General features: G+C 45.1%; 1 protein-coding gene and 1 pseudogene across 2 annotated transcripts; both read left to right on the forward strand.

The window, feature by feature from the left end:
* The first annotated feature begins 318 nt into the window (after positions 1 to 318).
* On the forward strand, positions 319 to 110,757 carry ADCY9 (adenylate cyclase 9). Of its 2 annotated transcripts, XM_059415465.1 has the most exons (11): positions 319 to 609; positions 887 to 2,622; positions 77,323 to 77,513; positions 89,230 to 89,334; positions 90,236 to 90,453; positions 94,429 to 94,531; positions 95,438 to 95,646; positions 99,429 to 99,588; positions 100,546 to 100,694; positions 103,391 to 103,432; positions 108,740 to 110,757. In XM_059415465.1, the coding sequence occupies exons 2-11, from the start codon at positions 930 to 932 to the stop codon at positions 109,926 to 109,928; spliced, it is 4,059 nt and encodes a 1,352-aa protein (XP_059271448.1). In that variant the 5' UTR covers positions 319 to 609; positions 887 to 929; the 3' UTR covers positions 109,929 to 110,757. The 2 variants fall into 2 exon arrangements, with proteins under 2 accessions (XP_059271448.1, XP_059271447.1); XM_059415464.1 differs by lacking the exon at positions 319 to 609 and having other exon boundaries at positions 638 to 2,622.
* LOC132027315 (U1 spliceosomal RNA) lies at positions 4,842 to 4,996 on the forward strand (annotated as a pseudogene).
* Positions 110,758 to 125,394: the final 14,637 nt, after the last annotated feature.

A 125,394-nucleotide genomic window follows, 5' to 3' on the forward strand; every position in this document is an offset into this window, starting at 1 on the left:
GGGGCGGCGCGGGCGCGAGTCTGTCAGTGACAGCGGGAGGGGGAGGGGGCCGGAGATGGTGGCGGCCGCGGCGGCGGCGGCGGCTCTTCCGACATGAGGCAGCGGCAGCGGGAGGCACGGCGGCGGCCGCGGCCGCGGCGGCGTCGCTAGCTCGGGAGGCCGCCCCGGGCGTGGGCGGGCGGGCGTCCCGGGTCGGCGTCGCGGGAGCTGGCTCTGCGGCAGCGCAGCGCAGGGCGGCCGGCTGAGGGGCCCGCGCCCGCCGCGCCCTGCGCTCGGCGCCCGGCGTCTCCCGGGGCGCTGGGCATCCCCGCCCCGCTGGGCCGGCCCCGGAGGCCGGGAGCAGGCCCCGCTAGACGCGCCGCGCCGACGGGGGCGACCGCGGCGTCGCGGGCTCCTCAGACTCGCGCCGGCGCCGGGGCCTCGCTGCAGCCCCTCACAGCCCGCCCGCAGCCTCCCGCGGGGCCGCCGGCCTTTGACGCAGGGGAGGCGCCGCTCCGCGCGGCATGAGGGGCCCGCCGCCGCCGGCGGGAGAGCCGCGCGGGCGAGAGCGGCTGGCGGCGTGAGAGGGCTCGGCTGGACTTGCCTCCGCAGCCGCGGCGGCCGGAGCAGGCGAGTGCGCGGGGTGGGCGGCGCGGGGGGCCGTGGGGGCGCCGCCGCCTCGCCGGCGCGGGATTGCCGGGTCCGTCTCGACTGCTGCGGGCGGCCCCGGGGCGGGACGGCGGAAGCCCGGCTTAGACGTTAGCCGCAGCTTTCGGGAGCGTATGGTGCCTCCGCAAGTGGACCGCCCCGGCCGCCGCCGAGCACACCGGTGGAGCTCGTGGCCTTCAGGAGCGTGCGCCTGTGTGGGAATCGGTGCCCGTGTAACTCAGGTCGTCTTCGCCGACAGGTACCAGAGCCCCCGGCCCGGAAGGTTCGGAGCGCTCGGCAACATGGCTTCCCCGCCCCACCAGCAGCTGCTACCGCACCACAGCACCGAGGTGAGTTGTGACTCCAGCGGAGACAGCAACAGCGTGAGGGTCAAAATCAACCCCAAGCAGCTGTCCTCCAACAGCCACCCCAAGCACTGCAAGTACAGCATCTCCTCCAGCTGTAGCAGCTCTGGGGACTCAGGGGGCGTCCCCCGGAGAGTGGGCGCTGGAGGCCGCCTGCGCAGGCAGAAGAAGCTGCCCCAGCTGTTCGAGAGGGCCTCCAGCCGGTGGTGGGACCCCAAGTTTGACTCGGTGAACCTGGAGGAGGCTTGCATGGAGCGCTGCTTCCCGCAGACCCAGCGCCGCTTCCGGTATGCGCTCTTCTACATCGGCTTCGCCTGCCTGCTGTGGAGCATCTATTTTGGCGTCCACATGCGGTCCAAACTGATGGTCATGGTAGCCCCAGCTCTGTGCTTCCTCGTCGTGTGTGTGGGCTTTTTTCTGTTTACCTTCACCAAGCTGTATGCCCGGCATTACGTGTGGACCTCTCTGGTTCTCACCCTCCTGGTGTTCGCCCTGACCCTGGCCGCCCAGTTTCAGGTTTTGACGCCTCTCTCAGGACGTGTTGACAGCTCCAATCGTACCCTCGCAGCCAAGCCCACAGACACTTGCTTATCTCAAGTGGGGAGCTTTTCCATGTGCATCGAAGTGCTCTTTTTGCTCTACACCGTCATGCACTTACCTTTGTACTTGAGCTTGTTTTTGGGAGTGGTCTATTCTGTTCTTTTTGAGACCTTTGGCTATCATTTTCGAGACAAAGACTGCTTCCCCCCACCTGGAGCATGGGCGCCGCACTGGGAGCTGCTGAGCCGAGCCCTGCTCCATGTCTGCATTCACGCCATCGGGGTCCACCTATTTATCATGTCCCAGGTGAGATCCAGGAGCACCTTTCTCAAGGTGGGACAGTCAATTATGCATGGAAAGGATCTGGAAGTGGAAAAAGCCCTGAAAGAGAGGATGATTCATTCTGTGATGCCTAGGATCATAGCTGATGACCTGATGAAACAGGGGGATGAGGAGAGTGAGAATTCTGTCAAAAGGCACGCCACCTCCAGCCCCAAGAACAGGAAGAAAAAGTCTTCCATACAGAAAGCCCCCATAGCATTTCGCCCTTTCAAAATGCAGCAGATCGAAGAAGTCAGTATTCTATTTGCAGATATCGTGGGCTTCACCAAGATGAGTGCCAATAAGTCTGCTCACGCCCTGGTGGGTCTCCTCAATGATCTGTTCGGTCGCTTCGACCGGTTGTGTGAAGAGACCAAGTGTGAGAAAATCAGTACCCTGGGAGACTGCTATTATTGCGTGGCGGGGTGTCCAGAGCCCCGGGCCGACCATGCCTACTGCTGCATTGAGATGGGCTTGGGTATGATCAGAGCAATCGAGCAGTTCTGCCAGGAGAAGAAAGAGATGGTGAACATGCGTGTCGGGGTTCACACGGGGACCGTCCTCTGCGGCATCTTGGGCATGAGGAGGTTCAAATTCGATGTGTGGTCCAACGATGTGAACTTGGCCAATCTCATGGAGCAGCTGGGAGTGGCGGGCAAGGTTCACATTTCCGAGGCCACAGCAAAATACCTAGATGATCGGTACGAAATGGAAGATGGGAAAGTTACTGAACGCCTTGGCCAGAGCGTGGTTGCTGACCAGTTGAAAGGTATGTGCGTTTCTTTGCCTCGCCATCTCCCTCCCCGGTCCTGTTTGTGTTGAGGAAAATAAAAACCAAACAATCTTTTTCTAGTGTCAGTATCTGGAGGCAGATCAGTTGTCTCAGGATACCTCAACATGGGGGCATCTCAGGGCTGATGAGACTTTGCCTCTGGTGAGTCAGATATCACAGATCTGTTCCCACTGTGACAGTGCTGACCTAGATGAGATCTTTAGGAGGAAGGAGAACTTTGGAAATGCATATCCTGCCAGTCAGCTGTTACTGTTTCTGAAATTCTGGGGGCAGGTCCGATGAATGTAGTGGGGTTGAGGGGGCATCAGAGCCTGTCAGCAGGCAGAACTTTGAAGTACTTTAACAGATTGTCTTTCTGTTTCATTTGGTTGCCCCTAAATCCCATCAAAACTTTTCTCCATGCCTTTTTCCAGAACTGTGAAGAATAAAACCTTTCTCGTCTTGAGGCCTCACTTTGCTGGAATAAGGAAGTTGCTTTAGCCCTGCAGGACTCTTGAGAATTAAATGGAATTATATACCCTCAGTACATACTGCCTTCTTCTAGGTCTCTTTTTTAAAAATGTATTTTTAGCTTTCAACTTTCATTTTTATTGTGATATTTCTCTTACCATATAGACTGCAGCATTTTACAAATCTACCCGGATCAGAGTTTAGACCCCCTATCCCCAACCCCTTGGATTTGTATCTGGTCTCTTGTCTCGGACTTAAGTTCTTACTGCTGTTCTTGATATTTTCACTGGGGTTCTTTTTCCTTTTTTTTTTTTTTTTTTTAATTTTCACAAAGGGCAAAAATTTCCGAGGCCTGGGAAGTGATGTAGAAGTAAGGGGGACCAAAAGTAAGGATTCTAAATTCCTAACCCCCATCCCACTCCCCTTTTTAAAAACAGTCCTTGTGATTTACTAAAATCTTCTTGCTTGGGGAGGGAACATTTTGGAAGTATGTAGAGAAAATAATATTGATTCTTAAAAGTCAAAATTTGTAAAGCTTGTTGTGTTTTGTGGTGCTCATGCGTTGCATGATGACACAGTGAAAAGCTCCAGGAAAGAGTTTGTCGTGGGAAGGAACAGCTTAAGTCAGAGATGAGAGCAGTAATAGTCTCAGTCAGAGACAGTAAGTGGTTGAGTGTCGGGGTCTGAATAGATTGTCAGGCTTGACATCATCCTATATGCTCAACTGGTATTTTGTTTCTCTGCTTGTGATTAGAGTTCCCCATGTCATTTACTTTCTACTTGGTCATAGCACTTTTTCCTTCTCCTGACTTTTCTTTATTAGTTTTGCTATGAGTTGAAGAATTTACAGGTGTAAGTAGAACACTACTGATACTTCCCTCTGTCTAGAGAGCTCTAAAAGATACTTTGAGGAGGTCAGAAACTACACCTTGCAGTTCACTTGAGAGGTTCTGCTGTGGTGATTGTCTTTCCCTGTAGGAGGGTGACTCTTGCTCTCAGAGTCGTCAGAGTCTACAGATGCCAGTGGCGTGTGGGGCGGATGTAATCCCTGCTTGACACTTTGGTATCTTTAAGATCTGAGTGTTGCAGGCTCTGTCCTCAGGGGTTGTGGGACAGATTCCAGAGAGCTGTGCTATATGACATTATGACAAGGGTAGCAGTTCTGTAAGTGGTAGTCTGAACAGTGTGTTTCTTGAATATCAAGAATAAAAACAGATGTAATCGTTAAATAGGTCTGGAAGGCGCCGAGTCTTTGAATCTTCCACAGTACCCATTCTTGTTAATTTATGGGTAATTTTATTTTTCAACTTCAAGTCAAGTGTCTCAAAGACAGTGAAAAAATATGCTAGAAGGGGGTCTATTGATTTTTTTAACTTCAAATAGTGTACATTTGGTAAATTAACTTTTTCTTTAAATTTGTGTATGCTGTATATTGAAGGGGAAAGTTTTACTAGATGGGAGGTAGGGAAAGGTGGAAGGCTCAACTAAAAAGGTGGTATTTTTATATGGTATTCCCTCCTTTAACTGTTTCCCTGAGACCATGATTTTTGCTTTATTCAGCTCATTTTGAAAACCTTTGTGGACAGGACTCCAGTAATATAGGATGTCTATACAACTTCCTGCCTCTGTTTGAAACTGCCCAGTTCTGTTCTGTCATTGTCCAAATCCACTAAATTGAGAAGATAGCACAGTTTGTAGAGAACCCTTTTTATATACGAGGTTAAGGTTATGTTTTTAAAATTTTCATACTTACCCAAAATACCATGATCACGAAGGTGGTTTTCACAGGGTAAGGCTTATCTGTTGTACTCCAGAGGTGCTGACCCTTGCGATTTCCCCGAATGCGGGAAACTCGACTTCATAATTGGGGGTGGTGGGGGACTGCATTTGCATTCTCCCCTGTTTTAAAAAAATAAGTAAGTAAAAACCCACAATTTCTTTTAGCCCATCTTGCGGTTTGTGGAGATACTTTCTCTCTACAATGTTGGGCATAGCCTTTACTATATATCCCCTTTTCTGATAATGGGGTTAAAAATACCCAGTAGAGGACTCTGTAGATATGAGTACCAGTAGGCTGGGCGCTCCAGAACTAGCCTGGCAGCATGGAAAGTAGCTCCTGCTCTGTAACTTATCTGGAAAGGTTTGTGGAAGGCTGGACTTCCATTATTCCTGCACATTCACTCACTCATTGGAAATCTTTAGCATGTTCTTAACATGTGCTCCTTGCCATAGATGAACTCGTGGAGTGCTGACAGTTCCTGACCTCAACAGGCTTACTGTTCTAACTGTGGTAGCATGTGTGAAGAGTCAGGAACCCTGTATGGGGGCTACATACTGAGGTGGATCTTGAGACCTGGTGGTGAGTCTTCAGGTAGATAAAAGAACATTCGGTACAGTGGATGTAGCATGAGCCAAGGCTCAGGGTTGTGTGTCCCTGTGGGCTGTAAGTAGTACTCCATTAGGGCAAGGAAGGGTGTGGATCATGCAGAAAGGAGTTTGTGTTTGATTCTGGACATAATGGGGAGCCGCTGATGGGCTTAGGCAGGAGGCTTAGGTGATATAATTTGCAAATTTAGAAGGCTTACTTTTTCAGTTCTGGGGAATGTAGGTTGGCAGGGAATGAGATGGGAGATTAGAGAGTTGTTTCCGTAAATCCCAGGCAGGGGTCATGGCAGCCTTAGCTGGGGTGTTGACAGTGACAGTGGAGGAGTGGAGCAGACAGGAGAACCAGTATGGATCGGGTAAGAAGTAGAGCCAGAATTAAGCAGACAACTTGGGGGTGAGAGGCTTGATTGTCTGAATGGGATATGGCCTTTCAAGGTTTCTGGAGTTGACACTGGAGACAGTTTGCAGTCAGGAATGAGTGAGACGTTTGAAGTTTCTGTGGCATGAATGGAGAATGCAGAATTGAGTTGAAGAATATGAAACAGTCCAGGAGCCCCTGGCTTGTTCATTCATTCATTCAACAAGTAATTTATTTTGTGCCGGGCAGAGTTCTAGGTGCTAGGGATACAGCAGTGAACAAAACAGACAAAAATTCCTGCTCTCGTGGCATGTCATTGTGCACTGAAATAAAGTTCTCAGACACCAATCTGAGCGGCGATGCAGGGCTGCCTCTCTGCAAGGGAGAGCAGCGGTGGTGTTCTGTTCTAATAGGGCAGTCAGTAAAGTCAGTGAAATATAAAATTTCTTCTGCATTAAGTTTTAAGGAGAAACAAAGCAAAAAGGAGGATATAGAGTGTGTGTGTGTGTATGCGTCTATGTGTGTTGGTGTGAAACTTTAGGTAGGGTGGTCAGACACTGAGGGAGAAGGTCGAAAGAATTTTCAGCACGAGGCTCGGACTTAGGAAATGATCCAAAAAGTAAGAGGCAATTATTATTAAAGGTAGGTAGAAATAGTGTGATATGAGTGATGGGAAGAAGCATCTTTTTACACCATTTAGGACAAACCACTGGGCCCAAAAGGATACTAGCTGTTCTGCTCTTCCTTGGGCCACAAGCCAAAAAGGTGAGGAGGATTGTCTGGAACTGGTTTTTTTTTTTTCTTTTTTTTTTTTCTTTTTTCCCTCCTGTTATAGATAGAGTCACAAAGACAGAAGGTGAAACTGTCAGCAGATATCTATAAATGTCTTATTTTCTCCTCTGAAATATTAGGAAGCTGCAGCAGGGTGCGCAGTCATTCCAAATCGACAGCAACAACTATGTCTTTATAAAGGGAATGTCTGGTAGCCATTGCCAACCTTTCAGGCTCATGAGCAACGGGGGGAAAGATCTGCTGATGTGCACTGGGCAGATAGTCACCTGCTGACCACAGCAACCAAGACCTTATCCAAGTGCTAGTAGGTGGCTACTTAGGAGAGGTCCTATCTGGCCCCCTTCTGGGGCCCTTCCTCAAACAGAAGGTGGGCTGGGGCACTCTGAATGTTAGCCTTGCCAGTGGCTGTCCCAAACTGGCAATCTGGGCCCCCTCGTTCCCTACCAGCTGGCAGCTAATAGCCCTACTAAAGTACCAGTTTTAGGTGCAGTTTGCTTGCTCAGTTGGTCTCCTTGCTTCACTGGACAACGTGAATAGCTTGTCCCCACCTGAGCAGATATTCTTGCCACTGGAGTGCTAGCCTACAGCAGACAGCTCATTCCTTCCTCTGTAGTCAGGCCGAGAGATTCTCTGCTTGCCTGCATCCTGGAGCAGGCTGTCTCGTGCATGTTGAAACATAGCCTTGGATGGCAAGTGGCAGAGGCAAGATGAAGCAGAAAATTTGACTGACAACCAAGATTGGAAACGAGAAAGAGCTATGGAGCGGATGCTCACGCAGCCCCTGGTGACAATGTATTCCGGCTTCTTTAGGCCAAATTACATGCCTTCCAGCAAAAAGCACACAGGTGTTAATTTCAAGGACCAGCTTTTGAGCAGAATTTGCCTTTCCGCAAAGAAAGTTAAGGATATGGTTTGCTGAATGGCAGGTGGAATGAAGAAGGAGGGAGGGTAATCATTTAGGTAGAATTAACAAAAAAAGGAAAAAATTAAAAAGAAGCAATCAGCATAAGTAAAGATATTTCAGGGACTAGCCAGCCTGGTTCCAGTAATGGTCACCTGTGTACTTTGCCATGGAGTAATAACCTTGAAAGAAAATGTTGAATTTTCTCTTGTGTGTGCATGTGCCTAAATTTTCCTCTTTCCTTGGTGATTTTGGTATTAGTATTTCTATTGGGAGTCTTATAAGACGGTGGTCATTAATCACTTGAATGCAGGTCCCCTTGCTGGGTGGTGATAGGCAGCTGCTGACCCCCAAGGGAGCGGCTGAGTGGCCTCTCTTCCTGGTAGCTCTTGGCATCATTTGTACTTGCACACGAGACCCCTAGAGACCTTTATTTCCCCAACAGGAACTAGCATCCGTGGAGGGAATTTTATGAGGAGGGGAGAGTTTTTGAAACAGCAAGGGCACTGCCACATGAGGTCTAGAGCGTCCACACTGAGACATTAGTGCAGGATGGTGGTGAGATAACTTGAGCGCAGCACAGGCTGGTGGGGGCGGTCTTCCCTTAAGAGGGCTGGATGAGGTCGTGACATTCATCAGTCTCGCTCATGCCCTGGTAGACTGCACCAGCCAAACTGACACATGGCCAACCTTGGGTCAGGTTTGGCAAAACTGTACTTCGTGAAACTCATGTGCTCTTGTTAATCGGGTTTTTTTTTCCGCACCGCCCCCCGTCCCCCACCCCACATCTGCGGCATTGCACTTGTAAGAAAATGCCTGGAATGCCTGCTCTGCTGAAGTTGGGAGAGAGGCTCATTTCCTTAGAATAGTCTGGAAGGTCAAGCCCCCCAAAGACTGGTGGTTGGAGTGGCAGTAGCAGAACCAGAAAGGGAGTGAGGGACAGGAACAGTTTCAGGAGTGGGTGGGATTCTGGGACTGCGATGATCAGGAACAGCTGTGACCAACCAATGAGGTTTTCCATCAGCCTGTGGTTCTGTTCTTAAACTTTTTGGTCTCAGGACCCTTCTACACCCCCAAAAATTATTGGAGAAACTAAAGAGTTCTTGTTTATGTGCCTTATCAATATTTATCATACTGGAAATTGAAATAAACTGAGATGTTTAGGAGAATCTTTCCTTAGAATTCATTTTAAAATAATAATAAATCCATTGTACCCACTGCATGTTAATAAAAATAATATTTTTATACATATAATTATATATTAAAAATGGACATTTTTTATTTATTTATTTTTTAAAAGGTTTTTGAATGAATCTTTACCCAGGTGTGATTTTGTAACATAATGCATTGGTCATTTGGAAAATATTGGTTTCCTGAGTTACGTAGATCTTCCAAATGTTGACAAAAGCCAAGTCTTTAAATACCGGGAAGATGTCGACTTCCCAGGCGCAGAAGTTTTATCATTTTTTTTGAAAGTTTGAATTTTATCACTGACAACAAATACTGTCAGTTGTTTCCTTTGAAGTGACAGACTGTTCATTTTTCAGGAACAGTAGCCAAATACGCTAGTGTGAGTGGCCACAGTTTGTAGGTTGAGCAGAGGTGATCTTCCATCCGACAAGCTGCTGGTTCAGCTTGCAACCCAGACAACTGCGAGGGTGTTTTTCTCAACCCTACGGGGGTAGTCTTCTATTTTAACACAGTCACTCAAGCTTGAGGTTTAACGCAATTATTCATTTTTACTGCATCATTAAAGGACTCCTTAGGTGAAACTGTTTGTTTTTTTTCCTTCTGTAAGCGTGTGGTAGTCAAGAACACACTGACAATTCGAGCGGTCTGGTGCCACCACCTCGATCACTAGTGGGTTCAGCCACAGCTGCTTTTGCACCATCAGTGCTGATGCCGACACTGAAAATGGCAAATAGTGTCCTAGTGTTATGTTGAGAATAGTTTTAACCCTACAGATGGACACCCTGCCGAGAGGTTTCAGGGACCCCTGGAGGTCTGCGGAAGTACTGTGGGAACTGCTTCCTTCAGCTGTAAGTTAGGAAATCTGAGGGTTTGTCCGTACTACCCACACACACACTCTCACACATCTGAAACCACTCTGACTGGACGTGCAATGGACGTGGTGCATTTGTTGTGGAGGCACCAAGCGGCTTTAGTTCATACCTTTATTTTTTTCTCAAACAAATCCTTTATGCCTCTGCCAAAGTTTTGCTGGTGGTGTTTAAGGTTCACAATGAAACTATCCACTTTGGTTTTTTAACTTTTTTTTGCCGGGCTTACCCTTTGGCAGTATAGTTTCGTAGATGAGCATGGATTTTGGTTTCTGATGCATTTGCATTCAGTTCTTGGTTGTGCAGTTTCTCAACTGGGAGCCTTGGGCAAGTATGTGGGGACTCTCCAATTTATAGGAGTGACAGTAGCTCTGTCTGAGGGTTATTGGGAGAATCCAGTGAGAGGATTGAAGGAAAGCACTTGTTGGGGTAGTGACTCTCCCACAATTGATTTATTTGATTAATAATAACCAACTCTTTCGCCTGGTTGAGTCACATTTTGTACTGTACGCAAGGGTGTTTCTTTTTTCCACACTTTGTTTGGTGCAGTCTTGTATAACTTGGTATTGAAACCCAAACCACACCAGGGACTGTGATTGTGTCAGTTTCTCGAATTAAAAAGGGCAAGTGTCCAAAATACAAAAGACTGATAGCCCTGGTTAAACTGTAGCTGCCAAGTTTGGCAACTTCTTAACTGAACACCCTGGGGAGTTTAGGCAGTATTGTTTTTGGGCTGCGTGTGGTCCCCAAAGCTTAGGGGTACTTAAGATGATGTGGCCCTTGATAATTGAGGAATTATGGGGAAATCTTCAGCGTTGTGACTCTGGAGATCCTGGCTGAAGTTTGAGCTAGAACAGTTATTCAGCTCTACTGCTTTCTACTATAAACTACTCTATTTACTCAATAAATATCAAATGATTTCCCGCTATTTGTGAGGCCTGGATTAGGTTCTGGAGAAAGAGCCCTCTGCTCTCTTGGAGCATATACAGCCTAGAAGGGGAAGTAGACATTAATCAAATTATCACCTGAACAAATACACACTAGACTTACTTATTGTATTACTAATGGAGCTGGGAGGTAGGGACACTTATCATTTCCATTTTATAGGCACGGGGACTGAAGCATAGAGAGATGAAGTAACTCAGGGTGGCCACACAGCTAGATAGAGCTGCTAAATGGTAGAGCCAGTATTTAGACCCAAAGGGGCTGTATTAGGAAACACTAGTGCCCACTTAGTAGAATTGCAGTGAGGATTAAAGGAGAAAATGATGTTAAGTACATAGAAAAGTACTTGGCACCCAACGACACTCAATAGAGATTAGATGCATTAGCTAGTGAAAGTGGGGACAGTTTTCTTAGCAGCACCAACAGCAGGAAAACAACCATACCTTTGTGTGGTTCTTTCCAGTTCTCAGAGTGTTTGCATGCACATTGTCAGCCCAGCTGTTGTGAAGTCTATGTGTATGTTTAGAAGTTTGTATTTTTTTGCTTGCTGCTTTCCCATTATAGGACTTTTTTTTTTTTTTTTAAGAGTTTTGGGTTTTTTGGTGGTGGTTGGGGAACGGAAGGAGGTGGAGAGAGAAAATCGTAAACAGGCTCCTTGATCCTATAACCCTGAGATCATGACCTGAACCGAAATCAAGAGTCGGATGCTTAACCAACTCAGCCGCTCAGCTGCCCCCCAACACCATTATAGGTTTTCCAGACTGAGTTGGTTCCTTAACATCTTCCAAAGGTGAGCAATGACTTTTTTTAAAGAATCTCTATATATTTTTAGATTTTAGCTTATTTGATATATGTCACTCTATTACAGAGATCACAACTTTTGATGCTCAAATTGTGCCATCTCGGGCCCATGGGAGCCCCCTTAGGTTGCCCCTAAGTATTTTTCATACAACCCCAGAGTCTTTAATAGCTTTCTTATGCATTTAGTGATATTTTTAAGGAGTAGAGAAATAATCGTTAATTAAAATCTCATTACTTCTGTTTGTCTGATAGGTTTATTCCAAGACTGAACCAAAGTTTTTCCCTCTCTTTTTTTGAAAAGAAAATTAATAGTATATGCATGTTTATTTGAAGAAATGGCGCTGCAGAAGAAACAGTTTGTGCTACTTCAGGTTCTTTGGAAGCTTTAATTTGCATTCTTACAATTGAGAAGTACAGAGTAATGCAATATTTCTTTATACTCTACCCTCCTGCTAATGCCTGTCCAGGCACAGGTGCCTGTGCATGTGGATAAGTGGAGACAAAGAAATGTAAAATGAAAAGAATCTTAAACCAAAATGTAGACTGTTTGCAAACTGAAGAGTGCCCCCAGCCCAGCAGGCCCAATCCCCCAGCACCAGCTGTGGAAGGTTCCAGAAAGCCCAACTCCAGGAATTCCCTTCATGGGAACTTTATTCTGAATAGTACTTCCTGGAATTACTGCCCTGCCACTTCCCTTTCCATCTTGCATAATGTGTATTTGACAGACTTTTTTTTTTTTTTAAAGATTATTTATTTATTTATTTGACAGACAGAGATCACAAGTAGGCAGAGAGGCAGGCAGAGAGAGAGGAAGGGGAGCAGGCTGCCTGCCAAGCAGAGAGCCTGATACGGGGCTCTATCCCAGGACCTGGGATCATGACCTGAGCCGAAAGCAGAGGCTTTAACCCACTGAGCCATACAGGCGCCTCTGACTTACTTATTTTTGTTTATGGTCTTTCTTCATCCCACTAGAATGTGTCTTGAGAGCAGGGATTTTACCATGTTTTATTTTCTGCTGTATTCCTAGCGCTGGGAACATAGCTTGGCAAATAGTAGATGCTCAATAATATTTGTCTTAGTGAATGAATGAATGAATGAATGAATATTCTAATTACTTACACTCTGCATGTGGATGCTTTGTTGTGCGAGAAACCACACACTAGTCATTTACACAGAACAAACTAGGAGGCCGACTGGAAGTCAATGACTGGTTTATAAGGAATGGTTGAGTGGTTTGTTAAAAAGAGGTTGTAGGTAGGGTCTTGCAAGGACCTAGGGAAGCAGGCAGAGAGAGAGCAGCCAAGGCACAATGCCTGAGAATGTGACCTAGGGCATTGGTGCGGGAGAGTGGGCAGCCTCAGGATGAGGGGACGCTGCCAGTGAAGGCCCGCCGGGTGGTGGGGTGGGGGGGGTGGGCTGTAGGGCAGGAACTCAGGTCACCGAAACCCAAGTGTTTATTTTGGGGCCAGGAAATGTGGGCTTGAATGGCTTAGTTTAGGCAATCACTTTTAAGCTTTTTAAAATGGAGATTTCAAGAAGTGTATTTATCTTTAATAATACTGTAGCTCCTTATAATTCTTATTTGATTATCATTTCTGCACATGAAAAACCAGCATATCCTATTTTTGGCAAAGCTCCAGGATAGTCTTTGTGCATAATTTCCAGGATTTTTATGTAATGCTATTAAATTCATTTTTTTCCTTCCACAGAAAAATGTGCTACTGAAAGCAGCTTTTGAATCATTTATATTCATGTTTGAATTGTTTGGGAAATATTAACTTCAGCTTTTTGCCATTTAGTTTGTAGAGAGGAAGAAAACCCATATGCATGTGATTTATTTTCTTGTATATGGGATATTAAAATACAATAAACCATTAAGGCTTTGACATTTTAAGTAAAAGCGCCTACTGCACATTGGTTCAGTGAGTTTTACTCTGCTAAGTGTTAATATTCCAAGTGTGGATTGCATTGTATTCTGTGACTTCATGCATGAGCTCTTTTCCCTCTGAGAAAATGCTACTTATGGTTATTAATATTAATTTTTGTTTTGTGAATGAGCTGTCTAAAATTGGGGAGAATGAGCTTTTTATCTTAAGATGTTATCTCCACTAACTAGTGAAACACTTTCTGGCTCTCCATTTCCTCTTATTTGTAAAGCATAAAGTTTGAACTAGACCCACCATTCTCTTGTAAGAGCAGCCGAGTGTCTCACATGACTGGAAAATGGTATACATTCTTTTTTTTGTTTTTTTTAAAGATTTTATTTATTTATTTGACACAGGAAGAGAGATCACAAGTAGGCATAGAGGCAGGCAGAGAGAGAGGGGCAAGCAGGCTCCCCGCTGAACAGAGAGCCCGATGTGGGGCTCCATCCCAGGACCCTGAGATCATGGCCTGAGCTGAAGGCAGAGAGGCTTAACCCACTGAACCACCCAGGCACCCCAGTATACATTCTTAATACGAAGAAGTAGTTTTTTCTTCATCTGTTTCTTTAAACTGTGGGCCCTCATTTAGGCAGATCTAGAATATGGAAAGTCAGATTTACAGAACTGCTAAGTTGTGGGGCAGGTGTGGCATTCTTCACTTTCTACAGAGGATTCTTGTAAATGAGTAAGATTGAGTTACAGGAGTATAATTTACATGTTTTTTTGGATCACATTTGTTATATAAAGCAGAGTATCATTAGAGGAACACTGCTTGATTTGAAAGTTTGAGGAACACTCTTGAAATGGCTTGGAGAAAATGTGAAGTGATTACATTTTTAAAAATATGCTTTTAATTCCTGTTTGCACATTATTTTGGAGATTCTAAGGTTAGTTGCCAGTACAATTAATTTCACTGTTTTGGCAAGTTTTTCCACTAGCAGAACAGAGCAAATATTGGATTTAATAATGTTCTTACTGATTATTCCATTAATAAAAGACTTGCTCGCTCTGGATGGTGAGTTCCTGGACCTGCTTACTGGCTACTTAGTGTACCAGAGTCCCATATATTTACTGTATATTTAGTGTGACTCTGGTAATTCAAAAATTAATATCCCTGGAAAATGTCTACCTTAGACCTTGCAGTTAGAAATTAAAGGTCAGGGGCACCGGGTGGCTCAGTTGGTTAAGCAGCTGCCTTCGGCTCGGGTCATGATTCCAGGGTCCTGGGATCGAGCCCCACATCGGGCTCCCTGCTCGGCAGATAGCCTGCTTCTCTCTCTCCCCCTCTCCCTGCCGCTCTGCTTACTTGTGCTCTCTCTCTCTAGCTCTCTGTCAAATAAACAAATAAAATAGTAAAAAAAAAAAAAAAAAAAAAAGAAAAGAAATTAAAGGTCACCTGTGATAAAATGAAACCCTTGGATTTAATTATAAAGGATTTATAAAAGATTTTGAATGGTCTTCTTATCCTGTCTTAGGAACAGCAAAGCAGCTCAGGGAGAGTAATATAATATTTGCTGTGATGTCCATGGCTGGTGAAACAAAGTGGGAAAGGAAAAACACTCTACTTTGTACTCAAAGACAGTGTTGTCATTGGCTACATGTGTCATCTGACCTGAGAGAGAATTTCACCCCAACAAAGACCCACCTTGTGAAACTGTAGCTTCCCTGAGAGAAAGTGTTATTCACAGCCTGTTGGAGTCACATGTTTCCAGGACTGAAGTGACTGACTCAGTCTGTAAGTAACTGCAGAAGGTCAAAACTCTTACAACCACCATACAGACAACATTTTTTTCTTTTTTTGTCTCTGACACACATTTCACAGCGAATTTCTCAGCTGGAATAATTTCATTAACTCTGTGTTCTTTCTGGCTCCTGAAAGAAAACCGTGATTCTGAACACTTTCAGAGTTGATGATTCTCAGATACCGACTTTGTCTCTCTGCCATCTGACTGTTCACATGGAAATGTTTGGTTTCATGGCTGCAGTCATGATGTTACTTTATTTAGTTGCTATTAAATTTCCAATTCCATATACTCCCCTGGAGGTATTCCAGTTTGCACTAAGGTTTCTGTTTCTTTCAGCAGCATTGCTATGGTGTATGGAACTTTCCCGAATGGGGAATGTGACCAAGTTTCTCAGACTGGATGATTTTCCATTTTTCTTTTCTTTTCCTTTCCTTTTCTTCTTTTCTTTTTCTTTCTTTCATTCTTTCTTTTAATAAGGGTTTTTTTGGAGATATAATTTGCATATCATATAATTCATTCATTTAAAGCATGTAATTTGGTGATTCTTAGTATAGTCACAGATCTGTGCGGCCATTAATATGAGCAATTTTAAAACCTTTTTAATCACTTTAAAAAGAAATCCTATACTCATTAGCAGTTTTTCCCCATTCCCCCTAAAACCTCCAGTCCCTGGCAACCACTAATCTACTTTCTGTCTTTATAGATTGGTCTGTTCTGTCCGTTTCATAAGAATGGTGAAGAATGGTGCCCTAAAGTATGCCACCTTTTGGGTCTGGCTTCTTTCACTCAACATGCTGTTTTCTGGGTTCTTTCACCTTGTAGTCAGTGCCTCATACCCTTTTTATGGTCCTATAATATTCTTTTTTTTTTTTTTTTAAAGATTTTATTTATTTATTTGACAGAGAGAAATCACAAGTAGATGGAGAGGCAGGCAGAGAGAGAGAGAGAGAGAGAAGCAGGCTCCCTGCTGAGCAGAGAGCCCGATGCGGGACTCGATTCCAGGACCCTGAGATCATGACCTGAGCCGAAGGCAGCGGCTTAACCCACTGAGCCACCCAGGTGCCCCGGTCCTATAATATTCTATTGTATGGATTGACTATACTTTATTTGTCCATTTGTCATTTGATGGAAAGCTCTTCTTTTTTGAAATCAACAGTCAAGCTGATTGTTTGAAAGTAAGTTGAAAGGATTAAAAAAAAACCCCTTATTATTTAATAATGTTCCTTGATTAGGGGCACCTGGGTGGCTCAGTGAGTTAAAGCCTCTGCCTTCGGCTCAGGTCATGACCCCAGGGCTCTGGGATTGAGCCCTGCATCGGGGGTTGGGGGGGTGGGGGGGGTCTCTGCTCAGCAGGGAGCCTGCTTCCCCTTCCGCCTGCTTCTCTGCCTACTTGTGATTTCTCTCTCTGTCAAATAAATAAAATCTTAAAAAAAAATAAAGTTTAAAAAATAATAACAACAATATTCCTTGATTAAAATTTAGCCACTTTGTTTTCACCGATGTTTACAAGTTTTCCCCAAAAGGCAAAATTAAATGAAACTTGATACTGAATGGTACTTTAATATAAATGTTTTATGTAATCAGTTTTTTTTTAAAACACCTATCCTCTTTTCTAAGCTTGATCCAGGTTGATTAAATGTTAAATTCTCTGATCCTTTTCTTTTCTCCTAATCAGATCTCTAAAAGACAGCTGTAGGGGAAACATATGGTTGAATATGAAACCAGCCTCATTTAGTATGTTGTTAAATATAAATATCAATTAACGTAAGCCTTTCTGGATTTCCTAAGAGCTGAGGATTTTCCCCTTTATTCAAGGAGAGAGTTTCCTCTTTTAACCTGATTAAATGTTTGGTTTTATATTTCTTTTCTTTTTTTTTTTAAAGATTTTATTTATTCATTTGACAGAGAGAGAAATCACAAGTAGGCAGAGAGGCAGGCAGAGAAAGAGGGGGAAGCAGGCTCCCTGCTGAGCAGAGAGCCCGATGTGGGACTCAACCTAGGACCCTGGGATCATGACCTGAGCTGAAGGCAGAGGCTTTAACCCACTGAGACACCCAGGCGCCCCTTGGTTTTATATTTCTGAAATGTACATTCATAAAAGTGAAATATGTCAAATGAATTAATTTTCTCAGTGACTCAGTTATTTTTATTACCTGTTATTCAGCTTTTACTGATATAGCAGTTTCCCTCTAAGAACAGGAGTTTTTGCTTTACTTTAGATAAACTGAGTTTGCTCCATTTTTCCAGTTCTTACATTTTGAAATAATTTTGCTCCTTTATCTCTTGCTATCAGTTTATATGGCTATTGGTATGCTCTTTCATGTAAAAACTTTGCTTCTGTTTTTTACTTTATTCCGTAAAGAAACCCAAATAACCAAGCTTATTAACTCCACATATAAATTTTGATTAAAAGGATTAAGAATTAGGCCTCCTTGTAATTTTTTGGTTGTCAGCTATATTCTGAGTAAGTTGCTAGGTGCTGAGTTCAGGATGAGTAAGATGTTATGACAGTTATTTTTAGCCTATTTCTTAAAGGGAAGGAGAAAGGGAAATTTGAATCAAATTTGTGTCTTCATAAACAGAGCATGTTTTCTACAAGACCAAAGTAGATTTCTTTTGACTATGTGGAAATAGAAAATGGGAATAGCAGATTGGATGATGAATTAGTTAGAATTAATTAACAGTTAACTCTATAACTAGTTATATTACAAAGCTAAAATGTGAATGTTAAGTAGGGAAGTACTGATGTTGAAATTTACCAGAATTTTGGGAAAGTACTTTATAGACTTTCCCAAGAAGCCTCTGGTAAGAATGACTGTATAGAGATTTTTGTGTGTTATCTGATAAACCTGCCAAGGCAGAATAGGCCATATTTCTTGTTCTTTGGCTTAAACTGAAGATGTGGACTTTCATCCCAGAAATTTAGTAGTTTGGCATTCAGCAATGCTAGTTAGTTGTTTTTGCTTATTTTGGGGAGGTTTGTTCTTCCTGAAGGGGCCGGCTGGGTGCCAGACTGTCTAGTGGATGCTCTGTCCCCCACTCCACAGGTTACATGGGCATGCCTGCCAAGGTTGCTAACGCCTCGGCCCACCAATTTGGTCAGGCTCTTCTTTTAGATTAAAAAATTAAAGTAGATTTGGGTTGCCTGGGTGGCTCAGTCAGCTAAGCATCCGGCTCTGGATCTCAGCTCATAGTTGTGAATTCAAGCCTCATGTTTAAAAAAAAAAAAAAAAAAATTAAAGTACATTCGATTCTTAGGAGTATGGATTCTTAGCTCTTAATTTTTAAAGTAATTAATGTGAGATTACTTAATAAATGGCAGTTTGCTTATTGGTTTTCTCTCCAGGAGAGCAGATCGCCTAACTTGAAGGGTTTTGGTAGGGATTAAATGAGATCATGCACGTAACAGCACCTTGCACATGGTTTTCGCCCTATTCCCCCCTCCCAAACCTGTTTTCATCAGCATTGAAACCCCTGTAGTACACGTTATCCCATAAGCAGCTATGAGAATTGGGGGACACAGTGGGAGCATGAGCCAGGCAATCCGGAAACCTCAAGCCTAGGGGCTTGTGTCTCCGGGAAGATGGAAGACGTCAGCTGCAGGCTTCGCTCACAGTCAGAGAGAACTCATCTTTGGCATTCACCTGCCGTTCCTGTGTGCCTCACGGAGCCCTGAGCTTTGCCTCCCCCAGGCCATGTGTGTGCAACACAACGTGATCCCAGTAAGGGAGAACATAAAAACAGACCAGAAACCATACACAGTGTCCTGTGAGTGGTGGGGCTGCACAGGACGATAAAGCTGGATGAGAACAGCGTCAAGGATACGAGTGACTTTATATCTGGTGGGCGAAAGGTACATTCATTCAACTCTCGGAGTAGTTGTGAGTTAATATTATGGCTGATTCAAGACCATGAATACGCTGCTTGAGTTTCCTCTTCCCACCTTCTATACATAAAGAAAAATGTATATTCACATTAGATATTTAGTTCAGGCTCCTCCACAGGGAAGCATGAGCTCCTTGTCCAGTGCCTGGACTCTGAGAGGTAGGAGGAGACATTTCTTATGTTAGTCTTTGTTAAGATTGTCTGAAAAATCCTCGGATGGGGGACTCAGGATTTATCAAAACCTACCTTGCCTCTCTGTCTAAACTGCAGGCCTGGTGGTGCTGTACCAACTACCTCCATAAACTTTCTTTGACTCTGGCCCACAGGTGGGCTTCTTGTGCCATATCTAGGACTTTCTGAAACCTCATATTCTGCCACTTCCCTCCCGCTCCCACCCGTGCTGTTATCCTGCAGTTTCCTGATACTCTGTTAACTTCTTTTAAATTGGCATGAAATTTATATAATGTAAAATTAATAATTCAGTGACATTTAGTAAATTCACAGTGTTGCACAACCATCAACTCTGATTCTAAAACATTTTCATCACCCCAGAAAGAAGACCCTGTGTCCATTAGCAGTCACTCCCCATACCTCTATCCTCCCAGCACCTGAGAACCACAAGTCTCCTGTCTGTCTCTATGCATTTTCCTCTGCTTGATACTTCATATGAATGAATTATACAGTGTGTCTGGCCTCTTTTACTTAGCATCATGTTTTCAGGTTGTATCCACATAGCCGTGTGTACTGGAACTTCCTTCTTTTTTGTAGCTGAAAAACATTCCATTACATGGATAGACCACATTTTGTTTATGCATTCATCCAGTGACAGACATTTGGACTGTTATCACCTTTCGACTGTTGTGAATAGTTCTGCTCTGAACAGTCGTTTACATGTTTTTTTTTCCCCCCCGAGTACGTTTTTTCTTTTTTTTTTTAAATATTTTATTTATTTATTTGAGAGAGTGGCAGTGAGAGAGAGCATGAGCTAGGAGAAGGTCAGAGGGAGAAGCAGACTCCCTGTGGAGCTGGGAGCCCAATGCGGGACTCGATCCTGGGACTCTGGGATCATGACCTGAGCCGAAAGCAGTCGTCCAACCATCTGAGCCACCCAGGCGTCCACCGAGTACGTGTTTTTAATTCTCTTTGGTATATGCCTAGGAGTGGAAGAGCTGGGCCTTATGGTAACTGTATGTTTGCCTTTTTGATAAAACTCTACCACTTTTTAAAATGAGAAACTCAAAACTTATAAGAAGAACCCTATACAAAGCCACATTGATATTTTCAAAAACATCTTCCAAGTTGAGAGTCAAACTGGTAATAGGTAATGCTATGAATTATGTATCTTGATTGAAATAATGACATTGTTCACTGTAACTTGCAGTGGTGTTGTGGTTAAGATAAAATTAGAATGTAGATATAACATGTTTAGAGACTTTTTCTTACTGATAAACCTATGGATTTTGGCTGTCCCCTTCAGGCTGGCATTGGATTTGGCAACTTGGGAATTGTGTGTTAGATAAACAGTTGGTATCTAGGGCAAGCTTTAAAAAAAATGGTACTATTTAAATATTGACCAAAAAAAATAAAAACAAAAAACCAAAACAAATACAAAAACAAAATAACCTACCCAAAACAACTCTAGGAACTTTCTTGTTCAAATGAATTTCAAACTCTGTAAATACAGCGTGGTAAAATTAGTCTTCCCCTCCTGTTTCTGTGGGGTCGAGTGAGCCCATGGGCCTCTTGTGCCCGTCTGGGACACACTCTGCTTGTTAGCTATCCTTAGAACGCGGGGATGTGGGATACTGTCCACAGCCAGCAGTGTTCCCACAATGTGGCCTTAATATAGAACATTTTTCTAAAAAAACATTGGCCACTGAAAGAGCTCAACTCCCAAACATGGTCATCAGTTCATAGTTCATTTTTATTTGTTTTTATGTAGTTAAAACAAGAAAGAGTATGTAAACTTGTCAGTGTTACCAAGTGTCAGTACTTTTTAGGGTAGAAGAGGAGAAAAGTTGAGTTTCTACTCAGAAAAACAGTATTCCTCCTTTAGGGCAAAGGGAAGGCAGGGTCCTTCTGTGGCTAGAGGGCTGAGTTTGGAGGTCATCTAGGCTCCATCCTGCTGTTTGCTGAGGAGGTGGGGCGGGTGGGAAATGTTCATGGGTGCCAAGGGGCCTGTTTTAGAGCCAATGTCAGCCCTCCCCTCCAGGGAGTGGTGTGCTCCCCCATTGTGTTTATTGGTCCACCTGAAATGTTTCCCTCCTGGGGCAGTTTGGCGTGTGACATCGGACAGCTGGATTATGGTTGCCACCAGTGGGTGATTCCTCAAAACTGTTAGGCAGTCCTCAGGCCAGTGGAGCCCCAGCAGGTGCCCTTTGCCTTTCATTAGGATGTTATTCAAGTGTGTCGGTAGGCACATAAAACTCTTCTGGTTAAGTTGGGGTAGCTTCTCCAGGGGAAAAAGGAGCACAGTGTGTATGTCAGGAGCCCATTAGAGAGGAAACTGGCCCTTGAAAAGTGCCCTGTGACTCTGCTGTTGGGTTTCTTTCTCTGTTTTTTTTTAAAAGATTTTATTTATTCATTTGAGAGAGAGAGTGAGAGTGAGCATGAGAGGAGCATGGGGAGGGGAGGGACAGAGGGAGAAGCTGACTCGATCCCAGGACCATCCCTGAGCTGAAGACAGGCGCTTAACCAACTGAGCCACCCAGGTGCCCCTGGCTTTCTCTTTTAGCCACATTTGCTAGCATATATTCATTGAACAAGGTTTTTGAGTACCTACTGGAGATGGAGGATGTGAGGACAAGCAATCTATAGTCCTTGTCTCAGAAATCTCCCAGCTATCCCTGTCAAGCTGGTGGAAATGCAGAGTGGAGTGCCAGTAGGCTGTGGGAAAAAGCATGGCGGCTTCTTAAAACATTAAACACAATGTTTCCGAGTGACCCAGCAGCTTCACTCCCAGGTGCATGTCTGAGAGAGTGGAAGACAGGGGTCCCTGCATAAACTGTGCAACAGTGTTCACAGCAGCATCTCTCATAATAGCCCAACAGTGGAAACAACCCAAATGTCCATCCAGTGCTGAACAGATAAACAAAATGTGGTCTGTCTGTACAGTGGAATATTGTTCAGCCTTAAAAAGGAAGGAAGTACTGATTCATGCTCCAACCCGAGTGAACCTTGAAAACTGAAGTGAAAGAAGCCGGACACAAAAGGCCACACATGTAATGATTCTGTTTAAAGTGTCCAGAGCAGGTAAATTCATAGCAACAGAAAGGAAATTAGAGGTTGTCTAGGGCTGGAGGGTTTGAGGGACCTGGAGAGTGAGTGCTACTGGGCCCAGGGTTTCTTTTGAGGTGATAAAAATGCTCTGAAAGTGACTGTGGTGATGATTGTACAGCTCATCTCTGAATGTCCTGAGCAATCACTGAACCATATAGTATAAGTGGATGAACTGGACGGGATGTGAGTTATAGCTCAGTATTCAGAGTTGTACACATTTCGGAGGACTGACTTGTGCTAATCGTGGCACTGACTATAAACTAGGTATCAGTGTGTTAGTTTATTTTGGGGAGATGCTGTGCTTTTCCAGTGGCTAGAATGTTCATGTCTACTGCCTGGGGCATTTCCTCTGAGATACATGGGAGGGCCTGATTAATAGCAACAAGGCTGCCTAACGGGTGTAGTATTTGAGCAAAGGATCTTAAAGTACGTGGTATTTTATTTAGCAAGGGGAAATCATAGCGAGTACATCTTACCAGGGACTGGAGTACTTATGTCCATCAGATTGAGTGCCTTCCCTGTACTGTGAAAGCTCTGTCAGAGCTCTTACCTTGTGCTTTCCTTAAAGCAGGTGAGTTGTTACAGAACAAGTGTATGAAACAAAACTTTACAAGACAGAAAACTCCCTGTTTTATTAGAAATGTGAACTTATGTAAAAATGCTTACAAATAAAGCCAAGATGGTTTCAAATTAATAGTGTAAGAGTTAATGAAGACCTAACTAAAAGTAGCTTAAGAAAAAAGAAGGAATGCATTATCTCGTGTAACAAGAAGCATGTAAGTTCCAGGGTTGATTTAGTCAGAGCGTTGATTGACATTTTCAAGGATCCAGGTGCTTTCTGCCTCTGCTCTCTGCCATTCTTGCTGTGTGGGAGATGCCTTCCGTCATGGACAAGGTGCTGCAGCCGTTCCGGGGGACACAGTAACATTTAATGATGAAGAGGGCCTTTTCCTCTCATGCATGTCTTATTTTATGTGCCATGGGCCTTGTCCTTACCCGTCCCTGGCAAGGGGGGGTGAGACCCCAGCAGCCTGGGCTTACCCAGCTCCATCCTTTGGGACCAGGCAGATGTCATGGGGTTCTCCTTCTTGAACAAGTGGAAGGAAGATCCCCAAAGAGAATCAGGCTTCTGATAAAGGAAGGATGGCGGCGGTGATGGTATGTGCATGGAGAAGGGAAGTGGTCCTTAGGGAGGCAAAGCATTAAAGCTGTGACTTTAGTTAAAACATGCAGTGTTTTTAAAATGAAAATTTAGTTGCTTGTTCTTAGGGGAAGCTTGTGAAATTGGATCATGCCATCCAGTCAGCGTTTGCATTTCTCTTCCCAGTTCTTTGAGATGGTCCCTGTCCCTCACCCTTGTGTAGTGGTTCTTTCCCCCTAGAATTTACACACCTCCCAGATGAGTTTGCTCAAAGAATAGTGCTTTTCTGCAGCCCTTCCCTCTCTTCAGCCTCCAGAGTCCAATGACTTGTGCCCCTTCCTCCATTCCATTAGCTCTTACCTACTCAGCCCTACAGACACAACCGCCCTCCTCCAACTCTGGACTGGGGATTCACTGTAGGTGTTTTCATGTCGACCTCGTGGGTGTGAGTGAGTGAAAAGAAGACATTGATGTGGTGGGAGGTAAAGCACTCTTGAAGGTTTTTGAGTGGTGAATGTCATTTGAACTATGAATGTGAAGATGAATGTGATCTTAACATGTTTTAAAGATTTATTTCTGGGCGCCTGGGTGGCTCAGTGGGTTAAGCCGCTGCCTTCGGCTCAGGTCATGATCTCAGGGTCCTGGGATCGAGTCCCGCATCGGACTCTCTGCTTGGCAGGGAGCCTGCTTCCCTCTCTCTCTCTCTGCCTGCCTCTCCATCTACTTGTGATTTCTCTCTGTCAGATAAATAAATAAAATCTTTAAAAAAAAAAAGATTTATTTCTTAATATCACCTGTTAAGTGTCTTAGATTTCACTTCTGTGTCTTTTTAAAAAACCATATAACTTTTGTCTGGAGCTCTGAGAAGTACTGGCCATCCTGCAGGGATGATGGAGTGTCTAGAGTGGGGCCACTCTTCTGGGGTTGGGGAGCGTCCCTGGTTTGTGGATGGCAGTGGGAGGAGGGGGGCTTTTGTGGTCTGGCGAGAGCTGTTTACAACACTTTCTTTTAATTTTTTTTTTTTAAGATTTTATTTATTTATCAGAGAGAGAGAGGGAGCGAGCGAGCACAGGCAGACAGAATGGCAGGCAGGAGAAGCAGGAGAAGCAGGCTCCCTGCTGAGCAAGGAGCCCGATGTGGGACTCGATCCCAGGACTCTGGGATCATGACCTGAGCCGAAGGCAGCTGCTCAACCAACTGAGCCACCCAGGCGTCCTCAAATACTCTATAATTATTGGTCCTGATTCGTATTCCATGAGAGAAAATATGTGAAGTGCCCACGGTTCCTGGAGTATAAACATGCAGTGAAAGTATTTTCTCCTCTTGAGCCTCCTGTCCCTACCCTAGGCTGTTCCATTAACATACATTAGCACGCCTGTCTTCCTTTTCCATAAAGCACAGGCCTATAAATATTTCTCAGTTTAAAAATACGTTTTCCCCACCGTGAGTTAAGGTTTAGTTCATGTCTATCTAATTTTAGTTCCTTGTTTTTATGCACTTGAAAATGTTTTCCTTAACCAGAAACTAGAGAAAAGCACACACAGAAAGAGATGAAGGAAACTTTTGGCTACATTTCCTTGCAGTATAGATGGTCCTACCTGAAATTTTCTTCTTTTTAGAACAGGTTATGGAAAAAACAAACTTGTAAATAAGAGTTTAGAGAAGACAGGAGGGGAACAGATTGCTGTCTATGGGCCATTTGTTTCTATGTGGAATGTTTTTGGGCAGTAATGTTAGAGACCTATAGAGTGCTGAGTGGTTCTGGAAAGTGTGAATTTTTTTATTGCCTCTGTTAAAATAATTTTATATGAATAAATAATGAAAAGGTAAAAAATAATTATATGAAACCTGATGCCTTAATTGACCTCTCTTTTTAGGACTATAACTTCATATTCTTAAGGACAGACAGTTATTTTTTTCTTGGTTAAAATTGATATCAATCAAGTGGTGTTTTCATTTTCTGTTACTGTTTTCTGTTCTTTTCTGAGCATGTCCATATTTCACATATTTTTATTTGTAAGGAGAATGTAATATTTCTTAGAATAAATGACCATCATTTGTTTAACCTTTTCCTGTTGACCTTTTAGATTGTTCCAAGATTTTTTCCCCCCTTGTAAATATTGCCCATTTAAGGAATGTATGCCTTTAAAAAAAAGGAAAAAAAAAAAAAAAGGATTTATTTACTTCTTTGAGACGGGGGAGGGACAGAGGAAGAGATAGAGAGAGAGTCCCAAGCAGATGCCATGCCTGGCCCAGAACCCGACTCGGGGCTTGATCTTACAATCTTGAGATCATGAGCTGAGCTGAAATCAAGAGTTGGACACAACTGACTGAGCCACTCAGGTGCCCCAGGAACATGTGCCTTTTGAAGACTTAGTTTTAAACAGATGACAAGGTGGATGGGCACCTTATTTTTATTTTCTATTACAAAAGTGAAATATGTTTGTGATCTCACTTTCAGAAAAGAGAGACGAGCAAAAGGAAGACAAAAACAAAACAAAATAAACTCTTTCCACCCAGAGATAGCCACTGGGATGTTTTGATACAAGGCTATTAGACTTTTTCAATGCAGATGTTCATATCAATAATGATCTCTTAACACAGAGGTGTTCTGTTTAAACATAGTGTCTGATAACCACCTTCTTCACCTAACCGATCATGGACATCTTTCCACTATTCATCTGTATATACCTCTGTATCATCCTGATTTTAAGTGATTGTGTTGTTTTATTATAGGGGTGTGTGTTGGAAATTTAGGTTGTTTCCAGTTTTGTATTACTGTGTATCATGACGCTAGGATGTACATTTCCTAGATATCCTCAAACTGGGTGGCGTCACATGGTTTGATGTGTGTCATAATTTCATTGGCAGTACTTTCTCTCATTTCCTTATAGACCAAAAAGCAGTGATGCATCTTACAAGTGGCATCCTGGATTTGATGGAAGACAGTACTGTAAATTATGGCAATGTGACAGACGTTCTTCCTGGGAATTGTCTTTGCTCACAGGAATTACTAGACAAGCTGAACCCTTTATTCAGTGTGTTGCTGTCATTGTTTCTTCTTTCATGAGCTGGCTGTGAATCAGTGGATGGCTGTTGTCTTTTCCTTACTAATTTGAAAAATTAGGCTAATTTTGTCTTTCTTTTTCTATACCTTTATTTTTCCAGGTCAAAGCTTGACTTGCTGTTTCCTAACAAACTCCCTTTGGCATTTTGATTCAGTTTCTTTTAGGTTACAGATGATTTTGACATATCTACGATTTTGGGTCATCTAGCAAGCTGGTGTCTATATCTCTGTTTATACAGGTCCCTCATGTTGCTCAGTAAAGTTCTGTAGTTTTTCATGAGGTCTTACATATTTCTTAAAAATTTTTTTATAAAGATCTTATTTATTTATTTATTTGTCAGAGAGAGAGAGAGAGAACGTGAGCACCCAAGCAGGGGGAGTGGCAGGCAGAAGGAGAGGGAGAAGCAGACTCCCCAGTGAGCAGGGAGCCAGATGCAGGGCTTGATCCCAGGACCCTAGGATCATGACTTGAACTGAATCAGACCCTTAACTGACTGAGCCACCCAGGTGTCCCTCTTAAATGTATTCTTAAGTTTTACTGCTTTTCATTGCTACTATGAACGGGATATTTTTTCACTGTATTTTGTAGGCAGTTACTGTTGGTATATAGGAAAGTTGCCCATTGTTTGTAATTTGCATAACAGTGAAACCCTGCCAATTTTAAGTGCACAGTTCTGTGAATTTAACAGATATTTACAGTTGCATAATCACTACCATCTTGATAGGTGGTGCATTCGCATCACCCCAGAAGTTCCCTCGTGCCCCTAGCTCAGGCAGTCCTGCCCCCGTTCCCAGCTCATGCTGACCGCAGATTCACTTTCTGTCACTGCAGTTCTGCCTTTCTCAGAAGGCCATCTGAGAAATGGACTCTCACAGCTTGTGGACTTTGGTGGTTTGTTTCTTCTAGATAGAATAATGATTTTGAGATTCATCCATGTTGCTGCATGGATCAGTAGCTGATTGCTTTTTATTGCTGAATAATATTCCTTTCTGTGGATCTCACTGTGGGAAAAAAATCCTCTTGTCAGAGAATGGATATTTGGGTTGTTCCCAGTTCTTGGCTCTGATGAATAAACTGCTATGAACATTCACAAGGTCTTTTATGGACATATATTTTCATTTCTGCTGGTTAAATGCATAAGAGTTGAACTACTGGATTGTATGGTGAGTATGTGTTTAACTTTATATAAAACTGTATAGCTGAAAATGTTTTTTTCTATGTAACTGGCTACTTCATTGCTTTTTGTTTCTTATTTTTAAAAGTCAGATAGTCGTAGAATTTTAATATAAATTTATAGTCCATATAAATTTAAAGTCCTTTTCAGTCTTTATATCTCACTTCTTCTCACTGAACTGAAATGTAATGGGCAAAAATAGGCCTTTTCTCTGCTTAGAGTTACAGTAAGCTCTGACTGTAGCCTCTGTGTGTGTTTGTGTGTATGTGTGTATTTTCTCTCCCTAAGAAAAGAAAGGGTGTTGTAAAGTGCAGGAAATAATCATAAAGAAGGAAATGTCTTCTTTCTTAAGTGCCATTCTGCTAAACTGGCCCTTTAATTCCTAAAGGAATTTGGGGAGGGGCATTTGATCTCTCCACAGCCAACAGACCTCACAAGCAGACCAGAAACAAAGACTATCCTTGAGAATGTTTTCTCCCCTGTACTCAGGTGGTACCAGGAATTGTCCTCAGTGCTCTTTTTCTAGAGCAGAATGAGTCTATGCTACACTGTTCATTCATGATCTTGGGCCATTTCCCATGTGAGTGAGTTCAAACAAAACTATGACTCCCCTGAGTAAGTCCTAAATTTTAGCCCCATTTTATACCCCATAATCCAGTTGAAATCCAATTGTCTGCTTGCAGGCCATGGAAAGCATATATAGAAAGCAGACTGATTCTTAATTTATTGCTGCCATTTGGATCTCTTTGGGGTATGACGAACAGATGTCTCCTTCATTCATCAGTCTAGCATGTAGCCATCAAATGGACTGGGCCTGTGGTGGCTGCGGCTGCTGATCAGGGGCACCTCTCATTTTCTGTAACCATTTCAGATACTTTCTTCTTAAATCCCCAGTGTGCCTCCCCTCTTGCTGATTAACATGATGTCCACCTAGATCCCGGAGGTGAAACCTGGAAGATTACTCATCTGCAGGGTGTGTCACTCACCCTCCGTGTGTGACCTGACAGATGATGGCAGCCAACAGAATGTGAAGGAATAGTGGAAGCTCCTGTTCTTTGGCAGAAAAGGTGCAAAGTCTCCATCTCCTGTTCTATTGAATTTTTAAGTTGATGGGTTTATAGATTTGCCATCATACATTATGGGTTTGACTTTTGGATTTCTCTTCTTAGCTCCAATTAGCTTTCCTGGCAGAGCTGTCACAGATGAACTATGAACCTGAGGACCTGGGTTCTAATTCTGTTCTGTCTTTGATTTGTCATCAGTTAGTGCTTGTGTGTCTTCCTTTTCTCCTCACTAACTGGGTGTTTGTCACTGAAATGAAGAACACTCATACATTTCAGGATGATGGGACTGAGCCAACTTTTCCAGACTCTGGAACTGGTCACTTTCTCTAAAAACGCTGTCTGCATTCCTTCTGAATAGGTCAGGCTCTCTGACTAGTCCGGTGTTTATGTGTGCTGAGCCCCTGCTCACCTTCTAAGAACAAGCTCTAGTGTCTTCCTTGGCAAAGTGTTTCCTCAGCCCCCAGTGTAGACGGAGGACCGTATTCCTACCTCTGTTCAAGAAGCACGGGTTCTAAACCTGTATTTAGTTCCTGTTGCTTTGTTGCTGGAGTCATCTCTTCCCTTAAGTGGACTGTAAGGTCCTGAGACACAGTTGACAATATTTCTGTATCCCCAGTGAACAGTGCTTCGTAGGTCCTCAGTACTTAGGTTCATGAGCTCATGCTTTCAATAAGGTGAATTATAAATACATCCAGTTTTCTTTCCTTTGTCATTTCTATCATAAGTTCATAATCCTCTGGGCCTTAAATTTTAATTTAGGAATTAAAAGAACAAGGTAAAAGTTAAGCATTAACAATACTCAAAATATTATCAATTTCTGTTTTTAAATTTATTTTTAAAAAATGGATCAGGTATTAGATGCTTTTTTTTTTTTTTTAACTTCATCTATACATTTGACAGAGAGACAGAAAGAGAGGGAACACAAGCAGGGGGAATGGGAGAAGGAGAAGCAGGCTTCCCACCGAGCAAGGAGCCCAATGTGGGGCTTGATCCCAGGGCCCCAGGATTGTGACCTGAGCCAAAGGTAGATATCTAACGACTGAACTACCCAGGTGCCCCTCAATTTCTGTTTTTTAAAAACAACATAAATAATAATAAAGATATATGCCTGTGTTGCATGCTTCTTAGTACTGGAGGTGAGGTCTTGACTCAGTTTGTCAATATTCTGCATAAAGTGACTTTTAAAAGTAATGGTTTTGCTTAAGTTTTTGTTAGTTTCAAAATAACCTTTTAGGGAAGCCTTGGTGGCTCATTTGGTTGAGTGTCTGCCTTTGGCTCGGGTCGTGATCCCAGGGTTCTGGGATCGAGCCCCACATGGGGCTCTCTGCTCAACGGGGAGTCTGCTTCTCCCTCTGCCTCCGCCTGCTGCTCTGCTTGCTTGTGCTCTCTCTCTCTGTCAAAAGAATAAATAAAATCTTGAAAAAAAAATAACCTTTTATGGCACGTGGGTGGCTCAGTCATTAAGCTCCTGCCTTCTGCTCAGGTCATGATCCCAGGGTCCTGTGATCAATCCCCACGTTGGGCTTCATGCTCTTGGGGAGCCTGCTTCTCCTTTTGCCACTCCCCTTGCTTGTGTTCCTGCTCTTGCTATCTCTGTCAAATAAATAAAATGAGAAAAAAAAAACCACCAAATGACCTTTCAGATTTTTTGTACGAAGAAATACTTAGCATCTCTATTCCCTCTGTCATTTTTTAGTCCTCCCTCTTCATAGACAGTCAGTCTGCTGGTACATTTTCTTCTCGTGTTGTTGGATAAGAGGGAGGATGCGGGAGGCTGGGGATCAGTGCCCACTCCTAGTGGGGAGGGCGCCTCCCTCCGTGTCTGGGACATGAGTTGTCCAGCAACCAGTGAAGGTCTGACGACAATCACCCACGTGCGCTTACATTGACTGGTCTGTTCCCAATCTCATGTCTTGTTTGTTCAACGGACACCTGGATGCCCCATTAAGATGACCAGTGCACCAGAAGTATTGTGTTTGGCAAAGTGCTAATCACATAGGCATTCCTAATACCAGTATCAGGGCAAAGAATCATGGAAGGCCCCTACCCTGTTTTATCAAGAGCTGGCTCTTGAAGTACATTTGTAACTCACTTCATAAACATCAAGTGCAGTATCCTGTTGAATTTAGTAAAGTGGATTTAGGATGAACTTTGAGGTTAAATGAATCTTAGCTTAAGTTGGATCCTAGCTTTACTGCTTTTAAACTGTGATCACCAGCAAGGACTACCTGTATTTGCACACTTCATGGAAACTGTGCTGTCCATGAGTCAGCCCGTACTTTCGAATACAAAATAACTATGTATGTAATAGTGAAATAAGTACTAAGTCTTATATCTCTGTTGTCGTGCCAAATGGTATCCTATTATCAGGACAGAGACTCCTTCATTCTTTTTTTTTCTCTGATTAAAAATAGAACTGGTCTAGTGAGGCATGATTTCATGCATACACTAAAATTCAGCCTTTTTGGCTATGTAGTCTGGCTGTTGGGAACAGGTGTTATGCCTGGCCCTGTGTATTCTTTCTTTTTTCTTTCTGGATTGAGTATTTTATTTTTTTAACTTCCTTTTTAAAAGATTTATTTATTTTAGAGAAAGAGAGCAAGCACAAGGGGGAGGGAACAGAGGGAGAGAGAGAGAGAAGCAGTCTCCCTGTTAAGAGAGCAGCCCAGTATAGGGCTTGATCTGCAACCCATGAGATTGTGACCTGAGCCGAAATCAAGATTTAGGCACTTAACCAGCTGCACCACTCAGGCGTCCCAAGTATTTTTTTTAAGGTTCCATTTTTTTTCTCCCCTAGTAACTTATTAGTTGTATCGCCCTTTCTGACCCATTTCAGGGTTTGCCCAAAGCTTATAATATATATCTTTCCTTTATCATAGTCGGTCTTCAAATATTCTACTACTTGATCTTTTGTACAAGAACCTTGTAAGAATGCTTAATGCTATTGTCATAATATTGTACTTTACATGTTATAAACATAATACATTGTTATTTTTGCTTTAGTCACTAAATTACCTTTTAGAGGGTGTTCTCCAATTGAACTTCATGCAGCTTTGGAAATACTTGTATCTGTGATGTATTAACCTGGTAGCCACCAGCCACACAGGACTACTGAGTACCTGAAAGGTGGCTGCTTGTAACTGAGGAATGGAGTTTTAACATTTTTTATTTGTTTTGTACTTTTTTCTTTTTAAACCATTTCAGGAACTCCTAGTTTCTTGTGTGGGTCTAGGTTTCTTCCTCACATTATCTTTTCTTTCTTTCCTTTTGATCTCTACGAGATGATAAATGTTAACTTAAGCTTATTGTGGTTGTCATTCCACAGTGTATGTAAGTTTAGTTGCTATGTTCTACACCTTAAACTCTTCCAATGCTGGATGTCAATTATGTCTCAATAAAACCGGAAAAAAAATAGAATTACCATATGATCCAGCAAATCCACACCTAGGTATATACCAAAAAGAATGGAAAGCCAGGAATTGGGTGGCTGTACACCCACAGTCAAAGCAGCACTGTTCACAGTAGTCAAAAGGTTTGGATGCAACCTAAGTGTCCTTAATGGGTAAATGGATAAACAAGATGTGGCATATCCATACAGTGAATTTTCTTTTTTAAGAGAGTGCACGTGCACAGAAGTTGGGGGGAGGGGCAGAGGGAGGGAGCAAATCTTAAGCAGTTTCCGCACCCAGCATGGAGCCTGATGTGGTGCTAGATCTCATGACCTAGAGATCATGACCTGAGTGGAAGTTAAGAGTCGGATGCTTAACTGACTGTGCTACCCGGGAACCACCCAGGTGCCCCCCATACAGTGGAATATTATTCAGCCTTCAAAAAGAAGGCAGTTCTGAGGTGCATGGTGGTGACAGCTAGATGATAGTGTGAATATACTAATGCTCCTGAGCTATACACTGGGTGCTCTCATCTCCCCTGGGGGCCTGGGTCACACCTGAGGCTGATAACTGGGGGCTAATGTGGGCCCCTGTACATGGGCCCCTTGCCCCAGAGACACTGTCTCCACCATCAGCAGCACATAGAACAAACTCAGCAACAGTGCGGATTCAGCTGTCTGTGGGCCTTACAGGGCCAGGCCCTTACTCTTCACTTCCCCTTCCACAGTATTTTTCTTCCAAACACTTGGTAGCTCCAGTGGCCTGTAAGCTTTCCTTCTTCTCTTGTTTCTCAGAACTTTACTGGGCACTGATTTGGAACCAGACACTCCAGGTTTCCAGTTCAGTCATAGCCACTTAGCTGTGTGGCCTTGGGGAGGTCACTTCACCTCTCTGAGCTTCTGATTCTGCATCTGAGCTGGGCCTCAAACCTGTGAATTCTGAACCTTGATCCCCAGGGGGTTCCCTGCCTGGCATGTGCTGCCTCACCCCAATGCCTCTTGCCACTGTCCAGGGTGCTTCCCCTGCTCTCCCACATTATCTTTTGACTGAACAATTTCCTTTAACCTTTCTTGTGGTGTGGGTCTTCTGGGAATGACTCATCTCAGCTTTCGTTTGAAGAAGTCTTAATTTCATACTTATTTTTAAAAGATAGTTTTTCAGGGCAAAGACTTTTGCATTAAATTGTTTTCCCTCAGTATTTTAAAAATGTTGCACTGTTGTCTTCTCTTGCATTGTTCCTGACACAGTGTCTGCTGTAATTCCCCTCTGTGTTGCTCTGACGGTAATATATCTCCCCAGCTCCTGTCTCTACCCCAGCAGCTTCCCCCCCCCCTTTTTTTCTTTTTTTAAAGATTTTATTTATTTAACAGAGAGAGGCCACAAGTAGGCAGAGAGGCAGGCAAAGAGAGAGGAAGGGAAGCAGGCTCCCCATCGAGCAGAGAGCCTGATGGGGGACTCGATCCCAGGACCCTGAGATCATGACCTGAGCCGAAAGCAGAGGCTTAACCCACTGAGCCACCCAGGCGCCCTACCCCAGCAGCTTTTAAGGTTTCCTCCTTATTTTTAGTTTTCAGCAATTTGGATATGATGTGATTTTGTTATTTATCTTGTTTGGGGTCCTCTACAGCCCTTGGGTCTGTAGCATGATATCTTTCATTATGTTTGAAAAATCCTTGGCCATTAAGTATTCAAAATATTTCTACCTTTCCATTCTTCCATTCTTCTGGGATTCTGTTAACTACTTGTTAACTTTTATGTCAGCTTGGTGAATCTGTCTCTGGTACCTCTTATCTGTGATACCATGTTTTTAATTTCTGACATTTCTGTTTGGTTCTGTCTTAGCTTTTCTGTCTCTCTGCTCTAGCTTTAAATCTTTTCATCCATGTTGCCCACCTGTTCCACTAGATCCCATTTGTGTGGCAGGCATGTGTTTCTCATGGGCTGTGTCACTATTAGGACAATCCATGTGTCTCTTCTCTCCTAGTATGGGAGATATAGAGGACTTCAGGCTACTTGGTTGCCTTTGTGACCTTAGCTCTTTGTTGGGTTCAAGAAGAATTGTGATTTTGTAGCTTTTTTGGCTTTAATTTTTATTAAGATTGGGTGATGCTCTTTCTAGCCTTTTAAAAATAACTTCTTGGTTATTTTTGAGAAATTTGGTTAAGCTCAGACATTGTATGAGATTTATAAGATAATATTATAACTTCTATTAATTTTTTTTTTACTGGTAGAAGAAAAGTCACATATAAGAAATACATGTGTGTTTATTTATAAATATATAATACTCAATTTTTCAGTTACTGATCGTAAAAGAAGGTATTTCTTTTTTTTATTTCATCAAACTTGATAGGTGGCATATTGTTGCTAGTTCATTTATTCTCAAGAATAGAAGGAAGAACTGTAACACTTTTCAAATCCTCAGAGAATGGCCTTAGAAAAATGGTCCTAAAGAGACAAAGAAGCAATTTACTCAAAGATTGTAGTGCAATTGATAATAACAACATTGAATAGTTCTCGAATTACCAGCAGTGGTAATTGCTGAGGTCACTCTGGGAAGTCTGCCTGATAGAATATTATATTTACCCCATTGTTCACCAAATCTTTTTTGTTCAGTTCCTACTGTGTGTCAAGCTCTGTGCTAAGTGTCCTAGCTGCTTTATCTCATTCGATCTTCACAGTTCGTCTAGGAGGAAGACATTACTCTTTTTTTTTTTTTAAGATTTTATTTATTTATTTGACAGAGATCACAAGCAGGCAGAGAGGCAGGCAGAGAGAGAGGAGAGAGGAGGAAGCAGGCTCCCCGCCGAGCAGAGAGCCCTATGTGGGGCTCCATCCCAGAACCCTGGGATCATGACCCGAGCCGAAGACAGAGGCTTTAACCCACTGAGCCACCCAGGTGCCCTGGAAGACATTACTCTTATCCCCATTTTAAAAACAAGGAAACTGAGGCATGGACAGATTAAACACCTTCCCAGGGTCACACATCTGGTAACATGGAAGGCTAAATGCATAACATCACTAATAATTAAAAGGACAGATTGAAATGAGTGTGATGAGTTTTAATCCCTTTCATTTGCAAAGATGACAAAGATTGGTTATTGTTGTTGGTGGTGAGGGGTGGGCAGAGAAGCCAGGTGGTCTGAGACACTACTGGTATTTGGAAGTATAAATTTAAAAACCGATTTGGTTGGCATTTGGCCATATCTGTCAGAATTTTACATGTCACACCATTTGACCAAGCCATTACACTTTTTAGGAATTTACCCTATGGAAATACTTGTAAATGCATGCAAAGATGTATTTAGGAGGATCTGGGTTACCTTCTTACTTGTAATACCAGGAAACTGGAAATTACTTGAATACTTATGAAGTGTAGATTATAGTTAGTCTATCCACGTAGTGGAATACTCATAAATATTTGTAAGAAAGGGGTAGCTCTGTGTGTATCGATGTGTGCAAAATAGCCATCACTAATTGTTAATTGAAAAAAACAAATGACTGTACTATAGGTGACACATGATTTTATTTTCCATCAAAAGATTTGATTTAAGAGTCTGTGTACATAGAGCTGATGGCATATGCATTAAAGAGTTTATATAAATCTATAAATAGTGGCTGTCACTAAGGTAGGATTAGAGGAACTTCTAGTTTTCCCTTTTATACTTTTTGTTTTTTTTATAGGAGACAGGTGTTTCTTTTATTAACAAAAAGAAACTATTGACACACACAAAAAAGCCATTATCTGAGTTATCCTAATTGGTGGGAATGTGTGTTAAAAGCACGGAAGTGAGGGAAAGTCAGTGTGAGTTAACTCTGACAGTGTACTGGTTACAGATTGGCTGTGAACTTGTCTTGGTGTGAGAGTATCACATTCTATAATATTTTTTTATTTCTTTTTGTTTTTCAAAGTAGGCTCCATGCCTGGCATAGAGCCCAGTATAGGACTTAAACTCACAACTGTAAGATCTGGACCTGAAGTGATATCAAGAGTCAGATGCTTAACTGACTGAACCACCCAGGGCACCCTGGCATTTTTTAAATTTCCTAAGCTCCTTAAATTATAAATCAAAATACTGAAAGGCTTTGTTTTCCCCACAAATAGAAAAACCCTTACAGACACTCAAATCCCAAAAGTGAAAGAAGAAAAAAAGTTTCTGTTACCTTTTCCCCCTTTAGCCTATTTAACTAAGGAATCGATTTTTCACCAAAAGTGTAACCATAGAGTTACCTCAGCCACCAGAAAAAGCAGGTTCAGAGATTTGATTCTGCTGACTCAGGGATGATATATAAATTCACCAATAAATGTTTGCATCCTTAGCTCACAGTGGGGGGAGTGTATCTAGGGAGATGACATCTCACCTGCTGGTGATAGAGACCCTATCCTCCTAGTCAGTTCCAGCTGTAACTTAACCCACTCTTGGAGGCCACCTAGAAGCTGTGTAGATTTTGGAACTCCTCTGGGGTCCAGTTCTGTTTAGGGCAGACCATAAAATGCAGCCGTCTGGGATGCTCAGGGTTACCCTGCAGCAGGCAGTTAACCTTGAAGCGGACTCATCTGCCTGTGTAGGATGACTCAGTTGAGCCAGAACTATCTTAATTTGATAACTATCCTAATTTGAACCAGAAGTCTTGGATTTGACCCAGAACCATCTTGGTCTGCAGTGGAGTTGTGGTGTGTATAATACTGTCAGAGTATGTTCATTATTAGAAGGCTGGAGAGAGAAAGTGACTTGCTTGGCCAACACAAAAATTGCCATAGTACAAGAAGAAGGATTTTAAAAATTAGTATTTTACTATACTTGTGAAATAAATATTATTTCAATCTGTTTCTTAAATTCATTTAAAAAAACAAAACAAAACCCTGCACTTTGAGCAAGAGCTCATGTTTCTAACCTGGAATGCATTTTTTTTTTTTTTTAATTCTCATCTGCTCCCCGCCATCCATTATCCTAATGGTTTTAAAGTCGTCATTTCAGTTCCTGAAACACTTTTTCATAAGAGCTGAGCACCATCAAGTTGTCTAGTTCTATCTCAGATGATGATTTGCACTTTAATTGTATAAAAGATAAGGAGATTGAATAAAGTGGCTTTGATGTAATAAAGAATCTTTGCTGCATCTAAAGAAAATTGAAATTTATGGAAAAGTGAATCCTTTCTTTTAATTATATGTAAATGAGAAAGTTTGGATGGACAAGATTATGTCTCACTGGGCATTTTTGAAATACTGATTGTTCCTACAAGTGGCAATCTTTTAAAGCTAAGTGTTTTGATATGAATTATTTATTATTCTAAAGAGTGATATTTGCTTTTTTCATGGATCTCATGGAAATGTTATTGGACATATGATCTGTCTCATTAAAAAGTAAAATTTTGGGAGGGGGTTTGGGAGAAGGGGGTGGGATTATGGACATTGGGGAGGGTATGTGCTTTGGTGAGTGCTGTGAAGTGTGTAAACCTGGTGATTCACAGACCTGTACCCCTGGGGATAAAAATATATGTTTATAAAAAATAAAAAATTATATAAAAAAAAGTAAAATTTTGCTCTAGACTAGGGAGAAGAGAGAAAATTAAACGTGGTCAAGGGGTAGAAAGACATTTGTAGTCATAGATCAGAATGAGAAAACCAAGTGTGCTTTTTTCAGACAAAATATTTATGGAGTATTATATGTTAGAACTATTTAATGCTTCTTAAAACTTGAGGATTATATGTTTTTATAAGTTAGTTTTGGGTTCCATGGTGAGTTAGTTTTGGGTTCCATAGCTGGAACTTTCCAGTGCCCATTGCAGACCATTTAGGCAAATTCGTACTCATTCCTAAACAGGGCCTCCTCGTCTATTGCTAGTAGGTGACCCCCGTGCTTTGAGAGGCAGCAGCAGGAAGTGGCATGCACATCGTATTTGTTATGGTCATGGACTGGAGGGGAGGCTGCATGCTCTGTGGGACATAGGACTTCTGCCATTACTTCAGCTTTAACACCTGCTCTGCTTATGTCGTGGTGGTTTGGTGAGGATCTTAAAAGAGGAGATGAATGATGCTTTGTAAGTATAAAGTATTATTCCATCAGGGAAGGAAGGAGTAAAGTTGGAAAGCACCAAATATTTGGAAGGAAATTAAAATAGGCTTTGCTTTCCCTTCTGGCCAAAGCTTTATAGTGTGCACTTGGGAATAGAAAGTGAAAGGAATGTGCAGGTGTTCCAGACAGGATGGAGTAGGGCAGTGAAGATGGCAACTTTGAAGATCTGGGTGCTTTGATCTTAGAGTACCACTAATTTGTACTTAGCTCAGATCCAAGTAAATTACTGTACAACTGTCATAACAATAGAGGAGCATTTTGTAACAGTTCTCTGGTAGCTTCCAGTCTGGCACGTGGATCATTAGAAATTGACATGTGCAGTTGTGGAGTTGCCGTTAGCTGCCAAAAATTTAAGCCTGGCGATGGATTAAGCCACAGGAATGGCTGTAGCAGATGCCTATGATCTTTCACTTATGCTCCCTTTGTCAGCGTGTGTGCTTGCTCTCTTAGTTTTCCCTTTGTACGTACCCATGCACTAGCCATGTCCACAGAGCGGGCTCTGAGCAAGGATGAACCTGTAGCTGAGTGATAAAGGCAGAGGATGAAGAGCAAGGAATATTAAGGCAGTGCTTGGAATTCTGATTGTTCCTCATTAGTTGTTAATTTTTTCTTTCCTATACTACTTTTTCTTTTAACAAACAAAACCCCCCACTTTATTGTGGATAATATCAAACATAAAAAAATAAAGAGACTATTGTAATGAACCATCAAGTGCCCATACCCCAGCTTCAAACAGTCAAGGAACTGTTCTAGACCAGTGACAACTCCTGCACCACGCGACCCTGGCTGGGTTGCTGGGGCAATAAAGGACACGACAGGGACAAGTGGATCTGTGTTTAGTTGGGGGAACACATCTGAAAAGTTCAGGTTATTTATAAGTTCTGTCTTGGCTTACTTTCTGCCAGATCTACTTATGCTTCCTCCGTGCATGCACTAGGCCTCACTTCCCCTAGGGTGAGTGGATAACCAGGGCCGTCTCCAGTATCTCCCGTAGGTGTATATCCTTCCAGAACACTGGGGACATGGGGCAGCTTATCACTATGGTTCTCTTATTCTTTGCATCTACTTGTCAGGTTTTTTTCTTGTCCACTGGTTTGTTGCTTGCCTCAATCAGTATTACACCCTGAAGGTAGCCAAGGTGTTGGTCTATAATTATCCACAACCACTGTTGTTTATGACAGTGCTCTTGAGCTTGTCTATTCCGCATCAGGTCAACGCCTCCAATAGAGGCGGGACCAGTTTTCACAGCTTGTTGGGCCCTGGCGGATCATTTACCATGACAAGCTGGGCTGAGGGGTGGGAGCTTCCCAGCCTAAAAGTCCACACATTGCCACTGTTCTAACTTGAGGCTCTGTAGTAGTTCTTGAATAAATACTTCTCAGTCTGTTGTATGGCTCCGGTTGATTTCTAGTCCTGAAATGGTTGTTTTTGACAAATTTGTCCAGTTTTAACATGGCTTGTTTGGGGGAAGTTTTGCCAAGCTTCACACTGTTCCAGAAGTTCTGCCCCTCCCCTCCAAGCGATCTTTTATATAGATATTTTTTTCAACTTTCTAAGTAATATAAGATTGTTGTCGAAATTTGCCAGTATGAAATGTATAAAATGGAAGGGAAAAGTACATACTAATCCCATCCCTTAAAGCTAGCCACTGCTAATAGGTTACTCAGCTTTCCAGACTAAAGCCTTAACTTTAATCATTGTGTTTTTGGTTGTTATCCTCTCATCACACAATTTCCTTACCACTTACCACAACAGTTTCTAATTCCGAGGCTTCTTTTAGCTCCCTGATGCAAAGAGATAAACTTAATTAGCAGTAATTAGTTTGAAAGGAGCCCAGGGACCCTCTCCTGATGGAGATGGAACGTTAAGGCTGGTATGACTCTTACTCTTGAAATAGACCTGGTTCTTGTCACGCTCGTCCAGTCGCCTATGTACAGTGTTCTCATTCCCCTGCCCTTTATCCTACTGATGGCCCATCCTTTCCCAGGCTCTCCAGGCAAGTGCCTGACCAGTCATCTTCCCGCATGATGTCACTCTGGCTCTACTCCATTTCGAGAGTTCTCTGAATGGAGGGCAGTATAGTATAAGGGTTAAAAGGGCCTGAGCTTGGTGTCACGTTGCTTGGGGTTCAAAATTCAGCTCCTTCTAAGCCTTTGGTTTCTGTGGGCCTTGGTTTCCTCATCTCTACAGTGGGGCTGGTAGCCATCCTTGCTGTATTGGGTTGTGATAAGGATGTAATGGGATCCCCTGTGTAATGTGTACAGAGCAGTGTTGGTAGTCTGGAGCACAGAGTGAATGCTTTCCTCTGTTGTCATTGTCCTCATCATCTTGATTACATCGTTATTACCCTCAACAGTGACAATCACATAGGAAAGAAAATTTTGAATGGGACCTCTTCTGTGTTCACAGAAACTTTCGTATTAATAAACCACTGAGTGGAGTCAAGACGATCCTAAGGGCAAGGGGCTGGTACCAGCTGGGAGATGGTATGCTGGGGAGAGAGCCTGATGGTAGGAAGAAAACAGAACAGGAGCCAATCCAAGATATCCAAGTGACCACTAAAGGGGGCAGTGTCTTTTTAGGATGTCAAAAATTTTGTAAATCGATTGTGCCAGTGGTTGCACAACTCCTTCAGTATACCACAAGTCACTGACTTGTACGCTTTCGGTGAGTACACTCTGTAGTAAGTGAAATCCACTTCAGTAGAGCTAGTATTAAAAAATTGTGGAAAGGAAATAAAGAGGAGTTGATCTCTCCGGCTGGGTTTACTGATCTTTATTTTTTCATTACACTATACTTTTGACTCTTTCAGATATTTCCAACAAAAAATAAGTGTTGTCTTTGAAATGAGAAAGGAAGCATCAACTTTTGTTTTGTTTTTTAAAAAGAACATTATGTGGTGCCTGGGTGGCTCAGTCAAGTGTTTGCTTTTGGCTCAGGTCATGATCCTGAGTTCTGGGATCCAGCCCCACATTGGGCTCCCTGCTCAGCAGGGAGTCTGTTTCTTCCTCTCCCTCTGCCCCTTCCCCGGCTCCTGCTCTCTTTCTCATGGTCTCTCTCAAATTAAAAAATCTTAAAATGTTATTTTATCTGCCCAAACCCTCTACTGACATAAAATAGCAGAATAAGATAGAGGTGGGGTTACCTCAGTGCCGGTTATGTGAGAGAACTGAGTGCTTAGGTAGAGAGCTCTGTGGGAATAGCCACAGTCAGCACCAGGCTGGGCCCTTAGAGGAGAGCTTGGCAGCTCACACTCATTGGGTCCCAAGGCCTGAGGCAAGAGGTGGGCCTTGTGGTGCCGCAGCTTCACACATTGCAGCAGGAGGAAACAGACATGGTAAGTGTGACCACCTTGTCCGTGGGACACGATTCTGGAAACAGAGACATCTGCACGTTCAGCCTTCATCACCCTCCATTATACGACTGAGCATGGAGCCAAGGGCCACTGACACAGAGATGAGTGGTCTGTCGGTCTGTCTCCGCAGGTCATGTGCTGCCCCTCGGTGCTCCCAGACTAGTTTTAAAATCAGAATTCTGCTTTTTGCGGGGACAGCTGGCTTTGACTTGTGGGAGGACTAATGCCCCTTTTAATTTTGCTTTGTAGCCAAAGAACTTTGGTGCAGGTAGGAAAACAGCTATGCATGAAGCTGTTGTTCTATAAATATTTTGAGAGCTGATATTGAGGAAATTATTCAAGAATCCACAGATTCTTTCTGAAGACAACCTCTGAGGGGCCAAAAAAAAAAAAAGAGGAAAGAGTCTCTAGTGGAACTTGACCTGCTCCTCTTAGCTGCAGACTTTCACGTTCCCCAGCCCTGAGTGGGAGGTTTCAAACACTGCTTGATGCAGTCAGGAAGGTGACTTCAAAACCATTTGCCAGGTGTTCTCGGTAAACCTGGCCTGGCCATTGTAGCTGCAGGGGCTTTACTGCCCCTCAGGCATCTTTGATAAGGAGTGACTCATGCTTAAAGGACAACTTTATTCTGCCAGTGAATTGTTCCCCTTCAAAAAACATTTCTAAAGGCTCTTCACTTGTGAATTCTGCTGAATAGAATCAGCTTTCTGAGTGTGGCTGTCCCTTTACTGTGTGGAAGAAAGACTTTGCAGAGTTTGCCAGGGCAGCCCTTGATCCTGTCTCCACTTGGTCTCCTGTCCCTCACTGCCCTGTGTTCCCCTTTCCCTTGGGGCTCTCCTCTGTGCCACTTTCCAACTTTCCAGAGTTTCTGAGTGGTGGGTATATCGTTGGATTTTATTTATCTAAGATAGATAGGTTTTCATGATACACTGATGTAAAACCCTGAGGAAAAAAAATGAAAACCTAAGAACTGTTTTGCACAATACTGTATTCTTTTGTGTGACCTGATGATCTTTAAATACTCATTCAAACAGGGCCACACTTCATTAGGTGAGGGGCTTTGCATGTCCAGCATCTCCAGCAAGAAGTTTTGTCAGATGGACACACTGTGATCTAAGAGTTCCAGAGACACAGTTTGAGTGAATTTTATTATTTTATTTTATTTATTTTTAAAAATTATATATATATATATATATATATATATATTTAAGATTTTACTTATTTATTTGACAGAGAGACAGCCAGAGAGGGAACACAAGCAGGGGGAGTGGGAGAGGGAGGAACAGGCTTCCTGCCGAGCAGGGAGCCTGATGTGGGGCTCGATCCCAGGACCCCAGGATCATGACCTGAGCTGAAGGCAGATGCTTAACGACTGAGCTACCCAGGTGCCCCAAATTTTACTATTTTTAGAATTGGGTCCTGTGAGGTCCTGGTCTTTGCCTTCTACCACAGTTTGGGAAAATCAGGTATTTGGGGAAAGTCAGATATTTAGAAGTCCATTTCTGATTTTACATGCCGTCGATGTGTGAGCAAAACCCAAATGTGTGTGGTAGGGGGAGAGGGCAGTTTTGAATTCTGGAGTCTAGTATCAGTCATCAGTGTTCCCATGTGTTTCCTGCAGCCATTGTCTCTGCTATTTAAATTAGGTAATTCCACAAGTATGCACTCCGTAAATATTATGTGTCAGGCACTAATCTCAGGTCTGTAGACCCATCAGTGAACAAAACAGACACAAAGCCCTGCTTTTCTGGACCATATACAATAGAACGAGAGAGTTGAAAATTGACACATATATTAGAAAAAATATGTAGTGTGTCAGTGGTAAGTGCTTTGAGAAAATTCAGCAGGGCAGGTCAGGGCCTTTGGGGTTGCATGGGGTGAGGGCGGTGAAGAGGCCTGGCGGTAGTGGTTAGGACTGTAAATAAGGCTGTCAGGGAAGTCCTTGTTTCCTTGGGTACTCCCTCTCAGGAAGACCCTCTTCGAACTTATAGAATGTGGTTTTATTACAGGGGAGGAGGCGTTTGTGAGCTCTCTGAAGCAAATAACTTCTGAAGTTGGCATTGGCAGGATGTTGTGCAATCAGGCCTGTTGGCAGAGTCCCAGACCGCCACATCTGAAGGGAACCACAACTTTGCAATCGTTCCCGTGCCATCCAAAAATATTCAGTGACCTTGCTGATTGGCAGTTTTTATAAAATGTTATTTTAAATCTCAAAAGAAGGGAGACATCAAAGGGCAGGCTGTCCACGGCTGCCCTTCGTGAGGCACACTCACGGCTGCGCGGTCCAGACAAGTACCCTAGTGACGTGAGCCCCACCGTTAGGAACAGACGCACGGCTTGAACTGGACACGCTCCACGTGAAGGCCAAGTGCTCTCTTGATGAATGTGAACTGCTGTCCCTTCTCAGACATCAACATTAGCTTTTGTTTCACCAACTAAATTAAAAAAAACAACAACTGTGTTTTCTGCAGCAGAGTGCCACAGAATTTAACTGTTTCCAGTACTGTAATCCAGATGTATTTTCTCTCCTTACTGTTAATCAGAGGTTTACCTTGCCCACTTCACTGCATTTTAAAATTTCTTGTGGCCTCTTTTTAAAGGATAGATTTACCTATAACTGTTAAATATGCAGTATGATTTGTGGCTGGGAATACGTTCATTCCCATATTTATAGCTCTTTTCCAAGAAATTTTTACTGTAGTTTATTTGTATCCTGTCAGAACATCTGAGGCTGTGCCATTCATATAGTAGGTTGTCAGTAGTTTAAAAATCTGTGTGTCTCTTAAGGAAAAGAAAATACAGCACACCCCTTTTGCTGGTCGCTGACTTTCTCCACTGTGCCAGTGCCAAGTAAGTGCCAGCTTAATGTTACCAAGAAACTGTACTTCCGCAACGTGTGGCTTAAGACGTTATAAGTCAGATTCGTTTAGCTGAAATATGAATATGTGAAAGTGATGTCATCTCTAATGGAGTTAACATGTTAAGTGAGGCTTTAGGGTAGTTTGAAAAATCCACTTTAAGTATTGTTCGAGTGGTACATTCATTTCCTAAGGCTGCTCCAGTATAGTCTCACAAATCGGGTGGCTGCAAACAGGAATTAATTCTCTCATAGTTCTGGAGGCCAGAAGTTGAAAATCAAGGTATTGGTAGGGATGGTTCCTTCTGGAGGGGGAATCCGCCCCCTGCCCCTGCCCTGGCTTCTGGTGGCTGCTGGCAACCCTTGGTGTTGTCTGGGCTTATGGACTCGTCACTATAGTCTCTGTGTCCCCCTTCTTTCCTTCGCCTTCTTGGTGGCTCTGTGTGTCCCTTCCTGTCTCTTGTAAAGGATTTAGGGCCCGCCCTGATCCAGTACTACCTCCTGTTGATCCTTAACTAATTATATCTGTAAGACCTTATTTCCAAATAAAGCCACGTTCTGAGGTTCTGGGTGAACAGGAATTTGGGGGGAGACATTATTCAACCTACAGTAAGTAGTTTGCATTCAGCACGCATTTGTTGAGCGCTCACTATTTGAGCATTTATAAGGCACTAGATATGGCATGGTGGTGGGCTTCAAAGACAGACAACATAGCCTTTCCTTCAGGAGTCTGTGGTGCCCTGTTCCTCACCTTGGCATTGATCATCCCATGCCATTTAGTATTGAAAATGAGGAAGGCACCCCTAACACGCTTTTCTGTCTAGCGGTCTAGCCCAAGTACATTGTCTGAGGAGCTGTGCCTGGTGGGCATAACCACAGCTGGGTAGCTACCTGCCAACGCCGTGCCGACCCTTCAGCCAGGATCCCTCAGTTGTTAACGTCCTTACACATTTATCTCTCTCTACACACATACACACACACACACACGCTCACACTTGTCTTTTCCCCGAACCATTTGAGAATGGATTTCAGACAGAGTCCCTAAATACTTTGTCTGTGTACCTCCCTGGGTAGTTGCCGCCTACTGTTGGGAAATGAACACCACCTTCACACACCTCCTAACCCATAGGCCCCCTTTACACTTTGCTGCTTGTCCCTGTCATGTCCTTTATTGCCCCAGAAACCCAGCCAGGGTCACGTGGTGCACGAGTTGTCACTGGTCTGGAACAGTTCCTTAGTGTTTGTGTTTGAGGACCTTGACATTTTTGAAGAGAAGAGGCTAGTTACTTTGTAAGAATGTCCTGCAGCTGGACTCATCTGGTGCTGGTCCCCCCCCCCCCCCCCCCCCCCCCGCCCCCCCTTATTTGTTTCAGCAGGAGGGCCAAGAGAGTGAGGCTGCGTGCATCCTGGGTGCAGCTAACAGGAGGGCTCACGGTTTTGATTTGTCCCATTTCCAGAGATGCTAATTTTTATCATGAGTTGAAAAGGTATCTACCAGATTCCTTCATGGCAACATTGGTGAATGAGCAGTGTGCAACTATTAAGTAAGTATTTTGTGGGGAAGTATTTTGAGACTATGTAAACATCCTGTCTCTCATTAAACCCACTAGTTTTAGCACCCTGTGGTGATTCCTACCTGAATCAATTAGCATGACGGCTGCCAAATGATGGCTTACTGATTGCATCATTTATTTTACCCTTATTAGTTGGTAACCCATCATAAGGCAGAGCTTTCTCTCCTCGTTTTTTCCTCCCTCCTCCCCTCTTGTCGTCCCTTCTTTCCTAGTAGCAGACTTACAGGTTCCTCTTTTATTCATTGGATTATAACCCATTACTATCATTTTCCACTTTCATGCTCAGGTTATCCTATATTTGGCCCATGCTAGCCCTTTGTTTGGCTTTTGTGGACTTTTGACACGTGTGCATCATTCTTTGAGCACTTGCTTAAGTTTTTGGCCCAACACGTGCAGGTTTATCTTGAACCTTCCTTGTCCCAGCCCTGGAATCAGCCATTTCTCCAATAAGCCCAAGTTCATTTTAGTGGAGAATGGATTTTAGAAGCCAAATGGGAGCGCTAGATGTGTCCACTGCCATTGGGGCATCACAGCCACTAAGCCTTCTCAGTAGACGTTGTTAGGAAACTGTATGTACACGAGTATGTACATATATGCAAGGGAGCACACATGCATGTGTAGTTCCCTGTCCTTCCCTAGCTGTAAGAGCCATGAAGTGTCCAGTCGCATTTCAGATCCCCTGGTTTGCGTTAGCTTTTTCCCTTTCCCTGCTTATTCCTCTGTTCCCCCAGCAATAAGGGTAACATGGAGCTTCCGTCATCTGTGAGATCCTCATTTATTTGATCAGCCCCCTTGTGTGTAACCCGCCTTCTCATACACGGGCCATCTTGGCCCCAGGAGCATCTCCTCCTTCCCACCTGTGCTCTCAGAAGGGGCGGAGGGGCTAACTTCTGTGGGCCTGTGCCAGCAAGCACTACATGGACTTTTAAATATACATATTTCCCTTAAAAAGGCATTCCGTTAGTCCAGGGTAGTTCTTTGGAGCGATAGCCACAGGGGACCTACATATCCAACATAAGTGGAGAAAAAGGCCTTCCTTCTCAATAGGGATTTCTTAGCCATGTCAGAACATGTTGACACTTGAAGAATCGGCTGACTGTTGGTCAGAGGCTTTGGAAGAGCTGGATTGGAAGTGTGAGATGAGTTCACCAGGGTCTGAAGACAAATCTGTGTGGGTCAGATGTAGCCTACAGAGTAGACTGCAGAGATTTAAGTTGACGTTTCAGTGACTGATTTTGATGACAATCTGGCAGGAAGTGTCCAGTGTCTTGTTAGCCCATATCCATGGGTCTGATGGGGTCAGGAACACCGTGAGGAATGTGTCCAGCATCATTGGGGTGTTGTTGCCTCCCCACCAACGTGTTCCTTCATCTCAGGGAAATCCTGGGGCTGTATTTCCCTGGCCCCTTCCCTGTGTTAGGTTCTGCTAAATTGAGGGAGTCAGGGGAGATGTTGCTCTGTTGTTTGTGGTCTCCAAAACAGACACGTGGCAGGTGGCACACATGAGGGTCTCTGAAGCCCTCTGCTTCCCTAAATTGAAAACCTTTCTGATCTGGGGTTGCTTTTTCCTTATTCGGGTCATGACTAATATAGGGCCTTTGGTCATTTCAAGTCCTGATGATCCCAGGGCCTTTCTGGTCACTTGCATGGTCTTGGAGTCATGATCTGGAGACTAGAGATTTCATTTGATGGGGATGTTACTGGGTTTCTCCAGTGAGACCCTGCCCAGGTGGCTCCTTGGGAGCCACAGGGTTGTGAGTGATCCGGGGCCTGGCGTAGCCCTGCTAGAGGGCCGTCAGTGGGAATACTCAGTAACGTTGGGAATGAAACATTTCCCAACATTACTGAACCCTTGCTTGGTGTAAGACACTGTGTCAAGCTTTGAGGAGAACAGAGTGGTGAACAATGGCATATGTTTCTAACTTCAAGGAATTTCCACTTCATCTACAAAGGGCAGAAATGGGCAACCCTTAGGAAGGTAGGGAGCTGGATGTGGCCGTGTTCTGTATTGTTTCCCACATGGGTCTCCCTCTGTGGGGAAATCAAGTGCTAGTCTAAGTGGTTCTTGAAGGTGTGCCCACGTTCCTTTTCACCTCACCTGTGACCTTTTGAAAATAGCGGAGTTGTGGTATGTGTTCTTCTTGGGTAAGTTTTAATGGATCCGTTTTCATAATTAACTCCATCTTGACCTTGGACCGCCATTTGTTGAACAAAGAGAAGTTACATAAACCACAGAGGGGAGAAGCATGATAAAGGGATAGCCTGCTGTGTTTCAGAGTGAGTGTGTGTAACGAGCTAGGATGGTGTTTCAGCGTCAAAGAAGTAATTGAGATTTGGGCAACACGTAGTCATTTTCTTTTAACAGACTTCATTTCAGTGTTATTAGCATTATCTTGTTTTTAAATGGAGATATAACTTTAAATTAGTCTTTATGATTAATTAGATCTCTTTCACATCTGCCTGACAATTTCTGATTGTTGAGTGTTTCCTTTTCCCTGCAAAATGATGGGGAACAGAAACCATGAAAAGATCTCTGTTTGGCGCCCTTCCCAGCTTCAGACCTGTTTCCGTCCAGGATGAGCACTGGAGACCTGGGTCCTCTTGTGGGGCTGAGGGGAGGATGGCATTATGACTCCAAGTGGGTCAAGGTGAGGCTGCAGCTAAAATAAAAATGCAGCTTGAGAGCCAGTGTCCCCAAGAGACCTCATGCTCCTGATTAAGAAAGGGGGATAGTAGCAGATATTTGAGGGGATGTTCCATCCCCAAAACAAATATCTTTTTCTCTTGGATTCTTGGAATCTACTCTGTCGTTTTCAGACAGTATAAGAAAGATCTGTGGGGTGAGCTTGGACCCTGCTCCCACCTTACTGCTCAGGAAAACCTCTGCCAGGCCCAACCTGCTGTGTGTGCAGAGTTGGAAGCGAGGAATGGACGGTCCCCAAAATTCTATTTTTTTTTTTTGAAAGTGTGTGTTGGAGGGGCTAGAACTGTTGTAGTGAAACACTTTAACCAAAAGCAGCTTTTTGATTCCCTGCAGACACAGTTAGAAGACCCGTCATGTTGCTTTCCATTTGGAATGAACACTAGTACGTGTCTCAGGCCCCACACACAGAGGGATTGGTTGCAAGGGAGCTTCTTTGTCAGTCCAACCTACCCACCTCCCCAAGAACAGAAGTTTTTTACCTAATGGCTTTATAACAGATACATAAATCATCTGGTCCTTACCTGGAGAGAAATGTTACCTCACTAAGGGAGGCCTGTCAGAAGTCTTGATTTAAGAAGACATACATTGATGACCAGCCTAGAACTTTTGGAAAGAATCTTTTTTTTAAAACTGTTTCTTTCTTTCTTTCTTTTTTAAGATTTTATTTATTTATTTTACAGACAGAGATCACAAATAGGCAGAGAGGCAGGCAGAGAGAAAGAGAGAGAGAGGAGGAAGCAGGCTCCCTGCTGAGCAGAGAGCCTGATGTGGGGCTCAATCCCAGGACCCCAGGATTATGACCTGAGCTGAAGGCAGAGGCTTCAACCCCCTGAGCCACCCAGGCGCCCCTGGAAAAGAATCTTATTTTCTTGAGAGCTCTACTAGAGAGGCACATTGCTAGATGCAATGAAAGGACAGTAGAAGAGCCTCCGTGCCTTTCCACAAGGTGTGCACATCAGCCCTGCCTTGGAGGTAGCCAATAGCCTCATTGAGAATTAATGATTCCTCCTGGGTAAGTGGAAACATTGTTGGTTTCTTCACTTGTATCATTAGTGCTCCAAACAGCCACACAGGACACACACGCATAAGCAGCAAACTTGCCTGGCCGATACCATTTTTTCCTTATTTACAAAGCTAGTAAGAATTGTAGCTATGTTCACACATGAATCTGCACAAAGTACATCGATTAACTTAAGCTTTGGAAATAGGAGAAAATGTATGTGTTGTTCGAGCTATCTTGGTCACCATGGATGGTGACTTTAAGCTAAGGCTCACTTTCATCATTCACATGAGCTATAAATTCATAAAGATTTTCAAAGCTAGTTCTTCCTTGGATATTTTTCTGTTCTTGAATGAACTGAGAGAATTTTGGGGGGAAGAAAAACTATTTGGAAAGCAAAATTGTTTGGCTCTTCCTCAATAAAACAGTTCAAACTGCTTATTCGTACCTGAGTTTCACTTTTTTTTTTCCTCAGGAGCCACTTTATTTTGGTCTGATTTTCATCCTCCAATCCCCTCAAATATCATCAAAGAATTTACAAACAGAACTGGGATTCAATTCAGGACTTTGTCCGAAGAGTCACTTAGAACACATCTATAATTTGTACTTATACTCATAAATTACGAAGATCATATTAATTTATGAGTTTGTCTTAACAAATACTTATCGCATGCTTGCTCCATGAAATGCAAAGCCAGCACAGTCTCAGAATTTATAAATCAGTTAGGGGAGCCAGGGGCCAATCACTGTAATGCTGGGAAGTGGAATGTTTGTCTGGGGAAAGATTTATTATTCTGGGGCAGCAGAAGTGGGATGGAGAGTGTTCATCTGCCTGTCCAGAGTGCTAGAGTGGCCTCTGGGGTCTGGAAAATTGGTAGGATTTACGTGCAAGCTCTCAATCTGGAGACATCATTTTAATGTATGGAGGTGTGAAAGTGATACTCCCCTGTTGGGTTTCTCTTAAAATAGAACCGGCTTCTCAACTGGGATTTAGGCATATGCAGAGGCAAAGCTGATTTACACGAAAAACAGCCGTATACTTTGTTTGCAGTTTATGTGCAGTTGTGTTTGCTGACGTTGAACTATGCCCGTTACTGGTGGCAGCATTTTGCACACTTTGATTCCATAGGTTAATGATGAGATGTCCAAGTCTCTAAGGTGTAAGTCTAACTATTCAGGGACGCTTCCTTGGATTCCCTTGCCAGGCATTGCTCAATATCTTGGACAAAAATGGCTCCATCAAGTCATAGAATTTTATTTTATAAATCCTACAGTTTGGAATTAGTAAAGGCACTTTGTAGTTTAGATGATTGAAGTTAAACTATCTCATTTTTTTAAAAGGGAGAAACGAAGGTCTGTGGAACTGAAGTGCCCTGCCCAAGGTCACAAAGTATTTAGTGACACTGTTTTTTTTAACTTAATGTGCTCATTCTTGCAATGCACTGAGTCTAGGCAAAGAATTAAAGATTCCAAATTATTAGAAAATAAAGAAATCTTCTTTTGAGTTTGTTCTATTGGTATCCACCTCTTCTTATAATGATGGCTTATGTTTGTATATAAAAAATTCTGTGGTTCTCAAAGCAACCCTCTGGGGTGCAGTCTTAATATTCTTTGTCCTGTTTTACAAAAGAGAGAAATGAAGCCCAGAGAAGTTAAGCAACTTGCTGAAGTCAGATACTTTGTACGTTATCAGACCCAAACTAAATGTGTACCAAACAATTCGCCCAAATTATATTGTATCAGAAGAAGCAGCTGTTACAGATGAAGCAAAAGGGGAAAAGCCGCACAGTGATCACTGGTAGCTGTGGGCGCTCTCATCTCACCACAGGTAGGTCCAGTCTTCTAGTTTTTGGTGGGGAGGGCCAGGTATTACATTATACTCTGAAAACACTGTATGTTTATCCCCTCTCTTTCATGTAATTAATATTTACAGATCCTGGTAACTAGAAAACTCAGTTCCACCAACAGTTGAATGGAGGTCCTCTGGGAATTTATCTAAAGTTAAATCCTAACAGATAGCCAGATTAAGGTGCTGGCATAAAAATGGGTTTTGGAGAAAGAAATAGATACTGGAAGTATGCTTAGAATTCAGTTCATAAAATCTAATCAGACAATAAGGGGAGGAGCATCTTTTTTCTCCTTTTTTAAATAAAGAGTTCAGGGTCACCTGGGTGGCACAGCTGGTTAAACATCCAACTCTTGGTTTCAGCTCAGGTTATGATCCCTGGGTCGTGAGTTCAGGCCCTGCTTCAGGGTCTGTGCTGGGTGCGGAGCTTACTTAAAAAAAAAAAAAAGAATTCAGATGAATAAAAACAAAAACTTTTCTTTTCGATTTATGAACTACTCACTTTTTCTTTACATGACATTTTCTCGTTTTGGTACTAGCCCACCGGCAAAATGGTAGTAAACAAAGATGGAATTTGCTACTACTTTGTCATTTCAGAGTTGCATACTGTTGCAATCAAATGTTCCTTGAGTCTGACAGTAAATTTGAAAACTTAGAAAAGTCTAGCCTTTTAGAAGGAAAAAAATAAGGCAGAAACAGAATTACGAGCTGGGCAGGACAAGTAGGCAGTTCCCATTCTGAGAGTATGCTCCTACCCAAACTTAACTTTGTTATAGAACTTACTGTTCTATAGGGAGTCTTACAACTGTGCTGGTCTTTAATGCTCCATATATGGTTTTCCTCTCCAAGCTTTGCTTTTCTGCCTTTATCTTGTGTAATCTGGTTTTTTGTTTTTTGTTTTTTATTCATTTGAGAAAGAGAGAGCGAGTAGGGGAGTGGCAGAGGGAGTAAAAGGGGGTGGGGGCAACAGAGGGAGAGAGCCAAACAGGTTCTCTGCTAAGCAGGGAGCCTGACTAGGGGCTCCATCCCAGGACCCCTGGGTCATGACCTGAGTTGAAGGCAGACGCTTAACTGACTGAGTCACCTAGAGGCCCCTTATGTACTCTTTTCCATCCTGAAGTTTTGGATGGATATTTACTTCCAGCTTTAAACCAGAACCTTGTAGAAAGGCCTGGCTCCTTCTACTTCATGTGCCCATCGACATGGAGGCCGACTCATTTTACTGGTCTCATTGGAAAATCGAATGATGTAATAGAAAAGCAAAGTACCGAGGTGCCTGGGTGGCTCAGTGGGTTAAGCCTCTACCTTCGGCTCAGGTCATGATCTCGGGGTCCTAGGATCAAGCCCCGCATCGGGCTCTCTGCTCAGCAGGGAAGCCAGGCTTCCCTCTCTCTCTGCCTATCTCTCTGCCTACTTGTGACCTCTCTCTCTCTGTCAAATAAATAAATAAAGTCTTAAAAAAAAAAAAAGAGAGAAAGAAAAAGTGCCGCACAAGTACAGTCATCAAAGACAATTTAATCAACAGGTAAAAAGATTTGTGATTTCTTGTGTAACCTAGAATCAGTATCTTACACTTGGTAGGCCCTCCATAAATGTTTGTTTAATTATCATTTTAATGAGCAGTCCATTTTTAAGTAAGGAAGAAAGCAGGAGAGAGGATCGTGTTCAACACCTTCCCTAAGTGTTGTGAAAGTAGCGATAACCCAGAGTGAAGAAGAGTTCAGAGAGCATTACCTGCAGCTTCCTGCTCCTACAGAAGATTTCTCGATTAAATAAAAATACAAAAAGGAGAGGGGAAAAAAATCTTATTTTTTTTTAAAAAGATTTCATTTATTTATTTGACACAAGTAGGCAGAGAGGCAGGCAGAGAGGAGGAAGCATGGTCCCAGGACCCTGGGATCATGACCTGAGCCAAAGGCAGAGGCTTTAACCCACTGAGCCACCCAGGCGCCCCTGGGGAAAAAAAAATCTTAACAGCAACATAAAAGCCACCATAGTTTGAGCTGATTTGTATAGCTTGGTGTCCTAAAACCTAGGTTCTTCAGACACTTTCAGAATCAGGGGCTCATATTTCTGACCTGAAGCATCAGGATGACTGTCTTGTTATTAGTAAACTGCTATGTCCATAGAAGCGAAAATTTTAGACTAGACTAAATCATCATTGAAGTTATCTGTGGGAAAGGACAGGGTATGCTCGGTTTTATTCTTTTAGTCAAAGTAGAATTTCCATTTTCAAGTGTGAAATCCTACAGTCAAAGCAGTTTTTTTTTTTTTTTAAGATTTTACTTTCAAGTAATCTCCATACCCAGCGCAGAGCTTGAATTTACAACCCCAAGAGCAAGAGTCGCATGTTCCACTGATGGAGCCAGCTAGGTGTTCCTCAAAGCAGTTTTTTTTTTTTTTTTATTTGACAGACAGAGATCACAAGTAGGCAGAGAGGCAGGCAGAGAGAGAGGAGGCAGCAGGCTCCCCGCGGAGCAGAGAGCCCGATGCGGGGCTCGATCCCAGGACCCTGGGATCATGACCCGAGCCGAAGGCAGAGGCTTTAACCCACTGAGCCACCCAGGCACCCCCTCAAAGCAGTTTTTAAGTGTAACTGGAACACTTAAAAAGATATGATTAGTGGAATTCCTAAAAAGGCAAGTGAGGACCCCACACAAGGGCTGTGGCGATGTGACTAAAGTGCTGGACCTGTGCGGGGGTGGGAGGAAAAGGCGAGGACATGGGGTGTGGAAGCTGGGTTAGGAGTGGTGGCCTGGGGCTGGGCTGGGAACTACTTTCCATGCCACTTTGGAGTCGATACTGTATTCTGTCATCCGGTACTTGTACCAGCGCCTACTGCATAGGACCGCTCAGTGCAGTAATCTCGCATGCCAAGCACTCAGCGCAGTGTGTGACACAGTAAGTCTTCTCGAAGTGGTAGTTATAGTAGTTGTTGCTGTTGCTGTTTTTATAAGAGGGCACCTCTCAGAGGTTTACAGCATGGTCTGTTGGGTGGCGCTATAGGCCACGAACTGGAAGAGGAGAAACTGGGAGACTGTGTACCCATTAGGAAGTTATTGGCTGGTACCTGGGGTTCAGCGAGAGGGAGGGAAGGCTCAGCAGGCGGCCTGGGAAGAAAACACTTAGTTACATGGAGCCCTCTGGTTGGGATGACTGGGGAATGGTGACCCCTAGGGAAAGGGGAAAAGCGGGTTTGTGGGGCCAGGATGCAGCAGTTCTGTTAATCCTTTCCCAAATGGTGCTGTGCAGACAGCATGCTGTCAGGGTTGTACAGGTACAACGCAGAGGACTTGGCATGTCTGTGAGAACTTAAAGAAGCTGGAGAGGACCAGACTTTGTGTTTGGTATGGACAAGGTGGCCTGGGGTCCCTTGGAATTCATAAGGCCCAAACTGGGACATTAGGAGACATGGCAGTTACAGTTGTGAAATGAAGTCCAAAGAGAGCCAGGAGATGGGAATGTCCCCAGAGGAAGAAGGGGAAGTGAGGGTTCCCCGTGACAGGGAAGCTGCTCTGTGTTCTTTTCTTTCCCTGTGTGTGTGTGTATGATTGGCTTAGCACACACACAGGCTTGCAGAGTAGCCTGAAAGCATGTGTACATGTGTTTCATGGGTTTGTCTGTGGCTAACTTTTGAGTGAGCATGGATAATCACGCAACATGTCCATTACAACTGTACGAATATACTCATCAATTTCAGAATAATTACTAGCACATAATTAATACCACACGATTTTAAAAAGATTTTATTTATTTGACAGAGAGAGAGAGCAGCAGAAGGAAAGGGAGAAACTGGCTCCTCGCTGAGCAGGGAGCCCGACATGGGCTCGATCCCAGGAACCCAGGATCACAACCTGAGCTGAAGGCAAACACTTAACCCACTGAGCCACCCAGGAGCCCTTAATACCACATATTACTGTGTATTATATATTAAGTTATTAATAAAGTATAACAACCTATTTTTTGTTTTTTTCCCTCCAGTTCTGTAATGTAATGAAATATACATATGTACATTGGCAGAATTCTGACATCAGTTCCCTGGAGTGAGAACTATTACAGTGTGAAAGGCCAAGTGGAAGCCACCAGAACTCTTCTACCCATCAAAATAGTGCACCAAAAGCAGTATCACATTCCTGGCAGGGTGGCAGAGATTAGTGCCATCATCAGGACTTGAAAGATGCAAGGGTGATGATTCCTCCCACATCTCCAGCCCACCTGCTTGGCCTGTGCAAAAGGCAGGTGGGTCTTGGAGAATGGCAGTGGGCTCTCATAGACTTAACCAGGTGGTGGCTCCGGTTGCAGCTGCTGTGCTAGATGTGATTTCTTGCTGTAACAGATCCACATGTTTGCTGGCAAATGGTATGCTGGTGAAAGCTGGTTTTTTTCTGTGCCTGGCAGGGCCAGCAGTGTTTCTCAGTGTTCCTCCTTGGGGTTCCACCAGCTTTCCTGCCTATGTCTGAACATGATCACACTCTTCATTCCAAGGGATACTGATCAAAGCAGGAACAACTCCTCTAGAAGAGAAATGAACTAAAAAGAGACTTGGGAGACTTTGGAGAGAGGGCTAGGATGTTTTTGGCTGTGACAGGCATTATATAAGGTAGAAGTCTGATTTTACCAAAGGCTTTATTTGGAAGTAAGTATGGTTAAAGAGGTGTGTGTATAGATCCTAGGCTGGCAAGGGACGGACTGCAATGGATTCATACTGAGTCAGCGTGGTTGGAAATCTGCTTGTAGCCTGGGCCATAGGAAGCAGTTTTCATGAGATCTAGAAGGCACAAGTGAGGCAGCAGCCACATCTGTTCATACTCAGAAAGTCGGCGTGGAGGCAGCTGGAGCACGTGGGCTTACCTTCCTGGCCTGGGGCCCCTCTGAGTTCTGCAGCTCCTCCAATGCCCACGAGCCTCTGTTTGTTCCTTCCATCTGCGGGGGTGATGCACAGCCTTCCTGTGTCTTCATCCAAGCTGGTGACCGATCGACGATACAATTTTTTGGCCAGAATCAAGATGCATGACTATATATTTTATAGGGCAGTACAGCACATATACACTGGTATCATAGCAGCAGCAAACACTGAGCGCTTACTGTGTGCCAGGCACTGTTCTCAGTGCCTGCTGAACACTCAGCAGGAAGTCCTCTGGACAACCCTGTACCATAGGTGACGTAGCCTGTCCTTTCAGATGAAGAACCAGAGGCACGGAGGGAGGAAGGGATTTGCATGAGTCACGTGGGCTCCATGCAGCAGAAGTGGGGTCTGAGTGCAGGCAATGTGATTCTGGAGGTCTCAAGCTGACATACAGCACAGATGCTGCGTCAGCTTGTCAATAATGACCTCAGCGAGAGACCGTCAAGGGTTTCTCCATCCTGTGTAGGAGGAGCAAGTTTGTCCTCGACGTGGAGTCTTGCGCATTTAGTTCTGCAATAAGTCAGTCTACCCACCAACGCATTTGGAAACAAATTCCAAGCAGCTGTAAACAGTAAATATTTTGTTTCCGTTATCTTTGCAGCAATAACACGAGAAAAAGAATGAAGGACTAAAACTAGGGGGGTTTGAGATATTTTTTGTTGAGTGTTTGTATGTGATTTATGGGAAAATAACTTCCTGGAAAACAACTTTGTTTCACAAAAAATGACCATCTTGCCACACCTTTCATAAGTCAATCTGCAGTGTAAGTTAGGTGTGTTTTCAGAGCAACCAAATTGTGAGGACATTTGGGAGCTAAGAGGCAGCCACGCAGTTAAGATTGTGTAACTGCTCCAGAAGCCACGCCGTGCTGCTGGCAAGACCCGTAGCAGCCCGGAGCTGAGGAGGGGCTGAGCCTCCCTTGTCCCCAGCCTCTGGGGATACTCTGGATACCACAGTCTGGTAGATTGTGACTACCCCTCACTCACCACACACACAACTCTGCCTTGCTCAGTGTCATCCTTAGTAAAACAACAATTTCATAAAAATAGTAAAGTAAGAGAAGATACAGAAGACCGAAGACTGATGTACAGCCTGATTATTATGGAGTGAACACCCTGTGTCTTAACTAGCCGGACTGAAAAGGAGAATGCTGCCGGCCACCCAGATGTTCCCTCTTGTCCCCTCCCTGCAAAAGCCAACCATGGTTTTGCCCTCACTTGGGGTTACTTTGCTCTCTTCTTCATGATTTTCTTTCTTCTTCTTTTTTTTTTTTTTTTTTAAAGATTTTATTTTTTTATTTGACAGATCACAAGTAGGCAGAGAGGCAGGCAGAGAGAGAGAGAGGAGGACGCAGGCTCCCTGCTGAGCAGAAAGCCCGATGCGGGGCTCGATCCCAGGACCCTGAGACCATGACCTGAGCCGAAAGCAGAGGCTTTAACCCACTGAGCCACCCAGGCGCCCCACTTCTTCATGATTTTCTTACCCAAGTGTGCATCCTGAAACACTTGACTTCAGTTGTTTGCTTTTGCCAGATTTGGGGTTTGCTTTTGTGGCTTTCCCAACTTTTGTTTTGAAGAATTTCAGACTTGGGACGCCTGGGTGGCTCAGTTGGTTAAGCAGCTGCCTTCGGCTCAGGTCATGATCCCAGCGTCCTGGGATCGAATCCCACATCGGGCTCCTTGCTCAGCAGGGAGCCTGCTTCTCCCTCTGCCTCTGCTGCCATTCCGTCTGCCTGTGCTCACTCTCTCCCTCTCTCTCTCTGACAAATACATAAAATCTTTAAAAAAAAAAAAAAAAAGAATTTCAGACTTGAAGAAAAGTTACATGATATCTAGACTCACTAATAGCTAGCATTTTGCCAAAATCGCTTTTTGACTCTCTCAATGTATGTGTGCACAAATATACACATACATGCATATATATATACATATATGTATTATATACACACATGAATCTTTTATAGATGCATATAGATGCATGTCCTGTGTGTGTGTGTGTCCTGTCTCTTTCCTGAGCTATGGAGCCATTAGAGAGTAAGTTGCAAGCCTCATGCCCCACACCCTTAAATTCTTCAACTTATATCTCTTCAGAACAAAAATGTTCTCCTATGTAGACAAAATAAATGATTCTTTCACTCAAGAAATTTAACGTTGACAAAATACTCTTGTCAAATATACAGTTCATGTTCAAATGTGCCCAGTTGTCCAGTAGTATCCTTTAGAGCTTTTCTTTTTTCATGCAGGATCCAATCAGGAAACATTTATTGCGTTTAGTTATCACACATCTGTGTCGTCTCCTTTGATCTAGAACTGCTCCCAGCCTTTTTTGTCTTTAATGATAACTGACATTTTTGAAGAGTTTGGGAGTCTGCTTTTTAAAATAAATTTTTGCCTTGAAATATATGCATAAATAAAAATGCATTAATTATAAGTGTGCGTTTGAAGCATTATCACAAAATGAACACATCCAGCACGCAGAAAACATCCTCCTGAGACAGGATCTCAGAAGCCCCTCTGTGTGTCTCTCAGAACTACCTACCCCCTGCTTCTACATGTAACCACATTCTGGCCCTGTTCATCAGTTTTTCCAGGGTCTGGATTTCATATAAACGGAATCTACAAGTATGAATTCTTTGGGGGCTGCCCCTGTTACTCACTGTTAAACTTGTGAGATCAGTCCCTGTTGCCTGTAGTTGCAGTTGCTTCATTTTCATTGCTGTAGCCTGTTCTCTGCGTCAGTGTATTTCAGCCTTTCTGTCCATCCTCCTGTTGATGGATGTGTGGCTTGTCCGTCTTGGCTGTGACAGGATTCCTACACATCTGGATGTCCTGTATCCTGGTGCACATTTGCGTGCATTTCTGTTGGGTAAATAAACGTTTGGGGTTGGAACTGTTGGGTCGCAGAGTATGAATGTCTTCCGCTCTCCCAGCTAACAGCAAACTGCCTTACAGATGGTGTTGGCCATTCCCGCTCCAACCGGAGGTGTGTGATGGCTTTCCTTGCTCTGCGTTCTTACCTGTTGGCCTGTCTGGTTTTAGCCACTCTGGTGGGTGTGGCTTCTTTCCATAGCTTTAATTTCTGACTCCCTCCTTTACTTTGCATTGCTCTGAGTTTAGAGTTGCTGAGCCTTATTACGAGTGTTATGTGTAGCTTTACAAGTAACTGCTGCAGACTTTTCCAGAGTGGCTGCACTTCTCTGTGTTGCTGCCAGCAGTGTGGGAGCATTCTTCTTGCTGCTTGTCCTCGTCAGTACTTGATATTCTTGTGACTTTTCATTTTAGTCATATGAACAGACGTATGATGATGTTTATTTTCTATTTTAAATGTGCATTTCCTGAACGGCTGGTGATACTAGGATTTTTTCATGTGCGTATTTACCAGCCCGGGGTCGCGGGGGTGGCAGCAAAGGGACGAACAGATATCCACCCTGGAACCAAGCACTATTTTTGAAAAGGCTGTCCTTTTCCCATGCTCTGTAGTGTCTCTTTCATCATAAATAATGTCCGTGTATGAGAATCTGTTTCTTGGCTTTCTCATGTTTCATCCGTTTGTCTGTCCTTCTGTCAATATCCGCTGCCTTAACCACGGCAGCTTTGCTGGAGCACTTGGAGTCCTGCAGACCAGATTTCCCCCGCATTTTCTCCAGGACCTTTCATAAAGACGGACTCCTGTAGGGCGTGATGTTTTCCAGGTTCATCCACGTTGTAGCGTGAATCAAAACCTCACTCCTTTCTGTGACTGAATGCGGTCTCATTGTACCGACACGCTGTTCAGTTGGCAGAACTTTGGGTGGTTTTCACTGAAAGACCCTAGAGGACCCGCACCCAAGGACGCACTCACAGACCACTGGATGCAATAAGCAAGAGGATTTTATTCGGGCATGCTCGGACTCCCAGGGACACTTGACCATGAAATCTGCGAGGGAGGGGTCAGTGTCTGAGAGCCCCGATCTGTTTCGGGAGTCCCTTAATATAGAATTTTACAGTCCATTACATCAGAGCCCTCACTTTTCTAGCCAGTAATTTCAAAGCATTACAGTAAGGCCTACACATAGGTAGCCAATCCTTTAAAACCAACCATACATTCTGGCCAGTCACCGTTCAGGTAGTGTACAGTAGAGGGTACGTGTTGAATTGCACGTTTCTAACCTTTATCTGTATACGTGCTGAACCGCACGTCTCCAGCTAGCGTACGTGCTGAACCGTACGTCTCCGGCCTTGGTACGGGAGGCAACCCTTATCAATTTTACTTAGTAGTAGGGGAAATTCTTAACAGGGGAAGGGTATAACTTTATTTGATTACACAGCGAACGAGGGTTTAAGCAATTTTTCATTTCTTAGCAAAGCATTAGAAGCATTATTATACAGAAGCCAGAAACAGCTGGGTTAAACACAGATTTTTGCTATTCGTTATCCTGTTATGCTGCTTGCTGACTCCCTTATCTATGGTCAGCTGGCCACAGTTTCTTAGTTAGCATAAGCTGGTTATAAAAAAGAATGTTAAAACTTATAGGCTATACTATAGTTCTGACCTGGGGTCCTTCATCACTTTCTGTCAGTTGTGAATAACGCCACTGTGAACACACCCATAAAGGTTTGTGTGTGGACATGTTTTCATATATGCACGTAGGAGAAGAATCACTGGGAACACGTATGGAAGCTGTGTGTTTAGCATTTTGAAGAGGTGCCAGAGTGTTTTCCTTTCACCTTCTGACCAGCAGTGTATGAAGATGGTGATTTCTGTTCATCCTTGTCAACACCTGTTTTTGTCTGTTGAACTGTGGCTGTGCTGATGGGTGTGAAGCAGCATCTCACTGAGGTTTCAATTTGTGTTTCCCTGATGGCTAATGGTGTTGAGCATCTTTTCAGGTGCTTCTTGGCCATTTGCATGTCTTCTATGGGGAAAGGTCTATTTGGATTCTTAGCCTTTTTAAAAAAATGGGATGTCATTTTGATGTTGGAAAAGTTCTTTATATACTCCCCTTAGGGTGTCCATAGCACATCACCCCACTTTACTCTCCTGTCTCCTCTTGCTCTACTTTCATAACAGGCTTTAATTTGTGATTCGATTTCTTGGTGAATCAACTCATTCATCTGTCCATCCATCTTGTGTTAATTCAACAGATACACAAATGCCTTAGTTGTGTTGTTGCTATTTCTTTACCTTCTCAGTGCTGTTCTGAAAGAGCTTAGCCGCCACTGTCATTTGTTTGGTGGGTAGCAATATCATCTGCAAGGTTCTGGATAACTTCCATGAGAGCATCTATGCCAGTCTGAACTGCACTTCACCTTGTGTGACAGCCTCTTAGCCACAGCTATGACTCAAGGGTCTTACTCTCCCATCCCCATTCCCACCAAACGAAATGCACCAACATCCTCCCCAAAAGTCTACCAATAGATGTGTGTTTTTTTTCCTTTTCCTTACAGTAGAAGTTTGCTTCCTTCTTGTGATGCCCAGTCCTTTCACTTGAGTTATGGGTTCTATCTTCTCTCCCCTTTTCAACACCTTGGCTCCTTTAGCTGCCTTACCGTTTCCTAAATCTTTAATCTTTATCCTCTGCTGGGCCATCCTGGCAGGCCACACCAGTCTTGAGTACCACCCCCTGCACAAATCCTCCCAGGATGCCAAGTCACCTACTTCTCTGCCGAACGTCGTGGCCTGACTTCTCTAAAGGACTGAGCACATGGGCTTTCTCCACTTCCCACTTACGCTCACATATCACCCCCTGCGTCCGGCCTTGTCTGTGCCCTCCACCACTAATCTATGTTCCTACCAGTCATGGCATCAACAGTCTTCATACAACGAAGCCTAGGATCTCTTTTCTAGCCACATTGTATTCGATGTAGTGGCCCTTTCCTATTCTTGAGACACTCTCCTCTCCTGGCTTTCTTGGAATCCTGTTTGTCTGACTGTCCTCCAGTCCTACTTGCCCCCCTTCAGACTTTGTTGCAGGATCCCCCACCCTACTCCACGTATTGATGTTGAAGTTCCCCAGACTTACTTCCTGGTCCTTTCCTTTCTTGTCATCATCTCCTGCATGGTAGTAGAGACATCCCCTCTCTAGCCTAGGTCTTCCCTCTGATTGGGATGATGTGGCTGGGCCCTTGACATCTTCATTTGGCAATTTTACAGGCCTCTTAAACTTAAGGTGTCCAAAACTGAGCCTCTGATCTTATCCTTAAAGCCTTTGCCTGCCTCAGTCTTACCCCAGGAAATACATTGTCATCATCCATTTACTATGGGCAGAACCCAGGGAGTCATCCTCATTCTCTGTCCTCAACCCCAACATCCAGTCTACTGGAATGTCTTACCCATCCAGCCTGGATATCGTACTGTGAGTCTTTCTGCTTCTATCCTGCTGTCACCTAAGCCGGGCCACACTTACCCTTTACGTGGGCCACAGCAACAACCTGGCAATGAGTCCCTGCTACTACTCTTTTTAATTTTTATTTTTCTGGCTACTACTCTTGATACCTCCCAAGCCATTCATCACCTATACCTGAGTGGATTTCCTAAAAAAGCAGGCCCACCATGTGGGTGCCCAGAGAGGATTCCAGAACAGAAGTCAGACCAAAAATTATTGAAATTTGAATAAAATCTGTAGTCTAGTTAATAACATTGTACCTCTATTAATTTCCTTGAAATAGTACAATAAGATGCTAAAATTAGGACAAGTTGGGTGAGGAATATGAGGGAACTCCTTGTACTATATTTGCACCTTTTCTGTATGTATAAATTAGTTCAAATTAAAAAGGTTTTAATGGGGCGCCTGGGTGGCTCAGTGGTTTAAGCCGCTGCCTTCGGCTCAGGTCACGATCTCAGGGTCCTGGGATCAAGTCCCATATCGGGCTCTCTGCTCAGCAAGGAGCCTGCTTCCGTCTCTCTCTCTCTGCCTGCCTCTCTCTCCATCTACTTGTCATCTCTCTCTGTCAAATAAATAAATAAAATCTTTAAAAAAAAAAAAAAGGTTAAAAAAAAAAAAAGGTTTTAATGATTAAAATGCAAGAAAAGAAGGAAAGAACATAGGATTGTGCATTCATGAGCTTAAAACTCTGTCAAAGCCTTCCATTGGCTTAGCAGGACCTGACTCTGAAGGCTCTTGATGGCTCCAGGGCCCTGCCCAGCCCTCTAGCTTCAGGGAATGATATGCCCTTTCTCCCTCACTTGGCTTCAGCAGCTGTGGCCCTCTTTCAACCAGGAGAAAAGATGATCTTTCCCACTCTAGTCCCCCATCCAGTGCTGCGTGCCCCAGGCCCACAGTGGGACCAACTCCTTCTCATCCCCAATGTCTCCACATCAGTGCTGTTTCTTCACAGAGAGCTTCCCTGACTCCTGTGCCCCAACTGGCCCTCCTGTTCACTTGCTGTTCTCTGTGGCAGAAACCTTTCATTTTCTTCAGGGTCCTTAGTCACAGAAGGTGATTTGGGCCCTTCCTTATCCTCCCTGCTGCTGGTTCCTTGGCATCAGGGTGTCAGGGGCAACAGTAAGCCTGGTATCATTAGGGTCTAGGCTGGCATAGTGTGGGCGAGGGGCCAGAACCAGAAGACAAGTAGCTTCCTGGTCCTCATTGTATAAGGAAAGTTACTCTGTAATTAAGCCTCTGGAGAAGTTACAATACTCGCGGTATTTTATTCTGTCCTTCCCTGATTTCGATACTGTGTGCAAGTGGACCGCTGCTTTAGAGAAGTGACCTGATTCTTCACGTATCTCAGTGCCCTCTGTGTGAGGCCTTCAGCTAGCTGCTGGAGGGGCTGAGGCATAGTCAGGGGCAAGGTATTATTAGCTTTTGTAATAGGACTAACCTCATTCTTGGCAGACCTGTCGAGCACTTTGAAAGAATGAGTACGATAAGTTAAATATTTTCTCTTTTAAATAAGGCAGATACACAAACACCCCCCCACACACATACACACACACACACACACGCAGGCATTATATATCCAATCATGGAATAGATGCACACATCCAGCATTGTGGCGTTTTTAGCCTTCAGATGTCCTTCATGCTGGCTCTGTCTTGGCAGGGAGAGGCCTGGGAAGGGAGCCACGGGACAGGAGGCTCTGTCGCCATCCCACCTTTGCCAGGCACCCCCTGCTGCTCCCTCAGGCAGCTTGAGGAAGAGCTCCAATGTGGGGTGTTTGAGAAATTGTTAAAGGTGTTTTTTTTAATGGTCTCAGTGATAAAGGGTTATATATTGTCCATGAGTTTAATTTTATTCAGGATGGTAAAGAGGACATTACAAATTAAGTGTATAATAAAAGTGTAACAGAAAGGAGCCATCGGGTCTGATCAGGTTGAGAACCTGTGGTTCATCATCTGGTCTCTGGGAGGTTTTATTATGGGTCCTCAAGGAATTTAAAGTATTTCAAAGAACCAACAGGAATGTCATGAGTCATGACAATCCCAGGAGAAGCAGAGCTTTATGCCAGGACCTGTCACTTCGGTGAGAGGCACGAGTGTGTGGTGCCTTGCTGAAACTTTGCATATTGGCGATATAAAAATTTCTGGGATACAACCGGGCACTGGATGTTGTCACCTGCATTTGGTTCAAGAGGGCATACTATGCAAATCAGAGGACACCATGGCTTATGGAAGCAGAGGTCCTCTGGTGCTGGCGGGTGTTCACACTGTAGGTTGGCTGGAGGGAGAGGACCCTGGAGAAAGAAAGAAAGGGGAGGTTGGCCAAGGTGACCAGAGTTTGTTTATCCACTTTTCAAATTTGCCTGGGGCTGAAACCTCAGCAGAAGGGTCAGTAACTCCTGAAACATTCCCCTGGCCTGGCTCAACGGTGTGTGCCAAATCCTATTACCACTGTGGCCATATGCCTAGTTAATCATTCGGGCCCCCTGGAGTCAGAGAGAACCCCTGTGAAATGGCAGTTTGTTCAGTGGTGTGTTTTACTACATGTGTTGCTTTTAATGGGTGTGAAAGATCAGAGAGCTGCCGCACTCATTTTACACACTGCTTTTAGGAATCATGTAGTAAAGGGTAAAGTGTATACAACGTGGAAAATTGTGGCATATCTTACAAATATTCACATTAAAAACATTTTGAAAGGGACGCCTGGGTGTTCTCAGTGGGTTAAAACCTCTGCCTTCAGCTCAGGTCGTGATCCCAGGGTCCTGAGATGGAGCCCCGCATTGCATCGGGCTCTCTGCTCAGTGGGGAGCCTGCTTCCCTCTCTCTCTGCCTGCCTCTCTGCCTACTTGTGATCTCCATCTGTCAAATAAATAAATAAAAATCTTTGAAAGAATAAAAACATTTTAAAGGAATAGTGTGTATCAAGCAAGTTTGAGCTATATAGATAGATAGATAGATAGATAGATAGATAGATGGGGTCTGAATTAGATACTGATTTTTTAACCCATTTTCATCTTCTTTGGAATAGCTCCCCACTGAGCAAAGAGACCAGGTGGGTGGTCTCAGAGGCTTAACCCACTGAGCTACCCAGGTACCCCTCTTTTTCAATTCTTTATTTAATTCTATTTAGTTAACATATACTGTATTATTAGTTTCAGGGTTAGAACTTAATGATTTATCATTTGCATGTAACACCTGGTGCTCATTATATCAAGTGTCCTCCTCAATGCCTGTCACCCAGTTACCCCGTCTCCCCACCCACCTCCCCTCCAACAATCCTGTTTGTTCTTCTTTTTTTTTTTTTTTTGGAATTTTTTTTTCCAATTTATTTATTTTCAGAAAAACAGTATTCATTATTTTTTCACCACACCCAGTGCTCCATGCAATCCGTGCCCTCTATAATACCCACCACCTGGTACCCCAACTTCCCACACCCCCACCACTTCAAACCCCTCAGATTGTTTTTCAGAGTCCATAGTCTCATGACTCACCTCCCCTTCCAATTTCCCCCAACTCCCTTCTCCTCTCTAACACCCCTTGTCCTCCATGATATTTGTTATGCTCCACAAATAAGTGAAACCATATAGAGTTCAGCATCTCTTAAGGTTTGCCGCCTTCTCTGTTTTCATATTATTTTATTTTTCCTACCCTTCCCAACAAATGAATGAAATCACATGATATTTGTCTTTCTCTGACTTATTTCACTTAGCTTACCCTCTAGTTCTGTCCACATCATTGCAGATGCCAGGATTTCATTCTTTTTATGGCCGAGTAAGATTAGAAATTATCCTACCATTTTGTTTGATGGAGTATCCCTTCCTATCCCATTTCCAACTGCTACACTGGTATTAGGATAATTTCTCCCTTACATTTGCTACTAAATGTCATCTATAATAAATATAATTGATACTTAATGGTTTCGCAGTTGTCTTTATCTCACCCTTTCTTCTTTTTGTAGTTCTTATACCTTTTCTCTATTTTAGTGAAGTTAAGAAAGAGCTTTCTGTAGCTAGTCCATTCCTTTTTTCCAGTAAAGAAGGACCTAGACCTTCACCATTGAGTATAGCTGGGTCTACATGCCTGATACACTCCATTAGCCCACACCCTGTATCATCCCAGCACCTACAGTTGCCTTTAGGGGTTTGATGAAAGCCTCTTCACTTTTCTGGAACCATCTGGAACTTTCTCCTCCGGTTCCACCTCTCACACTTCTTGAAGTCCAGCTGTGTACGCCTAAAGTACTGGGCCAAACCATATTGCCAATTAGGCTGTTCTCTGCCTCTAACCTGGTCATAAGTTAACCCATTCCTGGTTTGTTCCCTGGGCCCTCTGTCCCTTCTTATTTGGCATGCGTGGCAGGCATACTGGCCTGATCTGCAGCAGTCACAAGGACTTTCTTGACCAGAGATAATGGAGTTGTTACCTCTCAGCCTTGTTAACTTGGCAGTTTGAAGAGCTCTGTATTCCTTGTACTTTACTGCTCTCTTTTGTGGTTTTCCGCGTCAGTGTGATTTTGTGGAGCCTAGCCCTGCCATGTTCCCTGAGTTTGATTCGGTTGACTTTTTTCCAGCATCTTTTCTTTCATTCTTGAGCTCCTCCCCTGATTTTTTTTTTTAAACTAGTCTCCACAAGTTCCATCTCTTTATTAAATTTATACTTACGATGTATTCTTGGCTCAGTGGTATTTTTGTGTTAAGTATGACTTTGCCCTGTTTATCATATTTCTTTCTTTTTAACAGAACACAGTGTGCAATTGGTATTAGTTTAATACTTTCAGTTTTCCTTTTATGAATTGGAGTGTATTTATTCAGTGGGAAACATAATATTGACAACAAATGAGTGCAGTTCACACACATTGATTTGGATGAAACACGAACATAATGCTGAGCTAGAAAAAGCAACTTTCAGAAGAATACTTGTAAAATGTCATTTATTTAAATAAAAAACACCTGTCAATGCTGCATATTACTCAGCATTCCATAGTACAGCAGCCTGGCACTCAGAATAGTTATGTGCTCTGTTGGGGGAGAAGGGTTTGCCGTGGAGGAAAGTCCACAGGGCATCTGGACAGGGGAAGTGACCTTTGAGTTCTTAGACTGATGGGACCGTGAGTGCTCAGCATTTCTCCTTTTGTGTTTCTGTGTCTAAAATGTTGTATAATAACTTTAAAAAAATTCATGCTTATTTTAAAGATAAATAACAAAAATAACTAATATGCCAAATGAATGTTTTCCATAATCCTATTTTTCCACTAATATTTTGGCATATTTTGGTGTCTTTTTTTTTTTTTTTAACATTTTGAAAGAGAGAGTATGAGCAGGGAGGGAAGGGGCAGAGGCAGAGGGAGAAGCCAACTCCCCGCTGAGCAGGGAGCCCAACACGGGGCTCCATCCCAGGACTCTGGGATTATGACCTGAGCCGAAGGCAGATGCTTAACCCACTGAGCCACCCAGGTGCTGATGTTTCTTTTAATTTTTTCAGCTTTATTGAGATATAATTGACAAATAGAAAAGCGTAAGATATTTAAAGTGTGTGTTATGACTCTTTTTTGTGTATGGGGATGTGTGTGTTTATCTGAACATTTAGGTTCTACTCCCTTAGCACATTTCAGTTGGACAGTACAGCATTGTGACTGTAGTCACCATGTTTTACATTAGGTCCTCAGGCTACATTTCTGTGTTTTTAGTGTAGTATTGTTCAGAATAATTCCTTCCTTCCTTTCTTTCTTTCTCTCTCTATCTCTCTCTTTCTTTCTTGTGATGTTTGCTGCAGCTCTTCCTATCTTCCTTCTCCAAGCACTCAGCTGTATGGTTTGGGACCAGCACCTCTGCTGAGCCTGAGCTGCTTGCTAAACTGTCTGGAACCTTCCTTCTCAGGGAGTTGGAATCCACTTCCCATCTGTCCTTCAGGTTCTGCAGCAGACCTCCACTTTCCAGCCCCAGACAGGTGACTTCCGAAGACTCCTCCACTTTCCTTTGTGAATGAGGGGCTGTGGGTTGTCACCCCAGCTCTGTGTGTCTGTGTGCCCCGTTTTGTGTGCTCTTCTCTTATGTGGGCACTCACTGCTCACTCTCTTGGTTTCGCTTTCAGTTTTGCTTCAAGAGTATACAACACAGTTGTGATTTTCTGGAGGTGTAGGTTTGCCGTCCCACATCATGCAGCGTGAGGCTGACGTGGGAGAGCCAGACACGTAGCCCTGGCCTCCCGAGTAGCAGAGTGGCCCCACTCTGGCTTCTCAGCCCACATAGCCACACTTTTAAGGTTATTAAAAACGGACCTCACAAACACAGCTATGGGGTCTTCTGGAGAAGGTTTACAAAAGAAAGGTTTACAAAAGAAAGACTGCCTCCAGTACTAGAATGAAATGAGAAATTAGAGATGTCACTGATGATACAGCTTCTTGATTAGAAAGTAGAGCTTTGGGGTTTCTCAGCTTGAGCAAGTCTGCTCTGTGCTCTGTGGGAAAAAGGAAATGCACTTTTGGTCAGTGCTCCAGCCAGCATGCAGAAAACACTCCTCAAAGGAGAGAAAACCTTCAACCTTGATGTGAGCTGCAGACTGCCTTGAAAATGGAGGAAAAGCACAGCAGGCTTGTAGTGGTCCTGGAAGTGGGGGAGGTGGGATCACACCAGAAGCCTGTATTGACCTTTCCACAGAGGCTCAGGTGCCCAGCGCCCCAGCCTGGCCCCTCCCAGGGAAAGCTAGTCAGGAATTTTAAGAATCACATGTTTTTCTTTGCATGGTGGGATGTTTCGGGGGGGGGGGGGGGGGCGCGGTATGAGTGGGGGCTGTGTTGCTCTTCTTCCCAGCCAAAGATGCTAAAAGGAAGTGTCACTGTGGGTCGTCTGCCCCTGCGGCAGAAGGAAATGCCTCTGCAAATACATCTTCCCTGGATGAAAAGCGAATAGCAGTGTTGAAGGTGGGCACGGAAGCCGGAGTCTTCGGCTGTGTTGCTGCCAAGCAAGTGAGCGGGCCGTGGACGAGTTGCCTGGGCAGCCATGCTGTGATGCAGCCTGTGCAGGCACTGGTCAGCAGCGGCAGGAGAGAGCCTGGGTGTGGCCTGGCCCTCTGACATGACACAGTGATGATCCTGGGAGGTCACTTGGGAAGGTCACATTGGTGTTTTGTTTAATCTCTCCCAGACTTCTGAGCTCTTGCCATGCCGAGCTTTTTGGTTCTTCAAGGTTATTCAGCCTTGTTTCTTATTTATATATTTTCCTATCCTAACTGTAGCAAGTTAGCTACTTTCAAGCCTGTCCTTTTCTTCACCTTTTCCCCTTTCTACCTGCCGCTGCCCACTCCTTTACCTTGAATTCCCAAGGATGCTGTGTCCCTGGCTGGCTCTGTGTCTCCTCTGAATCTCAGAATGGTTGCTTCTTGAAGCTCACATAGCTGGCTTTCTTTAACTTTTATTTATTTATTCATTTATTTATTTAACAGCTTCATTGAGGTATGATTCACACTGTATACAATGCACCGCTCTGACGTACACAATTCATCCGTCTGTCGTCCATTCACGGAGTTGTGCAACCATCACCACTAACTGCAGAACATTTCGTCCCCCCCAGCCCCCCCAGAAGCCCCAGGCCCACCTGCAAGCTGCTCCCTGTTCCGTCCATCCCCAGGCCCCTGGCGACCATGCATCCACTTCCCATCTCTACAGATTTGCCTGTTTGGACCTTTCATAACCACAGAGTCACAGGCTCTGTGTCCTTCTGTGACCGGCTTCTCTCCCTGAGCATCACTCGGCTTTATATCTATGTTCAGTGTTTTCCCTTTGTTTAGTTTCCTTTGTTAGTTAGTTAGCTGTCACATATTCTCAGGTGACAAGTTGACTCATTTGTCTTCTTCCTAGAGTCTCTTTTCCATTGTCTTTGTTCTGTACTTAAATCTGCAACTCTGAAGCGATCAATTTTTAAACTATTTAGCTATTACCCTTAAAATCTTGAAATTAATGGTCATTTGTCAGTTCTCTGCGGGAAAGAATACAGTCTGGGACTCCTCTTGTGTCCGCTCCGGATGTCAGCTCTGCGCACTCTGCCCACGGCGGTCTCTGTTACCCTCTGGCGAGCAACGATCAATGAGCTGTTGCTCTCTTTCTGCTCCGGATACCTCTCCTTTTCACCCTCTCTTTTCACTGCCCCTTCTGATGGTCTACACTCTGTTATATTACTGTATTGCAAGGCAGTTATCATAGGTGTCCATTTTGTTTGTTTTCTAAAACTCCCTATAGAAAGCTTTTGTCACTGTGCATGTCCCGTCAGCACAGAGACCTGAATCCGTGTAATTCTGTCTTCCGGTAGATGGTGTGTCATCACTTACTTACTTAGTGGCCTCACACTTGCGGCCATCCTCTCATGCCCTCATTTTTTTGTGAAAGTTACTTCATGCCTTTCCTCGGTTTACTGAGTTACTCCTGAGTGCCCCCAAAGACAGGGAGGGCATCATCTCTCCCTCTTTATGTACATTAACTCATATAACCCCCACAACAGCTCTGGAAATGCTGTCACTGCTGAGTTCCTAGTGTTTGCATTTTATTGATGAGGGAACTGGAGTTGAGTGTCTAAGTCACACTCTTCAGCCATACGCGGTCTCTGAAACTGGAGTATGCTTTTTTTCCTCTTCATCCCCTTCAGCAGTCTGCCCAGCTCCTCAGCCTCAGTAAGTACCCAATAAATAATCCATTTATTCGGTAAGTAAATGAGTGAATGAGCAAATGAATGAATGAGAGAGCACCTGGTGGGCTCTTTGTGGGTGTGTCCAATGTTTTCCTTCAAAGAACTTATTTCTGTGGCCTTTGTGAAGGCTTGTGGCCTAAAAGCAGAACTCAAGAGTATTTTAGAGGTGGGAGGAGTGGGTCTCTGAAGTTTTCACCCCTGGGCTGTCTGGTGTTCATACTTGGCACCATAGCACATAACGAGGTAGTCTTTAGTAAAGGCCAGATGTGAAAGGGAGGAAGACGATGGTATGTGGGAGCACGGTCACTAAGGGCCTGGTCACTCACATTTGGCTGTGATGGCAGCATATTTACTTGTTACTGCTAGAGAGAGGGAAGCAAGGTACAGAAAAGCCCCTGTTCCGGGAGCAGGAGGTAGAGCATGTGTGCGTGTGTGTTGTAAAATTTGTTTTCTTAGCTAAAGGTTTGGTCACAACCAAGTTAGACAGGCATGGTGCCTACTCTTTGTTTCTTTTACCTGCTTGAGTAGCTCTTCCATATTTTATTATTTGGGTCTTCATTTTTTAAAAAGAATTGGTTCAGTTTCACCAGTACCCATTTGCTGTCGGAACTTGTGATTTGTCAAGTGTTGTGACAACCAGGATGAATCAGTCCTTATGATTAGTGGTTTTACCTAGGAGTAGAAAGAACAGAGACCCATCCAGAGTGTTTTCATGTTAATGAGCTGCAAAATGTTTTGTTTTATTTTGTTTTCCCCACCAAAACTTCTGGTCTTCTTTGGTAGAAGCAACAGATAATTATGAAATATCGTATCTATAATTTTGTAGAAACTGTTTTTTGATAGCTAAACCTTTTCGTGTTTATTTTCCTTATTGATTGACCACATATTATTTTATTTATTTTTAAAGATTTTATTTATTTATCTGAGAGGGAGTGAGAGAGAAGGCCTGAGCAGGGGGAGGGGCAGAGACAGAGAATCTCAAGCAAACTCTGTGCTGGACACGGGGCTCGACCTCATGACCCATGAGATCATGACCTGAGCTGAAACCAAGGGTCGGACACTTAAATGGGTGAGACACACAGGCATCCCCACTAACTGCATTGTAGTTTAAACAGTTCTCTTGCTTCTTGGCCATTGCAGACCTAGTAATGAAGGAAAATACAAAGTGGAATAACTTTTTTGAATGTTTATGAGCTAGGCCAAACTGATCGCCTCTCATATGTTTATTGTTTCAAATCGTTAGTGATGCAGGCTTCTAGGCATTTGTTATGCTGTTAACTCCCAAGGTCACATCTCAAAGCATCTTTTCCTTCCTCAGTATTCTCCTCTTTCTGCTGAGCTGACATTCAGTTCCATGACTCTGGGTAGTAGGGGCTGTCTCACTCCAAAGCAGGCACTGTGCAGCAAAAGACCACAATAAAGAAAAAGGCTGGAATAGTCTGTCTTTTCCAAAAACAGACTTTGGAATATATTGAAAGTACACTTAGTTCACAGAAACTAAGCACCAGTTTTGTGTTTTTTTTTTTTTTTTTTTAATTTATTTGACAGACAGAGATCACAAGTAGGCAGAGAGAGAGGCAGAGAGGCAGGCAGGGAAGCAGGCTCCCTGCTGAGCAGAGAGCCTGATGCGGGGCTCTATCCCAGGACCCTGGGATCACGACCAGAGCCAAAAGCAGAGGCTTTACCCCACTGAGCCACCCAGGTGCCCCTAAGCACCAGTTTTGTGCAAGCCACGATTTTCCTCCTCAAAGGATCTATGATCTGCTTAAGCATGTTAACCGCCTCAGTCTCCTCGGTGCACACAGCCACAAACCAGCCCCTCCGTCAGGTGGGAGTGTGGTAGTAAACAAGTCCCCCTTCTGTAGCCTCTGTAGAATGAAGCTGATGAAAAAAGTCATCAGTGCTGGGGAGGTTGGAAATCAATTACCCAGAAGGAATATAAGAAATCTTGTTAATCTTCTGTTTATACTTAAGAAGATAAATCATTTAGCTGTCTTACTTTGACCTTCTGCTCCAAGAGAGCCATTCTTATGAACTTGGACCCCAAGTGTGTTGTAGTTACTCATTAAATCCTTATCTCTTATAAACTCTTTTTTTCTTTTAATTTTTAATTTTTTATTAACATATATTATTAGCCCCAGGGGTATCTTATAAACTCTTTTGACTTGAGATTTTGATGAGGCCCGAATTCAGTCATGCAGCCACAATAGGTTTCTGGGGAGTTTTGCACCAGGCTGCCTTACTTTACCTGGCCAGTACCACTCCAGTTTTGGCAATAGATTTCACTTTAGGTTTAGCTTTCTGCATGGAAGCATGGATACCTAACTTGTTCACTGATTTTGCTTGCTGTGGACACGTACAGAAGTCTGACTTCTGGAACACTAGCTGCCCACGTTGGTCATCAGGGGCTCCCTAAAGAACAATTCACATGAGAAACACAATTCGGAGCAATTGTTGATTTAACAGTCCCACAGATGTGGAACATGAAGAAGACTCCCATGGTAAGCAAGTCAGACACCCACACTGATAATAATAACTCACGTTCCGGAGTTTTCACCGTGCCGGGCACTGTCATAAATGCTTCACGCATATACTCATTTCGTCTTTGCGTCAGCCCCATGGGGCACATCCTGTGTTTAGCCTGGTCCTATAATAATATATCTTACTCTGGGTCACCTGGTGGGAAGGTGGTGGGGCCTGAATCTGATGGCTCTTCTGGAGAATCCATGCCCTTACCCACGTCTGCATGGCCCCTTGTAGAGACATTGCTTCCACCACTACGTTTGGGGGAGAGTGGGTTCCTGTTCCCACCATGACATCCTGACTCCCACGTCCCCTAACTCCCTTATCACCCACTGTGACTGGCATTTCCACAGCTCTCTGGCCTTTCCTCAGTCTCATGCCTGTTCCTTACCATCTCCCTCTGCACCCCTATTGCCCACAACATGAAGACTCCCAGAGCTAGTCTGCGTGGTGCCCTGCACAGGCCCCCGTCCGTCTCTGACCATTCCCTGTACTGAATTCACTTCAGTCCCTTGACTATGCCTGCCAGAGGTTCCTTTTCTGTGGAGCCTCTTCATGAACTGTTAGAGCAGCACCCACGGCCCGACAGCAGCTGCTCCCGCCCCTGGCCATGTAGGCTTTCCCTGGGCTGACTTCGCTTCATCTCAGTCCTCAGCTTGGAGGGCGCTGCATCCAGGAGGCTTCCCTAGCCCCCAGGTCCATAAGGGGCCGCCCTCCTGTGCTTCCTAGGGTCCTAAGATTTTATATTCACACCTGCCCGCCCTCTAGATCCCTCCCCAGGTGACACCCCCCATGCAGGTGACATGCTCACACCTGTCTTCCACACATCTATCACAGTGTGTGGTCAACAGACGGGAGGCACTTGCTAAGTGAATGAGCAGCAGCAGGCCTCAGGGTGTGCACGCCACGGCAGCGTCAGAGTTTGTGAGCGCAGAGCTGGGCCGCTGTCATGTGCATCCCTGCCAGAGGGCACGGCCCTGCTTGGAAGGACGAACTTCAGCCCCATGCATGCATCTGTTGGGCTCAGCCTGTACTCTTCTGGTGTGCTGGCCCAGTCTCTTCTCTGCCTTGGTTGTCACGCCTCAGGAAAGGCCTCCTACACTTGCTCTGGCCCGTGTGGAACTGCATGGCGTGGGGAAAAGCGGTTTCCTGACTGAGGACTTCCGAGAGCGGAGCCTCTGGCTGCCCTGCCTTTGCCTTCTGCAGGGAGTCCTTGCCCACAGGGAGCAGCAGCCTCAGGCAGGGGAGCCCAGGGCATCTTGCAGGGAACGCTGTTCTGGGGTCAGGGCCAGCTACAGTCAGAATGGAAACCTCTCCCTGCAACCGTGGCTCCTCATGCACTACCGTCCTCCCTCCTCCTTTGGGTCCCTGGGGCAGCCCTCCGCAGCAGCTCCTGCCGGCCGGGGCCTTGCCCGCCCTCTGCTGGGAGACTCACGGGCCGTCCCCATTCCTGCAGCACCAGGGAACGGGCCTTTGACGAAGTTAGAAATAAGCCTACTGGCATGGAGACTCCGGGACAGGTCAGACGTAGGACTTTTCTCTGGTTAGTCCCCAGAGCTTGCCTTCTTCGATGCTCCCAAGGCAAAATGGCAAGTGAGTTCAGCGTCTTCTGCGACAGAGTCTGAGGGATTCCTACAAAGGTGCTCTTATTCCCGTGTAGTATTCCAGTTCATGTTCCATTTCCAGCTGATACATGGACTTAGTTGTGACTGTGATTGACCCTGTACACTGTGTATTTTTGTTGGAGAAAAAACCATATGGAAGTTCTTGACCTTAGTTAAGAGTGAGTATTTGGGGCAAGTTAGCATCCAAAGTTACTTATCTAAGTCTTTTGATTCCCACCTATGATTTTGCTGTGCTCTAGGATCTCTCTAGGTGTCTTGAAAAGACATATAGTATAGTATTTTTACGAGAAGAAAGGGGGATGAGGAGAGATTGAATGAGGAAATGGTGGCGTAACTATAACATGATGAAGGATAATTAAGTAATCCCTAGGTTGTTTAAGTAATTAATTTTTTAAAGTAATTTCTATCCCCAACCTGGGGCTCGAACTAATGATCCCGAGATCAAGAGTCACATGCTCCACTGACTAAGCCAGCCAGGCCCCCCTCGTCCTTCTTGAAGTAATTAATTTTAGGGCATTTATTACAGCATCCTGAGTGGAAGCACCCATGTGGATTTAGGAGTATAGACCCCTCACCTCGAATGTTTCAGTGATACCCTTCCATTACCACCTTCTGGGGAAGCTTAAACTCTCCAAGACAGGGACTTTGCTTTGTTCTTGAGTCTGTTCTCCAGGTAGAGCCAACCCCAGGCCTAAAATAAATGTTTATTGAACAAATTACATTGCCACTCCCCTCAACAGATTTGCAGTCTGGTTAAATTACAGTAAGGACTACAAATGGATTAATTTAAATAAGACTTGTTTCCTTTCCAGAAATTGCTTGAGTTCTCTCTGGAAAACAGCTTCTTAGTATTTTCCCACCAGATAGTCCTTCTGAAGACCCGGAGCAGGGACTTCCCTGCCTTAGAGCCACCTAACAGTGTAGCATATGTTAGTGTGTTATTTCAGCCTTTAATGAGAATTGTAAAGATATTGGCTAATTGTCCATTTAAAAGATATTTTTTTAAAAAAATATCTTATTTTTACTTATGAGAGAGAGAGTGGCAGGGGGAGGGGAGCAGAGGGAGAGGGACAAGCAGACTCGCAGCTGAGTGTAGAGCGCAACTTGGGGTTCAGTATTAGGACCCTGAGATCGTGAGCTGAGCCAAAACCAAGAATCAGATGCTTAACTGACTGAGCCACCCAGATGCCCCTCCCACCTACTTTTCTTTGAATGAGGATTTTGTGAGAGAATAAAATTATCGTAGACTACAGCTTGACAAAAGCTGCACGTTCTTGCTGTGAATGTTTAGATCCAACAGAAAACTGTTACTTGATCATCTGAATCAAGGGCGGTTTTAATTACTCCTGTTGGTGCCCATTACAGTCTCACTTTTTGAGGCAGTTTTGCATTCCTGACATGGGTAATGTGGTCCATATTCTAGATCACCCTTACATGTAGACCGACGGAACAAAATAAACCCCAGAATGTCTAGGGAGAACCATCAGAGTCTGCTTGGTTCCTGGCACAAAGTGTAATGTGACCCTTGCATGGAGGAAGTTTTTAATGTTCATTTCAGCCGCCCAAGGTAAAATGTGCAGCCAGAGTTCAAAGAAAACATGATATAAGTACATGGTGTGTCTCGGAAGCAAATATTCTCCCTGAAATCTGTGCATCTCTGCAAAGATCCTAGAAATCATAGTAAAATATGACATTCATATTTTTGCTTTACTCTCCACTTTTCAGGAGCATGTCCTGCGTAGAGAGCAAGATCAAGCTGCATTTCAACCAACGGTGGTTTCCATCTGTGCTGACTGTAATTTTTATCCATAGGTTTGAAGACATACCTGATAGCGGGTCAGAGAGCGAAGGAGTCTCATTGCAGCTGTTCAGAGGCCTTGCTTTCTGGCTTTGAGGTCATTGACGGCTCACGGGTGTCCTCAGGTCCTAGGGGACAGGGGACAGCATCACCAGGGAGTGTCAGTGACTTGGCGCAGACTGTCAAAACCTTTGATAACGTTAAGGTTAGTTTTTTTTTTTTTCTACTTCTAAAATTTTATATTAATTCTGCAGTAGAACATGTGAAATGATAAGCAGCCTTTGGGTCTGTGGCAGACGACTTGGAATGCCCTTCACTTTGGTTTTTGTGATTTTAAAATTTAGTATGAAGTCACCAGCATTTTGCATTTTTTAATACCTTTGCTTTTTTGACATATTGTGCTCTTCCATTTTCTTTCCACGCTGTATCAGTTTGCTTCTCACTCGAGCTGCTGTTTTCTTTTTCTGAGACCTATTCTGTCTTTTGTGATCTCTGAAAGCTAATGATAAGTGATAGTAAAGGGGATTCTTCTCGAAGCTTGCTTGGCGACCTCGTTCGTATCTTATTTCAGAGACCATTTTCTCAAGTGTTCCTATGTCTCTTGAAATGCAGTGTCTCACGAATATTTTAAATTTTGTTGGTGTGGGTGAATCTCGTGGCATAGCTCACTGAAAGAGTGCGGGCTTGCCAGGAACATGACAGTATGTCATTGTTGGGGCCCAGGCCTCTGGGTGCTGTCTGCACATACCCATTTCTGTCATCATAAACTGCCACAGGATTAGCATGGCGGGCTGTGGGCATGATGAAACCACACCAGTGTTTGAGCTGCTCCCCCCCCAACTGGTATCTCTTGTTTGTTTTTACTGTTGAAATATTTGCTGTTTCCATTTGAAAGAACAAAAATAGAGAGGGGGCCACTCATAACAGTTCCCCTTCACTGTGTTGTGCTCTCAGATAACCAAATGATATGTTGGTCTGGATGATGGCCTGTTGTTATGGCTTTAATCCAGTATGTTCCTGTTTATCCACATTCATTCACAGCTTTGAAAGTCAGCTGTGCTGGTATTTAAGTTCAACGGGATCATAACATGGGCACCCAAATCATTGCCCTCCAGCAGAATCCGTAGTCCCTGTCAGCCAATTACTCTGTGTGATTTTCACACACAGGTTTATTAACAGCACTCGTGTATCGTTTTTGTTGTGTGCCTTGTTAATTTAGTGCAGGGTTTTTCAGCCTCAGCACGAGGGACATTTTGGGCCAAGTAACTGTGGTGAGGGGCCGCCTGTGCACCGTGGGACGTCGAGCAGCATCTCTGGCCTCCACCCACCAGATGCCAGGAGCACCCCTTCCTCCCGTTATGGTGACCGAGAATTCCTCCAGACACTGGCCAGTGTCTCCAGGAGGGTAAAATCCCCTCTGGTTGAGAACCTGTGATGTAGGGCACTAGCTGCAGTCCTTCCCCATGTCCTCTGGCACACGTGGGACTGCTAATGTCACTGAGATTTCCTTACTGCCTGTGCTCTTTCAAGACCGCCTCTTCACTTGGGGCGATGTTTTGTAGCAGGCAGGAAAAGGAGCTCTCGGCTCTCGGGCCCACAGGCTGTCCCTGAGCGTGGGCAGGAACTGTTGTAGCAGGAGATATTGAAAACGTGGTTTTCCAAATACAGCTTCATTATTTAGAGAGAATTTATTTCCTCCGGGCTTCAAACTGAGCTGTACTTAAGTAGAGAAATAGAGCTCAAATCCAAAAATAAATGATGTGTTGTGTTTGCCTGCCATGTTAGATTATCTGTGTGTGTGTTTCTATCCGTAGCACATAACTTCCAAATTTAGTGACAGCGATTTGATGTTAAATTGACCTAAGAAGGTTTTCTCTTATCCCAAAGAACATTTCTTGTTCTAGTTACATGTATATAGCTATAGTTATAGATGTAAATATATTTATCTTTATTTTGAAAATCTGGATAGATAAAAACTATTAAGCGTATTCTCGTCATGTATAAATTTTGAATAGTCTTTGAAAGTTTTCTGAAAAATCTTGTGATCTATTAATTTAGCTGGGTCTGCCAAAAAGAATTCTGGGGTGGGGGGGAGTTTGTGCCCCTTCCAGGAGGGTAAGGACCGTCTGGATCCTGAAGTATAATTTCTGGGATATTTTCATGTGAGGACATCTGAGATGAGGACAGCCCCCACGGTTGGAGTGGAGGGAGCGTGGAGAGGTAGACAGCATGGTCTCCACTCCAGGCTTTGCCACTCTGGGGAAATCATGCACAGTCTGGCCCCTCTGCTTCTAGCTCCTGGGGTCAGGTAAGAGCGGGCTTGGGTGAGTGCCTTGCAGATAGCAAGCGTGGGGTAACAGTGCGTCGTTAGGAGCCATCGTTGAGCCTGAAAGACTGAAAACTGAGGTCCACTTCAAGCATTACGTACACTCTGATCTGACATATAAGGCCTTTTAAGTAAGAGTTTTTACGCAACAGAAAAAATACTGGCTGCTTCTCATGGGTTCTTGGGGTGGATTTATCCTGTGCACTTGTCAGTACCTCCCACATGCCACTGGTTTGTTGCCTTTTGTCGTCTGTAGTACGGTTAGTCTTTCTGTTTAGCTAGAAGCACTGACTGGTTCCTCCTAATCCTTTGCCAGGGTCTGTTGACTGTCCCTGTGAACGAGCTTTTTTCCTTCCTGGCCACTGCCCTCCATCCAGTGAGAGGGCGCTCCCACGTGGATTTCTGTCACCGACCCCACATCTTTCTGCCTAGCATGGGAAGTCCTGGCTCGTGGGAGGGGCCTGTGTCAGGCAGTGTTTCCCTTGAAAGTACATACCCTGAGCAGTAGTTTCTGAGATTGGACATAAGTGGCAATTATGGAAAAAGCTTTCTATGCTCAGGGAAACCTGTGCAGTTCTGGGCTGCATGCTATAGAAAGGATCTCTGTGCTCTAGGACGTCCTGGAGCCTTTAGCATGCTTCCTTGCACTAGGCCTCCAGAGGGGGATGTGGTGGTGGTATTCTCGGGCTTCTGTGACCACAGACTTCTTTCTTTAAGCCACACCTATTGGGGGAATGATTGTCTAGTGGAAGGAGTTTCATGCAGGAACCAAGAAATTAGGGTGAGTGAATATTCCTCAGGTGAATGCATGCGGGCCTTGGTCCTCCTGTCGCTCCTATCACCGGCAGTGCCCCTCACTGTCCCCTGCCCTCTGAGCTGCTCTTCTTTGCCCTGTTCACTGTCACTGGAATTTGCTGTCACTCCTCTCGCTAACAGTGCTGTCTCCCCATCACCATGTTCTTGGTTCATTCGACTGTAACATGCACCTTTACTCGTTCCTCATGCAGCTTCCTGCAAGCTCCTGGGATGCGGGCAGAAACCATGTGTGAAGTAACTTACGTTTTTCTCAAGGATACAGCCTGGAATGTGGTAGATAATTAAAAGTTTCTTTTGGTTTAAGTTTTTTATTCTTGAATGATACACAGAGAACTGTAGCTCTCCAGAGGTAGGCCAACAAGGACGGAGTTCAGGAGCCCGGGCAGAACTGAATAGAAGCAGGTAACGTCAACCAAGCATTCGTTTTCTACTCCTAGTGTCCTTGTCCCATGTGAGTTGTCTCCCAGTTCATAGCTGAAGAATTTTTACCTAATGTTTCATTAAATAGTCCAAGTACTATATCGACATAGTAGTGACATCAAAGGACAAAGGTTTTGGCCTTGAGGTCGTAGGTCAGAGGGACCCCTTCCCACACCTAAACCTTGGCTTCTCGAGTGACTGGCAGTGAAGAGTTTCTCATCAGGAAGGTCCTGGAGAGCATAATCAGGAGAGGAGTACTACTGTGGAAAGGGCCAGAACTTAAAATCAAAGATCCTTCTCACAGCCTTGGCTTTGGGACTGTAAGTGAGTCACTTAGTTCCTCTGGGCCACAGTGAGATGGTGATGACACTCTCCCAGGGCTGCTGTGAAGATCAGCTGAAGTAATGCCCATGAATGTTCCATTTGGAGTAGAAGTTCTGTGAACACCGGACTCGCATGTATTCGCTCCACGTGGAGAAATGGACAGCGCCCATGGCAGAAGTGAAGAAGGGCAGGAGGAGACAGATCCCGCTTTGATTTGCCCACAAGGAGTCACTGACTCAGGAAGGTCTTGCCTTCTCTGTTTGCTCTGACGTGAGGGAGGTTCTTCAGTTTTTGCCGTAGGGGATGGAACCACGCCGCACATGTGACTTTGGAGCATCGGCACCCCAGCTTGTTCCGTGCGACCGCAGCTCTGCAGTGGCATCTGCGGCTCCTTTTCCATGAACACTGGTGACAGACGGACTGAGACTGCATTCGACTGTAACATGCACCTTTACTCGTTCCAAAAACACAGCTGTGTTCCAAAAACACAGCTGGTCTAGCATCTTCATGAAGAACAAAGAAATGAAAACCAAAGATGTGGTTGGTTTTTTGTATCACATCAGTCCCAACTCGCAAACTTTGTGAGCTGTGAAAGCGTCTCAGTTCATTCTAAAGGACTTCCTTGGAAAGACAGCTGCTCAACTCCTCTTTGTGAATTTAACCCTAATCTATTATTCAGAACCCTGGGGCCGTGCACTCATAGGGCTTTTCTACATGTTTACAGTTAGTAATGAGGCTAATGATGTGAATTCATCCACATGGGGGCAATTCAGGGAGGATCTGTTCTGTTTCAAAAGGGTAATACTTTCCCTTTGAGGTCAGTAGCCCCAGGACCATCCTTCTGTGGCAGTCCCTATGATTTTTTTAATGACTGAATAAATGGTCACTTATCTCCTTGTTATTTGTATGTAAATTGTTAGGAGTAGGCTCGGTGGGCTTGGTGTGAGGAGACAGCTGGCCTCTCAGTTCATTTCAGAAATGGAAAAAGTAGTAAATTATCTATCTGTAGTTTAGACACTAAATAAGAATCTCTTCTAAATGGTGGTCGAATTGGTAGTGGTGATGGTTGCACAATTCTTGAATACACTAAAAGCCACGGAATTATATACTCTCTAGGTGGGTTAATTACATGGTATGTGAATTCTATCTTGATAAAGCTGTTATAAGATAAATAGTAGTCTGATTGCTGGCTCTGAAATGGGAACATAAAGTAAGTTCTTAAAAAAAAACCTTTCAGGTTTTATCTATATTTCCAGTCATGTGTGTTTGCTTCAGCTAGGAGAAAGTCTGTCCCATGGAAATCAGCACCTTACAGAAGAGTTCCAGCTGATGGAGGCAGAAGGAGTGAGGGAGAGGGAGAACCAACACTAGAACACCACAGTCGTATTTGCTGCTGGGTCCCTCCGTGAGTTCTAAAATTAGTGGGTAAAAGTTTGAGGAGAAACAGGATATTTGCACAGCCTCTGAGCATCCCCACCCTCCTCCCTCTCCCCTGGATGTTTGCTGATAACCAAGAGAAGAAGAGTAAATCCACAGTGGAAAAACCCGGCAGGCCCTGCTTCACTGAATGATGAGGCCGGCATCACAATGAATAAGACTCGCAGTGGAGCATACATGCCCCCATCCTCCCCAGGTGATGTGCTGATAAGGGCCCGTCAGCTCTGTGGGGTCCTACTCCTAAGTCCTGAACCTCATCCAACTTATGAGAAAGCATCAGAGGAGTGCAGATCCAAGGCCAGACTACAAAACCCCTGACGCTTGACCAACACATGATGTCATCGAAGACTTGGAAAGACTGAGGATCTGCCATAGGCTGGAAGAGACAAGGAGATGCTAAATGCCGCTAGGATGCTGGTACAGAAAAAGGCAATTTGGGGAAAATCTGGGAAAGCTGAATATAGTTAGTAGCCTAGTTAGTAGTACTGGCAAGTGCTTGTGCCGTAGTCTCCCTGACCGTGGTGTGGTTGCCGAGAGACACTGATGTTCCAGAACACCAGAGAAGGACACATGCCAGCTCCCTGAACTGTCTTCCCTGCTCTCCATTAAGTCTAAGCTCTTTTATAATTTAAATGTCTAATATATATGTATTAACTATTTTAATGTATTTATTATTTTAATCATACTATATAATCTAAGTGTATATATAACATCGGTTGTATTTTTTTTTTTAAAGATTTTCTTTATTTATTTGAGAAAGAGACAATGAGAGAGAGCATGAGAGGGGAGATCAGAGGGAGAAGCAGACTCCCCATGGAGCAGGGAGCCTGATGCAGGACTTGATCCCAGGACTCTGGGATCATGACCTGAGCTGAAGGCAGTTGCTTAACCAACTGAGCCACCCAGGTGTCCTTCGGTTGTATTTCTATTATCTATCACATATGAATTAACATGAGAAGATATGTCCAGCATTATTTCACTGGTATCATCAGGGAGTGAAGTATTATGCGAAAATGAAATTTCCCAAAATGCCAAATATTTTCTTACTTTGACTTCCTGATGGAATATTTCCACAGCACAGGAATGATCTGTTTGCCTTATCAGCCTCAGTTATTAGACTTGGTGGCCATTTAGGGCTCAGGAGTCTGAGCAGGGTTTTGAGACTTCACATTCCGTGAATCTGAGATCCTGGGTCTGATTTTTACAGGTTTTTGTTGTTGTCCTTGTTGTTTCTCAGACTATGCACTTTCTATTCATAAAGCTTCTGGGATACCTTTCTTTTTCTGTTACAATCTCTGCTTCTCTTTTTCTCTAGTGTTTTTGTTGCAGAGATCATCTACTCACTGGCTTAAACAGTGTCACACTGCCACCACCACACCCCGCCCCCAGCAGCAGAAGCCAGGCTGAGGCCCCGCCATGCAGGCAGCTCCTGTTCCCTTGGAGATGTCACATGCACGGATGGGGTCCAGGGTGCTGCTGTCTAGGCTCAAGGTCCCCTCTGTCACACTCTGACTGGGAGACTCTGGGCAAGTCCTTTGTCTTCTCTGCCTCTGTTTCCTCTGTGTGGAATGGAGCAAATCATAGGGTCTGCTTCATGGGTGCTTATGAGGGCTGCAGACAAAGAGCCGAGAGCCTCTGGTGGGCCTCAGCAGGAGGCTGTTACTGTTGCACATTCCCGTCTGCCACGTTCAGCCTGAGTTCTGAGTTTGGGAGCAAGGGTTGCTTCTCTTGGTCCTAGGACAGCTTACCAAATAGTCATGTTCAGCAGACTAAACAGGCAGAGCCAGGGCTTTTCTGATATTTCCTCTTCATTTCTCAGAAAAGAGGTTTCCCTTCTCTCTTCCTTGACAGTTCTGAAAAAGGACAGCTGTTGGCCTAGAAATGATTTATCCTGTGAAGAGAAATGGCCTTGAAGAAAAACCCAGTTTATAGCTCTATGCCATTTATTCCAAACAGGATGTAGCATGTGTGTATTGAAATGTGTTAAAAACAAATGCAAATGTGTTAGAGAAATGTGTTTTAGAGAAATAGTTCCCATCTCCCTCCAAAGCCCACGTCCGCACTGGGGGAAGGAGCAGAGATCATCTGGGAAAGAGCAGAATTTGCTGTTTGGTGTTCTCCAAGGGATCTCAGGTTTCCCAGGCAGCAACCAGCACACTCCTTGGCCCGTCGAGTTTTGGGGACCTTAGCTCGTCTTAATAAAGCTCCCCTTGGTGCCAATGTGCCAGTAGTGCCACTTAGAAACACCAGGAGGTGGTCATAACTGCTTGGATTGCTTCAGGGGAACGAGGCCCAGGAGGTCATAGTGCCAGGATTATTCCTGGGTTCTCTCTGTGTTAGGAAGGGAGGCCAGAGGGAGGCTGCACAATGGTCAGGGACCAGGAGCCTGCAGTCCAACTCCCACTGATGATGAACCTTTGTGTCCTCTGCACGGCCTCATGGTGTGTTATGAGGGTTAACTGAGATCGGGCGCATGAGAGTACGGACGCTGCATCCATTCGTGTTCACACGTGTGTGCTCAGCACACAGGTGCTTCCCCATCACAGCAGCTGTTCCCATTGTATGAGTGATTTTATCCGATGCATCAGGCGTGCCTCCCAAGATGGTAAGGTACCCCCCAGATAGTTCCCAAAAGTCCAAAATGCTCTTTTGGGTGAGGACTTCTCAGCAGGAGGAGAGTCATATGTTTAATGGGTGAGGAAACATTTCACGGATGTATCTGTGTGCTTGGCAAAAACTAGTTTTTGACATGTTTTCACTCAGATTAAAATGAAGCTGGAAAACAGTTCAATATTTTGTGGGTAGTGGAAAGGGGAAAGAGACTCACCCTCTGTTGCCAAGTGGGACCCTTCTGGTGCAGAAGGGACGCTCGCCGCACGTCAGAAGGGAATGTGGAGATGTGCAGATGTCTCCATCAGGGCAGGTGGTCTTCTCTAAGATTTTTTGTTTCATTTGTTATAAAGATTTAATCAATGAAATTTTCCCCCAAAAGCAAAATAGATGAGGAAGAAATAGGAGGACAAAAAGCCATATTTTCAAAGCACAATGAAATGATTGTGTGGGTCCGTGGGGCTGTTGTGCTACAAGGGAGCCTGGAGTCCACAGCTGGTTCTTCTCACTACCCCTGGTGTTGCCACTCCCTGGAAGAAGATGTTGTGGGTGCAGAGGGAGTAGTGAGCACTGTTCAGGCCATGGGGAGTCCCGGCCACAGGGCCTGCTCTCTGCTGCTTCCCGTGTGACTCTGACATGCACCTGAACCTCCCTGAGGACAGTCTTTGAGACCATTTATGAACATTACGTCTGTTCCTTTGCTTCCTGAGGTTCTTTTGTAGACAGTCTACCAGACCTTACCTCTGTATTAGAACATTGTTTCATGGCCAGGTACAGGCTGCCTAGCCTCTGGGTCAAAGGGACGTGGACTTGGGTTGCCCAGTCATGAAGACTATAGTCATAGCTTCCTGGAGATCAGCGCAGTCCCCAAGGACGCTCCCAGACTCCACGGGCCTTCCAGCCCCTTTGAGGTCAGCCTCCAGAGAGAAGGCACCATTCCGAAGTTGTGTGCCTTTGGTGCATATGCAGGGTATCTTTCACAGATGGTGTGTGCCCTCTGCTGTCCAGTAGGTTTGCTAGTCTCTGTTGCCTATTTGTGGCTCTAAGTATATAAAACATCTTCTGTGTAAAGCCAGCGTGCCATGGGGAGTTCCTAAGAAGCAGACAGTCTGTTTCTAAAATATATATGGTGTGCTTGAGGAGAGAAAAGTACTTAGGAGCAACCTAAGGCCAAGAGATACCAAGGATGGCTGTTCTGTCGCTAAGGACATGAAAGGGCAGATGTGCTGTCTTCGTAGCCAGAGGTTTGATTGTTAAGGACCAACATGTGTTGAATACCAACTAGCACCTCAGGCAGAGTCCGGGATGGGGAATACCTGTGCGTCCGTTTGTGCAGCCTCTCCTGCCCACTGCCGGACATCACGTCAGCCGCGGTCCTCCCATGGGGCCAGGATGTGGCGTCCTCATCCTTGCTCCCTCTTGCAAGACATCAGCTGTGGGAGATGCAGTCCTGTTGTGGAAAGGAGAAACAGAGGCTTGGAGCTCCCCCTACCCTAGTCAGCGTTCAATCCTGGATTTGGTCCATGACAGTTGGATCTCAACGCCAGCACCCCGATCCCTGTGCTCCACTACCATTCGTCACTGGAGCAGCCTCCAGGAACTAACTAGAACTAGTGTCTTCACACTACTTCTCTAGTCTTTGAGTGTGAAAAGTGGCCAGAGAAATACCTCATACTATTGTGTCATGTCTGTCCAAGACTGAGGAAAGCCCCAGACCCTAAGGTATGACCCAGATTAGAGTGTCTGGGACTGTCCCGGGCACCACGTGGTGCCCCCACGCCCCTTGGGCTGCCAGGTGGCCCTCGCAAGGGCTGGTATCATGCTCAAGGTACATCCTGCCACCACCGCCACCACCAGAGCCATTCATTCCCACCCCCGCTCAGGAGTGCCCTCAGGAGTCTGGTGGGCTCATCACTGAAGCGCAGTGACATCACCCCTCTGGAGGGAGCTGGGAGGGCCCTTCCAGGGGCATGGTGTTGGATTTTGTTTGGATTTTGTTTCTTTATTGAGAAGATCAGTGGCCCCATTAGCAACATGATTTGAAGTTTAACTCAGTCATTACCAGGGTGCATTAAAATAGATTTATATATTATACTAACAATTAAAACACTCTGCCCCTGTTAATACTGTCAGTGTTTAAAGAGCTATAAGCAGGGGCATCTGGGTGGCTCAGTGGGCTAAAGCCTCTGCTTTCGGCTTGGGTCATGATCCCAGGGTCCTAGGATCAAGCTCCACATCGAGCCCCACATCAGGCTCTCCACTCGGCGGGGAGCCTGCTTCCCACTCTCTCTCTGCCTGCCTCTCTGCCTATTTGTGATCTCTGTCAAATAAATAAATAAAATCTTTAAAAAATAAAAATAAAGAGCTATAGGCATATTTTACCTTGGTACTGCTGTTTGCTTGGGTAGTTAGTTAATGACTTGGCCTGCTGCTTTGGTGCATGTATTTTCATTTTTTGAATGAATACAAATGTTGAAACTTGCACATTGCATTAGATTCCCAGATGACACAACTCTTTAGAGTATTTCTTTTATTTAATACAATAGAGGCCTGAAATCTAACTTGGGATGTGATGGAGCTCATATCCTTGACTGTGGGTACTAAGTGATACTTATTTTGAATTTCTAAAATAGTGTCTAGCCTCCTGTAACATATTCCCGTGTGTAATTGAGCTTGTCACCCTAGGAATTGTCAGAGTCCCTTAACTCTGTCCTGCTTCTGTTCGTCGTCCCAATCGTAGGAATGGATTGACTGAGGGGGAACGGAGCGCCGGGAGCAAGGCTAGAGTAGCTACACACGTATTCACTTAGTTCCTACTACACATCTGCAAGAGCCGTGTCCCCACCCTGGTTATATCGGTTTTATGGAGGTGAGTGATTTGAACAGGGCAGCTCCACACCCTGGTTGTGACGAACAAAGCCTGGCCCTTTCTGCTCTCCTGATGGTAGTGGGCCTCACCTTCTCTCTTCTAGTCAGTTAATTGCTCAGGCTTCTGAGAACTCCTAGCCTGACTTCCCAGCCTGAGCTGGGACCTACATGAGCAGCTCACCACCACACAGAACTCAAGAACCTCGTGTAGGCTAGCGGCTGGTTGCTTGGCTTAGTAACAGCTTTATTGAGATATAATTCATGTTACCATAAAATTTACCCTTCTAAAGTGTACCGTTTGGTGGTTTTTAGTATATTTGCAAGATTGTACAACCATCACCACAGCCAGTTTTGGAACATTTTCCTCACCCCTCCAAGAAGGAACTCCACACCCATTAGGTCACTCACCATTCCCTTCGCCCCCTCGCTCCTGGCACGCACTAATCACCTTACCACCTCTATATGAGTTTGCCTTTTCTGGACACTTTCTACAGACAGAATCATGTAACATGTGGCCCCTTGTGTCTGGCTTCCGTCACCTGACAACGTTTGCAAGGTTCGTCCATGATGGAGCACGTGTAATTGTTTTGTTCCTTTTTTAAAAAAATTATATATATATATTTATATTTAGAATTTATTTATTTGACAGAGATCACAAGTGGACAGAGAGTGGGGGAGGCAGGCTCTCTGCTGAGCAGAGAGCCCGATGCGGGGCTCATCCCAGGACCCTGGGATCATGACCTGAGCCGAAGGCAGAGGCTTTAACCCACTGAGCCACCCAGGCGCCCTGTTTTGTTTCCTTTGACGGCTTAATAATATTCCATTCTGTGGACAGACCACATTGTTGATCCATTCATTCATTGACGGACATTCGAGTTGCTTCTGCTTTTTGGCTGTTACAGATAGCACTGCTCTGACTACTCACGTGCCAGTCTTCGTGTGGACGTGTTTCTGTTTTCACTTCACCAGTGTGTTTTAACTCTGCTCCAGTGGCTCAGGAAGCCTTCCCCTCGGTTACCGCCTTTCAGCGTGACAGCCAGGTGCAACGATAGGTTTGAATTACGGGTTGTGGCCGTGGAGCTTTCTGGCTGTGTTCATATGGTGTATGTTTTTCTTGTAGACTTGTCCTTCCTGCGGAATCACATTTGCCCCCAAATCAGAAGCGGGTGCAGAAGGAGGAGCGGTCCAGAATGGCTGTCAAGAGGAGCATAAAAACAGCACCAAGGTAAGCTCTTGGCTATTCCTGTGGGTTCCTTTCCTGGTGCCTCCATCAGAGGTGACCTTCCTGTCTTGTCAGCTTCTCGATTCTCAGAATAACTCCTTGTAGGTGACACTGTTCCACACCTTCTCATCCTGAGGGTTTTGAATAGAGCAGTAAAGATGAGGATGGAGAGTCAGGTCTAACCCCTGTGAAGCAGAATAACATGTGCGCAGCTGCATGGGGCTCTCTTCTTGGGCAGGAAGAGCTTAAAACCATGTGGACCGCCGTAGCTAGGGACAATCTCTGGGGCCGGAACACGCAGTAGAAGATGTGCTGAGAGAAGAGGAGACTCGGCAGGCACAAAGGTGCAGCATGGAGAGAGGCTTGGGGTCAGGGCCAGTAGCGAGGACACTGCCAGGGAAGTCTCAGCTGGAGACAGACCTAGGGCTACACTAAAAAGTGGGACAGAGACCAAATCTGAGAACCTCTCTAAGAACAGGCAAAGGAAGGCCTTTGTCTGTTACCCTCCACCATTGTGCCACCTGCTACCTTCCTCTGGATGGATCTCCATACCACATCTACCGTTCTAGTCCCCCAAACCTTTGCCCGTGGCCCTCTGTAATGCTGATTCTGTGGTTATCAAGCTCCAAGAGCCTCAGCTCTTCTCCGACCTCCTCACTAGCTCTTCCCATGACGTCACACCTTCCAGGCTGCCTCAACCCCCGAGAAGCAATCTGACGGGACAGGGGGATGGGGAGAAGCAGATGGGTAGAGAGGTTGAGTGTCAGGTTAGAACAGAGATGTGAAGGGGCTGGTCAGGTGTGCAGTGGGGCCCCCGCACGGCCGAGGTGGGGCTGGAGCGGCGCTGTTGCGTGCTCACGCTGCAGTCTCTGTGTCTGCCCCCCCAACCCTTGTCTTGAGGCAGGCTCCTGGAGCACCGAATTCCAAAACTCAGAACGGACTTCTGAGCCCTCCCCAAGAGGAGAAACTCACCAACAGTCAGACTTCCCTGTGTGAGATCTTACAGGAAAAGGGAAGGTGGGCAGGAGTGAGCTTGGACCAGTCAGCTCTCCTTCCGCTGAGATTCAAGAACATCCGGGAGAAAACAGATGCCCATTTTGTTGATGTTATCAAAGAGGACAGGTAAGGGTCAACCATGACCAATGAAAGTAAAGATTTGCAGGTAGGAGTCTCCCTTTTTCTGAGTCACCTTATCCCCATATGTTTGCCTTTCTATTGTCAATATTTTACTTTATTTTGAAATAATTTGAAACTTACAGAAAAGTTACATGACTAATCCGAAGAATTCTCATTCTACCCTTTGCCTGATTTACCAACTTTCAATATTTTACCTGTTTTATTCTCTCCCTCTATGAAATTTATGTTATTGTTGTTTTTCCTGGGCCATTTGATGCTAAGTTGGATATATCATTCCTTTTGCCCCTAAATACTAAATTTCCTAAATTACAAAGATGTTCTTTTACATAATCATGGTTACCAAATTCAGGAAATCCAACATGGATGCATATTTGACCCAATCTTCAGTTCATATGCCAATTTGGCTGGAAATTTTGACCATAGAAATGATGTATTTCTCTCAGACATCCCATCCAGAGGCAAATTGTGCCCATTTGTCTTCCGTCAGTGATAGTAATTTTGAGCAACCAGGCAAGTGTTGACCTCTCCAGTCTGTGGTTATTTTCTCCTTGTGACCAGTAAGCAGTACTTTAAGATCATGCGTGCACTCCTTTCCTCAGCATACTTCCCTAGATTTCCTCTCCATCGTGGTTCTTGCTTAAAATAGTCTTTACTGTGATGGTTCAGAATGTCAGTTCTCCTACTTCAGCACCAACTGCACTTTGACATGGCTCCATCATTTAAAAAAAAAAATTGTTTTAGAGAGGGCATGGGAGGAGCCCAAGAGAGAGAATCTCAAGCAGACTCTCTGCTGAGCAGGGAGCCTGACACAGGACCCTGAGATCACAACCTGAGCCACAACGAAGAGTAGGACTCTTCACTGACTGAGCCACCCAGGAGCTTCTCCACCAATTGTTTTTCAGTTTCTCGCTCCCTCTTCCAGCACAACAGGATGTTCCAGGCTCATTTTAGATCTTCCCTAACCCTAGTCGGGAATCAGCCATTTGTCCAAAGAGCCTTGGCTCCTTTTAGTGAAGAAGGGTATTTGGAAATGTGTGTTGTTAGTGTCTGATTTAATGTCATTGTAGTCAAAGACATGCTCTGTATGATTTCAGCCCTTTTACATTTATTGATACTTTTTTTGGTCTCACATGTGTCTGTTTTCATTAACAAACCACACACATTTGTAGGGTGTCGCGATCCATAGACACAGTTAGGTCCAGGTGTTTGCCAGCATTAGATCATCTATCTTTTTACTTTTCATCTATTGCTTTATCACTGTTAAGAGAGGGATTTAGAAATTTTTCACTGTAGTTGTGGATTTTTCTGTGTCTCCTTTTAGTCCTGACAGTTTTTGTTTCAAGTATTTTCATGCCTTTTTTTTACGGACATACACATTCATGAGTGTTACAAATTCCTGGTGAATTGGTCCTTTTGTCATTTTGAAGTGTCCCTCGTTATCGCTGGTAATACTCTGTTGTAAAAACCACTTTATCTGATACTAATATAATAACTGTAGCCTTCTTATTCTTACTCTTTGCTTGGTGTATCAATTTCGCTTTAAAAAAAAAATTCAACCTGTATCCTTCTATTTGAAGTGTGTCTCTTACGAGTCTGCTTTTCTAAAAATAAATTTATTTATTTATTTATTTATTTGACAGACAGATCACAAGTAGGCAGAGAGGCAGGCAGAGAGAGAGAGGAGGAGGAGGAAGCAGGCTCCCCACCAAGCAGAGAGCCCTATGCGAGGCTCGATCCCAGGACCCTGGGATCATGACCCGAGCCGAAGGCAGAGGCCCTAACCATTGAGCCACCCAGGCGCCCCTGAGTCTGCTTCTTAAATCATTCTAAAAGTCTCTGCCATTAAATTCCATTTGTATATATTTTCTGGATTTTTAGCCGTACTTCTTCGCATTATTATGGATTTTTGTTTGTTTGTTTGTTTTTTGGTGGTTGCTCCAGGACTTAGAGATAGGCATCCTTGAATTTTTTTATAGTCTTCCTATTATTAACATTGAATCATTTCACTTTTTTTTTTCAGTTTACTTATTTGTTTATGTAAGTAATCTCTATACCCAACGTGGGCCCTGAACTTGTGACCCCAAGGTCAAAATTCAGATGCTTTTCTGACTGAGCTTGCCAGGCAACCTTGTATCATTTTACTTGAAATGTAGACATCTTGTACCTGGGTAGAAACATTATTCACTTCCCACCCCTTATGCTGTAGTTTTCACTAGTGTTACCTTGGCATACATTGTGACCCTGACCTCTAATACCACCCTCTTGGTAATCTCAGATTGTCTCCACTTATTGCCTTTCTGTTGAGTTGGGTCTCATTTTCCTGTTTCTTTATATGTTGTGTAAATTTGGCTTGTGTGGTGCTTAGAAACTCTGGATTCTGTTATGTTGCTCTGAAGAGTGTCAATATTTTGTTTCTTTGTTTGTTTTTTTAACATGCAGTTAACTTACATAAACTCCCACAGCAAACTTCGTCTCCCCCAGTATAGGCAGCTGCTGCTCTTTTTAAAGCCTTAATTAGGCTTCTTGGAGTCTGCTGTGCTCATGCAGATTTGAGGGGTCAGCCAGAGATTCAAGCAGAGCTCACATGACAAATTTGGGGATCCCCCCCCTTTTTTTCTTTTTCTGGGATTTTCAACCTCATTTTCCAACTGTGGACACCCCAAACATTATTTTCTGATTTTCCAAGCCAGGGAGATTGTGGCTTTTCCATCTGAGTTTTAGCTGTCCTGCACGTGGTGCTGACTAATGGCTATCTTCAAGCAATAAGAAAAATAGTAAAACATGGAAAATTAATCTGGTGCTGTTCCCTTCTTCCAGGAGTGACTCTCCTCCATTTCCTACCTCCTTTGGTCAGTCTCCAGTACATTCTACGAGTCATTTTTACATCTTTCCCAGAGTTTTCTGTTGTTATTTCAGAGAGGACTGGCCCAAAAGGAGCTAATCTCTGTGCCCAGAAAAGGGACTTGTCAATATTAATTTCAGAAGAACAGCACGGTGTTTAGCTACATGTGGCCATTGCATGCCCTCTGTACGGCTGCTATGCTGGTTTTCCCTCTGTCCGCACTTGCTGGGTGGAAGGGAAGATGGGGATCTGCCTTCGAGGATGGAATTTTCTCTCTTCCGAATCTGAGAGCATAGTGAGGTATGGCACACTAGTCACAGAGAGTCCACTGGGCTGCAGGGACCCTGTGTGTCAGGCACAGGGGAGTGACTATTTTATCTGATGTAATTACAGGCGTTGTTGTGTGAGGGAGAGAGACTACACTCCATGGCTGTATTTGCCTTCTGAAATCATGTTAACACTCTCTTAAATTTCCTGCCTTATAAAAAAGATACTACTATTTGCTAGCAACCATAAAAGAATGAAAGAGTCACATAAAGCAGGTTTGATGTCTCTGCTATTAAAATCATTGAGTGTTATTTTTCAGGTTTCACACGCAGTCTGCATAAGTGACAATAGCACTCCAAGTACAGTGACTCTAAACAGTTTTGTGATAATGACCTGTCAGCTCTGATGGTGGTCATTACTGTCAGTGCTCTGAATGACTGGACAGTGGCTCTGAGTTAGGTCTCCATCAGTAGCCTTGGAATCAGCCTAAGTCCTTGGTGCAGGGATGTCTGGTCCTCCAGAGCGGTGGTTTCCTAGCACGGCAGAGCTGCCGGCTTCCACAGACACTGGAGGATGTCTCCAGAAGCATGGTGTTCATGACGTATGCTGTAATGACTGCAAACGGTCCTGCTTCAGTGGAGAGGAAACATAACGTGTATTCTGAATATACAAAGCACTTCCAGACGTATGTTCCCAAGGAGGGTCAAGCAGTATCTTTACATAGTGACTCGCAGATGCAGGCCATGTGACGCGCTTTGGGAGTGGTGTCTGGGAGGCTGACTGGAGTCTGCCAATAGAGAGAGCTCAGTGACTGCGCCACGCTGATCACCCCCATGTTTTCTTTCTCCTAGCCTGATGAAAGATTATTTTTTCAAGCCACCCATCAATCAGTTCAGCTTGAACTTCTTGGATCAGGAGCTAGAGCGATCCTACAGGACCAGCTATCAAGAAGAGGTGTGTTTCCCCTTCTACATCTAGAGAAGAAGTTTGCTGTCTGTACCCGGTAGTTCACAGTCAGCTTCGTGCTTCGGCAGCCTTGTTTCCCCTCCTCGAGTTTTAGGAAAATGAAGGCTAATACTGATTTCCCATGATCTGTAAACCCCAAATCCACACGGGAAGAAGACCCCCGATCATTCAGTGCCCCTTTCAGTGCCAGTCTGACGTCACTGGCCTGTCATTTCCAGGCCCCTTTGCTCCGTGCTCTCCTCATTTTGTCCCTCCTTCCCAGTGACTCCCTAACACCACGTGCATGGCTCTGTACATTTACCATACCACCCTGACATTCCAGACCCTGTCCGTCCCCTGTTAGGCTCTGAGCCTCCCGAGGGCGATGTTTCATGTCTGCCTCCAGCACCCCACGCAGAGCCAGGCCCAGAGCAGGCTTTTGAGTGAAGGCACGAGCATCTCTTACTATCCATTGCATACCCATGCTTCACTTGCTGTTGCTTCAGGGCCTGCCTGTTACTTCTGCCACGAAGCCAGCTTTCACACACCCTGAACCTGGGACCCAACCATTCACTGGAAGCTTCCAGAAAATGGCTTTTGTGCAACGGCTTTTACAGATGCAGAGTCCATAACCCAGCTTTCAGGCCCAGGATATAATCTGTTTGAGAACTCACTGGTCTATAATAGCTTGCTGTGTGACCTTGTGCATTTCTTAACTGCTCTGTGCCTTGTTTCCTCATTGTTAAATGGAATAGGAGAGATGGCGGCCCATCTCAAGCCCTTACCACCTGTGCTAGGTCCAGGATGGGCAAGTGCTCCACAAATGTTTGCTGTGTTTTCCATCAAAATCCTACTCCATGGCCACCTGTTGGAGCTTCTGCTCATGCCTCCCACCACCCCTCCTTTCCCAAACAGGTTATAAAGAATTCTCCCGTGAAGACTTTTGCCAGTGCCACCTTCAGCTCCCTGCTGGATGTGTTTCTGTCAACAACAGTGTTTCTGATTCTCTCCATCACCTGCTTTCTGAAGTATGGGGCTGCCTCCATGTCTCCTCCACCTGCCGCTCTGGCAGTCTTTGGCGCTGCCCTGCTGCTAGAGGTGCTATCCCTCGTGGTATCCATCAGGTAAGGGCCTACCTGCTCAGCTCTGTTCCAGATTTTAGCCTTTAGCTCCCTCTGCTGGCTCCACAGCTAATGGCTGTGCAGTCTGGTGGCAGCTCTGTGGACCTGGCTCCCCACACCAGAGGCCTCCGCAAGCTCATTTCAGGTGACCCAGTCCTCTTTCGTTCCCTCCCCCAGCTCTGCTGCTCAGCGTCCTCTCTCACAGACACCGGCCCTCCGCACAGGTGGACACCTTCTTTGCCACAGAGTCAGTGTCCTTTGCAGCCCCTCAGCTGCCAACCAGTCCCAGGATCTCCCCCCCTTAGAGACTTAAAAACAAATGGGAAGAGAGGGGGTGAGAAAGGGAAGAGAAACAGAATGGAAGCATACAGGGAGCCCTTGATGGATCAGCAGGTGCCCCTTCCAGATGTGCAAGCAAGACTTGAAACCCTGAGAAGGATTGTAGGTGTCCGTCTCCACGAGCTTGGGTCAGGCAGTGGTTTCTTAGCTATGACTGAAAAGCATGAGTAGTCAGAGAAAGAGGAGATAAGTCAGACCTCATGAAAATGTGAAGCTTCTCCCTTCTGAAGAGCACCTGTCCCTTCTCACACCAGAGTGAGAGGGAGCCTGCAGGATGGGAGAGGAATGTGCAGAGGGCCTCCCAGTCCTGCTTCCTCCCTGTCTGTGGTGAGGTCTGATACCTAGAATGTAGGCTCAGTAAGAGACCAGCAACCCATTTAGAAGTGGACAGAAGGCCTGGCTAGACAGTGGGGACCCCTCAGGGAAGGTAGGCCCTCACGATCCACTCAGTCCTGCACACAGGGAAGCTCACAGCTGCTCTGAGTACTTCTGACTAAGTGTGAGTGCACAAGATACTCCATTCACATGCACAACCCCCACACCCCCATCTGCCTCCTGGGCACAGTGACCATCTCCTTTGTCCAGCCCTGTCCATCTCAACAGGAGTCCTCCTGGACTGCCTCCGGAAGTTAGAGGTGAAACAGAAATGGGGAGAAGGGCACTGACCTCGAGTTTCTGCCTCCCTTCCCCAACACCCCAGAATAGGAAACAACAGCCCCGGTCTGCCCTGTGACTTCTGAATGCTAGTCCCCCCTTCCCCTCCCAACTTTGAACTATATGGGCTGGATTGCCCTCCCCTCGTTCCCCCACCCCTGCTCCCATTCCTGTGGCTCTTTGCAGAGGGTCTTTTCCGGTCGCCAAAGGCTTCACACTTGGCCCCTGTGCCTCCTCCAGGTTAAGATAACTGCAGGGTGCATCCTCACTGTTTACCCAAATTTCCTACCAGGATTGAGCTGCGTGGTGTACAGCATAGGTCTCCTTGTAACACAGCCTTTCCTATGGGTCTGCGCCTCGAGTCTCGGCTCTACAACCCTTGCTGAGCTGCCTGGGACCCACTCTCAAATCAGCTCTGCTTCTGGGGAAATCCAAACCAAGGCATCTTCAGGCCCCTAGTTTGTCTTTTCCTTTTTAAAATCAGCCTTATTGTGATATAATTCACATACAGGAAATACACTCTTGTAAGTGTACAGTTCAGTAATTCCTAGTAAACCTACAGAGTTGTGCAGACTTCACCATGTAATTTTAGAACATTTCTATCACCCCAAAGAAAACCCGGCACCCCTGGGCAGTGAGTCTCCTCATGCCCACTCTCCCTGCTCTGGGTCCAGGTTTCCGTCTGACGCAGGGCCTACAGTTGGATAGGATTCTGGCTCTCTCAGAGACTAGCATTGTCTCCATACGTTTTTCAAAAGCCCTTTACACCGCTGTTCCCTGTTCCTTTGGACCCACTTCTACAGAGTCTGGGCTAATGCCAGTCTGTCTCCGGACTGGCATTAGCCTAGAAACAGAGCGCTCCAGGCCACGGAGACACGCACCCAGGTGTGTGTCGCCATGTCACACCCATGTGCTCAGCCAGCGCCTTCCAAATGAGGTGGCGGCTGCTCCTGAGTGACCGCTGGTGTGACTAAAAGTTCACTTTACCCAAATCATCAAAGCCTGGGAGGGGCTGGGAACGTGACAGAGCTCCCTGTCACCACGCATAGGGCATATGTAGGGTCCCAGGTCAACAGGAATCTATGGTGCAGAGTATGCAGGAGCCCTGGGGGGCTGGTTCTGCAGCTGCCCCTCCTCCAGAGCCCTTCGTGCATCTTGACTCACAGCCCATCCCTTCACTCCTCTCGTTTTGTGCTGAGTTCAGGGAGGTGTGGGAATAGTGGGTCTCATCCTCAGAGCTCTGCCGTCCTGGAGACCTTCGTGGGGGCCTTCCAGTCCTGCCTTCTCCCTGTTGGAACTTGGCTTCCTCTGTCTCCTCATGGAGCTTATGAATTCTGCCTTTGAGCATATTTGTGGTTATTCTTGGAAGTATTCCCAGGACTCCATTATCCGTTAAGTGTCAGGAGGTCAGAACCATCCAGGCCCTGAAAGGGTCAGGGCCTGGTTCCATGTGGAAAATGGCTGAGATCTACGGTTTCCTCCTGGTGATCACGCATTTGTAGCCAGTGGTCGCTGCACTGCAGGTGTCGAGGATGGAAGGTGCAGGCACCTGGGTGTGTGGCAACCACCCTTGAGGGGAACTTGTGCTGCTGAAGCTCAGTGGCAGCTCCTGTCACTTCCAGAGGTGGGGACAGTGTGCCTGTCCCTTCTCCCCCTGCCGGGGTGCCTGGCTTCAGAGAGGGTCTGTGTGCCTGGGTCTCTGCCCAGCTGAACCACAGTACCCTTTCTTCCATCTCCTGCTGCTGGCATCCAGTTACTGGCCCCTGCTGACCCCAGGGCCCCTCTCTTAGCCACACTGTTCTTCCTTCTGAACAGTGTTTCTCAGCCCCATGCACTTCTTCCCCCTTCTTTATGATAATTATTTTGTGATAGCCACATGATGATCCTGAGATACAGCCTACTTACGCACACGGCTTCAGGAGTCGAAATGCTGTCACTCCCAATGTGAAGGAGAGAGAGCTAGAGAGCAATTTAAAATAAAATCTGTAGTGCTGCACCTCATTTTTGCCAGGATGCCACCACTGGGGAAGTCATAACAGAGTCGTCAGCTTTGTCCTCATGCATACGGTTGCACAAATGAGACGGCTCCAAATGAGGACCACTTGCGGTGTGTGGGCTTGGTGGCACAAGCACTGGGTTGCCGCCTGTGGCATGATTTCTGAAATGCTGAGTGAGCCTTGCTGAGGCCCCAACGCAAAGGGCACTTCACAAAGTGGTTCATTCCTGGAAGATCAGTGTGTGTTAGCAGCATCGAGACATGAGACTCTGGGCTGAGGTCATTGGCAGCAGGGCTTGCTCATCTGTGGGTGTCTAGAGGGCATGTGGCAGTCCTGTGTGTCTCGGTGTGCACCGCCCCCCCATCCGTGGCTCCTGCCCACCGGGAGCTAGACACACCCCTCAGTCCCTGTGACAACCAAAAGACCCTGCCAGATTCCCAGATGCCTCCAAAGGACCTCAGCAGCCTGTGACAGCAAGAGTGGCTTCTGAGGGGCCTGGTAACATTTGCGTGCCCAGTTCTCACATCTACTTTGAGACCTGCAAAAGCTCATGCTTGGCTTTGTACAAACACGTGTTGTCAATATGCAGCAGATGACCTTAAAGTAAGGTATGTTGAGCCGAGCAAGTCCCACTTATTTGCTGCCGACTGAAGTGGGGCGGGGGGCTCCACCGGCCCCCACACACCCAGTGGCCACACAGGTGAGAGTTGGTGGGTGTCCCCCAACTCTCAACTTCCCCAGCAGGCTGACCTGTCCACAGACACCCCATTTCTCCTTTCTCCCTCCTCATCCCAGGATGGTGTTTTTCCTGGAGGACGTGATGGCTTGTACAAAGCGCCTGCTGGAGTGGATAGCTGGCTGGCTCCCACGCCATTTCATCGGGGCCATCCTGGTGTCACTCCCTGCTCTTGCGGTCTATTCACACGTCACCTCTGAATTTGAGACAAACATACACGTAAGTAAAGGCCCAATGACTTTGTTTCTGGGCTCTTCAGGACTCCCTCATCTTTTTTCTTTCTTTTTTTTTTTTTTAAATAGGCTTGATGACTTGGGACAATTTAAACATAGGCCTTTAAAGAGGTACAAATTCTTTGTCACCACCTTGGGCTTGTCTTCTTAAAAGTCTTGCCTGAGACAGAGGAGTAGGCAGGTAGGGTAGCACGTGACCCATCTAGACGCTCGAGCCCATCGCTGACCACAGTCAGGGAGAGGTGGGTACGATGCTGCCCTGCCCAGCTCCCATGTGCCCTCTCCAGCCTCACCTGCTCACCGAGCTCCAAACCAGGTATTTTCCCATGCATTTTACAAAGCAGCGTCTGCCCCATGTTTCCAGACAAGATACAGTACTTACCTATCGAGCTGGCACAGCTAGGTGACTGGCATCTGGGTCAGCTGCTGTTGATCAGGGAAGGAGATTCTGAGTTAAACCCCACAAAGACTGAATTAATGCCCTTGTGGAAAGTTCTGTTTTTGGTGAAAGTGAGTGTAACCTGAGCTGCCAGGCAGGCTGACTGCGTTTGATACTTTAACACCCAAGTGACATTTCCGCGGGCAGGTAGCAGGATGCCTGAAGGAAGGCTTTGTAAAGGTCACCACTTCCATGGTAGCAGCGTTGAGATAGGTGGCCTACCTTCCCTCTCCTCTGGAATGACATGCGCAGTCTGCACACATCTGGAGGAGAGTTTTAGTGCTAGCGCGAGCTTGCTGCCTAAAGCCCTGGGTGATTAACCCTATGATTTATGATCTGTCCCTGAAATGGCCAGATACTTTGCAATATCTGTGGTATTTTTATATCGAAAGAAAGGTAAGTAAGTGAATCTTTTGATGTCAGCATACTCAGCTGGAAGTGAGGCATGGAGCCCACACGGCGAGGGCGGGATGGGTCACTAACTGCACCGGCCCCTTGTGGCAGGTCACCGTGTTCATGGGTTCAGCCGTCCTGATCACCGTCGTGCACTACTGTAACTTCTGTCAGCTCAGCTCCTGGATGAGGTCCTCCTTAGCCACAGTCGTCGGGGCGGGGCCCCTACTCCTGCTCTGCATCTCCCTGTGCCCTGACAGGTAGGTCTGCCACTGTGCTCTGCATCTGTTGTCCTCGCTGGCTGGGACACCTTTCCTGACCTCGCTTGTTTTTCAAATCTGTGCCAATGCCCTCTCTCTCTGCCCTCCCAGATACTGTCACAACATGATGTAACTTTCAACATACACAATGCCAACATCCTCATGAAAAGTCCAAAGACTAATATGCAAATGAAAAAAAAAGAAAATAGTTTTTCATGACATAACAGCTATTTGCATATAGACATCCCCGGGTGACCCCTGCCTGGGACGTAGTGCAGTAGACTCGTGCTTGAACTTACTTATGACAGAGAAGTAGGACCAGAAGCCATTTCATATGAGATGAGCAAGAAAGTGAAGGAGTAGAGATATAGGGAGACCCAAGAAGGTAAAGAGGAAGCTGTTTCTAACCTCATTTGAGTAAGGGTAATACAACCAGACAGTTTGCAGGTTGCCGAAGGAGAGGAACTGAGGAGGTAAGGCTCTCGGTAGTGGCCTGGGCCTTATTTATGAATACTGACTCACTGTTGTGACATGTGTGGCATTATGTGAAATAGAGTAATGACTAGTCACTGGAAATCTTGAAGTCGTTCCATATATTGAAGAACACTTTCAGTCTCTGGTATTCAAATGGCTTTCAAAACCTTATCACCGGGAGATGCCAAGGCATAGATGGGATGGCGTGGGAGAAGCAGGGGTCTGTGGGAAAGGCCCCAAGGGACAGGAGTGGTTCTTACTATCATGCTACAAAAAATGAAAATATATAAGATGACTGTGATATGTGCTATATTTAAAACATCCTAAATATTGGAGCTTTTTTGGGTAATTGTAAAAACATTTTACTATTAGAACATGCTAACTGCTTTTTTATAATTACCATGGGTTTAGGCTAGCGGGATATTTCAGAATGACACAGGGCATTCCCTCATTGTGACTTGTAGGACATCGAACATTCCTGGCTCCTCAAACTATTATGACAACCAGGAGCCCCAACATTTTCAAAATGCCCCCAGGAATGGTATTATCATTGCTAAGAACCATTGCTTTAATAAGTTCAGAAGTAGAAGATGATCCAGTTTGTCACAGTATCAAATATTAAAGCTCCATAGTGTATTTTTGGGTATTTCCAAAGCAGCAGTTGGTAATGGACAAAGTAAGCATCCTTCTCCTCAGTTAGATGTAATAAAATAATGATAACATCAAAGACATTCAAGTTTTCTGCAAATTAAGATCAGAAGGGAATTTTAAGCAGAACTGTCATTCAGCATTTGAAAGGAAACTTGAATGAATAGTTAAATTACTTTAAGCAGAAAAAAGCGTACATTTCCCTTCCTGAAGGTATGGCCATCTGGAATTAGGGTCATTATGAGGCTCTTTCCCAGGAGCATGAGATTCATCAGTCTGCCTTTTAACCTTTTAAAAGAACCATGGCATCTCTCTGTCAAATAAATAAATAAAAATCTTTAAAAACAAAACAAAACACAGATTTAAAAAAAGAAAAGAAAAGAAAAGAACCATGACAGATATCCCTCAGCCACTCACAGTGTCATTCAGTCACTGGTTGTGGGGGTTTTCCACATGGATCTGGAGGGACCAGAGTGACAAGGGACCAATTCTATCACCTTTGTCCAGAATTCAAAGAGCAGGTCTTGGGCTGCAGTTGAATCTCCCCTTCACGTAGTACTTCTCCCTGCTCACAGAATCCTTTGAGCCCACCCACCCTGCTGTCCCTGCTGAGCCTCACAGGGTAGGAAGCATGGGGAGGGATGAACACAAACACAGAGAGGCCCCATGTGTAGGGGAGGGGACTTCCGAGAACCAGGTGAGCCTCGAAGAGGGACTTGGAAATAAAAGAAGGGCTGCACACACTTGGAGAGGAACAGTGTCACAGTCATGCCTGGGCAGGGAGAGAGAACGCATATGGCCTCAGAACAGCATCGGTGCTGTAGCTCTTGCTTTCCCCCCTTTCCTGAGAAGTCATCTAACACCCCCTGTGATGCTAAAAGCCTCTCTGAGCCATCCCCTCACCTCTGCTGCCTAGGGGAGGTGCTTGCAGAAGCTTTGTAAGGTCCCCCTTTGCAATGAGAGGGCAGATGGATCTAGTAGACCGGGAAGTGTTGGGGCATGAGGCCGACTTACTGATCTGGGAGGATGCTGGGTGCAAGAGGACCCCAAAAGAAGCCGTGACGTGTGTGGGAAGGGTAACGCATGTCACGGGTCCTGCCCCAACACCGAGAGAGTTCTTTATTGTGTGTGGTTTCCATGCCCCACAATGGGGATTCGATTGCTTTGGGCACACGAGGAGCGAAGTCCAGCCTCTCAGGTCAGCCAGCATCTCTAGCAGTTCCTTTCTAAATCAGTCCTGTCAGTGGGCATCGCTGTTGATCATGACTGGTTTCTAGCCTGTGGGACTGCATGGGAAAGTACTCATGTCACGCGAATGCCTTCGCGACTTCTTGTTTGGTTTTGCTCTCTGGAGATGGTGCCTCCCTCCCTGATATGAGGTCCTGTTGGCTGCGTCACTGTCTCTGCTCTGATTTTTAATTCGCACAGGATATCAAATTATAATAAAGAATTAACTATCTTTAGTTGTCTGACTTGATCTTCACATTTAAAAAAAAAAGAGAAATCTACTGTATCGTTTTATTTAACTCCTTCTTTGCTTTTTATAATAATATTTTTCTGCATTTTAATTTCAGTTCCATAGTAATTTCACACCTTGATGCAGGACAGAATTTCAGGTAAGCTTTTAACTTTATGCCTGTATCTGAACAAACAAGGCTGATTGTATGAGCACTGTGTTCTTCTCAGCTTCCTAAAAAGCATATCTTGAATAAAAGAATCCTATGTATTTCTTAAAAGAATAAGTGGAAAGTACCTACTTGTTGAAATACCAGCTCATAGTTACAATACCTTATTGAGAAAATGAATGGTGGTTAAGAACATACTAGATTGGACTGAATTTCATATACAACATCAGCATGTTACACAGGAAATATCTTAAATCTAAGAAAGTACATATTTTAATTCCCTAAAATATTTTGAAATTACTAACTAGAAATTTGAAATAATAGATGCTAGACCCTTGCTTTACTGTAATCATCAAACTAAAATTTATATAAGCTGAGGAGTCAGAAACAAACTTTAAATTATATAAAACTGTAAATAAATCTAGAAAAAACGGAATTGGTTTGCAGAACTCTAAGACAGAGACAACTTTCCAGTCTTACAAACAATAAATAGAACCACGCATGCACAAAGACTGATCGACACATTGGTGGGGGTTGTGGGGAGTCTGAGCGGCGCAGAAAAGTACCTCTGGGCCATTACATGAAGAGCTGAACAAGACCTGTATAAATAAAGGAAAAAAAACTGACAAGATGAAATGTAGGGAGAAGCTAAATATGTTATTACTGAAGTCATTGCACATTTAAATTACTACAAAATCCTTTTGGTCTTTTACCTTCAGGATGTTAGATTGTGATTACCTAGCACAGGCAAGGGCTGGTGCGTTCATCCCCTGGTTGGGGATTTATTTTGTTAAGCTGCCGGGCACTTATAACATGTGGTTTATTTCTCACAATAACTTGACACATTCGGTGACTTTGTCCCCATTTTCTAGATGAAGAAGCTGAAGTTCAGAGAAGTTAAGGAAGCTGTCTGTGGTCACACAGCTAGTGATCGGCAGGGTTTAAACCCTGGCCTCCCTCACCGCCAGGCACACTCTTTCTGCCAGGCCTCAGTACTTTTCAGAATGGCACATAGTTTTGGAAAGTAATTTGATGATCTGCAAAAATGTTCATAATCATTGACCTCATAATTCTATTTTTGCTTCTCTACCAAGGGGATAATTCAGAATATGATAAAGACCACCTGCCCCAAAATACTGATCACAATGATCACTGAACACTGAATCATTGAACACAATGAACACTGAAAGTTCATCAGCAACTTCAGTTGCCAATAAAAAGAAATGAATTACATTGTGGTCAGATGCTTAAATATTACCACTGTTATGGTACAGGTATAAGAAAAATACTTCTCATGTGAAATTGCGTTTGTCTTGGAGCTAGGCAGTTCATTATATAGATGGATAAAATGTAAGATATGTCATAGTTATCTGGTAAAGAGTGATGAATGACTTTTTTTCTGTTTCTACAATTAAAAAATCAAATCTCTGTGAACATGTAGACACTGGGAAGGAGATTTAAAGTATGGAACAAAGGCAGAATGCAAATGTGTTTCTATGATGATCACAACTATAGTATTTAAAATAAAACACTTGGCTTTTTTTTAAAGTAAACTTTCTTATTGACGAATATATAACATGTGCACATAAAAGTGTCCATATATAAAAACACAGCTCAATGAATTTTCACAAGTGAGCACACCCCATTAACTGCCACTCAGACCAAGAAAATAGGGACCCAAGAAGTACCCTCTGTGTCCCAGCGTGGTGACTTCCGCAGCCTCACATCTGTAGGCATAGATTCTAAATGGCACTGAAATATACCAAAATGTTAACAAATTCCATGTTAATCTTGGTTAACTAAGATTAGGACTGTCAGTGGTCTTTGTTTTCTGTTTTTCTGTTTTAATCCCTCTTTTCCATGATAATGAATTGTACTATATTTTACTCTAACTTCCAATTATGACTTAATGTCCAACTGTCACGTCATAAATTGACTCTTGCATTTAGTCCCATAAAGCTCCTCTTTTTGGAACTGACCTTTGCTATTTGAATTTAGGAATGAGACCCCCATTTTTGTTCCTTCTGTAGTGGAAAGAGAAATACCATTTATTGATGGGAAGTGATTCTCTTTCCTACTTGTTCCAGATCTCTGTTGTGTGGCAGCCCCTTGGCACTAAGTGTCAATCTGTGTATTGGGATTCCTCTTTTAAACAAGATGAAAACAGACATCGTAGTCTGTTTCCCTTTCTGTCTCACACTGGCCTATGTTCCATAATTCCCCTCCTCTGTCCAGAGGAACTGGCCTGTTCCCCTCTCCAGAGTCAGGCCATGCTAAAGTGAGGAAAGCAGGAGCAGCAGCCTGCTTGGGGAAAGCCAGACACAGCACCCATTTCTGCCACAGGGCTGCAAAGTCTGATTGGACTGTTAAGATGACGTTAAGCCTTTGTGATGTCTATGCATAAAGGGGGCGGTTCCTTGATGTTACCACTTTGGAGAAATAGAAAGAAAGGTCCCTCCTCATCCAACAAGATGGGCTCACCCATCACTTCTCTTCTCTTCGAGTTAGAAGGCATGTAGGGCTGGACAAAAATCTGTTTCAGTCATCTAGAATAGTTAATTGTTTAGTACTTGAGATTTGTGATATGTATTGCCATTTGATTCAATGACAGAAGAATAAGCAAGGGTACTGTGTCTTACTGTATAGAGGCATTTTTTGGTTCTAGCTCACAGGGGACGAGTTATGGCAGGGGTCCCAAAGACCACCCCTAGAACTGGGAATTCGCTAGGATTCAGGACTCCACCCAAAGGCATATTCATGGCTGTGATTTGTCACAGTGAGAGGACACAAAGCAAAATTGGAAGCAAATAAAGATACATGAGGTAGCGTCCAGAGGAAACCAGTTGCCAGCTTTCGAGAGTCCGGTCCCCGTGGCATAGTTCAGGATGCTCCGAATTCCTCCAGCAGTGTGCTTGGACACTACAGGTGACATGGTGTCCACCAGGGAGCCCATCAGAGACTCCATACCTAGGGTTTTTATTAGAGGGTGGTCATATAGGCATCTCTACTGCAGGGACCAAAATTCTGGATGCTCAGAAGGAAGGCACACTCTAGACACAGTGGGAGCCTACCTCCCCAGATCCAAGATCCTGAGGCCAGCCTCGGGCACTGTTGCCAGTAGGCCTTTCTCTGGATGACAGCCTCAGACCTGCTATGTTAATAACTCTTTTCTGCACAGAATCTGAGGCCAGTAGGGACTTAGCGATACTCTAGCCCATCTTCAGTTTATACATGAGGAAGTCGAGACCTAGAAATCTTTCCCAGGGTTCCAGAACTCTGCAGTGGTCCAGGTGGGACAGAGTCCTGTGATTCTTTTTTTTTTTTTTTTAAAGATTTTATTTATTTATCAGAGAGAGAGAGGGAGAGAGAGCGAGCATAGGCAGACAGAATGGCAGGCAGAGGCAGAGGGAGAAGCAGGCTCCCTGCCAAGCAAGGAGCCTGATGTGGGACTCGATCCCAGGACGCTGGGATCATGACCTGAGCCGAAGGCAGCTGCTTAACCAACTGAGCCACCCAGGCGTCCCGAGTCCTGGGATTCTTACTCCAAGGCCTGGGCTTTGTGACTGTACTTCATAGAGGACCATTATGGCCAGATTGGTCAAGTTCATTGTTTTTTATAATGTCCTTAAGTTTTTGGTGCCATGGAGATATCAAAACTGAGGATCCATCCATTTTATATATAATTTATACAGTGACTCGACCCATTGCCACGTAAAATCTAGAAGCCCATTCTATGTGCTTTAGAAGCACATCAGGGCCCAGAATTTATATGAACAGAGCAGTCACAGCTTTATAAACAGAAGAAAGACAAGAAGGAAACCCAACACTTGTTAACAGTGATGGCCTCTGGATGGTCAATAGTGGAGGAAACTTTTCTTCTTTCTGCATTTTCCCCTAAATTTCTTCTGATGAAAATGTAGTACTATTGAGTGGAGAAATTAGCTCTAAAAAAGAAGCTTTCCAAGGGACTGCATTTGTGCTAATCTTCAGTCACAGCTGTTGCTGGTCAGCACTGTCCTACCCCCCCCCCCCCCCCGCCGAAGCAGGCTGTTACTGGAGGGAACAGAAATGAGAGGGGCAATGTGCAAATTTTTACTGGAATCATGAATGTGCAGTAGTCGACGTGACTCAGCAGTTCCAACTCTGGTAGTTTATCCCATAGACCGACTCCCTCCTATGCACAGGGTTGGCACAGTGGCATTCCCTGGGGGTGAAGGATGGGCACAGCCCAAATGCCCAGGGTTGGAACCTGATTGTTAGAGTACATGCATGTATTAGAGTTTCTTGCAACCCATAAGAAAACCACAACTTTCCCACAGGAAAGATACTTATTTTATACTACTGTTTATGCTGTTTGAATTTCTCACAAGGTGCTACTCTTCATACATATTGGGGCACCTGGGTGGCTCAGTCAGTTAAGCATCCGACTCTTGATCTCAGCTCAGGTCTTGATCTCAGGGTTGTGAGTTCAAGTCCTGCATGGAACTCCATGCTGGGTCTGGAGTCTACTTAAAAAAAAAAAAAAAAGTACACCTATTATTTGTAAAAATGTTAACATTGTCTTAAATGATGTTGACAAAACAAAACTAACCTACCAGAGGGTAATGGTACATTCGTGGACTTTTATACAAATAGACAATATAGAACTTACACTAATTCTTTGTAAAATTACACATCTTTCAGAGCTAAACTTGGATTAGAAATCTAAAAAGTAAGTGTGTCAGAGAATGTTAAGTTTCTTGGGTATGATGATGGTAGTGTGGCTACATAGGGACATGTCCTTATTTCTGAGGAGATAGGGACTGAAATATTCAGGATCTAAGTGTCATGATCTCATAATGTTCAGCAGGAAAGCTGTGTGTGCACGTGTGTGTGCTGACAGAGGGAAGGAGCAAAGCAGCCAAATGTCAGCCATTGTTGAATCCAGGAGAAGGGCGTACAAACGTATTACTAGTCTCTTAACTTTCCTATAGTGTTCCGAATTTTCGAAATAGAAGGTTGTTGGAAATAAAAAGATTTTTAAAATCAAAGAGCTAACAGCTCCTGAAAAAGCAGTCACCAAGTAGTTACTTAGAAATCAGTTACAACAATCAGTCTTATCGCGGCACCCCTTCAGCCAGCCAAAATGGCATCGGGTAGCTTTGCGGCTGCAGGTTGCTGACAAGTTGAACTCCACAGGACTTGGTGCAGAGGCTAGGTAGCTGGTCTCTTTCACAACCTGCAAGCCCTGAGCAGCAACCTCTTCCTTAAAAGATGCACTTAAGAAGGTACGTCCTTTCTCTTCTCTTTGCTCTCCAGTTCTGAGGGGAATCCGTGCAATAGTTCCTTGCCGCATGGTGGCGGAACAGCCAGCCTGATTGGCCAGGAGGTGGTTCTGGTCTTCTTTCTCCTGCTCTTGTTGGTCTGGTTCCTGAATCGAGAATTCGAGGTCAGCTACCGCCTGCACTACCATGGGGACGTGGAGGCAGATCTTCACCGCACCAAGATCCAGAGCATGAGGGACCAAGCCGACTGGCTACTAAGGAACATCATCCCCTACCACGTGGCTGAGCAGCTGAAGGTCTCCCAGACCTACTCCAAGAACCATGACAGTGGAGGTGTCATCTTCGCCAGCATCGTCAACTTCAGTGAGTTCTACGAGGAGAACTACGAAGGGGGCAAGGAGTGCTACCGGGTCCTTAACGAGCTCATTGGGGACTTCGACGAGCTCCTGAGCAGGCCAGGCTACAGCAGCATCGAGAAGATCAAGACCATAGGGGCCACATACATGGCTGCATCGGGGCTGAACGGCGCCCAGTGCCAGGATGGTGGCCACCCACAGGAGCACCTGCAGGTACTGTTCGAGTTTGCCAAGGAGATGATGCGTGTGGTGGACGACTTCAACAGCAACATGCTGTGGTTCAACTTCAAGCTCAGGGTCGGCTTCAACCATGGGCCACTCACAGCAGGGGTCATCGGCACCACCAAGCTGCTGTATGACATCTGGGGCGACACCGTCAACATCGCCAGCAGGATGGACAGCACGGGGGTGGAGTGCCGCATCCAGGTGAGTGAGGAGAGCTACCGCGTCCTGAGCAAGATGGGCTACGACTTCGACTACCGGGGGACAGTGAATGTGAAGGGCAAGGGCCAGATGAAGACCTACTTGTACCCAAAGTGCATGGACAGCGGGGCCGTGCCGCAGCACCAGCTGTCCATCTCCCCGGACATCCGAGTCCAGGTGGACGGCAGCATCGGGCGATCTCCCACGGACGAGATCGCCAACCTGGTGCCTTCTGTACAGAACGCGGACAAGACGTCTCTGGGTTCTGAAAACAACATGCAGGCCAAGGACACTCACCTCTCTTCTAAGAGGCCATGGAAGGAGCCCGTCAAACCCAAAGAGAGGTCTCGATTTGGCAAAGCTATAGAGAAAAGCGACTGTGAAGAAGTAGGCATGGAAGAAGCCAGTGAACTCACCAGGCTCAACGTTTCCAAGAGCGTGTGACGCAGCGCCTGTCGCTGCCGCGGTGCTCTGTTCCTTGAAACACAATCGAGTTTGTATTCACCTGCTGTGTGTCCCGAGCACCACAGCCTCCATCGCCTGGCGCAGCACCGCGTGGTCATTGCCCTGACGTCTGCGTGCGCCACATACATCTGTCTCTGTGCTTTTTCTCCCCTGGAGCCCCATCCCCTGGGTGTGACCGTCAGCAGCGTGGAGAACAAGTGCCTTCAGGGGTTGACCGTGGCCTCGCGTCTGGGGACAGAGGTGGCCCATGGAGATCGTGGCATGGGGTATTGCTGGACTTTTTAAATGAAAGCTGTGGTTAAGATATCATTTTATTGCTTTTTCTCACAAGGCAGTTTGGGGTTTTGTTTTGTTTTTGCTAGTACAATGTTTTTGCATTTTTTTCTTGTATACATGCTAGTGTTTTCCAGTGACCTGACCTTTCTGTGTAAACATGTACACGCACACACTTTCATTCATGAATCTGAGATCAAGTGCCAGTAACTCACTGTGAGGGGAGGTGGGGGGCCGTGGGCTGCAAGCAGCCGCCAGCCAGGACAGCCCATGCGCGCCCCCCCACCCCGCCCCGACCTGCACCTTCCAGAGCACCTGGGGCCTCGGGCTGTCAGGGCTTCCTCCCCGTGCAGGCCAAGATTGCAGATGCTAGCCAGTAGCAGAGCTCGTGAACCCAGGTCCAAGGTATTTAGAAGCCGTGTTTCATTCTGCCCTGGACACCAAGGAGTCTTCCAGCTGGGAGCGAAGGGGTTTGTCTTTGAAGCTGAATCCTCGGAGAGGGAAACTCAAAATAAACGTCTGAGGGTTGCATTTATTTATTTATTTATTTATCAGGGAATGTGTGTCTTGTGGGGAGCAGCAGCCAGGTCCTTCCGGCAAAGGGACATAGATAGGCTGGGTTGTGGGAGGGGGGTCTGCAGGGGGCACAGTGGAAACATGAGAAGATGTCTGATAGTGCTTTGGCTGCTCTGGGCCACCACTCCACACAGGGGCTGAGCAAGGCCTGGCCGGGCCTGGCCAGCGTGCCCTGGGATGGCCCAGGGACAGAGATGCTCTCAGCCGTGGTTCTGAAACCTTTTGGGCACTGACACTTCTGTCCTGTGGGCTGCGGATCTGTGCCCTTGGGGCCTCCCCACGGCAGGGATTGAGGCAGAGCCCGGCCCTGCATGAGGCAGGGGGTCGGGGCCAAGCGCAGTGGTGGGCAGGCAGTGCCAGCGGCTTTGGCTTGTACACCCCCGAGAATTCCCTCATCCTCTCCCACTCTTGGCTTGTGCAGGGCCGGTGTGCAGCAGGCGTGAACCTGCTGAACCCCAGCCCTCTTTAGCTGGCCTCCTCCTGCTGTGTAGAGACAGAACCAGCCACATGTACAGGAGGTGTCAAGCCAGGGCAAGTAGAAGAAACCTGAAGGAAATCACTTGTGGTGGTTATTTGTTGCTGATCCTGCCTGTGAGGACATTTGGCCACATTGAGTCTGGAATGTACATGGAATTGAACTCAGGCCCGTTTTGCCCTGTCATCGGCAAAGTTACTTTCAAGGTGACTCGAGCATACGGTTCACAGGATAGTTTGAGAACTAGCTCCTTCTCTGTTTAAGGTCTTCACCGGCACACCCTGTGCATTTTCTTTTCGCTGCTAAATCTTTGTATAATGTCACATCTACATCAAGTCACATTATCAGTCTCCCCCTTCCCCAAATTCATCTAGAGTCTGCCATTTCTGGGATCAGAAAATATGGATTCTGATGGGCCAGCTTCCCGGGGTGGGGGAACACATGTGGAGTTGCCTCCCAACAATGCAGCCATAGCCAATATCTTGACGTCCCAGGGAGTCGAGGCATTCTCAGTAACTAAGATCTTCCTTCAGGCTTTACTGTCAGTTTGTTGGTCTTCCAATGCTGGAGGAAGGATGGTGTGACAATACCTCTTGCTTCTAAAGAATGTATTCTTCTAAGAAACCACAGAGATTTTATTTTTATTTTAAAACACTACCCGACACTGTCCTTGTCCAAAGGGACTGTGGACGTGTTAGGGGCTTCTCCCATCAGTGTTAAGGCATGTACTGGAGTGTGGGACTCTCCTTCTGCCCTCTGCCCTCAGGCTCTGTAGCTCTGGCAGTGAGGGGGCCAGGTGGTTGCCGCCGGGCTGCCTGTGTCTCTGCTGTTCCACAAGGTTAATCTCTGCACATGCTTCCTCCCCTGCACATTCTCTTTTCCCTTCCCTTCCTGCAAAAGTGTTTGTGATTCCTGACTCTGGGAAGCCACGGACCTTAGGGAGAGGGTCTGAACGCCCGGTGATCTGGTCCAGCAGTGTGCACATCGGAGACTTTGATGGTTGGCTCACCCAGAATTCCAAATTGTCTTTAAAAAACAAAACAACACAACACCCCGAGCCTTCCTAAATCACCAGTACAGATGTTCTCGCTGAGCCACTACGTGGCTTGGGTCCTTCCCAGTTTCCTGCCCTGAAGCATACCTCAACGCAGGACCACAGAATCTGTGCCACGGAAATGCCTTGCCTCCAGCTCCGCTGGCCCTGAACAGAGTCCCTGAGGACAGGCCCCTGAGCAGTGGTTCAAGTGCTAGCAGTACGACGGACGTGCTCTTCACAGAGGCAATACCTCTTACAAACTTAGGTCAGGAAGCAATACTTCAGAACTGAATGTGTGTAAATAACCACTTTGAGTTGCAATTGCTGTTTTCTTCTTGGCCCCAAGTCAGATCGAATTATACACACGTATATATACACATATATGTATATGTATATGTATATATATATATAAACAAGCACACCTAATTTTATCCAGTGCAAACAAATGTAGAGAATCAGTTATGAAGCCCTTAAGTAGCTTGAAGAGTCAACCGATTATGCAACACCTGCACGCGACTCCATTAACACTGACTGCTCTCGAAGGCAGCAACTGCGCATTTGCACACGACACTGAGAGCCAGAGGGCCGCGTGCTTCCCGCCACGTGGACTGTAACAATGTGTAGTTTCCAAAGATCTGTCTGCGTCTGCATTTCTAGATTTTTGAGGTAAGCGTTTTTTGGCTGGTTGTTTCAGAAAATCACATCATGCCTAGAACCTGAAATTGACGAGAACCAACTGTTTGCATTTTCCATCTTTTCTTCACTCTGCTCTTTTTAAACTGTTAATTCTAATTATTTCAGAATGCATCCACTCAAGAAATGGATATTAAAATATTCTAAAATCTAAATATTTGATGCCTGGTATTTCCTCGTTGAAAAGATCAGTTTGCACTTCAGAAATTAGGGCATTCCTCATTCCCTGCGATTTGTGGCTGGAAATAAGAAGATTTGCCTTTCTTTCACATTATGACTTTAAAAACAAGACGACAAAAAAAAAAAAAAAAAAAAAACCAAAACTATCCTATTTATGTATGTGGTTTCTTTTTGTCTAATGGACATATTTGCTACAGTTAACTTCGGTTGAAAATTTTTATTTTTATATGGAACTTTAACAAAAATAAAAAGCAGGTCGCAGGACAAGTTTGGCTTGCAACGATATCCCTATTTTATTAGGCCTTCGATATAGTTTTTCCTGCAAGGTCTTAGGGGAAGGAATTGACCAAGAAAATGAAGGCAGTTTTCTGAAAGGACACAGCTACACAGCCTGTCCTCACAAAGTTCCTGGGGGTGTCCACATCAGGAAAGTCATACACCCATCTCAGAATCCATTTAAAGTCATAGAGCCTCTTCCCAGAAACCATTCATGCCGTTTGTACACATCTTGGGCGTTCACAACACCTCCAGATCCAAAGCAAAACTGTAGAGCTATTGGGGTGTAGAGCCTTCTCCCCCAGTGAAGTCTTTCCTGGTGACTGCAGTATTTGTCAGCAACTTCAGAGCACAGGACCCTCTTGAAGACTCAACAGAGGGAGGTGAAGATACGGTCCCCCATCCTTGTTCATCCCCTAAAGAGGGATCGAGCTTCTAGGTTGTTCTCTGCTGGAACATGGCGCCTATGAGGGCACTACTGGTTGATGTGGGCATCCTTCCCTCCCACACCCTAGGAACCTTTTTGGAGGTTAGAGAGTCATGGTCTGTGCTGCACTGAAGGTCTTGTGAGAAGGTGGGTCTCTACTAGAAGGGGTACCCTGGGGACTTTTGAAGACTTAGCATTCATGAAAGAATTTTGCAGTAAGACTCAGAACTTAGCTTTTGTGATTTCTCTCTTGCATGTGGTTACTTTTCTGTGGGGAATCTCCTTGTGGCCACCTGGAATAGATCCCGAGGGCCAGGTAAAGGAAGCTAAGTGGGGAAGAGATAGGTAAGAGGAAGTGATTAAGAAAGGTACACACTTGTACACCTTATACGTGTAAATTAAAATCCTCCCTAAGTGTCTATTTTTATATAGTTCCTACGTGAAAATTATTATTTTTAATTACATGACTCCGAAGAATTGTCACTATCTATTAAAGTAACTTAAGTCTGGGGAATTCTCCCTGTTCCTGTTGGGCCTGGATGCCAGAAGGAGAAGCAAATTAAGTGGCTGTGTATCAAGAGCCCAGTGCCTCCTGAAATCTCAGTCATTGAAAACAGTGATCTTAACCTTTCTTGACTCACAGAGCCTTTGATAATTTGATGACAGTTGTGTCTCTTCTCTCCAGAAAACAAACACACACATGCAAATACACAACACAAATAAACCATCTATAATGTTGCATACAATTTCAGAAGTCCCCAAATTCAGATAAGGTGCCCCCAAGCTGCAATGACTAAGGAATGCTGATTTTTCTATTGTAACTCTCTGCAGGTGAGGTTCCCAAGCATTTCCGGACTCTATTGGAAATTTGTCTCACCATGTTAATGCTGGTTTGTTTGCATATGCATTCCCAAGCAAATGATATTTTCATGTATTATGTTTGAGTTCTGTTTAAGTATATTCAAGGAGCCACTCAAAGGACTTTACAGTTTCATAAAGTTAGAGTCTTCCCAACAGATAAGGAACACTCGGCCAGTATTCGCTGAGCGACAACGATGTGCCAAATAATGCCAAACGTCCCTTTCTTTGGACCATTCAAGTTGTTGTGAGGCTGGAGTATATTCCAGCAACAGCCGTGATGAGAGACACTGCTTCTCCTGTTGCTTTCCCACGGTGAATTCTTCAGTAAACAGAAGGGCACTTCCAGGTAGCTGGGCTGGCACAGCGACAGCCTCTCCTTGCTGACGTTCTTACGCAGTGGGTTCTCAGAGTCATTCGTAAACAAAGAGGTGATTTTTGTACTCATGGTCTTAAGGAGTGTTCAGACTTTGAAGAAAGAGCAACACGTGAGAAGCAGAGAAAACAGCTTTACCCGTATTGTGTTGATCCCTCACGGAGAAAGAAGCTACTCCAAGTACAACCCATGAAATCATCTGTTTTATTTTTAAAACCATCCTCTCCAGATGGCAGGTGGGGCCCCAGCACGAGGGTCTCAGAACAAGGCACTGGCTTGGACTGACTTGGCTGGAGGGAGCCTTTCTGAAATAGCACCACCCTGAGAGGAGTGCCTGGGAGGGAGTTGGGGGCCAGAGGTCTCTGCTCTGACCCCATCTCTGCCCTGGGCCCTGTCACCAGACAAGGCAGCAGCTTCTGGCAGGGGAAAGTTTTCTGAACAAACTGCTCTCTCGTCTTCATCTTTCTCTGACTTTCTTGCCCTTCTCAGCAAAGAAAATTCTTGCCACGTAGGTTGGAAGGCCAGCGAATGGTGTCAGAAAGGAGGGATTGTTTGGATTTGTCCATATGATCCTGGGAAAAGGAAGCAAAATGGGAAAGGGAAGAGCTGCACACCCGCACACTTGCGGGACTGACTCCCTAGTGACACCGTGTACCCAAGGCCAACCTCACAGCTCACCGAGCCCTTCCTTGGGAAGATCTCCATTCATGTTCTCCCTGGCTTCCAGCTTCTTGGGTCTCCAGCACTGGCCTCTTGGGAGGCCTCCCACAACTACCAGCCAGCCCCACCTCATGGACAGCCATGCCTCTCCAAGGACACAGGTGCCTCCACTCTACCTGCTTCCCACCCCCTTCCACTGCCCTCTTTGACCTCCCAAGTAGGTTTCAGTTCCATGCCATATGCCATCCTCACTGTCTAACTTCAGGAATACAGATAACCCTACAACAACAGAGTGAGCTGCTATTCTACTGATTGAAAGAAACAAACCCTTTGGCCACTACATTCAGTTCTCACCTAGGCAAACATGTCTGTGCCCACCAAGCAGTTTCCCGTTACAGCTTTCCACGAAGGAACTCAAAACACAGGGGACCCCTTTGGTCTTCAGGATGCCTCACCTGTGTGGATAGGCAGAAGTGTTTTTTCTGTACAACAGATCACAGAGCATAGCTGAGGGGGTTGCCCCAGTCCAGCCGGTTGCTGCCCACGGTACCCGGCTGCAGAGCTGGACCCCGGAGCGTGCTGCCAAGTCCACGTGACTGCCTGTCATGGCCTCCCCCTTCCTTGCCAGGAAAGAACAAAGAATCCAGGTGGTGGAGTGGGTCATCGTGCAATTAAATGGAGAAATTAGATACCAGGTCCCCAAGCACTCAACAAGGTAAAATAAATCTTCCCTTCTCTCCCTCTCCCCTTCTTTTTGTAAGACTGGCTATTTGAATTAAATGTGGAGTATTTAAGCTATTACCTAGTGTGTGCCTAGAATGGAGACGTTTCGAAATTATTCCAGGGACCGCATGGACTGGTGTCCATGTGCTAACCAAGAGCGCCATGGGAATGCAAAGTTTGCAACTTGTCCGTGCCTTCAGAAAGATCTGTGGAAAGCGCAGGTTATGTTGCTGTCCTGTCCTTCCTGCGAATGGAACAGAAACAGATCGCGTACCTTTAACACAAAATCAGGTTCCCCACCCCCCACAACTGTTAATCACACGATAAATTCTTTATATGTATAATGTTAGGTCATTTTAAAAACACCTTTATCATACATCTGTACATTTCTAGTGTTTCAGGGAACTATTAGAGGGAAAGAAAAGTATAACTCAGCTGTTTAACTTGAAGTATCATAGAATGTAATTGTAATTTCCTCCAATTTGGGGCTCCTGGGTAAAAAGTGGACTTTGTTGGCTATGCACAAAGGACTGAGGAAGCCAGTAGTTTAATTTTTAGTGGCAAGTCTTATGTGCTGGGTTGATGGAACTTTTCTTTGGTAATTTTGGTTTGCCAGAATGTTACCTCTTCCTCCTCAAGAGAAGGCTTCTGAGTCATCACAGATATGTTTGGAATTTTCATTTAACGCAGAAAAATATGGCTGAATATTGCCCCAATCTCCTGTTTCTATTATTAATTGCATGTTGTGTTGTACTTTCTTAAAAAGTTCAGTCAAGAACTTCTGTAGACTTCTGAAGCACTTTAATCTACCATGATACCTGGAGAGCATTTGGATTTGTTTGTTTTTAATGTTGAAAAATGTAATTTACATGAACTTCCAAGAAATTAGTTCAATTTAAACCTAACAAGATAAGATAAAACTATGTTTGTGTGTTGGAGGTGGGGGAGATTTGAAGCAGTCATCCAGATAATTTAGGACATAAGCATCCTTATCCCTAAAATATTTCTAATGAGACAAAGTAAATTGATTGCACCGATCACATCATGATCCAAATTCTTCCATTCACGTTTCTTGCGCAGCCAAAACAAGGAGTCTCCTCATCGCTTTCAGTATCTCCTCTCCAAACTTCCTCATCTCCTCCTTCAGCTTCCCATTTTGTCGGCAGAATACAGGAGGCACAGATCTGTGTGCTGTGAGAGCAAACCTAACGTGTTCTAGTGAACCCACTATCTGATCGTTACTCGAATTCCCAAAGAGTCTGCCTGTGTTCCCAACCTGTGGCTCCGGCCACCGCCTCCCTCTGTCATCAGTGCCTCTGTCATCAGTGCCCATAGCAGCAGCCCCTTCGATGTCTTCTAGCAGGAGCACAGCCAGGCCAGCGTGAATGTCTTGTATGCCCTCAGACAGTTGGGCAGTGAGGAACAGAATGGCCACCCTTCCCCTAGTTCCTCTGCCATGCAAGAAGACAATCTCCAAGCACCTACACTGCACCAAGCCTCCTGCTGCCTCCTTGTCTTCTTAGTGAACTCTGGCGTCCTTCAGGTCGTGCTTGTCACACTCCGCCCCACCCCCACCACATCGGTACCTCACACACTGGCCCACCTTCCAATGCTCCAAGCCCCTCGCATAAACTGTCACAAGGTCCTAGGTGAAGCCTGTGGCACCCACGACCCTTCAGGAAATAATCTGCAAGACCCTTCTGTTTTTAGCTCCAAGAAGCTGCCAGAGCAGAGAGCTGGGAATTGCGAGTCTAAACTGAGCTCACAAAGCAGATATTCCAGGGCCATCCTGGGCAGCAGCAAGCCTGACTCTCAGAGACCCCCACCAAACCCCAGTATCCCAGGATTCCCAAAGCTGTCCTTGGACTTGGGGGAGGTCAGGGACAGAACAGAGGACCATCCAGGGATGCCCAGAGAAACGGATGTCAACAAAGAGCAGTTCACCAGCGTCCGTGACCCGGTGCAGCAGGTCTTGGATCCCACACAGCCCTTTGCCACCTCTTCAACCCTCAAGTGCCACAGCTGCAGGTGTGCCATAAGCCATCAGGGTGCGCCAGGCAGGGCGTCCAGGTGCACCCTCTTCACGCTACAGCATCCAATGAAGCACCAGTCACAACACAAGGATGAGCATCCAGTGAAAAACCCAAAGCCTTAACATCCTCTTGGAAATCCTGTGTCAATTTCACGACCTGTAATGGACAGGATTTTAGGATGAGCCGTCCCTGAGATGATCCAGTTACTAAAATCAGCTTCCAAACGTCTCAATTCATGCAATGATCCTTACACCAAAATCAGTTCTGTGAGGCACGCAGGTCCTAATGGAACCCCACGCGCCAACATTGCCCCTTCCAGCTTTGTCCTGACGGGTTCCCCGGGCATAAGCTCCCCCATTCATGGTGGTGAGTCACTGTGGAGGGGCGACAGGGGTTTGTTCAAGTAGCCTTTTGACCTGTGGGTGGTCATACATTCACCCAAAACCTGGCCTTCTTCCACACGTGCTGACGGAGAGCCTCGTACGCATGGGCTTTGCTTCTTGCTTGTCATGAAATGCAGAAAGAAATCCCAGATTCTAATAATCTTTCCATTCTAAAAGCATGGATAGCTTTCTTTTTAATCCAATTTTCTAGAAACTGCTTGTGGCTCTTTCTTTGGTCCCCTCTGAACACATTCCCTCCCTTCTTCTCTCTTCTGAGAGACAAAAGCACTGATGAGAGGGGAACTCGAAGACTGTTTTCAGTTAAAGGGAAGGAGCCTAACTGTAAAAAATAACTAGATACCTAAGAAACTGCTTATGCTTTGTCAACCACCAAAACCAGGAAGAATTGTATCTATGAGATACCAAGCTATATCTGTATATAGATAGAAGCACATTATCTTTAATTCATTCCTACAGACCTTGTAATCTGTTGTATACTCAACTGTTGTCCTGTATTAGAGAAAACTTCACACTAGACATGGAGAAGGCTGGGAAAATAATTCAAAATACAGTATAATTAACTCTGTTTTGTTGTTTGTTTATTCCGGGGTTGGCGCAATTTCAAACAGAAAACGTGCTTCATAGAAATTATCAATCAGAAAGTGAACTTATCTGCAGGAATCCTGAAACTTCCCTTTAACACAGCACGGACTCACAGAGCTTACCCACGTGTGTGCACCCACCACGCAGGCTGAAGGGGTGGGAGGGGGAGAAGGTGCTACAGACCCCCTTCCAGCCGGCCTGCAGGGGCAGGGCTGCCTTCAGTGCTCCCTAGCTGAGTCCGCATGTCAGGAACACACAGTGTGGCTGCAAGTTCCCAGGGCCTCACATACCAGCCTGGGGATTAGCGGGTTCATTAGCCCCTCTCTTCAGTCAGCAATGTGTGCAGACAGGCACGTAGAGAAAGAGAGCAAAGAAGTGTGCCCTCCCCAGGAGTCTCTCTCCTCCCTCCGAGGGGACGGTGCCGCCCCTCTGAATCACAGATAGGACACACCATGGCATGTCTGGTGCTAGCTTTCTCTGTGACTTCTCCGGAGTTTGTTCGACACCAAGCTGAGCTCACAGACAGGAGTGAACCAAAACTTGTTTTCTTTGGACTGCTTTGAGCAAAAATGGAAGAAAAGGGCTCATTTTTTCCAGTGATTTTTTTTTTTTAATCAATAGTACAGATCCAAAGTAAGCATTTATTCACTGGCCCAGTTTCCCAATCTTTTCACTTGGAAGTGTGACTGCCAATTCCCTGGGTTGTAAGAATAGGCTGGAAACAAGCCGACAAGCTGAGGTGCCCGGAATCAGAGAAACCTCTTTCCAAGTGTGGTTGGGTCAGCTTCCCTGGGCAGACTGTTAGGTGTGTACTTCTCAGCTCTGAGTCTGACTGTTTTTAGCTGGTGTTGGGTAAACAGGTGTGTGAAGCCAGCTGGTGAACAGGTGTGTGATGCTGGTTAGCAAACATGATACCAAGAGTAGCTGTGCTCCCTCCAGGAGGAGACCAGGCTTGTTTTCATTTTTGTTTTAAAATTCAGCCCAACTAGCTGGAAAGAGAATAGGCTTGCTCTCCTAGCCCCTTAGTGATATGCAAGGGAGGTAAGAAGTCTTCCGATGTGCTTGTTAACAAAAGCCCTGTGGCAACTTTTTTTTTTCTGTCCAAGAAGGAAATATTGTTCATCTTTTTTCCCGTTGCTAGTTTGTGGGAAAATAAGAAAGCGTTTCTTTAAATAGAATCATACCCTGGAAGGGACCCCTTTCCAGCCCACTGGCTCTCCTGAGTCGATATGGTCATCCAAGTTGGCCCCTAAGACCTTCCCCTTGAGGTTGGAGTCCATGGTTCCCTGCCCATTTGCACCTGAGAGACACTGGATGAAGCCAGCACAGCAAGCCTGTAACATTTGCAAGGAACGCCTGGGTGGCTCAGTGGGTTAACCCTCTGCCTTCTGCTTAGGTCTTGATCCCAGCGTCCTGGGATCAAGCCCCACATTAGGCTCTTTGCTCAGAGGGGACTCTGCTTTTCTCTCCCTCTACCTGCCGCTCTGCCTGCTTTGTTCTCTCTCTGTCAAATAAACGAATGAAATCTTAAAAAAGAAAGGAAGAAAACAAGAGAGGAACTTGTCTAACAAATTCTTACAGCCAAAGGGATCTAGGAGCAAATGCTAAAACTTGGGGATATCATTTTCAATTTTTAAGCTGTATTAGCTTTAAAGTATCCGTTTTTCTGGAAGCATTCGGTTTTGTTTTTCAATTAAATTAGTCACTCTGGTATGTCGTGAGGTAGTCATTTTAATTTCAAGGTTTTCATAAGTTTATACGAACATAAAAATGTGATGCCAATGTAGAGTCCTCTGTTATCTTGTGGTTTGAGTGCCCACCGGTCTCAGTACGTGTTTCCAGCGGTGGCTGACATGGGTTCTCCTCTTATACGGGTCATACGTCTCCTTACTCTGCTCACAGGGAAGCGTAACTGCTGGGAGACCAGAGAGTGGCTGGTAAAATGAGGCCAGCTCTGACTTGGATTCCCAGCCCCACGGAGGAGAGTGTCCCCGAAAAGCACATGTGCACTGCCGAGCTCTCGAGGACTAGACTTCGAAGCCGTCCTTTCAGCTCAGCAAATGTCATTCCGCTTCAGTCTGCTCACCCTTCCATTTGCAAGAACCTGACAAAAACTGCCAGAATGAAAACAGGAATGTTCGTTTGTGAAGGAGAAGTTGGCAGGCAGCCACAGGCTCAGAGGGCGAAAACTAATTCTGCTTTGTTTTTATGTCAGTAGCTCCTGGGCTCCACGCCCCCTCCCCTACTCTGCAAAGGCAGGGCCTGAGGGCGGATTCTCACAGGTCGGAGGCACGGACAGCCCTCAGTGGAGAAGCTGACTGGTAGAGGCCAAGGGAAATCCCTCTGCTCCTGAGCGGACAGCTTGCCTCCTTGTCCCACCTCTCAGCCCTTACAGGTGCAGCGATCCCAGCCCCCGGGGCTGTCAGCTTCCTCAGCCCCTCTGCCATACAGGGAACGTGGGCCTCAGGCCTTACGCCAACCCAGGGGAGTCCGTGAAGTCTGGCTTACCCCAAGGGGAGAGGATCCTCCACTGCACAGAGAGAGGAAGGGAAGAGAGGAGAGGGAAGGAAAAAGAGGAGGCAGGCAAATGTCTTTACTACCTTTAAAATGCATTTGGATTTTTCAAATGAATTTCTAGATCACATCTCCTGTAGGGTTAAGTGTCCTGCCCCCTCCTGGTAAGGCCCAAGGGGAGGGGGCTCCCCTGTGAAGTTGTTTTGTTTTGTTTTTGTTTAAAATTTTTATCTACTTATTTGAGAGAGAGAGGAAGGAGAGACAGAGCACAAAGTGGCGGGGGATGGGCAGCAAAGGGAGGAGAAGCAGATTCCCTTCTGAGCAGGGAGCCTGACTCGGGAGGACCCTGGGATCCTGACCTGAGCCAAGGCAGCAGCTTAACTGACTGAGCACCCCCCCCCCACATCCCTCCCCTGTGGAGTTTTAAGCTGAACAAAGCACAGGGGTTCGATTCCTTTCCTCCACTGCTGCGGCCAGGTGGGCAGCCAACCATCCTTCTGATTCGGTTGGGGGGGGGGGGCATCCTAATTTTCCAAACTGAGGAACAAAATTAGCCTGGGGCCAAACAGGGCTTGGAGAGAAGATTCAAGGCTCCTGAAGCACGCAGCCCATTCAGCCCCACCAGAAGAAGGGGTGGGGATAAGCAGTGAGAGTTCAGCCCTTTCCCAAGCTGTCCTGGACGGGGCTGGGCTCAGAACTGGGAATGTTGACAGGACAGGGCAGGCAGTTAAGGAATCGGCGCTGCAGGAGAGACCCCTCGCCATAGCAACATGTAGCCTAGCAGTGGGTCCTAGAATGTTCCAGAAACATTAAAGCCTGGGGTGGGTGGGGAGAGAGGGCTCAGGAGCAGGTCCATGGCAGGAGAAAGGAGCCGTTGCATGAGGCCCTTTTCATGCAGAGTCCCAAGGCTATAAATAGCTGGGCAGATGCCCAAACAGCTAGTGCAGAGAATCCCTAGCCAGGAATGGCGTTGGGAAGGGTGCAGTAAGACAGTATCCTGCCCTGGGGCAACTTCGGGCACCAGACTAATCCTAGAGGCTACCTCCGCTGCTAGGCACCACCCCCTCTTTACACCTGCAACCCACAGCTGGTTCAAGACAGGACAAAAGAGAAGCAGGGTCTGCTGTGTGACTCTTGGTGGCTAAGGAGATTGCCTGCCTCCATGTCCATGTGGTTAGCCCAGCAGAGCTGGCTTTTTTTTTTTTTTGCTTTGTCCTCAGCCAGCCTCCTGCTCCCTCATCATTACTTTTTATTGAGATATAACTTACATCAGTGAAACACATGCAGCCCAATGAGTTTTTATGTATTATACACCTACATCACAATCACGCACATCCAAGTATAGGACCCTCTGAGCGCCTGGAGAGACTCTCCCGTGACACTGTGGTCAGTGCCCCACCATCCAAGGCTAACTGCTGCATGGACCTCTGTTATCATAGATGGCTTCTTCCTTCTGCTCCACAACTGAGCCACCTCCCAGGAGTCCTACATTAAGTACTGTTTTGTGTCTGGCTTCTTTCACTCCTTGACACTCCTGTGAGATTTCTCCATGTTGCAGGTAGCAGAACTTCGTTCTTTTTCATTGTCCTGTAGGGTTCTGTGGTATGGCGAGAACATACTGTGTCTCTCCACTCTCATGTGGTGGGGCATTTGGTTGTTTCCAGTTTGGAGTTATTACGAATAACGCTGGAATGAGCGTTCTCATCAGTGTTGTCATATGTCAGAGTGAGTTTGGGAAAAGAAAATCCTAGAGGGATCTAAACGGATGTGCCCTCCATGGAAGGCAGTTGGTAACAGCTGTCAAAATGAGAAAAGCACACACCCTTCTGGGAACTGATTCTATAGATGCGTTCAAACGTGCAAGTATCTTCTCTACAAGGTTTTTCCGTACAGCATTGATTTGTAAAAGATAGATTTTATCTTTTCATTGTTAAGTTGTAAGCGTTCTTTATATAACCAGGATACTAGACCCTTATCAGATCTGTAATTTGCAAATATCTTCTACTCTATACGTTGTCTTCACTTTCTTGATATCCCTTCATACACAGTTTTCCATCCTGATGAGGCCCAATTTATCTATTTGCTCTGTTTTATCTAAGATTCCATTGCCAAAACCAAAGTCGCAAAGATTTACCCCTATATTTCTTCTAAGAGGTGTACAGAGTATAATACAGTCACATAATCCCTACCATGGGACAAAACCTATGATGTGGGTTGTACATCATGACTTCTCTCCAAAGAGCATGTATGGGAATAGGAAAGAAAAGGATAACCTTACAGTGGAGAAACCCAGCAAACACACCTCAGCCTGGTGACTGAGGTCAACAAACACAATGATAAGTCACGTCGATAGTACAGACCCTGGATAGGATGAGAATGACACTGTTAGGGGCTGGACTGTGTTGCCCACCCCCACCTCTCCAAGTTTATATGTTGAAGTCCTAACTCCCAGCACCTCAGAATGTGACTGTATTTGGAGATAGGATCTTTAAAGAGGTTGTTAATAATGCTACCTGAGATCATGGGAGCGGGCCCTAATCCGACAGAATGGAGGTCCTCCTAAGAAAAGGAGGTTAGGACACGGAGTAAGAACCATGTGAGGATATAGGGAGAAGAGGGTCATCTGTAAGCCCAGGAAAGAGAGAGAGAAGCCTCAGGGGAAACCAGCCCTGCCAGCACCTTGACATTGGACTCCCAGCCTCCAGAACTGGAAGCGAATAAATTTCTGTTCGTGGCACTGCCTGGTCTGTGGTATTTATAGGGTGACCCAAGCCAACCTAATGCAGGCACTTTACCTCTGAAGGCTTCCTCGCAAAAACCTATAGCTCCATTCTAATCACAAGAAGAACCGGGGACAAATCCTGATTAAGGGACGTTCTACAAAATACCTGATCAGTCTCCCTCAAAACTACTAAGGTTATCAAAGGTCAAGGTAAAACAACAACAACAACAAAGAAAGAAAAGTCTAAGAAACTGTCACAGTCAGGGCAAGACCAAGGTGACACAACTGAATGTTATGTGCTGTCCTGGATGGGACCCTGGCACAGGAAAAGGGCATTAGGTAAAAACTCAAAAAAGGAAATCTCAAGAAAATGTGGGCTTCGGGGAATTGTGACAAATGTCCGCGACTCGTGTCAGATGGTAACAGCAGGAGAAACTGGGTGTGAGGGATGCAAAGGGTCTGTACTCTCCTCCCAGTTTTTCTGCAAATCTGTAACAAAGTAAAAAGTTTATTTTAAAAACTGGACAACAGGTTTGAATGAACATTTCCACAAAGACGTACCAATGGCCAATAAGCACACAAAAAGATGTTCCATGTTATCATTCATTAAGAACATGTAAGTTAAAACCACAACTAG

Source organism: Mustela nigripes, chromosome 11 (genome assembly GCF_022355385.1).
Source record: "Mustela nigripes isolate SB6536 chromosome 11, MUSNIG.SB6536, whole genome shotgun sequence".
Classification (NCBI taxonomy): Eukaryota; Metazoa; Chordata; class Mammalia; order Carnivora; family Mustelidae; genus Mustela; species Mustela nigripes.

Coding starts and splice junctions, on each gene's coding strand:
- ADCY9 (XM_059415464.1), top strand. CDS start 762: ATGGTGCCTCCGCAAGTGGACCGCCCCGGCCGCCGCCGAGCACACCGG. Junction 89,335..90,235: donor AGCATAAAAACAGCACCAAG/GTAAGCTCTTGG, acceptor GTCTTGAGGCAG/GCTCCTGGAGCACCGAATTC. Junction 90,454..94,428: donor GATGTTATCAAAGAGGACAG/GTAAGGGTCAAC, acceptor TCTTTCTCCTAG/CCTGATGAAAGATTATTTTT.